We start from the raw sequence: 118488 nt of genomic DNA, 5'->3' as shown, positions 1-118488 counted from the left end.
AGAGTGCCTGGGCTGGTGCACATAATGTACATTTTGTTAGTGCACCTTACTGTATGTGGTTTATTGAGTAAATAAAGATTGAAAAAGTTGCGTTGAAATGTTGCCCTCAGCAGAAAGGTTTTTTTTTAATGATCACATGCATACCGGGAATGCTAGTTAAATATTTATGCTCATAAAAGTTTGACGAACAGTGCCACTTTATGGTTTAGTGTATTAATGGTGGCTGCATATTTTAGATACAAAGAATCTGTGTTGGTATCATTTGAAACTGTGTTTTTTGTGATTTCGTCAAAAGTTTATAATGTGATTTGTTTAATGTCAATTTTAGTTTACAGCAGTGTGAAATTTAGATTAACATGCAAGTACATATACACTACTATTTGATAGTTTGGAGTCAGTAAGATTTCTTTTAATGTTTTTGAAAGAAGTCGCACAATAGCTGAAAATATAGTAAAACAGAAATATTGTAAAATATGATTACAGTTTAAAATAGCTGATTTCTATTTTAATATATTTTTCAGGGTCACATGATCCTTCAGAAATCATTCTATTAGATTTATTGCTTTTAATTTTCTTCGACTTTCTATCAGTTTAAAGTAGGACTGTCAAAAGATTAATCACAATTAATCGCATCCAAAATAAAAGTTTCTGTTTACATAATGATTACTTAAGATATTAGGCAAATTGAGAGACTGTAATATACACCGATCAAAAGTTCGATGTTTCAGATTTTTTTTCGAAAGAAATGAATACTTGTATTCAGCAAGAATGCTTTAAACTAGGGCTGTCAAATGATTAATCGCGATTAATCGCATCCAAAATAAAAGTTTGTGTTTACATAATATATGTGCACTGTGTATAATTATAATATATATATATATTTAAGAAATATTTTCATGTATACACTGTAAATACATTTATATATAATTTATTTTATATATAAATATAAATATTTTATATATAAATATTTTTTTCTTAAATATATACAAGCCTGTGTCAGTATTTTTATATATATATATATATATAATTATACACAGTACACCCACATATATTATGTAAACACAAACTTTTATTTTGGATGCGATTAATCGCGATTAATCGTTTGACAGCCCTAGTTTAAAGCATTCTTGCTGAAGTATTAATTTTTTTTCGAAAAAAATCCGAAACACCGAACTTTTGATCGGTGTATATATATTACAGTCTCTCAATTTGCCTAATATCTGTTCATAAAATCAAACATACATCATGCTAACTACACATTTCCTCTTAAAATTTCAATATCCCAAGTTACATTAAATTGAGTTTTCAGTATTGAGAGACAAACACTAGATTTGTGTGACTGTTTTATTGTAGTGCCATACACATCAAATCTTGAGACAGACATATCACATTTAATCGTTTTTTAAAACATTAGAGCCATTCATCCAATTCATACGATTTTATTTCTTGTTTAACTGCAAGCCAAGCAAACAGAATATGTTATTATTGCTGAGAATGTTGTAGGTCACAGACAATTTCCCCATGGCTCCAACCAGAGAAATTACAGTCCATTCAAAACACATAGAGTGTCCCTGTGAAACTGAGTTTCAGTCGTAAATCTGACGTAAAGCGCGATGACGATGTGAAAACGCATATCTCGACAACACTGTTAAACTCAATTGAGGCATTACATGTTCCAGACTGATGATACTACAGTGCAAGTGTGACAAGATTCACCAGAATGAACTAAATGGCATAGTGACAAATGTATAAAGGTTGTTGTCTTTTAGCTTACAGTGTTATTGCCTTCTTTATCTGATTGCAATCTCAAAACAAGATGTCAGTGAGCACACGAACACTATGGACACACACATGCAAGACTAGAATGTCTTCAACAAAGTTAACGATACCTTTTCCTCATATCGAACGCTAAATGAACACAGACAGGTGGAACAGACACTCGACAGTTCATGCATATATATATTGCTTTTTACGTATTGGATAATAAATTGCCAAAGAGATGATGTTGATGATTTCAGGTTTCCGTGTAAAGATAAAATATGGCTTATATTCTGATAATTAACCCCTCTCGCTTGATTGATCGGTCACTAATATCTAAAGATCCTCACGAATCGAAATGTGTGAAAGGTAATGGTGTTTTGCTCTAGTGTGCTCTCTTCCCTCTGAAGTCAGTACACGTTAAAATAACATCTAAAGCTGCGTGTGCTCAAGATTTATCAGGGTGTTACTTCTTGAGCATGTCCTGCAGTCCTGCAGGTAGATACTTCATCATCGTGTCCATGATGTTTTCCTCCTCGTCGTCGTCTCCGCAGCCGGACGGTACTGCTTTCTTTGGACGGGTCAGACTGCCTTCGCTCGCCTGCTCCATGGCCGCCTGCGCCTCGGCTTCGGCCACTTCTCGCTTTTTAATGCCGTACTGATACACAACCATAGAGCATGACATTAAATGTTAAAAATATTTGTATAATAAAAAAAAACATTCCCTAGGCCATAGAAGTGCTTACAGATACAGAAACTCTCATTTCAAACATGCAAGTTAATGTGGCCAAACCTTTGAATCTTATGTGGAACTGAATGATTATCATACTCAAAATACCATGTTATTTACACGGTACTAATATCATGGTATAACATACAAATATAAGTTTAGCAAGATATTGCCAAACAAAACTTTGGCTCACCTTCATGTTGCTCCACTTACAAAACTTCATTAATTTCTGTCTTCTGTGGAACATAACAGATGTTTTGAAGAATGTTGATGACCAAACGGTTTTGGTTCCCATTGACTTCCATTGAATTTGTTGTCCATTTAGGCCCGGTTTACACCTGATATTAAGATGCGTTTTGGTCCATTGGAGAAAGGTCAAACTGTTTGTGTCCATCAGTCATATAATGGAGGTCTATGGTCACCACCTCAAAGAGCATGCACAGAGAAGTCCAAATTAAACATGATTTAATGACTCGTAAATGTAAGGTCACATTGATGGCCTAAGACACGAAGCGAACAGTTTGTGTGAGAAAACAAACCGTATTTATATAGTTTTTACCTCTTGTAACCACAGCCACGTCCAAGTGATCTGAAGGCACGGGCGCTTTGTGGTTATGGTAACGAGGTGAAAACTATATAAATACTGTTCGTTTTCTCACACAAACCGCTCGTTTCATGTCTTAGGCCATCAATGTGTACTTACATTTATGAGTCATTAAATCATGTTTAATTTGGACTTCTCTGTGCATGCTCTTTGAGGTGGTGACCATAGAGCTCCATTATATGACTGACAGACAAGAACGGTTTGACCTAAAAATATCAAAATTAAAACTACTGCGGAAACAAAGACACCAACATCTTGGATCCCCTTGTGGTAAACTAAAGAATACCAAAATTTAATTTTTAAAGTGAACTATCGCTTTAATACCATGTGTAAACAGTCTGCTAATGTCAATGGGAACTAAAACTGTTTGGTTACCAACATTCTTTAAAATTATATTTATGTTCCACAGAAGAAAGAAGGATGCACAGGTTTGGAACGACATGATGATTTTTGGGTGAACTGTCCATTTAATAAGATAAAAACTAATGACTTGAGTCGACTTCAGAAGGTTTGGCAGAGACATTACGGATGGCTGATGATTAACTTCCAAGAAGCAAATGAAACTAGATAGCATTTGATAATGATGGCTTTATGTAAGATGTTCTACTCGTTGCTCTAACCTTGTCTCTGATGCCCTGTCTTATGACTTCCCGCTCTGCTTCCATCTTGGCGTGTTTGGCCTTCCTCTCGTCCTCCTCCTGTCTGAGAGCTTCCTGTCGCTCCTCTTCCTTCTCTTTTTCTGCTTCAGGGTCTTTGTCCTCCTCTCCTCCCAGCATTTTACCAACATCAGGGGGGCCTCCTGCAAACAGATAAGAGTTGAGTTGTGTTACAAATTAAAATGTATATTGTTTTTTTTAATAGCCTATAATTTAGAACTAGCAGTAGATCTACCATTCAAAAGTTCTTGAGAAGTCACTCCAGTCTTTTGTCACATGATTTTTCAGAAATCATTCGAATGAAAAAAAAAAACATATCTTAGTATTATCGATTATTAAAACAGTTGTGCAGCTTGTATAGTTTTGTGGAAACCGTAATACTTTTTTTTCAGGATTGGTTTATGAATAGAAAGTTCAAAATAAAGTAATTAACTCATTTGAAATAATGAACATTATAAATGTATTTTACTGTCAGATTAATGCATCGTTGCTGAATACAATTCATTTCTTTCCAAGACAAACATAAAAAAAAAATCTTGCTGACTAGGGGTGTAACAATATATCGTGCCACAATATATCACAATACAACAATGCAACAATAAGTATCGTGGATAGTTCCCCAAAATAAAAATTACTGTGTGAGAATTTTTTTTATTTTTTCAGAGTTTTAGTGTCCGTACCATAGAGGTCAGTACTATATATAATGTTGATTATAATTAAGGCTGTCAAACGATTAATCGCATTCAAAATAAAAGTTTGTGTTTACATGAGATATGTGGGTGCACTGTGTATAATTATTTTGTATATATAAATACACACACATGCCTGTATATTTTTAAGAAAAATATATTATTTATATATAAAATATTTATATTTACATATAATATAAATTATATATAAATCTATATACTGTACAGTAAATACATGAAAATATTTCTTAAATATATGCATGTATATATATATATATATATATATATAATTATACACAGTGCACCCACATATATTATGTAAACACAAACTTTTATTTTGGATGCAATTAATCGTTTGACAGCCCTAATTATAATGTATAATAATGCAATGGGAGAATATTTGTGGGTTCTAATAATGCCTTATTTTACCAGTAAAAAGTGGCCAACATTATTTTAAATATATCTAGTCAATGAAAGAGTGCAAGCATATTCGTCTAAAGTAATTCTGTATTTTCAGCTTCATAAATCATGAACATTGTTGTTCTGGTGTCACCATTATCCTTGGCTTACAAGCACCAAGTCCAAACCTATTCATTTACAAATTTTCCAATTTAGCATTGTAATCAACAGTATATTTTTTGTTAACCTTTTATCATATGTCTTGGAGTATCGCAATAATATCGTATCGTGAGTTCAGTATCGTGATATGTATCGAATCGTGACATGAGGGTATCGTTACACCCCTATTGCTGACCCAAAAACCTTTGAATGGTGATTACAGTGACTAACAGTGCTTGCTCATTTAGCCCGGCTTCCAGAAATGAAACGGGGGCTTGTTTTGAGTTTGAGAAAGGTCTTCAACGTGTTAAACATATTGGGGTCATTGAAGCCAATATGGACCATTTCTTTTGGACATGCTGGCATCCAGCAACCCAAATCTGCAACCTGGAAGGTCACGACGTGCCTAACTTCAGGGTCCGAGTGTCAGCCATATAATTAATGGACATATGCTTCCGTCTATCTGTATATGTGTGGAAAATTACTATGTTAATCTATTTCTTAGCCAATCAGAAACTGCAACCTGAAGCAAGGACGTAGCTTAGACCTCGGTGTAGGGTTTAACTTTTAGGGTAACTTTAAGCAGGGCGGCCTACAAACTCCCGTGTGAGTCTTGAAGCTGACTTCTGCTGATGAAACTGCAAACTGTCTTCAGTAAAACTTTTCTTCAATTTATTATTCTGATTCTGGGTTTTTCAAACATCTGGTCCTTGGGTCCTAAACTGTTACCCCCTAAAACTGAAAAACACCATCCCACTTTATCTAGAGAAAACAAAAAATGATGACGAAGCCAAAAAATCCCAACAGACTCAGCAAAAAGGGACCATATAAATAATATATTCACCAGAGCAGGTCTAACCATATACACATTCCACAGCATCAGAGAAAAATATAGGATGAAGAATCTATCCAACCACAGAATGAAGTACTGTCTGTGAAATTAAAAGGTAACACTGTAGAGCATCCTAGCAGGAACAGGAATAATTTATGGACTGGTCACAGTACCACTGCCTCTGTCCCGGGGAGGCCTCGACACACTTCCAAAAATATACAGAGGGAATGTCACCTTGCCTCTACAGTAGTACTCGGAGAACATTCCTTTCAGATCTCCCAAGACTTCTTCAGCAAAGTCTGAAATGTGAAACGAGGATGTATGCGGCAATAATCTGGCTTTGTGTGATGTGAAGAAGAGTGGGAGTGCTATTTATCAACTCTCTCTCTCTCACACACGCAGATCAATTTCTGTGGTCTGGCTCTCACCACCCACTGAAACACAAACTGTTCATCATCAGAGCATTATAAGACAAGGCGAAGAATGTTCTAACTAGTGCAAAATCAAGGGAGAAGGAGTAAACGCATAATGAATGGGATGGAAGCCTGTGGCTACAAGAACAAGATGTCCAAACACACACAAAACAGGTAAGAAAATATTGTAACGCCATGGCTGGATTACCTGAAAACTTTCCAAGTATCTTTTATCCTATTAGTCAGGATTCACATATAGCGCCTAAAAACGTATAGAGAACGCTAGGCGCGTCCCATTCTCCTTTTTCCATTTGCGCTCTGGTTGGTTCTTGTCACGTAACTTACTGTGCGCTTATGGTGCGTTTGCGGCATTCTGAAAAGTTGAGATGTTTTTATCTCGATGCGGCGCGGACGCGCATGGAAAAAAACGAGCGCGTCGCTTCCATTATGAGTGCGCATACCGTGCTCCTACTTGAGTGCACAATATTTGAATAGGCCCTAATGTTAACCAAATACAGTATTTTTTTTATATATTTTTGTACTATTTTGAGATCAAATAACAATTGGTGGACCAACTTTCGAAGACATTGATTAGGTGTAGATTATAATGTATTGTGTTATTCCAGATTATTTCAATGTCAGCAAGCAATACGTGCCACTGATAATATTTAAACCGTTATTGTGAGACAATGAACGTTGTGAACAATGAACTTAATATTTGAAATTCCGCTGATTGACCTTCTGCCTATCCACAAGTTTCGCTCCTGTAAAAAATAAAGTGGGTGAAACTTCCGGTGAGGCGGCGGAAGTAGCATTCCAATGGTATTTTGTGTGTTAGTTAGCGAAGAGGCTGTTTTTCGGAGAATTATTTTACTATTTAAAGACGCAAATCTTTATGAGAGATGTCGTTACGGAGCTCATGGACAACATGTGCTGTTCGCGGTTGTACGTATAACCAGACTAAACTAATTCAGTGGCTTAAACGTGATTGTTTTAAACATAAGCCGAAAACGAAATCAGAGTGATCCTTGCCAACGACTGTAGTTTCCATCACCTCCCAAAAGACGACGAATCTTCCTGTGTACATTTGTTTAAAATCTTAATATTCTCTAAACTTTATCAGCACATGTGATTGGCTGTTCGCTACTGATGTTACACCTAAACTCAGGATCAAAGCCTGTGTTGACAGAATACCAAATGTGCCAGTTAATGTATTCAAGTAGCACATTCATTTATAATTTTGAATAAACTCCAAAGCACAATGACTAAGTGTGTTTTTTTTATTTTAATTGTTTGTCAGCTCGCACAACTGTCTTTCACCATGCCTTGATGATGAGTACTGATTATTAATAATATTATTATAATACTCCCAACTAACTACTGCAGAGGGTAAAGGTACTGTTATTTCACCCTTTTTAATTTCGTTGAGGTTGTGTTCCCACATCGTCAACTGTTGAATGAACGAGTGTCAAGCATGTCAATTCGCGCTTTGTTTACTTCAAACCAGAAGACGCGCCCACTTTTGACGCAAGGCCTCATGGGGCGTAGGAAACTTGTGGATAGGTGGCACTATTTTTTTGGTGGGGGAATTTTAGCTTTAAAAATAGAGCATATAAAAAAAATGAGCAACAGCAACCATCTAGACAAAAATTCACCAGTCTGATTCACTTTAAAGTGTTAACATATGGTGTTGCATTTGCTTTCTTCCGCATTTGTACCTCTCGACAGATGGCATCGAAATGGTTCTCCTTCTTAAACGTTGAAACAAAGCTGTGATTGAATACTCACTGTCCCTAACATACTGCTCTGAGACTGAAATATTTAGTCTTGTGAACAGTGAGGGCAGCTGGTGCTCTTCACACTGTCCTCTGCTGCTGTCAGCTGCTCTGTGGCCTTGCTCCAGCAGTGACATCAGCTCTTTTATACTATAAACACACTCCAGCTCGCGTCTGAAAGCGCTGAAGCAAATATTTCAACTGCATGGCCATTTGGGCATCCACATCACTCCGCACAAACAAGCTTTCACATTAAGCATGTTGAAGGTGAGAGATGGTCCATTATTATATGAACAGAGCCCTGCCTCTTTATTCACATTTGGGGTTTTTTATGGTATGAATCCTAAGGCACCTTCCAGAAATACACAGTAAGTTAGAGACCTAAAGTCATCATGAAGCAGAAGTTGCGATAGTCTTTTCTTCCATATTGTGGATTTCCGAATGAAACGGCTTCTCAAACAAGAACAAATGTTGGGTGGGACTTGATTGTGTCCATCGGGAATTGATTGGATGGTTGTGGTTGGCTATTGCTGTGATTTCATGTGAGTGACAGGTTGTCCCGCCCTCACGCCAGTAGCACGTCATCAGAGAAGAGATTTTATCAAAGAGAGGGGAAGTTATTTTTTTTATAAAAGTGGTAGGCTAGTTGCGTAACTATGACTGGAGGGGCAGAAAGCTCTCAGATTTCATCTTAAAGATCTTCATTTGTGTTCCGAAGACATAAGCCTGAGTAATTATTGACATTATCATTGAACTACCACTTTAACAATTCAACCATTACCAGAAAAAAATCGAATATTTTTATTAATTTATAAAAATCCCATATGTTTCAAAATTAGCTTGACTAAATTTGTAACTCTTAGACCAATCTTATTCAATTTAAATAAACAATGGCTAAGTAATTTTGATCTTTAATTAATATAGACAATAAATGAATAGAAAATGAAGGTTTTCTGAAGGTTAAGAACCTCCTTCCTCCTCCAATTTCTTCAAAAGGTAGAAAAAAAACATCGCAGGACTTTTTTTTACCCCATTCGTAGAAAGCGCCTAATAATGCTGATGCTGAATAATGCAAATGGCATGCTGTACGGGACAGTGTCCTCCAAGCAAATGTATACAGTGTGTCTCTGACACGGGAGAAGAGAAGAGAAGCCCAACGCCGACTAGTGTTGCTTCAGTAACACACAATAGCATAACCTTCTCTCTGGTGCGTAAAGCTGAATGGCGAACGACTTTCAGGGAGCGCGCACGTGACCGCTGCTGCAGCACTACAGCACTTCAAGTCTTTCATTGCAACTTTAATCTTCTAATGGGAATATGCACTCACCTCCCAAAGCTGCCTTCATCAGGAAATTCATGATGGCTTTTCAAGTGTTCTTGTCCGTGTCCTTTCAAATATGTGAGACCAGATTTCGTTTTACAGCCAGATCTGTAATTAAAATAAACATTGGTTTCAATAATAATAATGAAGACGATAAATGAAACGCTTAAAATCCTTTAACCATAAACACAATAACCCATTTTACGCGACTAAACAACACTAATTATAATAATAGCGAAATTGCAGCTCAAAGCATGCACTTGATCGGAACGTTTTGTCCTTCAGCTCACAAGGTGCAATGTTAAACCGGGTTCGCATGTAATTTCTTTCATCGCTGGTCTTTGACTAAAAATAATAGAGCAAATGTCACTCACATCTTCCACAGTGACAGATCATCAAATCCCTCCGTGCAACTGACGCTGATAGCGACAATTAGCCTGTCATACTAGCAAACCCATAGTGCTGAGCTAATTCAATTCATTTGCGTCACTGTCTATCACCACCGTGCGTATTTTAGATAAAAAAATATACCTATCAACTTCCGGGGGTCAGAGATCCAGAAGGTAACTTTGGACTTATCGACCAATGACTCCCTTAATCCAGTGCAGGACGGTAGTCACACGGCCCAAGCTCGCTAGGATCTCTACAAAGTGTTTTGCGTGAGCAGTCGTTTCGACCTCAGTAGTCTTGGTGCATTACCTTACTTGAACCTCCGCCGCAAAGGCTCGGCAGTATCTACACAAGCCGTTTTCAGCACCACCGTCGCTGGACAGCGCCCGCACGTGACCGCGCACCTCCAAAAGCCTTAAACAATGCGATGTAAATACCTGGAAAGGGTCCGCGGATGGAGCCGAGCAATCGTGCCGATTTGGAAGTTGACGTGGGCCAGTTGTGGAGGATGTGAATGATTAACCCACTATGAGCATCCCTGATTCTCCAGGCGTCTCTTCCTGCTCGCCCAGCGCCTGTCAGAGTGTTAGCCACGGGAACTGCAGCAAGACGGTGAAAGCCCTGTGCATCACAAGCAGCCTTTTCCCATCAAAACATCCCACGTCCCCAGCCGGAGAGAGGAGCGATTAACTGGAGGTGCCGGTGTGAAACGCGCCTCTGCCAGTGCTTAGCAGGTGATCCTCCCGCTAACGTTGCAAGCTTCGTGTGACAGATGCTGTCAGACCTGCATAATGAAAGATGGATTGATCTTCACCCCTCATGACTTAGGCGTCGAAGCCTCTTTTTAAGAGGAAGTGCTGATTCAGAATCTATGGTTCTGACTGGGCTTGCCCTTTACAGGTACAACACACCCACATTAACCTCGGATGGACAGTGGCCTCACAATGTGATTTTGGATACTTTCAGTCACATCTAAAGTAGTTAAATTAAAGGAGTAGTTCACTTTAAAAAAACTTCTGCTGATAATTTACTCACCCCCATGTCATCCAAGATGTCCATGTCTTTCTTTCTTCAGTCGAAAAGAAATTAAGGTTTTTGATGAAAACATTCCAGGATTTTTCTCCATATAATGGACTTCAATGGGAACCAAACGGTTCAAGGTCCAAAAGACAGTTTCAGTGCAAACTGCAAACTCTTGAAAGGGTTTTAAACGATTTCAGACGATGAATAAAGGTCTTATCAAGCGAAACGGTCACTCATTTAAAATAAATAAATAATGATTTTATTTAATTAAAAAAATAATTAAAATTTTTAATTTATTTAAAATTTTATTTAATTTTATTTAAAACTCAATCATCAAAATGAGTCAATTCATTCATTTTGTTCGTTGAATCAAATTACATGAAAAAAGATTTGTTCATTTTGAGTTTGAACAGGAGAGTCACGAACGTGCATCACAGAACAGAGCAAGGCGACCATTTGAGCTTATAAAACGTATTTTTTTTTTTTAAATGAGCGATCGTTTCGCTTGATAAGACCCTTATTCATCGTCTTGAATCGTTTAAAGCCCTTTGAACAGTTTTCAGTTTGCACTGAAACTATCTTTTGGACCTTGAACCGTTTGGTTCCCACTGAAGTCTGTTATAGAAAAATCCTGGAATGTTTTCATCAAAAACCTTAATTTCTTTTCGACTGAAGAAAGAATGACATGGACATCTTGGATGACATGGGGGTGAGTAAATAATCAGCAATTTTTTTTTTTTAAAGTGAACTAGTCCTTTAATGTGATTGCATTTGGTAAAAAAAAACATCAAAGAATGCTGTTAAAATTAACAATACACATAATCTTTGACACTTTTTTGTATTCAAATTAATACTTCTATTCAGCCTGCATTAAACTGAGTAAAAATAGGCCTAATGTTAAAATCCCACAAAAAGATTAAGCAGCAGAACTGTTTTCATCATTAAAAATTTTAAGAAATGTTAGTAAATCAGCATTAAAATAGATTTCTGAAGGGTCATGTGACAGAAGAATGCTGAAAATTCATTTTTGGCATCAGGAATAAATTACACTTTAAATTATATTCAAATAGAAAACAGTTCTTTTAAATTGTAATATTAATTCATTTACTGTATTTGAGATGCAGCCTCTTTCAAAAGCATCAAAAATCTTGCCGACCCCAAACTTTTGAAATCTCTTGAAAATTACACTTTATGGTTGTCAAAACACCTGTTCACCTGTTTCACAGTGAATGTGAATAATACAAATAATCACAATAACATAACCATTAACCATTTTTTCGTCATAATAAAAACTGTTTTAGATTATATATTGCCTTGTCAACTTTAGGCATTTGCCAATCACTTTAAGTGCTCTGCATTGACAAATTGAATGCATGAGGTCACCCTTCCCATGAAAGAAAAAGACAGGAATGCATTTTATATTCACCCATGAAGTGACATTTAGAAGGTTACTTGCAGTACAAGTTTATATGGACAAGAACATTGCATTTATGATGCTTTTCCACTTTTTCCCCATGGAAAACTGCACTGTATTTTTTTTTTCATGATTTGTAACCACAACATTTTTTTCTTTTGTCAAATCAACTTAGATAATTTATGTAGTTCAGATAACATAATATTTTGAGTTTCTGTTGATTAAATTAATCTCCTTCATCGTATTAACTCAATTTTTCCATTTCAATGAACTTAAAATTTTAAGGCAACCAGGTTACTTGTTTTTTAAGTTAAACCAACAATATTTTTTTTTACAGTGTGTTAATCACAACACACTGGGCCAGCTAACCAATCACAACACATTTCATATTTCATAAGAAGGGGGTTCATTGAAATCAGTGTTCAAGCAAGACTGTGGAGAGAGGTGCTGTAATAATGTAAAATCTGAAAAAAGTGTTTTTTGAACAATCAAGCACAAAAACATATTTTAGTACACCCCAAAAACAAAGTCTTCGTAAAAGGGCATACTACCCCTTTAAGGACATTTTTTTTCACTTAGAGTGATCAGATCGAAAAGCTGTCTGACACCAGATAGAATCAATATCCAGTAAGACCTTGGGGACATCTTAAAGCAGAAGACACACCACATGACTCTGCATGATTAAAACACACCCTCGCTCAACACTGCAGTGCGCAAAGGTTCTCCCTACAGTCATAACACCTCCCTGTTGCTGTAGTCTTTTAAAAACTGGGCTGATGCAACTGACCCATGAAAAGGTTTGGTATTTCGGTGTGCTGAGGGTTTACAGTATGTTTACCAAACTGAAAAGTATAATTCTTTTGTACACTTTTAACAATAAAGGTTTTAAAAAGGGCGGTTATGCCACATGTATAGCTCTCCTTTTTATTTTCGTTCATTGTAAAGCATTACATTGTGAAGGGTCAATTTCTGCACAGTCAACTAGAGAGCAACTAGCAACTCTAACAACTAGAGAGCCAAAAATGACATTTTGTGTAGGCTTCATGGATGTCAAATTTTCTTCATGGAGCCAAAAAATGGCAATAAAGAACCTTTATTTTAAAAAGTGGACAGGAGTATAAGCAGTTCAGGAGGACATGCTTCACAAAAATGTGAGTTCGTCCTTTTTTCTGTTTAAAAATGAACCACCATCCACTTTTCTTCATTTCTTTCATCACGCAGATATATGTCTGAGCTTGACAAAGGAGGTATAGCGGGTCATTTAATCAAGCATTGGACAGAAACGCCCACTGAGATCATCAGTCGCATTGATCATGAATGTAGATCAATATTTAAGGGACAGAGAGAGAGCGAGAGAGGATGTATTACGGCCCAACTGTTTCTGCTGAATTTTTATTCTGTGAGCATTTATCACTTCTGGACTGCAGCCAAATGGGAAACACTGATTTATGCACTCTCAGTGCAGAGAGCTGAGTGGACAAAAAGAGGAGGGAGCGGGGAGAGGAGAGCAGACTGATTATTGTAGAACTGGAAGAATAAGAGAAAGAGAATTATGTGTTTGAAATGTCTTATAAATATCATGCACAGGTCATATTCATCTCTGCCATCTCCTTTACACTGTGTAGAGTGTCCCTCAAGAGTTATTCGCCCTGGCATTCATTCCCCATTTATGCAGGTCAGAACAATTTTAACAGGTTATGACTGTCTGCAATATAGGGGACAGCATGGGAAAAGACATTTTGCAAGACTGGTTTAACTCAAGCTCCAAAATGAGATGAGGTGAAAAATAAACCTGTAGGCCTACTTATTCCAAATGTGTGAATGCTGGTATCCCTATACACTTATAACTACTACTTTCCATCACTATTACTTCTCTGCTAGTCATTTTCCCAACAGTGACAAATAATTATTTTTAGTTAGTGTCGAGGACGGTCTTACTTGTAAATGTAATCTTACTTTTTATCAGCAAAGTATTCCAATAGTATTTCAATAATTCTGGAACTGAATTAATATTTACTGGAGGTAACAGCAAAAAAGGAAATAATATACTTGTTAGAAATGAATAGCTGATATCTTACACTGAAAAATGTGAAATGACTGCGACATGTATTTAGTGTATACTTAGAAAAAAACAAAACAAACATTTTATAAAAAGTAATTTTTTTTCAACATTGGAGTGTTTTTGTTCAGAATATACTAACATTATTGTTGTTTTATTCATTTTTTTTCTGTTTGGTGAAAATAACAGAAAATATTTTGCATAGCCTATTTTAATAAATAAATAAAGGTCTTTCAAAGTTGTCAATAAGAAAACTAAATTAAATAAATTTTTTGTTTTATTTTAAGTTAAATTTTATTTTGTTTTCTCCAGCTTTTGTTTATGATGAAATTAAGCTGGAAAAAGAAAAAAAAAATGTATTGAGCTACATTAAATAGGCCTAAATTTTTTGTCTAAAGTAATATTTTAAGGGGCTATCTTTATAGGCTAAATCTTTTTTATGAATATTTTTGTCTTGAAGAGAATACATGAGTTTGATTATTATTAAAAGTTTAAGGTCTGAACCAAACCATAAGTAACTTGGAAAAAAAAATGCATGTATCTGTAACGAATTAAAATCGATTCCAAAAAAAGAAAGTTGGCTCTTTTTTCAGTGTAAATCCTCATAATTCAAAGATAAACGTGTGCAATTTGTTACCTGTGACAACAGAATAGTTATGTTCCATTTTAGATAATGACTAGTAGACAATTAATAGCCCACTATGAGATCATGTGAAGAAAAAATACTAGTCACAATTGAAGTAGCCTAAAAAAGCACTACGATAGTAGGCTAAGTTAAAGAAACACCTAAAAACGGCTTGCCATAGTTAGGTACCTGTCATTGCGTGGTTATCCAGTGACAGATAACCTCATTAAGTCTGTGGAGTGTGTTTGCTGCTTGTTTTTGCTGTGAAATTGCCCTTCCCCTCTCTCACGTTTCACTGCGACACGCTGGGTCAAGAATGCTCTGTTACACTCCCACCCCTCCCCCACCCTCTCCCATCCACGCCTCGGGTTTTTACAAAGCGCAGTTTCAAGAAAGAGTCGCTTTTGATTATGCAACATGGTCCACTTTTACGCACATTGTGTCAATACCACTGCAATGCAGCACCGAACGAACGCGCGTCGATCCGCACTGCCGCTGCTGTTCTGCAGTCGCGCGACTGGCACGCGATCATCTCGCGTTATTGAGAAGGTGTGTATTGAGTAGCCTATTGATGAGCGTGAGAGTGAGCCTATAATCAGTGCGCCTATTCCCCCCACCTTTTTTGTTTCTCTGTCGAGAAAAGGTGCAGAGCAGTTGTCTTGAGCTATACGGTTACTGGGATTTTGACAAGTAAGACATGTTGGATCAAAATAATTTGTTGATCTGGAACAACATTCCCGCCCACAAATTTTGTCCTGACCCTAACTATCCCCACCTCTTACCCTACCCATAAGTTATCCCTAAAATAAGAGGGAAATGATAGGTGAATAACACTGATGTAGAGGAACCTAACCCTGGTTTTAATTCTAAACATAAACTGTAAATTGATGTTAATCCGAAAACATGTTGTACTGGTGAAATCACCTTCACCATTAAGCTGCATGTCCAAGTAGTCTGTACTGACTATAAAATAGTTTCTAAAATTGTGGCATAATGTGTGTGATGCACTCACCTAAAGGATTAGAAACATCATACTAATAATGTGTGTGAGACCACCTTTCGACTTCAGAACTGCCTTAATTCTACGTGGCATTGATGATTCAACAAGGTGCTGAAAGCATTCTTTAGAAATGTTGGCCCATATTGATAGGACAGCATCTTGCAGTTGATGGAGATTTGTGGGATGCACATCCAGGGCACGAAGCTCCCGTGCCACCACATCCCAAAATTGCTCTATTGGGTTGAGATCTGTTGACTGTGGGGGCCATTTAAGTACAGTGACCTCATTGACATTTTCAAAAAAAGAAAAAGAAAAAAAAATGGTACATGGTGTCCATAAAGGGATGGATATGGTCAGATACAATGCCCAGGTAGGCCGTGGCATTTAAATGATGCCCAATTGGCACTAAGGGGCCTAAAGTGTGCCAAGAAAACATCCACACACCATTACACCACCACCACCAGCCTGCACAGTGGTAACAAGGCATGATGGATTCATGTTCTCATTCTGTTTACGCCAAATTCTGACTCTACCATCTGAATGTCTCAACAGAAATCGAGACTCATCAGCAGCCAACATTTTTCCAGTCTTCATCTGTCTAATTTTGGTGAGCTCTTGCAAATTGTAGCCTCTTTTTCCTATTTGTAGTGGAGATGAGTGGTACCCGGTGGGGTCTTCTGCTGTTGTAGTCCATCACAAATGCTTTGCTGCATACCTCGGTTGTAACGAGTGGTTATTTCAGTCAAAGTTGCTCTTCTATCAGCTTGAATCAGTCGGCCCATTCTCCTCTGACCTCTAGCATCAACAAGGCATTTTGACTGCCACATAGTGGATGTTTTTCCCTTTTCAAACTATTCTTTGCAAACCCTAGAAATGGTTGTGCGTGAAAATCCAAATAACTGAGCAGACCGGCCCTACAACCATTCAACGCTTAAAATAGTAGTGGGTGATTTCGGACACAGCATATATATTCAAACAGCACTACAAAATGGCAAACTCACTATACAATCCACTATATAGTGAGTAGTGGGTGATTTTGGACACAACATATGTTTGAGGAAGAGAGACATGTATAAGACATAGTTTCAGTGAAACCAATCTCTATAATAATAACCCATGTGTCGGAATAAACAGCCACCTAACTTCAGTAACCTGTTCTAATTGACCCAATACACATTTCTGTTTTTTTTTTTTTCAAATTAGAGACTATTAAAGGGGACCTGTTATGTAAAATGTACTTTTACATGGTACAATGTGTGTCGGCAGTGTGTACACAACCACCACACACTCCTCTTTCTTAATCCCCATAAGCAGTGTCTCAGAACAAGCCCTTTGAGATTGTAGCTTTAGTGATGTCCCACAACTACTGACAGACTCTGCCCTATACTGGCATAGACCCTTTTCTTTTCTGTAAACATTTTCTGTGCTTAAAGGAGTCCTATTATGCCCTTTTACGAGCTGTGCGCATGATTATCTTTGATTAGCACGAGTATTCGAGTATTTATTCTTATTAAAGCACTAAAGTTATTCAATAAAGAGCAGAGTGATTTTCTGTTTTTGTTTTATTGTTTGATTCATATTAACAGAATATATAGCAGTAAGTACTATATGTTATGCAGCTTTCACTTTGATACACAGATCTAATAAACACACGCGATTTCTTTGCTGTTTACGTTCACAGACATAACTGACGTTTATGTGTTTTTGAAATAACCTTGTGTGAATTTGGCAGTTTATAATATAACATAACATAACATAACATAATATAATATAATATAATATAATATAATATAATATAATATAATATAATATAATATAATATAATATAATATAATATAATATAATATAATATAATATAATATAATATAATATAATATAATATAATATGATAAAAAGTGTGGTGTTATAAATGTACATTAAAAAATTTTTTTTTTTTTGGAAGATTTACAATGCGCTGTTGACTGTTAGGCTAATTATATACAGTTAAAATTTAAATACATATAATTTAAATTAATTAATTTATACATATATCATTTAGTATTATAACAGTAAACCACAGAAAATAAAGGTAAATTAAAATTCCACATAGCCATGTATCATATTTTTTTTTTCCTGAGTGAGTTCAAAGCAAATCAAGCTTGGATAAGAGTAACTATATGCTCAGAAGTGCTGAGATAAAAATTGCCTAGCCCATTTGATCAACTCCATCCGCTATGAATGTGTTTTAGTAAGGAAAGTTTGTTTTTAATGTTATATCCATGTTAATGTCATAGAAAGAAAATCAGAGAATAGAATTGTTATTGATTGCACAAATCATTTTGAATAACTTTTATTTTAGAGTTTAGACCAAAAAAAATACAATCAAGGCAATATTAATATTCAAGTATTAAATAATATTTAATATCCAATATTCAATTATTTTAATGTACAGTATTTTTGTTTTGATGCAACGAACCGAGACACCAGTCAGTGGGGGGCAGCAGTGAGCTGACTGCTCTAAACTGCAATAGAAACAGAGAAAGAATACTCACCAGCGCTATGTTCGCATGTTCGGTTAGCTTTTTAATCTGCCTCTGTTGATGATTGATCAAGTATATCAGTGTTTGGGTTATCCGATTCTATAAACGTCTTGCGTTATCACGCAGGAGGATGTACAACAGATAATCGTGTCTAACGTAAGTAATAATGTGCAGTGCTATCTTGCTAGCATTTCTTGGCCAGTAGTTGAGAGACTAAACTTTTCGCCAAGTTACCTTCACTTTGGTCTGTCGTTGGATAGCAATACACATTCTTAAAAGTTATTATTAGAGATATAATATGGAGACTTGTTTAATTGAGTTTAACTTTAAAACTCAGTTTAAAATAAGTACCTAAATCAATCTTCCCTTGTGTTTTTCTTTACCCAGTGTTTTTGTATGCTGTTGTGTAATATCATGTGGGAAAACAGGTTGTTAAGGTCTGAGGAAAACCAAATGTATATATATAATTATATAATTATAATAATTATAATATAATTATAATTATATATAAGTATACTGCCTATCTAAATAGATATACTATAAATCCCCCCCCCCCATTGGGTTAGTGTTATAAAGGGGGCAATAGTATAAAATGTATAAGTTCATGTAGTGAAACATTCCCATAGGCCAAGTCTCTTTGAGCCATTCTGTCAACCTTGAATTAATTCAGGTGTGCCCTGAGCTTTTTCTGCAAGAATTGATCATAATCCATCCAACATCTGTTCTGTTCTGATGGGTACTTCATTTGGACACACTTACTTCCTGTTAGACTGTGCTATGCTAATTGGTTAAAAGCTTGTAGATACAGTAATCTGGCAGGGGATCCGGATTATCATAATGCACTTGATTATCACTTGTTCATCCAGTTCTATTGCAGAGGTGCCCAATCCTGTTTGTGGAGATCAACCCCACCTGCAGAGTTCGGATACAAACCTGATTCAACACACCTGTTTTTAAATATCTCCTAAAAACCTGAATTAGCTGGTTCAGTTGTGTTTGGGCAGGGTTGTTGGAGCTCAACTTAGCTGGAAGGTAGATCTTCAGGAACTGAAGATGCTTAAATTGTAGGTGTGAGTGAGTCTGTGCGTCCCAAACCATGTAATGGGAAGACTTAGGTAAGCTCAGAAAAATAATTGCTAAGAGAATTCATGGACAGTCTCTTAAGTATGGCAAGAGATGGCCATAGAATCCCTAAGAGTCGGATACGACTGAAATGGTTAATGAAAGAGAGCGAGAGATCTCCAGGCACAGTTTCTATCGTGATCAGGTGACTGGTCCTGTGCTCCTCTCTTATTCTTCCAGTTGATGGCACCATTTCGCTTTGTTTTGACAGGGCCGTAAGGGTCTCATCTGACAAAGATGTGCCTCAGTTTCAGATGCTTGTTTGTATTATTGTGAATGATCCCATTATTAGTGATACAGCTTCCAGAAGAGACGGCATGCGGTAGCTGTATCTGTATGTTTTGGCTCGTCTCTGTCTGGTTGAAACACTTGATCTGCGCTTTGCAAGTGTGTTTACTCTCTGTATCTCTTCTTCACGCCTTTTTAAAGACTGGGTGTATTTGAGACTCGCATTCATAGGAAACAAAGTAGCTCAACAAGGTCAATTTAAGATCAATATTCATTCAAAGTCAAACAAAAAAAAGAAAGAAAAGTACATACATTAAAGTAAATATATGTAGATGCGTCTTAAGAGCTTCCTTGTAGCCGATCGTTTCTGAGTGGGGGTTTGATCTTCAACTGACTGGCATATCATGTGACCCGTCAGTGGCTAGCTGCCAGTCGTGACTCGTGATCATGGTTTAATTGGGATAACCGTCCCCAAAATATCTATCATACAAAAGAATAGATGCATGAGATTATATTCATAAAAAAAATATTATGAGTGTCTGATCATGGCCATTTAACTGCTTTAATTGGGATCAAATTCTCTAAAATGCCAATCATACAAAAAAACATAATCATTTCAACAGATGCCTAATAAATGAGTTAAAGCGGGAGGAACACAAAACACAAAAACTGCCTGTCTGCTGAAGATCGAAGCCCTACTGTAATTTCTTCACACCTAAGGTGTTATCTCTGTTAACAGTGATGTAGTTCCTTCTTGATGTAGATCATAGAACACATCACTGTCAATGCAATGAATGATTCAATTCTGCTTTAGGATGTAGCAGTTGAAATGCAAACAAACAGATCCTTCACCACACCAAAGTTTAATGCTCTCAGCAGACAACACACCCTTACAAATAAAAAGAAACACGCTTGGCTAAAGAGATAACGCATACAATCTGTCAATCCCATACAGAGTTAAATGTACCTGCTTCGTCACTCTTACTGTGGAGGTCACGGGTTATGAGGACGTGGATCTTTTGTAAGAGTCACATCAAATACTGCTTGAGCTAAAGGATTTTTTTTTGTCTTGTTGATTTTGGATTGTTTCACTGCAAAGTAACTCAGAAATATTTAGAGAAAAGAGTCATCTATGATAAACGCATAAAATTTGTCCCATTTATTGTCATATGGTTTATGTTAAATTGCTTAATTGTAAAGTAATTCAATGAAAAGAATCATTTATTTATTTATTTTTTCCAATATTGAACCCTGAACCAATATTGAACCAATATTGAAAAAAAGGAAAAAAAGAAGAAAATAATCATTTATAATGAACAATTACATTTAAAATGGCTATCGTTTGAAAATATCTTGTTTGTTATCAATTATATTTTATGTCATTGCATTTCAGAATAGTTTTGCTATGTTGAATATTCATTTTACAAAGAAATTATTATAATTAATAGATAAATAAATATGAATATTTTCAGACCGGTCTTCAAAAATATGTGTGATGTCTGATACTGTATATTTTCATATAATAATTTATTCAGATTTTCTATTTTCAAATACTTGATTAAATAAAAATCTCCTTTTCTGGTTAGGTTAGAAAAAATAAAGCTGAAAAGGCCTCTGAAAACCTGTTTCAAGGTAAAAGATAATCGCCGTTTAGCTACAGAATCTGTAATTTTACCAGACCTGTGAAGGCAGTAATGTGATGGAATGTAAAAATATATACACACACTTCTGGTTATTATGTTAAAAGGAAATAATATGGCAGGGTGAGTTGTGTCTACAAACTGCTTTCGGGGCTGTAAGAGGATGCAGGGGCGGAGACACGTCTTTCCTCTCTCCCAGCCAGCCAGCCAGTTGGTGTGCGTGAGCTGTTCTGACTCCGCCCCCTGGGCTGTTCCATCCCGCGCTGCTTTGTGTGAAACATGCATTGGGCCGCTGTCCTCCTCCTTTTTGCTTTAATGGCTGTCAGAGACACTGAATAGAGGGAGAGCAGCTAGAAAGGGGTTCTGTTTAATTCAGAAGGGAGCGGGAAAGAAAACACTGCATACACTATGATGCCAGGATATGCTAGAAACCCACACGTGAGTCAGATGCCATTTTGTCATTTGCTTTTCCTCATTCCTTCTGCCTCCATCCCTCCCTCCCTCCCCCGTTTGTAATGATTAGGGTGCAGCTAGAGTCTTGTGATGCCTTTTAGCAGGGTTGATGAGTGTGTGAGATGCAAACATGGATGTATGGTCTTGATGTGGACACTTAGTCAGAATGACTTCTGGTTTTTATTTTTATGTAGAGAATACATCAGAAACACAGGGGTTGGTTGGACTAATGAGCAGTGACCTATGTAGGACAACTGTGATGAGGTGATGATTTCCCAAAAGGCCTTGCACTGCCTTAAAATATGCCATATTCTTTTATAACTTCCTTTTTGGTGGACGTGTGGGAGTTGGCCCTGAAGATGTTCGATTGACAGCTCTTAATAGAGCACAGTCAGACATTGTACTGTCTGAGACCTTGTTCATGTCATACCATGGTTGTAAAATCATGTGCGAGTGAAGTGTCTATAAATGCAGTTTTCTTCTGCCTGAAGAATGCACAAACACGTCTAGATAATGTCAGGTTAAGCTTATTTCACAATTAAACCACCCTTAAATATTTGTGGTCAGTAAGTATAAAGTTTAATACTTTAATTCAGCAGGGATGCATTACATGGATCATAAGTGACACTAAATAGATTTGCGTTTATTACAAAAGATTTCTATTACAAAAGGATCATGAAAGAACCATGGTTTCCACACAAATATTAAGCAGCACTGCTGTTGCCAACATTGATAATAATAAGAAACGTTTCTTGAGCACCAAATCAGCATCATGACATCATGACTTTTGCGTAAACATACACGCCACTTTCAAGTCAAGTAGCGTGTTATCTATACGCATTTTGAGCTATCTGCGTGTCCGAGTGATTACGCTTTAATACACGCCGTTAAATGTCCGAGCGAAATGAAGCAAAATGTAGATCTACATTTGGGGAGCGATATTTTTTTTTTCCTCGGATAGTAGGGGAAGACTCATAAATGGTATTAACCCCAGTGACGGGTAGGTTTAGGGACGGGGTTGAGGTAGGTCATATATTTATATATACAATTACGTAACGTTAAGTCAACAGCATTCATGAACACGCTGAAAAGTGATTATGCATGTTGATAGCACGCCAAAAATGGAAATACGAATTGGTGTGTCATATAATTTTCTGATAGGTCATGTGACACTGAAGACTGGAGTAATTATGCTGAAAATTCATCTTTGCCGTCACAGCAATAAATTATATTAAAACCGTGAAATGAAATCGTAGTAATATTTTATAATAGTTATAAAAGTTTTTTTGTTTATTAAAAAAAAAAGAATCCTTAGTGAGCATAATATCATTGTTTTAAAAACAAAAAATGGTAACACTTTAGTTTAGGGTCCAATGGGCTCCTTGCACGGGGGTATTTCCAGTGAAGGTCTAAGGATGCTCGATAACTTCTGCCGATCGTAGAGTCCAATGCAATACCGAGAATATATATTGAATTTTATACTCCATGTTATAGTAAAGAAACGTTAGTCACAAAAACAGGTAAAACAGACACCCCTCGTTGTGTTTATGCTTCTTTTTAAAATTATATTAAATGAACATAACTATATATAAAATTACATCTAAACGTATGAAAGTTTCGTTTCAAAGACGGGAGGACAGTAAATTTTGAAGACTCTGCCATAATCCCGTTTTCCTCCGCTTTAATCTCCCCAACTGGAAACTGACGAGCATCCTTCGTCAAATGCCGAACTTATGCGTGCATATAGCCCATTTTCACTATTAGTAGTTGCTTTTTTCCCATGTACATTACTAGGATATTGGCTGTTTATTAGTACTTATAAAGCACATATTAATGCCTTGTTCTGCTTGACCATATTCTACATCCCTCTACCCAATACTTAAACTTAACAAATACCTTACTAACTATTAATAAGCAGTAATTAGGAGTTTATTGAGGCAAAAGTCATAGTTAATAGTGAGAATTGGACCCTAATCTATAGTGTGACCCAACAAATCTTAACTTTTGACTTTTGAAATTTGGCATTGGAGAATTTTGGAACTTTTGAATTTTGGCATTTGGCATATTAGATATTTTTTCATTCATGTGTTGCTTTTGATCGAGTTTAACGAATTTGATTCTCTAACTTTCGATTCTGTGTGTCTGTGACATGCCAAGTACAGTTGAACAGTAAGTAGTACCCTACATTTCAGTGTCGCATGATATTGAAAAATGAATGTAGAGCACAATATGACTGCTTTGTCTTATAAAATTATCATTTTGAGAGTGGATAATTCTGCAAGCATATTTTAAATTAGATTTTTTAGATTACCTAGATAATTTTTTGCTAGTTGTCCCAATGGTTTCAAATATTTTATTATTATTTTTTTATTTTTTATTTTTTTTAACGAACTCAACCTTCACATCCACATACAATACATAGGGAAAAGGTATTCGATAGACCTCTTTAAATTGTAAGAACATGAAACATCTTGGACCCTTTTTATTTTTTCTGTCGAATCAGCACAAAAGATGTCTTGAAGAATGTCACCAATCAGGTTAATAATAACCTATTGGGAAAACACTTTAAGCATCAAGTTCTCTGTGGAACTGGTTTGGCATTTAGTTCTGACAATTTACATTTGACACTTGATTTTCCAGTCGTCTTTGGTTTTGTGACAGAAGACGATGACTCAAACCACAAAAACTGAACATATTTGCATTGACTCCAAGGAATGCCACACCCTTGTGGCATTCCTGTGTGTTTGGGATAGTTTTCTTTTGAGTATAGTTAAAAGCCTCTAAATAGCTCTCTTCTAACAATAATAATAATGTTGTATGAAATCATATTATTACAAATCAGATAAACTCAACAATTTTTTCTAAAATTAAAAAATTATATTCTCACTGTATGATGCCATTTTTGTTTGTCTTCACTAAAAATTAAATTCATATCCTTTTGCAATCTATTGCATGTTATATGCGTTAACCTCATAAAACCTACAGATTCATATTTGATAAATGAATTTCTAAGGCCTCTAAATTATCAGCGTGATCAAAACGTTGCTGAAAAACTTGTTGTACACAATCTACACCATGACTTCTGTAGAGGCCTAAATGAAGAATTGTAAAAATGTTCAGTTTGCATTGCATAATATGTTTTACCCCCACAATAAAATCATAAAACTAAGCGTTTAAATATCATCTTATCTTATGGGAGATAAAGAGCTGTCAAATCGATGATTTGCCTCTGACATAAAAGTTTGTGTTTACATAGTGTGTGTGTATAATAAAATAAGCAATAAAGTTTACGATATCAGATTTTCATCTTATTTGGGCTTCTGAATAAAACTGATGTGTTAGTTCCATGTTTCCATATATCATCCTAAATTGGCATGATGTATCTGACACACAACATTTTACCAAAACACATTGGCAAACTATTTATATTTTGCCTAAAGGTTCAATAAGCTGACTTTGACTGGTTTGGTAATTTTATCGTATGCAGTGGGACATTTAAACTCACAATGATAGCCCCTTTATTTCCATGTACTTCGCCCCTACTTTCCAGTTGTGTTTGCTTTTTCCTTATAAAACACATTTGAAAAGTTGAAATGGTCAATGTCCATATACAGAAACAAGTGTTTGAAGGTGTCTCTCCTCTTGCATAGAAAGGGCATTTGGAATAAAGAAAGTAAAGAATTGACGTCATTTAGTAAGTTTTATATTCATCTATGAAGTGACTAGCAAAATATACTTTTTCTTTTTCTTATTCTGTTTTCATGCCTCAGAGTGTTCAGGTCTGGAATACTCATGTAAGTATGATCCTTCTCGATTTGGCAACCCGACATGAAAGGCTTGCTCTGATTTACTACAGTTCATTGTGTTTTTTCTCTTTTATTTGAACACACTGTCATTCAAAAGTTTATCAGGATTTGTAATTGTTTTTTAAAAAGTCACTTGTACTCACCAAGGCTGCATTTATTTGGTAAAAATACTATAAAAACAGTAGTATTGTAAAATATTATAACAAAATAAGTTTTCTATTTTAATATATTTAAAAATTAAATCTATTCCTTTGGAATTTTTCTGTATCATTACTCCAGTCTTCAGTGTCATGATACTTCAGAAATAATTCCAAAATAACCATTTCTTATTATTGTCAATGATGAAAACCATTTTGCTGCTTAATATAATTTTGGAAAGAGTGATTTTTTTCAGGATTCTTTTATGAATAATATAGCTAAATAAGAAAGTACTTTAAAAGAATGGCATTTATTTGAAATCTGTCTGAAATCTTTTATAACATTATAAATGTCTTGACTGTTACTTTTGATTTATTGCAGCCTCGCTGAATAAGTGTATTAATTCCTTGATAAAATGTTACTGACCCCAAGCTTTTGAATGGTAGTGCATAAAACAGATCGATTTTAATCAATACAGGGTTCAAACTATGCTGAACCGGAAGAATGGCACTTAATTAGCTAAATAAATCATTATTTTTTTTTTATTAATGAGTTTCTTACGTTTTGGTAAAGCAATAAAGTGCATTTAGCCATGACAAAATTTGCATATTCATTCTTCTTTTTGTTTTCTCAGAATACCATAGTTATTTGTAATTATGTTCCTCATTTAGGAGCTGTATTATCTGAAGACCCAGCGAGCACAGGAGAAGATGGAGCATGTGGAGAAGGAGTTGAAGCAACGACTACGGGTGTGCGTGGCCACCTGTAACAGAGCGGACTACTCTAAACTCGCCCCCATCATGTTCGGCATCAAGGCTCACCCTGAAATCTTTGACCTGGAAGTGGTGGTGCTGGGTTCACATCTCATTGATGATTACGGGTAAGGCTGCTGAACATTATCATATCATCCGTTTAACTAACATACATTCAATTGTTGAAGGGAAAGTAGATATCAGAGGGGTCGTCAAACATAACTAAATTTGTATTTATAAAACTAACCTGATAAATTGGTTTTGTCATTTCAAACCTGAAATGCTTTCCATTTCTTCCTGTGGAACACAAAAGTAATTTTGTTCATGCATTAAAAAGGCATTGGGGTCCAATGTTGTTTTGGTCGCTATTGGTGTTCATTCATTGTATGGACAAAAAACAGTTGACCTGCCAGATGAACAAAGAACAAAAGTGATCTAATGGTGTTGGTTATATTATGACAATCATCATTTGAATTTTATGTTTGTGATTTGTGCTGTTGGTTACAGCATAACTGTAATTCTGCATAAATATCCAGCATTTTAGATATAATATAAAATATTTCTTAAAAGTAGTAAAACAAATCTTTTTTTTAGGCACACACAGACCTCAAGATTCAGTCAATGCATCTCAACAATGGTGATGAGCAGAATATTCAATTAGGAAAAGTAAATTACATTGACAATTCAGATCATAATTTATTCATACCACAATGCATGATGGGAGTCATTAATGAGTTGTGATTGGTGGTAGCCACTGCGACATGGATTATTATTGTCACCATTGTTGAGAATCAGGCTGATTATTGCTGTCCGTGTGTTTCTTAATAAATTCAATTGAAGGTGTTTTGATCAGAACAATTTTTATTAAATATTTTGTGTGATAAAAAAAATACTGATAATCACATGCTGTAGCATCACAAAGCAGTTGTTAACAAGTTAAACCAAATCATCTAAGTAAGTTTCATTATTCAGATCAAAGCATGATTATAACGCTATCAGATCACAATTTTCTTTGTTAATTTGACTGTTGTAAATCAACAACAGCAGACAAACAAAATTTAAAGTGAAAGTATAAGGGTCAAGAGCCCAACTAAAGCAAACACTGATCTCCATAACGGTGACTTACAATTTGTGATTTAATTTTCTCCTTCAGAGATTCTGCTTGTTAACATCAGGTGTCTTCAATAATGCTCAATCATCACTAAATTAATCACTTAATTATCTATTTATCATATATGCATCATATCTTCCATCTGAAAGCAGGTGAAGGTGATTTACTTCTAATCAAGGAACCAGTATATCGCCCAGCCCTAATTTCAATACAGCTTCTGTTTACGCATTTAAAGGCTGCTATTGGAATATTGGGGGTAAACGTCACATTATGCAACTACGCATTACTTTACGGAGAGCTTACGACCTACTAGCTAAATGGTGCAACCGAATAAAGTACAGACAGAGTTAGTTACAAACTAGGTAGTAGTTACTAAGCCTCATAAGTGCTTAAGTTCCAACTTAAGAAAGAACGTACAAGTGGCTGGTGCAACCCTACCCTAGCCTTGAGAGCTTTGAAACATGAATCAGCTCTATTTCTCACTGTTGCCATGGAAATGTTGGAATGTAGCTCTTGACGGTGGGAGTTTGGCTCTCACATTGGGCTGCAGATGGTGGCTAGAAACCCTTGTCTTTAAACAATGAACCCAAACCAGCCTTTACTCCGCCTTGGGTCAAAAAACCTTGACTTTACCTTTATTATTCTATTTCAAAGAAAATGGAAAACAAGCTGCCTCTTACCATGCACGCTTTTTCTACATAATTTCAGTGTTTGGTACTTACCGTACTTATTAAAAATGTACTTGCATCCTTAAAATGTTCAACATTCAAACTGTAACATACAGCGATGGTGTCTTGTGATATTTGTACACTGTCTGAAACCAAATTCATCTTCTTTCTTGCATTTATTTTCATACTGAATTGTGATTGATTTTTTTTATTTTTATTTCTAACAGCTTTTAAACGCTATCGCTCTTTGATGCAGATAAGGGCTGCAACAACGAATCTATTGAAAACATCAATATAATCGATCATGGAAAAAAATCGACAACAAATTTTATCTTCAATTAAATGCATCTGCCAATCTCAGCACACATTTTCAGATGCCTTATTAAAAGACTACAATTGAAAAAATCTATGTGTTATGAAATTCAACCTACCAAAGCGGCTAGTATTTGGCGGGTTTGGTGGATGTTGATGTCAAGCCCTGGCTGTGATTATTTAAAATTTGCATCTGTCAAAGCTTGTACTGACAGCAAGTGAGTCTTTGCTAAACTTCACAGCAATAATTTAGAAAATAATTGATTCAAATGTCTTTATTTGTTAACAATAATACATTATCCATCCAATTAATAGAAGAAATAATCAACAGATTAAAGGGGTCATGAACTGGCTTTTTAAATTTTATTATATTGTTGTCTGAGGTCAACTTATGATGTTCGCTTGGGTTTTACATTCAAAAACATCAAAATGAATAAGTAATAGGCTATTTTGTACCCTAGTTTTGAGCCTAGCTCAGAAACGCTCGGTTTTTTTGGGCGTCTCGCACTGAAGACTTGGAAGTAAACGCCCACTGCTGTGAGTGGAAAACAGTTTTGCATATTATAATGAGTTTCAACTCACTCGTCGATGCACTTGGGGGGATGTTGTTTTGAAACGTCCAATGTTGTAAAATGGCAACCGGAATGATTCCCCCATACATGATGTTCGGGCCTAAACCAGCCGTGTTGAAGTAGGCGTTGATCTTCTCCTGCGGGGGTGGTGATTTATCCTCTTTGTCGTCATAGTTCCCCACTTTAAAAAAAAGGGGTCGTTTGCTGAGCCTGGTGTCAATAAAAGCTTTTATTGGACTAACAATGACGTTTTCAGTTCTGAAACTTCTTATAATATGATGACATCTTAGATGTCAAAAGCTCATTTGATGAAAATTTGATTTCTCAGTTCATCACCCCTTTAATCAATAATTTAAATAATCGTTGCTTGCAGCACTACGTCATATTTAAAAGTTTCTTTTTGTCTTTCTCTTTCCCAGAAACACGATCCGTATGATTGAGCAGGATGAGTTTGATATCGGCTCTAAATTGCACACCATTGTTCGTGGTGAGGACGATGCTGCCATGGTGGAGTCCGTGGGTCTCGCGCTCGTGAAGCTTCCCGACGTGCTCCAGCGTCTCGCCCCTGACATTCTGCTCGTTCACGGCGACCGTTTTGACGCGCTGGCCTTGGCGACGGCAGCGTCTCTAATGAACATTCGCATATTGCACCTTGAAGGTGGAGAAGTAAGCGGAACCATTGATGATTCAATTCGTCATGCCATCTCCAAACTGGCACACTACCACGCCGTCTGCACCCGCTCAGCCGAGAGACACCTCATCTCCATGTGCGAAGACCACTCTCGTATCTTATTGGCTGGTTGCCCGTCATACGACAAGCTGCTCTCCGCCCACAAACGAGACGATTATGCTGATATCATCAAGTCTTGGATTGGTATGTAAATTAATGGGGAGAGATAACAGAATGAAGCCTATGCAATCCACAGAGTTAAATAGCGCAAAATGATAACTACTATGAAGTTTGGTTAAAATGATCCCATTATTTATGCATATGTGGTTCTTTGTTAAACAGGGGATGAGGTGAAGGAGCAGGACTATGTTGTGGCCCTGCAGCATCCTGTTACCACAGACATCAAGAACTCCATTAAGATCTACGAGTTAATGCTGGATGCTCTCATCTCCTTCAACAAGAAAACTCTCATTCTTTTCCCGAATATTGACGCAGGTGAGCTTTTTCGCTTGTTTTTTGTTTTTCTTTCTCACTGATCCTTCACACTTTTTGTGCCTCAGAAGATTATACACACATTTTCTGCCCATATATAGCTATGTTTCCTATCAGATTAAAAGGCTTAATGTGACCCTCAGCGGCAGCCGTCTAAGATAATTTGCAAGGGCTTTAGAGACAGACAAAACAGCCATGGATTGTTTTGAGTTTGGTGTTAATGATGGGTAGACGCAACTGGACGCAACAGTCAAAACAGAGGTGCTTTTTTTATAATGTCTGTTTATTGAAATAACAAGTCCAATAAGTTTATAGTCTTAACAATAAAATGGCCCTGCCACTGAGGAAAGGTGATATGACCAAAATTTTATGTAAGTGTTTAGTTGTTTTTGCTGTAACTTTAACAAAAAAAAACTTGGTTATAATATAATGTAATGCAATGTAATAATTTTAGTGTGAATTGAATTCAATTGTATAGTGACCATGTGCTATTAGTTATTTTTCCTGTAACTTCAAAGAAGAAGTTCTGTAAAAACTGCATACACAATATAAATATAATCTGTGTTAATTTAGTATGAATTATATTCTATTATTGTATTTATTTATTTTTTTTATTTTTAATTTTGATTTGAGTTTTAGCAATTCTAATTCTAAAAGGTTTGTCATTTTTTTAATATTTCTAATTAACTTTAATTCAGTTTGAATCATTTTATTTGAACTTAAACTTAATTTTATTTGCAATTTTTTTAATCTAATATTTATATTTTATTTCAGCTTTATTTAAATTAATTATTATTTCTATTTTAATAGTTTTATTTAACTATAACACTGAACAAAATACATCTTTCTATGAAATTGTGACTCTTATGAGGCATTACTAATGAATTGTTTAAAAAACAAAAAAATACATAAACCTCTTGACTTGATGTGAAACAGTCTTGCTATGAACTTCCCGGAATAAACTCCCTGAATAAAGAGGCTTAGGAGAATTCCCCCCATTAATGCCATACTGCTCTGCGTTTGTCTCATGTAGGCAGTAAGGAGATGGTTCGTGTGATGAGGCGGAAGGGAATCGAGCAGCATCCGAAATTCCGTGCGGTAAAGCATGTTCCGTTCGATCAGTTCATCCAGCTGATAGCACATGCCGGCTGCATGATTGGCAACAGCAGCTGTGGAGTTCGTGAGGCCGGAGCTTTCGGGACACCCGTCGTTAACCTGGGTACTCGTCAGACGGGTCGAGAAACAGGTAAGATTAGAGAGGAGTTGAGGCATTATGGCAGGATATGATCACCATTTTACTGTTCTGGTTATAGTTTTTCATTTAGATCCTTGAAACCAGGATGGCATATTTACTCTCTAAAACAAGTCTTGGCTGCTTTTTGTTTAATTGAGTGTCTTGAGTGTATTTGCCTTGATGGGCCCGTTTTACAAATTCATGATATTTTGAAAATAGGGGAAAATGTTCTACATGTGCGAGACGCTGACACGCATAATAAAATCTACCATGCTCTGGAGCTGCAGTTTGGAAAACGCTACCCCTGGTAATGAGATCTTTTTGTTACATTTTAGGCATCTTCTATTTGCATGCATCAAATATGCAAGCATCAGATATCATGATTGTAATGCAATTCTTAAAAATAATCAAAAATATTAGTATTATATACTTTTATAGTATTTATTAATATTTTGAATGTTTATTGTAATATTTTCCTTTTCTTTTTTAGTATTTTTATGCACTTATTAGTTTTTTTTTATTTCAGTTTTAGTAATTTTTTTAACTTTAACTTCACTTATTTTATGTCAGTTTGTTGCCAAGGCAAGTCAAGTTTTTCCATCTAATATTTATAAATTTTATTTCAGCTTATTTATTTATTTCCACAATATTTAATAGTTTAGTTAACAAGCGTGTGTCTTGATCTATTAAACACTAAACAAGCTGATTAAAAGCACATTTGAATGTAGTTATAAAAATCATTAAATCTCATTTCATATAGTCTGATAAATCCACTCATAGAAGCTTAATTGTGTGTGTTTGTGTATATATATATATATATATATATATATATATATATATATATATATATATATATATATATATATATATATATATATATATATATATATATATATCAGCCTTTGCATTAGTTTGTCATTTTGTAGTGTAGCTCAACTCACAGCTTTAATTAGAGAAGGGGGATTGAGTAATCAGACTTTTGACTGAAAAAAATAAAAGTATAAATTTCATACACTACACGGTTGCATACATTTTGCATAATTACATAGTGTATCGGTGAATAGTGTGTAATTGGAATACACCTTCATACTCTCACCATGTCCTGTGTGTTCTTGCTCTATCCACTAGCTCAAAGATCTATGGTGATGGAAATGCAGTCCAGCGTATCTTGAAGTTCCTTCAGGCCATTGACCTGTCTGAGCCACTTCAGAAGAAGTTCTGTTTCCCTCTGGTGAAGGAGTGTATTTCCCAAGATATTGACCACATTTTGGAGACACAGAGTGCCCTTGCTGTTGACCTGGGAGGGACTAACCTGCGGATCGGCATTGTCAGTATGAAGGTATGCTGAGCGAACCTCTGGTTTCAGATGTGTCAATCTCAATCTATGACCCAGAAAACTTGATCTACACCATTCACACACACAGAAAGAGCTGATTACACAATCCTTCTGATCAAACCTGCTGCAAACCAGTTCTGTGTGTCATGTGTATGAAATATTGACGTAAATGCTGCATATCCTGCTGCATAAAAAAATAGTTACACATCACAACTGGGCAAACACACACAACACGTCCCACTCCTTGTATTTCACCACCTCACACTTTCTGGCGTTAATGACGCACAATTTTGGACTGATTTCTTTTTATAATATTACTTAAAAGTTGACTAAAAATATTTTAAAACAGAAAATATCCACTAGCCATTTATAATTTTTCATTTGGATCCTTTTGACACCAAAAGCATGACTGACAGTGACTGCTAGTTACTAAAGTCGGCATGATATGGATGTTGCAATAGTCTTTTCTTCCCTATTTTGATCTGAGTGACACGGCTTCTCAAAAAATGTGTCCGTCAGAAATCGATTGGAATTTTAATTGATTGGTTGTGGAAAAAAACAGACAATATTCAATATTATTACAATTTAAAATAACCGTTTTCTATTTAAATAAATTTTAAAATGTAATTTATTCCTGTGATGCAAAGTTGAATTGTCAGCAGGTCAAGAAACATTTATTATTTTTTAGAAACATTTCTTCTAATTATCTTTATAATGGTCATCTGTGCTGCTTAATATTTTTGTGAAAACTGCAATAAAAAAAAATTCAGGATCCTTTGAAAAATTTCAAAAATATTTTCAGAAAGTAAATTTTATTTTATTTGAAATAGAAATATTTTGTTACAAATGTCTTTACTGTCACTTTTGATTAATGTCATGCATCCTTGCTGAATAAAACTATTAATTATTTTTTTAAAAAGTCTTTACTAATCCCAATTTTGAAAAGTGTATCTTGCGGAAATTTTTCTGTAATATTTAATTGTCATGGTTTAATAGCTGGTTGTTGCTTATTATATATATATATATATATATATATATATATATATATATATATATTTTTTTTTATTCATGTAAATGTATGCTTGTGTTTCAGGGTAAAGTGGTTAAGAAGTATGTTCAGTTGAATCCTAAGACGTTTGAGGAGAGGATAGAGCTGATTCTGAGCATGTGTAAACAGGCCATGGTTGACGCTGTTCACCTCAACTGCAGAATCCTGGGTGTCGGTATGTGCGTTTTTTTTCCTCTATACCGGTCATACGTTTACTCGATCATTAACTGTATCGTTTTTTGGCATTTCTTTCAGGTGTGAGTACAGGGGGGCGTGTGAACCCACAAGATGGGGTGGTCCTCCACTCCACCAAGCTAATAAACGAGTGGAGTTCGGTGGATATCCGTACACCTCTCTCTAGCGCCCTTCATCTGCCCGTGTGGGTCGATAATGATGGAAACTGCGCAGCCCTCGCTGAGAAGAAGTTTGGCCATGGGAAAGGCGTGGAGAACTTTGTCACCATTATCACAGGAACCGGTTAGTTCACTTTCTTATGTCCTTCACTGCTGCTTGCGGCTACGGTGGGGGATTTGCGAACAATGAAGACCAGACAGGTGGATTTAAAACCGTCAGACTGGTGACACTGGTTGATCAGGTTACCACAATACATTAAAATAAAATACCACAATCAAAATAAACATTTTCAAATATAATTAACTCTATTACTTTTTTTACTATTAGTTTTGATTAAATAAATGAAGCCTTGGTGACCACAAGAGACTTCTTTCAAAAACATTTACAAATATTATAGTTATTTTTTTCCTGATTGATCACTTAGATTTTTCTCATAACAGAGTTATGAAATTTTATAAAAGACATATGAACTTTTATTTTGCATTGCACACTAAACATGTATGCCAAATATGTCAAATATTGGGACTGTTATCCTGTTAATATTATCTATAGTAAGTCAGGGGAACAAACATGGCACATTAATTATACAGTTTTCTGAAAACATTGTGAAAATAATGTATTGTATGTAATGTATGTTGTATTGAAACTTGTTTCTGCCACAGAATAAAAAATAAAAAAGGTAATTGCTACTTTTTATCTCACAATTCTCAGATTTCCATGATGTAAAGTCTCAATTACGAGATATAAAGTAAGAATTGCGAGATATATTATTGTTACTATAACTCGCAATTCTGACTTTTTTTTTCCTCAGAATTGTGAGATATAAAGTCCCATTCTGAAGGGAAAAAGACTGACTTTATTTCTCGTAGTTGCGAGTTTAGATCTCTAATGTTATAGTTGTCTTTTAATATGTTTTATTGTGGCAGAAACAAGCTTCCATAGTGTTCAGTATATGAGGTTCCAGCTTCCTGGTTGATCACTATGCAGTGTATTTGCATAATTTCTGATATTCCTTATGTTTGACTGCTGTTATTCTGCCTGTATATTCCTTGGCTTTGTGTTTATATGTACAGGAATTGGAGGTGGTATAATCCAGCATAATGAACTGATCCACGGCAGCACATTTTGCGCGGCTGAGCTGGGACACATCGTGGTCTCGCTAGAAGGACCAGAGTGCACGTGTGGCAGCCACGGCTGCATAGAAGCATACTCATCTGGTCTCGCCCTGCAGAGAGAAGCCAAGAGACTCCATGACGGTAAGACGACCACTCACACACGCTAAAGTAGGCTTAACAGCCACACCCTCTCTGTCACGGTTTTTCCTTTTCAGTCAGTTTAACGTCACAGTTAACAGTGGTGTAATCCCTCACTATTTTTCAGCACATTTCTGTAGGATACTTTTGAACATACCAAAGCTTAACATCCAAACATAAATCCACTCAAAAATGTTGCTTTTGTATTCCTGTTTTAAAATTTCTCCAAAAGCCTTTATCTATCCATTCTTTAAAAACAAAAACTGACCTACCCTGATTTGAGAGAGGAATCGCACTGCTTTCTGGAGTAAAAGTCAAAACACTTTTTATAATAGCGTGACTGACAGTAGTCTCAACAAAATAATGAAAACGGTTGTTGGAAGTCTGGTTTATTTTATTGACACTATTTGAATTTATGAATTTATAACATTTTATAAAAAAAGGTCCAATGCATTAAATAACATTTGAGCAATAACATTTGTTACAGTATTTATTAGTCTTTGTTAATGCTAGTTAATAAAAAAATACAGCTTTTCATTTCTAGTTCGTGTTGGCTCAGTTCAAGTTAATTTTAACAGATACATTTTGATTATATATTATTCATATTATTTAATTGTATATAGTAAGTATAATGTCATTTGTAAATGTTGAAAAAAATACAAATAAACAAATAAAACCTTATTGTTAAGTGTTACTGAATATGCTTATTTATTAAAATATTTTATGAGATTTATATTTGAAGGAATTTGCTCAACAACAAAATCACTGATTAAAATGAATTTCCCACAAATCCCACAAATCACTGTTCTGCATTTTACATTATTTTGTTTTTAGACTTATGCTAACTTATGAGGACTGGAAAGTATATAGTAACTATGATATGATATATGATATTATATAATTGATATGATACATGTTGTCATTTAATTTTTAGTTAATAAGTTTCACAGTTGCTTCCTAAAACTAATAAACACTGAACGTTGATTTAATAGAAGAGTTGTATGCAACAAATGCATTTCCAAGTAAAATGTGACATGTTTCTTTTCCCATTTGATGACAGAGGACTTGCTGTTGGTGGAGGGAATGACTGTGAATAACAAAGAACAAGTGAATGGTAGTCATCTGATCAATGCTGCTCGCCTCGGCAACTCCAAAGCTGAGAGCGCACTTCACACCGGTAGGACGCACATCCGAGTACATACATTATTCTCGGGCCGGCTTGTTGTGAAGAACAGCACTGATAGTCTCTCTTCTCTTCCCTGACAGCGGGTACTGCTCTGGGTTTGGGCATTGTGAACATCCTGCACATGGTCAACCCATCTCTAGTGATTTTGTCTGGTGTCCTGGCAGAGCATTATGAGAATCCAGTTCGTCAGGTCGTCAGTCAGCGCGCTCTGCTCTCGGCACAGGGGACCAAGATCATGATGTCTGAGCTGGAGGATCCTGCCCTGCTGGGCGCCGCAAGCATGGTACTGGATTACACCACACGGCGTACCTACTGACGGAGCTGGAAAACCAGGAACCAGCAGGTTACAGACTTAACGACCGAGGGCCAATCATCTGTTACGTCATAGTGGCTTATAAGGATCATAGTGGCTTTTTAAGTATGACGAGATTTTTACTAGTTTGTATTATTTGGGATCAAGCGCTTGATGAAGGGTGTGTAATTTTGAAGAATAATTTAAGTATATGAAGTAAGGTTTTTATTTAATATTTGAACGGTGGTACTAAGGGGTATTTGTTACTGAGAAGCTGCTATGGTTATCTGCTCTGTCTCGCTTTCTGTTATTTGTGTTTTTTTCATGGAGACAGTCATGTTCTCCAGTGCACCTTTCTGTATGTTGATGATCTGTTGCCAATATTTTTTGGTCTCCAGCACCAAATGTTTCGTTTTCATTCATCCTACCTGTATGCATAAGTGAAAGAATTTTGTCTGTGTACTCTAATTTAATATTTTATTTTTGAATCACAGTAAAATAATTTACAATATGTACATTAAATCAGTAAACACAAAATTTTGTATTATGACCATTGAACTGATTTTTTATATTACAGTCCCATAATACATGCATGAACTGAAGGATATCTGCAGAATATTGAAATATTTATATTAGTTTATTTAAATATACAAATACTATTCTGTTTGGTTTGCTTTGCACGTGAAGAAAATAATGGTTTTAGAATTTTAGAAGTATTTTTTAGGTATGTTTTATTTATATAGCACGTTTAACATGTTTATTCCTCAAATGACTCTTCTTAAATAATCATTTAGATACAATTGGTCATCTGAAATGACTACATTACACATGTATTGAGACATATTTGTGTAGCTAGCCTTTAGGGTTTCCTATGCTAGGTAACGTTAGTAAATATCCTGAGCGGAGCAACCTGTTGTAACGTTACCTCTGCAAAAACGGAACAAAAATTTCTTTTTCGTTATTTGGCCAAGCAGACACTTCACAATACACAATATACAACTCTGAAATATCCAAAGAAACCATAAATAACGCAGATTACAAAATGTGGCTAAATGTTTATGCATCACTGGACTAAAATGTATGTCATTTTTAATAGATTTAACTTACTTTATATGTTGAAACATCACATAATAACAAAACAACACAAAAAGATAAATAATTAAAAGTTCAGAACTTTTATTGAAGCGAAAAGATAAAGTCTTTTATTTTGAAAAAAGTGGGCGTGTGCATAAATAAACCCGGAAGTTTTGCGTTCTCTTTCATCGAGGCATTTGACGCGTGTAACCAAAGCAGTGAGACGTCTCACCGGCTGTCATTTCTGTAGATTTTTTTGCCGTGTTTTGCACTTGGATTTAAAATGCCTCTTGAATTTGAGTTATGCCCTGGTCGCATGATCGGAGGAAACAACCCGTGTTTCATTATTGCAGAAATCGGACAGAATCATCAGGGAGACATTGAAACTGCCAAGGAAATGATCAAGATGGTTAAGGTAAGAGTGCATTTGTATTATCAACATCAATATTGTATATGCATTAACGGCTGTAAGCCTGGGAATTTAAATAAAATTGTTTTGGGAACTGTTTACTTAGTGTTTGCAATAGTTTTTAAAACGTAATTCGCAGCCGTCAGTGTTACTGATAATCATTCAGAATGCTTCATCTCAAATCATTCAGCAGACATCATCTCAAAACACTTCCTCACACTTCGGAAGTTTGTCGTAGAGTATTTTAAGCCATAACTACATATAAAGCAGTTTAATAATAAGCATTAACATATATTTTACACATTATATAGGTACAGGTGCTATAAACATTTAAATTAACAGATCTTTCTTTTCCGAAAGATACTAATCTACTCCATGAGTACATTCTGTTAATTTCATTCATAATGGAATTTTTGAATAAAAAAATGTAAATGTTTTAATAATGCACCATATTAACAGAAATAGTTATTTTTAGATTGACTTTTCTTATTTTTGTATAAAACCATTTCATTTTTTTTTATTAAGGTCACAATGTTTCACTTTTCTGATATTATTTCATTGTATGTAACTATTTCTCCTCTACCAGGACTGCGGGGCGGACTGCGCGAAGTTTCAAAAGAGTGAGCTGGAGTATAAATTCAACAAGAAAGCGCTGGAGCGGCCGTACACCTCCAAACATTCCTGGGGGAAAACATACGGAGAGCACAAGCGCCATCTTGAGTTCAGCCATGAGCAGTACAGAGAGCTGCAGCAGTACGCCAGAGAACTGGGCATCTTCTTCACCGCGTCAGGCATGGACGAGGTGAGCCCCAGAACGCATGCGCAAATTATTTTCATATGTTTGTTTTTTGGCTTTAGGCTTACTGTTAGCTAGGAAAGAAGACACGAGCCTGCCTAACTCATCAAATAGTGATGTAATGAAATTCCAAAATGTCTTGTGTATTATTATTTTATCTATTTTTACATCACGTTTGTCACGTTATGATCACAGCTTCCCAAGTACATAAGCGGTACCATGGTTCTTTGATATATGGCACTAAACTATATTTGTATACCACAGCATTTACTTAGTACTTAGCAAGAATGCAATGAAACATTTTAAAAGAAATGTTAATTGTAGTGTTTCTGTCTTTTAAGATGGCTGTAGAATTCCTGCATGAGCTCAATGTGCCTTTTTTCAAAGTTGGATCTGGAGACACCAACAACTTCCCCTACCTCAAGAAAACTGCGCAAAAAGGTCTCCATAATTTTTTCTTTATTTTATATTTTAACAGGGACAATGGAAAGTCAATGACTGCCCCAGAATTAGCTACAGAGCTACATTTCATCTGCAGTCCCTGGGCAGGAGAGACTAAAACACACAACATAACTAAAACATAACATTCATCAGCAATAATAAAAGAAAGTAAAAAAAGAAAACGTACTTTCTTTTTTTTTCCTCAAAAAAGAAAGTACATTACAAATAATATAGTACAAAAACATACTTTCAAAAACATAACGCTATAATGAATATTATATCTAAAAAAACATGAGAAAGAAAAATAGACAAGAAAAAAAACTGCCAAGATTAAATAACCAGATACTAAAGCACAAGATGTTCAATTATTACATGTTTGACTCATCTTTATCCATATTTTTTAAATGTAACTTAAATTGTGCTGAAGTAGGACATGTCTGATATTGGTTGGTATGTTATTTGTTATTAACTGCTTTTACAGAAAAAGCTGAAAGATCAAAATCACTAACTCTTAAATGTACTTCACAGTCACCTCTTGATGAAGCTCTTGTTTGTCGTGTGTTCTTAGCACACAAAAAGACAAATTCTTCATTATAAACTGATATTATCACAAACAATACGATTTTGTGAAATTATAAAATTGATTATAATTGCCGTGGATCTTTAAAAAGTCTTAAAATCGAAGGTCATAAAAGTCTTAATTTTATTTATGAGAGGTCTTAAATTTTAGATGACACTTCGACTTCTAAATACTTTTACCAAATTAAAACTAATTAGCAATTAAATGTATTGCACACTCCTGCACATGAAATGTAGGAACAGAAGTAGGAACAGAAAATGGGTGTCACTTCTGTTCTGATGCCACTTCTGTCTCACTTTTGCACTGCAAATATGGATTTTGTTAACAATGGTTTATAATTTGATTTTAAACTACCCAATAATGTGTTATTATTCTAATTTGTTAGAATTTTACACACATTTATTAGATTTTTATTTAAAAAATGCATGTATATAGGTAAAATGCCCTTGGAAATCAATTTAAGGAGGCTTAATAAAAAAGTAAATTTCTGTCACTTATGAACTGACCACCCCATAGAATATGAATAATATGAATGTCTTTGTGTGTCAGCTGTCCACAACATGCCTAAACTAGAAGTGGTACCAGCACAAAAGCACACTCAGCATTAGTGTTATCAGCAAAATCTGGATACAATTTATTTGTCAATATTGCACCCCTAATGTACAGTATTAATTAGAGCCCCTTAAATTTTACTTTAAACAGCAACCCTGCCACACATATTGAAAAACTGCATATATCATTTTTTTGATTGACAGTTTTATTCAGCTGATAAATTAAATTGATCAAAAGTTACAGTAAAGAGATTTATATGCTAATTCATGTATATTACATTTTCTTAATACATACTTCTGATGCTTGTGTGTGTTCAGGACGTCCTATGGTTGTATCCAGTGGGATGCAGTCCATGGAGACCATGCGGCGCGTTTACAAGACCGTGAAGGAACACAACCAAAACTTCTGTATCCTGCAGTGCACAAGCGCATATCCACTGGAACCTGAGGACGTCAACCTGCGGGTTATCAGGGTAGAGAAACCAGCTCTATGTACTCTCAGAAATCCAATTTATGTAATCCATTTGTATCAACATTAAAATCATTATGGTCTGCATTTCATGACCTGAAAATGTAAAACCTTACATTATATAATTATATCATTATCACTAAATTAAACATGATATAATTATGATTAGATAAATGAAAACCATAAAGTAAAATTATGTATTATTTTGTACTTTTTTCCCCAACCTACAGGAATATCAAAAAGAATTTCCTGATATTCCCATTGGTTACTCAGGCCATGAAAGTGGAATCAGCATCACAGTGGGGGCAGTTGCACTGGGAGCAAAGGTCGTGGAGCGGCATGTGACCTTGGACAAGACCTGGAAGGGCAGCGATCATGAGGCATCTCTGGTGCCGGAAGAGCTGGCGGAGCTGGTGCGATCCATCCGCACTGTGGAGAGAGCTTTGGGCACTGGGCTGAAACGCATGCTGCCCTGTGAGGTGCCATGCCATGATAAGGTACAATAAGAACCACATTCCCTTTTCATTTTATGTCTACATGTCAATTAGTGGCGTTAAGAGGCAAGCATAACTATTACTATTGCTCAGAATTGTATTATTTTATTATATTATTTTCGAATAGTATTGACCCTAAAAATGATGCTACTACAGTGTCAGTTTAGTATTCATTATTCAATATTATAGTATTTATTAATTATATAAATTTTTAGTTTTAATAATTTAGTTGTATTTTTTCATTTTTATTAAATATTCTATTTAGCTTTCATTTATTTTAACTTTTTGTACAAAATTAACAAAATTTTAATGAGTCAATACATCATCAATAATAATCTCCTGTTATAAGTGTTATTAAATGGCTCTGTGAAATACTTCATTCTGATTGGTCAATTGCGCCATCCAGCGATATGTTATTCCCAGAAAACAACCGCTAAAAAACAGATAACGCAGGCTCATCCTGGTCTAAACGCTAAATGCTAGGAACGTTTTTTTCGTCATGGAAGTTTTGCATTTGGTGAGCTAATAAAATATTAAAACTCAGTCAAATCAATATTCTGTGTACAATTATTTAATAATGCCATCCAGTATCATGGATTTTCTCTCGTTTCATACAAATGCAGCTGCTGCCATTTTGTGACTATTTTTTTGTACTCTGTTGAATTATATGATTCAAACAGGTATGATTTTAAAACAGTTTAATCTGAAATCAATATCTCCAACTCCATAATTATTTAGGTGGCGTAATGCTGTGTAATAAGTGGTATGACTGTACCATATCTCTTAAATGTCCGTCTAGTTTGAACTCTCCGGCGTCGCTGCCCTAGCAACTGCTCTCTCCGTGGAGGCTTTGCGTTTAAAGACGTAATAAAATATTTCAACTCAGATCAATATTTCGTGTCTAATTATTTACTTATGTGGCAAGTAGCCTTGTAATAAGCGGAATAATGTATATACAGCCGGTTGTCATCTCAGAATGATGACGGAAAATGTTACGAGAAGTTGCGAACATGCGTCAGTCGCCCGTGTGTCTCTCATCGTATCTGTAAATAGAGAAAAGTTGCTCTGGCTACTTTGACGGGTGTATGGTGTGGTTGTCTCAGAGGTTAGTTGAGAGAGAGAGAAAAGGTTGTCACTAAGCATGGTAAATCTCGAACCTTCGGAGAATCACCCGTTTTAAACAAATGCTGAACAGAGGAGAGTCTGCTGGCGAAAAGAGAACGCGTCAGAGCTCGTAATAAAACAAGAATCAACATTGGCTTGGCTTTTCAGAGATTGCTAGAACTAAGGGATTAGAAATGTTGTAAAAGGGAAGGGAAGATGACGTTTTTATTACTCAACAGTTGAGTAAGGTATTTTATTGAACAGATAAACTGCCATATATAGCTCTCTAACTGAGTTCATTGCAATGCTTTTCTACTGTGAAGGGTCATTTCAATATGGGTTGTTGTAGCTCTGGAGTTTATTTTCAAGGAAGTACCATGTCTATTAATGGGTGATGGGTAAAGCTACAGTAACGTCTTCAGCTAGTCAGCTTGAGATCCTTTCCATCTAAACTGGTTAGATCTCTTATAGCCTAGTAGAGAATGTTTTTGTAAATAAAGTAGGATAATCTCTCTCTCTTTTTTAGTTGTTATAAAGAAACATATTCATCCACACAGTCACTGTGTTTTTCTGCAAAGGGTATGCAGTTAAGCTTTTTTTTTTTTTTTTTTTGAAAGAGGGCCAAAAGTTACATAGTGTAATTTTAGTACTTATTTTATTTTAGTTTCAATTTTTGAACTTATTTCATTTTAATTTATAATTCCCATTTGTTTTTCATTAACATAGTTCATCTCAGTTTTTTTTTCAATTGACGAAAACTGTTTTAAGTTTCTTTTCTTAGTTTTATTTCTTGATAACTAACAGCACCTTGCTGCAGATGTGATGCCTAAAATCATGTGACTTGAGGAAAAGTGTGCTATAGCACTCTCTCTGTCTCTGTTGTTTTTCACATTCCTACTCCAACTCCATCAGTTTCCATCAGACAACTCCATTCTCTTTCCTTCTAAAGTTGCATTCCTGGTCTTGCCCCATTTCCTCCTGTCTTAACTTTTCTTCCGTTTTACCATCAAATGCATCTTTTTGCTACCCATATGCCTCTATTCATTCTTAACTTTGCTTCCTCTGAAATGTTTTTTCTTCCAACAGTGGGATGTTATGTAATGTTTTGAACAGCACAACCATATTGTCTTTCATATTACACTTACATATTGTAATCTGCTCTGTCAGAACATTTCTATAATTATTCTTCTCCATCTTTCACTCATTTCTAGCTCGGGAAGTCTGTGGTTGCAAAGACCGCCATCCCAAAAGGTACAGAACTAACCCTTGACATGCTGACTGTGAAAGTAGCTGAACCCAGGGGTGTAGCTCCAGAAGACATCTTCCAGCTGGTGGGGAAGAAAGTGACGATAGATTTCGAGGAGGATGAGAGCATCACTGAGGATGCAGTCGACAACTATAGCAAAAAAGCCAAAGCTTGAGGAAAATTGTGATTCTTGATCAGAATGGAAATAAATTTAAGTTTCAGCCGAAGTAAAATGCAGCGAGTAAAACCCTGGTTAAAATGGCTCTGTTTTGTTTGTCAGGCAGAAGACAGATGCAACAATACATCAAATGCAGTATATATCATCAGACCTGTTTTTCTGTTTATATGGGTTATTTGCCAAATGCTGTTGAATAAATAAAATAAAAAATACAATTGAAACATGGAAATCTGTCTCATTTTGAAAATGAATTAACATAATAATTTAAAATTATGGAATCAAAAATGTAAAGGGTTTTATTTATATGCACTAACAATTGTCTGACCAATTTAGTTGGACATTTGCCACACGGTTCTTTTTGGGATATATTCCATGGTAGTTGGCTACCACAGTTGCCTTGGTGTATTATTTAAATACCTTGGTACATGTGTATGTATTAATTTTGCAGGAAAATATCATATTTAAATATATTTTCGGCCAAAATGACGCACAAATCTTGTTATCATTGATCTTTTGAGATCAAAAGTTCTGTCTGTGAAGGACACCACACTACTGTCAGTTTTTCCACGATAAAGCCCTTTTATATTCATTACAGACTGAAACGTATGCAATCCCTTTTTGCTGCAACGCCCTATCAGGGCACGCTGTTGGTCACGGGATTCGCACAGCCACGGTTTAGTCATTTCATTGGTCGTCGACTGAACTCCTCGTCATTTGTTTGGGCAGTAGAACTGCCAATCAAAAATACACAACTCTAATTGGCTGAGCTTAATTTCTTGCGTGTCCGTTCACTCGTTATCACCTCCCCCGCTGACATTGGAATCGTCGACGAGGAAGACAGTCGAGTGATTTGTGTTTTTCAGTTGTTCTCACTCTTAACACATTTAGCGAGCCATGGACGATTTTGATATGCTCAGTGCCCCCCAAGGAAGCGCAGGAAACGGTGTGGGGGCAGACGAGGATCCGGCGGCAGCATTTCTGGCCCAGCAAGAGAGTGAGATCGCGGGGATCGAGAATGACGAAGGCTTCAGCATCCTGGACAGCGGAGATGTGCCTTCATCCCTGAGCCAAGACCAGGACGGTGTGTTTACACGACATGATAGAGAGAGAAAAAAGAAGAAAAATATAATTATAATCTTATAACCGACAAAACATCTTAGCAAATAACTGTTTTACTCTCTCGTTAGCCAGCTAGCCTTCGTTTAGATGTGAAGTAACGGAGTGTGTGTGTGTAAATAATATGTGCTACGCTGTTTCAATAGACAACACTGTCAAAGATGCATTCAAGTAACGTTACGTTAGCCGTTTAAATGCTCAATGTTTTTACATAATGGTAGCAACGTTAGTTGAAGGAAGCAGGAAAATGGCGTTATCTCTTGTTAACTCAGCTATTTATGAGACTCCCTGTAGTGGACCTCCCAACGTTTTAATCGTAATTTTATTTGGCTTTAAGATAAATAAAACATCCTTTATGAGACACATTTATCGCTTTTGTCTTGATTGGTTAACTTATTCTAGTTGTACTGAATGTATCCGCGAAATTTCAGTCCTTTTAACGCGGTTTATGTTAATGACCTTTAGACTGAAGGCTGTGTGTGTTAATTTCCTTTAGTCTTTATATTGGAGTGAGATATGGTTATATGACAGGATAGGCAGCATTTCAGTCCATCAAAGACGCATTCGGACGTTATTGAATGTTTAGAAGTTGTATAAAAAAAGCTTGAGTGTTCCAACGCATCGTGATCCACGAAAACGAGTGATTCCCACGCTCATATGTATGTGCAGATGTGTGCAAAAATGCACGATTGCGGCTATAAATGGCCAGAAATGCGCCCCCGCTAGTTTCATAAATGTCAAATACGGACAGAAATTGATTCGGACTCGCAAATGATGACCAAAAAGATTAGTTTTTTCGAATGCATTTGTAGTGTGATACCCCAAAAATGTTTCAAACGCACCTGTGATGCCCAAAAATTACATTTACGCGTTTTGTAGATACGCGTTTTAGAATTAAAGGTATATTCTCACGCACCTTAAAGCTGAATGAATCTTTAGAGGTACCTAAACTATGATTGTACCTTTATTAATTAAATTGAATCCATACAATGACTGAAATGTGTATATTTTGGAGGCCTTAGGTTGGTAAACACCATGTTCTATGGTTAAAAATAAGTAATAAGTATACATTGTGAAATTAAATGTGCCGTTTTTGTCTTAATGCATTTTCATTACATTACAAAGAATATTACCAGTCAGCTGAAGTGTCTGGTACTCCATTTTTACTGGCTGTTGGCTTGAATGTTTCTCTGGCCAAAAGGTTTGAATAAATGATGATGGGGATGTAGTTTCGTTGGCACACAGTCTGACTTGGGTCTAGGATGACTAAAGACAACAGTCTTGGAAGTACAGTCCATTGCAGTGTGCAGAAAGTCAGTCAGGCCTGCATACTTTCTGTTCTGTTCTGCACACTTTCTGTTCATAAAAACAGTCTTGGGTTAAAAATTGATTTGCATGTGGTAAACATTTTGTCTCTTATTACTGCTGGTGTGTTAAAGTATTGCGGAATGAAAACGATCAAGTGATCAAATCACATCTAGTGACGAGAGGTTGCATGTTTTTCACTGATTCAGGAAGAAAGGAAAAGAAGTCAGCAAAACCAGACTTAGGCAGGAAGAAAACTGTATATCCTGTCCATGAATTCCACACTAAAGTAAAGCTATTTTATGGACAACAAATTATTGCAAATTAACTACTGTTCCTTGAATACTCTTTTGGCAGGTGCTTTTATCCTTAGTAACTTGCATTCCATGCTTTCCATTAAACACGTGACATGCCCATGGCATTGTTAGTACCATGCTCTACTGCTTGAGCTACAGGAAGGCTAAACAGCCTTGCAATGCATTTCACTCAACAATCCATGAAATTTCGACTAGACTGTTTTTAACACTTGTTTTTCTTTCTTTTATCTCGGCAGGAGCAGTGAATGGAGATCTGCATGGGGTAAGACCTTGAATACTTCTTGCCTGTATTCCATCAAACTCTCAATCTGTTGACATTTGATTTTAGAGTTGTCTCTTGCATGTATTTATATAGCTGCATTTTCACTGCAATGACTGCATGTGTGGATGCACAATTGCAGCTGATAAGAAATAAGCAAGCAGTTTGCATTACAACAGAGCAAATGAATAAATCTAAATTTAGACTTGCTTTAAACTTTTGATTCCTTTCAAGCACTGGTTCTAAATAGCTGAAAGCTGATGTGTGTATTTTTGTATAACTACTATAAAGCCCAGTTTCATATTTGAGGCATGAATTTCTAAGGCTTCTAAATGATCTGAAATATCTAATCTGTATCTGCTGCCCTCTGATTGATAGTTCATACTTTTTTTACAAAGTGAAATGCCTTTTAGTATAATTGTTAAAATGTCCATCTTAAGTTTGTCTTTGCTGTGAAATCTTTAATGATTTTTATAAAGTAAATGTTCAGTTGCTTTTATATTGTAATTAATATTTCAAGATGAACATTTACTGGACTGAACCAACTTAGGTTTATAATCCATATGTAATTATTTTTATAAAAATCATGTTTAAAAGTAAATATGAAGTAATGCAGTCTCCATCATTTATGTTTGTTATCATTATATGTATATCATCAAATCTACAAAGCTTTAATCATAAAACTAACATTATGTAATTCATCTTCCATACTGTTATACAAATATGATTTGCATTAGTCTATCAAAATTTCATCTTATTTTTTGGCCATTTAAAAATCACCATACTTGCATAGTTTTTCTCCATTTTGCCCTCTTTTTTTAATGAATATTGTATATAAATACAACAAACTTGCAGTTTAATTCTGACTTGTTCAATATGTGGCTTTACTGAGTTAAATTAGCATGTGACCTGGACAGTTAAGGCCCGTTGTACCAGTCACTCATATTTTAGATGTTTGTATTTTTTCAATTCAAATATATTTAAAAAAAAATTAATTTAATTTACAAATCACTGAGCCAAACTAAATGAGCTGATGCACTAAAGACGTGTATCAACTAAATGGTGTACTGTGATTTGTATGGTTTGGACTCCTAATCTTTGCTGTGTGCGTTTTGTAGGAGAGCAATGGTCCTTCAGACGTGTATGCGGCCATCTCCAGTGTCGATCGGTTGCAGGCCGAGCCGGAGAGCTTGAGAAAATGGAGAGAGGAGCAGCGCGAGAGGCTGGAGGAGCTTGGTAACTTGAGCAAAGATGTAGATGTTATTCTTAAGATATTGAAACATTTCATCTATGGCTGACTGATATTCCTCTGCTGTTTTTCAGATGCTAACTCGCGTACGCAGGAGCTCGAGTGGAAGGAGAAAGCAAAGCTGGAGCTGGAGGAGTGGCACCTCAGGCAGAACGAGCAGCTGGAGAAGACCAAAGTGAACAACAGGTACACGACACTGTTCGAACAGCTTAAGTCTAGTAGTGAGCCCTGGTTACAAAAGCACTAGAAAGTGCACGGCTCCTCCATCGTACTCGACGGCAATGTGTATGCTGGGTCACAGTGTATTCATTAGGGCTGTATTCAACCAAAGAAATCCTTAGTCGACCAAAGTCGAGTCCTGCACAACGATTAGTCGACTAAAAAAAAAAACGTGATTTTTTGATTAAACATTTTTTAAACAATTGTCATTGACCATTTATAAAACAACAACGAAAAAACATCACAAATAAATAAAACTATAATAATAATACAATTCTTTGAAAATTAAGTGATTTTTTAACTGCAAAAAGTGAAGTGCTCTGTCCTAGGTCTAACAGTCACAATCGCGCACCTGACCACACCACACGCTGCAAAAAATATAACTGCTATCTGCCACATAATGAAAAATCCCAACAAAAGCTCTCGTTTATACAGGCTTTATATTCTTCTTTACTTTCAAAGCTATGGGTTAACTTTAGTCCTGACGATCAAGGCGTTTTAAACAACACACAAAAAACCCAAATAACTTAAAAACAATCCTAATAATAGGCTGTAGGACCGCGTATAGGTTTATTTTCGTTTTGTTGCATTATTTAGGCTATTTTCAAATGCGTCAAGTGTACAAATAAATACGAAAACATTAAGAAAACACTATTGAGTCAGCATGATATAGCCGTTAAAAGGCTGCTCGCGTCTTTTGCGCGCTCAAGTTCGATTTCAAATGTAGGCGCACGACTTGCGCGCTCATAATGGAGCAACGCGATCGCCTCCCTCCACAGTCTTGTCGTCTTTGTTTTAAAATGCAGCCAGACAAAAGATTTAGATTTCCTGGACATTTTGTCGACTAAAGCCAAAACAAGCAGCGTTCTAACTGAATGAATACAGCATCCCTTACCGAGCGCGAGCAGCAGCGCAGCCGGCCACAGGTACGGTTCCCGAGTGTATTATGTGTGTGCGCTAAACTGTGGCGCAGTTACAAAAATAGCCTAAATTAAAGCATTTTAAAGTTGGGGACAAAACATAGGCTAATTATATTTAGAATACAGTAATAAATAACTGCTTATAAATGAATATCAAGGAGTAAATCATTGAAAAATTCTTTCTATTGGTTAAAAAAAAAAAAAATGCAACTGGTCGACCAATAAGAATGTCAGTCGACCAAGACGGCATCGACCGATTAGTCGACTAAACGACTAAAGTTGACAGCCCTAGTATTCATATCTCATACAGATTTGGAATAAAGGATTCATGATCATTTTTGAGTGAACTATTCATATTAACCAGTGTAATGGTAACTAGAAATATAAGGCAGATTTGAGATTCTGACTTTGTTGAATGATCATGTGATTTGGCCATGGACACTTCTGCTGTGTTTTGGTCACATGATCATGTCTGGTCCAATCTGATAAAGATGCTATTTCTATGATTGGCACCAGATGTTGTATTCAGCTATTAGAATAAAAAAGCTATGTCTATGCAAAGCTCTGTGCCTCAGGGAAGCATCTGAATGAACTTTACAGTTAGACGTGCTGAATAGGATTCAGTCTAAATTTCTATTGAAAAGAACGCAAGTGAGTCAAAACAAGTACAGTTTTTTTTTTTTTTTAGTTTCAAGTGCTTGTTAATGTTTTGGGCTTCCCCATTCAGTCCTAGTGAAAGTATGTTTTGGTACAAATAAAAATGATGTCGTCTTAAACCTCTTTCTGTATATCTGTCCTCATTCCTTTGAATGTGAAATCGTTCTCTTAATTCCTTATTTATTTGTCCTGTTTGTCTCTGTGTTTCTCTCTCTTTTTGTACTTGGGCTGGTGTTAACACTGGTATGGTAACACTGCAGTGTGTTTTGACTCTGTATGAGTGTTTGTTTTCTCCTTTTTACCACTCTCTCTGTTCTCTCCTGCTTCGCTGCTCTCCTCTGGGACTCCCAGGGTGCTGGATGAGGATTTCTACAAACAACCCTTCGCTGATCTGATTGGTTATGTGTATGTTGCTAAACTAACATCCTTTCTTTTCACATGCATTTCTCATGATCTCATTTTCCTGCATCTCATCTTTTTTCATAACCTGTTACTCTTACTCATCTCTAACCAAATGCTTAGTTAACTACGTATTTAAAACCAGGGTGATTTTTAGTTTTCTTCAAAGAGTAATTAGACAAATAATTCTGCACATTATGCATGTTATCCATCCCCGCCCCATTATGGTTAAGTTACATAACAGATTTTTGTGTGTCTTGCCCATTAAGTCATTACTCATTTGTCTTTTTATTTATTTATTTATATTATTTCTCATATAGAGTTTATGAAAACCCATCTTTTTCTCATGTTTGTGTCTTGCATTTGTCATGTCTGCACTTTACATTCAAGATATGATGTCTAAACATTTGTATAAATTGTGAGATTATTTAATGTTATTGTTTGTCTAACATTATTATTAAGTGAGATTTGTTGATATATACTAGCATAATTTAGTGCAGTAGCAGTGTATCTGTAATACAGCAGTAGAGACTTTCTAAGCAACTACGTCTCTGGCTCGTATCAAAGCCAACCCATAGTAAACCAGCCAGTAGTATAATTACTAAAAATATAAATGTACTTCTTTTGTTTATAGATTAATTTTTTTTTTTTTGTGTTGCCAAATTTGGTAAAAGGTGCACTAGGTCATTTCTTTCAGTGCAATTTATAGAAATTTCTGCATTTTATATATATAAAGAAAATTTGCTGATTTGAAAACGGTTGGCAAGGCTTTCAATCGATTTACTTGCTAAGTTTAACCAATTCTGTTAAAGGAGTAGTTCACTTTTCAAAAAACATTTGCTGATATTTTACTCACCCCCATGTCATCCAAGCTATCCATGTCATTCTTTCTTCAGTCGAAAAGAAACAAAGGTTTTTGATGAAAACATTCCAGGATGTTTCTCCATATAATGCACTTCATTGGGAACCAAACGGTTCAAGGTCCAAAAGACAGTTTCAGTGCAAACTGTTCAAAGTGCTTTAAACGATTTCAGACGATGAATAAGGGTCTTATCAAGTGAAACGATCGCTACTTTAAAAAAAAAAAATAAAGTTTAAGTTTTATAAGCTCAAATGGTTGCCTTGCTCTGTACTGCGATGAACGAGTTCGAACAGGAGAGTCACGAACTTGCATCAAAAATGAACAAATCTTTTTCTGAGTCAATTTGTTTGTTTCGTTCGTTGAATGAACCAAAGGACTCGCAAAAAGATTTGTTCATTTTGATGAACGAGTTCGAATAGGAGAGTCACAAACGTGCGTCACAGAACAGATCAAGGTGACCATTTGAGCTTATAAACTTAAACTTTGCTATTTATTTATTAAATATGTGATCGTTTCACTTGATTCATCATCTGAAATTGTTTAAAGCCCTTTGAACAGTTTGCACTGAAACTGTCTTTTGGACCTTGAACCGTTTGGTTCCCATTGAAGTGCATTATATGGAGAAAAATTCTGGAATGTTTTCATCAAAAACCTTAGTTTCTTTTCGACCGAAGAAAGAATGACATGGATATCTTGGATGACATGGGGGTGAGTAAATTATCAGCAAGTTTTTTTTTTTTAAAAGTGAACTACACCTTTAATCTTCCTTTGTTTGGCCAGTGTCAGTCTCAAAATGGTAAATTATAGAGCGACAATTTTTTTTTTTTACACCAAGACTTGTTGCACCTTTATCCCATGGCTGGTGTTTTCGGCTGGACACCTAGTTGCTTCTGTTAGATGGGAGTATTGTAGAGAGTACGCTGTGTCTAGGTTGAGCAAAGCTGTCCCAGGCTAGAACTGTAACTGTCCTCTTAGTTCTGCAGCCCTCATATTCATCATGGACATCTTACTGCTTCTGCCTATTCTGCAGAGCTATTGTAAACATTTAGCTGCTTTTCTTTTGCTTGGTAAATGTCTCTCAACTGAAGTGCCAGTTGCGATCGCCGACCGCCGCAAGCGGCGCGTACGTCAATGACGGCTGCAAGCTAAGCGCACATAGAAGCACTCCTAAGATGACTTGGGTTTTGAACAGTGCATGCCTGCTTTGGTCATCTGCATAAATCTCATTTCTTTTGGTTTTCTATATATCTGACTTGTGATCTGTTTCTCCTTGTTTTTCTTTTCTCTATGCACCTTTAAGCACTCACATTAACCATCCTTGCTACCGCCTAGACCAGTTAAGTAAAAAAAAAAAAGCAAAAGAAAAATAAAGACAAGAAAACCCAGTATGCTCAGGGAACAAACACCCAAAGTTATATACACCAATGAATTGCTGTCTTTATTATCAACATGTTTCTGCTAAAGTTAAGATTCTGGATGTCCTTTTGTGGTGATGTGTTGGTGCACTAGTCCTGTACGTTGATGTAGTTGATTGTGACCGTGATTTACCTCATTGGCTTTTCATACCCATTTTGCTGTGTATACTGTGTGATAGTGGAGAGGCTAATGCAACTCTACTGGACTGAGTCCACGGCAGCGGAAAGGGTCGGTAAATGGGCCGGGAGGAAACGGGAATAGGCGAATATGGTCTCAAAAAGCTCTCTGAAGATTTCTGTTAAGAGCTCTTTAGCGTTTGGCTTGCCAGAAACTTTAGTTGCCCCATGCTCAGCAGAAGGCCCCGCTTTTGGTCACTGCCAACGCATGGCACGTTCAGCCTTTGCACAAAGATTTGGTGGTTAAAATAAGCTAATTGGCCTGCCAATCGCTGCGTTGAAGGTTTATATTAGCGTACACGATTCCTTGACATTCCTCTGACCACCAAGCGACGAGGAATGTCCCACAATACAAGGACTTTCAAAGTACAACAAATTGTTTTAACCAACTGAATCACTGCAAAATTTGATTGTGGCTGTTCTGGAACCTTTTCCTGCCTGTAAGATCGAGACTAGTTCTGGTAATGGTGGGTTGGGGGCATGAAGCTCAAACTACCATCTGTTTTGGATGTGGTCACCTGAAGAATGTCTCTTTATGAATGTATTGTTGGATGGAAATAACCATTGTTTTTCACCTTGACACAGAGCTGCTTTGGTACACTTACCTCTGACCTCCTACCAAAGCACCTTCAAAACATCTCAACCATTTTTTTTCGTTTGCGTAGTCAGCTATATAGTCAATTAACGACGGAAACATTTCGTAGCCAATCACAGTTCTCGAGGCATTACGGAGGTCAGCGGTTGTGCGCTCAAGCGGGACGTGTCCGAGAGCGTTTTCCGCTTTCTGTCCGAAGCTGATTGTGGTTTCTCGTCGGCAGGGCGGCTGAGGAAGCCATGGTGTCCGAGCTCGATGAGAACAGCCCTGGCACAGAATGGGAGCGTGTGGCGCGCCTTTGTGATTTCAATCCCAAGTCCAGCAAGCAGGCCAAGGACGTCTCCCGCATGCGCTCAGTCCTCATCTCCCTGAAACAGGCCCCTCTCGTCCGCTAAGCTCCGCCCCCGGAGACCTCAAAACCACACGTCCCAGCAGCCATTGGGTTTCACGACATTGATTCCTTTGTGGTCCCATCCTAATGGCTTGGAGCTCAATTTCCATATATAAATGATCTATATGATATTATTACATAATATGATATAGGTATATCTATATATTCCATCTATAAATATATACATTATATATAACAATGTTCAGATTGTTTTTATTTTTGGTGTCTATTTAAAGGACCAAACTTCATGTTCATTTTTTTCCATGTAGACAGAGTGTGTGGCATTGTGACACTATCTATGCATTTCCTTCCTAAGATGTTTCGGGAATACAGTACTAATCGTCTTGTGTATGTTGTATACTGATGGTGGTTATAGCCTGTGTGTGTAACTATGTACATAAAGAACGGTCCTCTACACTTCATTGTGAGATTATGGCAAAAGTTGTTGATGAAACAGAGCTGTACCCCAGTAAATGTCACCTCATGTTGTCCATTCTGTTTAAGTATGATTAAACACATTTCAAATGTTAAGTGTTATTGTGTTTTTTAGGGGAGGGAAAGGATTACCAATGTACTTAGCTAAGAGTTTAGCTCAATTTACATAATTTTAGAGGATTCATTTAACAATTCTACATTTTAATATTTTGTAGGGATGAAATAAATGGGAAAATCAGAGAAACTCAAAATTTCGACCAAAAAAAAAGAACGACAGTGGTACCTCTGTCGAGTTTTTTTTTTCGGTGTGAAAAAAAAGTTCTCCAATCTTCTCAAAACTCTGGATTCTGATAGAGGGCCATGAGACTCAGACCTGAGTGCAAAAATGGAGGCTCTAGACCCTTCCAGAGCTGAGTTATTGAGATCCAACGGGCATTTATGCCATTATAAATATCTCAATATCTCAGCTCTGGAAGGGTCTAGAGCCTCCATTTTTGCGCTCAGGTCTAAGTCTCTTGGTCCTCTTTCGGAATCCAGAGTTTCAAGAAGATCAAAGAAACTCAAAATTTCGACCCCCCCCAAAAAAAAAAACGACAGTGGTACCCCTTTTTTTTCGGTGTGAAAAAATAAGTTTCTCCAATCTTTTCAAAACTCTGGATTCTGATAGAGGGCCATGAGACTTAGACCTGAGTGCAAAAATGGAGGCTCTAGACCCTTCCAGAGCTGAGATATTGAGATATTTATGATGGCATAAATGTAACGTGGGATCTCAATGTCTCAGCTCTGGAAGGGTCTAGAGCCTCCATTTTTGCACTCAGGTCTAAGTCTCATAGCCCTTTATCATAATCCAGAGTTTTGAGAAGATTGGAGAAACTTAATTTTTCGCCCAAAAAAAAAAAACGAAAGGGGTACCACTGTCGTTTTTTTTTCGGGGCGAATTTTTGAGTTTCGATATCTCAGCTCTGGAAGGGGCTAGAGCCTCCATTTTTGCACTCAGGTCTAAGTCTCATAGCCCTTTATCATAATCCAGAGTTTTGAGAAGATTGGAGAAACTTAATTTTTCGCCCAAAAAAAAAAAAAAAACGTAAGGGGTACCACTGTCGTTTTTTTTTCGGGTTGAATTTTTGAGTTTCGATATCTCAGCTCTGGAAGGGTCTAGAGCCTCCATTTTTGCACTCAGGTCTAAGTATCATAGCCCTTTATCATAATCCAGAGTTTTGAGAAGATTGGAGAAACTTAATTTTTCGCCCCAAAAAAAAAAAACGTAAGGGGTACCACTGTCGTTTTTTTTTTCGGGTTGAATTTTTGAGTTTCGATATCTCAGCTCTGGAAGGGGCTAGAGCCTCCATTTTTGCACTCAGGTCTAAGTCTCATGGCCCTTTATCATAATCCAGAGTTTTGAGAAGATTGGAGAAACTTAATTTTTCGCCCAAAAAAAAAAAAACGTAAGGGGTACCACTGTCGTTTTTTTTTCGGGTTGAATTTTTGAGTTTCGATATCTCAGTTCTGGAAGGGTCTAGAGCCTCCATTTTTGCACTCAGGTCTAAGTCTCATAGCCCTTTATCATAATCCAGAGTTTTGAGAAGATTGGAGAAACTTAATTTTTCGCCCAAAAAAAAAAAAACGTAAGGGGTACCACTGTCGTTTTTTTTCGGGTCGAATTTTTGAGTTTCGATATCTCAGCTCTGGAAGGGTCTTGAGCCTCCATATTTGCACTCAGGTCTACTCAGGTCTAAGTCTCATGGCCCTCTATCAGAATCCAGAGTTTTGAGAAGATTGGAGAAACTTAATTTTTCGCCCAAAAAAAAAAACGAAAGGGGTACCACTGTCGTTTTTTTTTCGGGGCGAATTTTTGAGTTTCGATATCTCAGCTCTGGAAGGGGCTAGAGCCTCCATTTTTGCACTCAGGTCTAAGTCTCATAGCCCTTTATCATAATCCAGAGTTTTGAGAAGATTGGAGAAACTTAATTTTTCGCCCAAAAAAAAAAAGCGTAAGGGGTACCACTGTCGTTTTTTTTTTTTGGGCCGAATTTTTGAGTTTCGATATCTCAGCTCTGGAAGGGGCTAGAGCCTCCATTTTTGCACTCAGGTCTAAGTCTCATAGCCCTTTATCATAATTCAGAGTTTGAGAAGATTGGAGAAACTTTTTTTTTCGGGTCGAATTTTTGAGTTTCGATATCTCAGCTCTGGAAGGGCCTAGAGCCTCCATTTTTGCACTCAGGTCTAAGTCTCATAGCCCTTTATTATAATCCAGAGTTTTGAGAAGATTGGAGAAACTTAATTTTTCGCCCAAAAAAAAAAACGTAAGGGGTACCACTGTCAGTTTTTTTTCGGGTTGACTTTTTGAGTTTCGATATCTCAGCTCTGGAAGGGTCTAGAGCCTCCATTTTTGCACTCAGGTCTACTCAGGTCTAAGTCTCATGGCCCTCTATCAGAATCCAGAGTTTTGAGAAGATTGGAGAAACTTAATTTTTCGCCCAAAAAAAAAAACGTAAGGGGTACCACTGTCGTTTTTTTTTCGGGTCGAATTTTTGAGTTTCGATATCTCAGCTCTGGAAGGGCCTAGAGCCTCCATTTTTGCACTCAGGTCTAAGTCTCATAGCCCTTTATTATAATCCAGAGTTTTGAGAAGATTGGAGAAACTTAATTTTTCGCCCAAAAAAAAAACGTAAGGGGTACCACTGTCGTTTTTTTTTCGGGGCGAATTTTTGAGTTTCGATATCTCAGCTCTGGAAGGGGCTAGAGCCTCCATTTTTGCACTAAGGTCTAATCTCATAGCCCTTTATCATAATCCAGAGTTTTGAGAAGATTGGAGAAACTTAATTTTTCGCCCAAAAAAAAAAACGTAAGGGGTAACACTGTCGTTTTTTTTTTCGGGTCGAATTTTTGAGTTTCGATATCTCAGCTCTGGAAGGGTCTAGAGCCTCCATTTTTGCACTCAGGTCTAAGTCTCATAGCCCTTTATTATAATCCAGAGTTTTGAAAAGATTGGAGAAACTTAATTTTTCGCCCCCCCAAAAAAACGTAAGGGGTACCACTGTCGTTTTTTTTTCGGGTTGAATTTTTGAGTTTCGATATCTCAGCTCTGGAAGGGGCTAGAGCCTCCATTTTTGCACTCAGGTCTAAGTCTCATGGCCCTTTATCATAATCCAGAGTTTTGAGAAGATTGGAGAAACTTAATTTTTCGCCCAAAAAAAAAAAAGGAAGGGTTACCACTGTCGTTTTTTTTTCGGGTTGAATTTTTGAGTTTCGATATCTCAGCTCTGGAAGGGTCTAGAGCCTCCATTTTTGCACTCAGGTCTAAGTCTCATAGCCCTTTATTATAATCCAGAGTTTTGAGAAGATTGGAGAAACTTAAATTTTCGCCCAAAAAAAAAAAACGTGAGGGGTACCACTGTCGTTTTTTTTTCGGGTTAAATTTTCGAGTTTCGATATCTCAGCTCTGGAAGGGTCTAGAGCCTCCATTTTTGCACTCAGGTCTAAGTCTCATAGCCCTTTATTATAATCCAGAGTTTTGAGAAGATTGGAGAAACTTAATTTTTCGCCCAAAAAAAAAAAACGTAAGGGGTACCACTGTCGTTTTTTTTTTCGGGTTGATTTTTTGAGTTTCGATATCTCAGCTCTGGAAGGGTCTAGAGCCTCCATTTTTGCACTCAGGTCTAAGTCTCATAGCCCTTTATCATAATCCAGAGTTTTGAGAAGATTTGAGAAACTTAATTTTTCGCCCAAAAAAAAAAAACGTAAGGGGTACCACTGTCGTTTTTTTTCGGGTTGATTTTTTGAGTTTCGATATCTCAGCTCTGGAAGGGTCTAGAGCCTCCATTTTAGCACTCAGGTCTAAGTCTCATAGCCCTTTATCATAATCCAGAGTTTTGAGAAGATTTGAGAAACTTAATTTTTCGCCCAAAAAAAAAAAACGTAAGGGGTACCACTGTCGTTTTTTTATCGGGTTGATTTTTTGAGTTTCGATATCTAAGCTCTGGAAGGGTCTAGAGCCTCCATTTTTGCACTCAGGTCTAAGTCTCATAGCCCTTTATTATAATCCAGAGTTTTGAGAAGATTGGAGAAACTTAATTTTTCGCCCAAAAAAAAAAAACGTAAGGGGTACCACTGTCGTTTTTTTTTGGGGGCGAATTTTTGAGTTTCGATATCTCAGCACTGGAAGGGGCTAGAGCCTCCATTTTTGCACTCAGGTCTAAGTCTCATGGCCCTTTATCATAATCCAGAGTTTTGAGAAGATTGGAGAAACTTAATTTTTCGCCCAAAAAAAAAAAAACGTAAGGGGTACCACTGTCGTTTTTTTTTTCGGGTTGAATTTTTGAGTTTCGATATCTCAGCTCTGGAAGGGTCTAGAGCCTCCATTTTTGCACTCAGGTCTAAGTATCATAGCCCTTTATCATAATCCAGAGTTTTGAGAAGATTGGAGAAACTTAATTTTTCGCCCCAAAAAAAAAAAACGTAAGGGGTACCACTGTCGTTTTTTTTTTCGGGTTGAATTTTTGAGTTTCGATATCTCAGCTCTGGAAGGGTCTAGAGCCTCAATTTTTGCACTCAGGTCTAAGTCTCATGGCCCTTTATCATAATCCAGAGTTTTGAGAAGATTGGAGAAACTTAATTTTTCGCCCAAAAAAAAAAAAAAGGAAGGGGTACCACTGTCGTTTTTTTTTCGGGTTGAATTTTTGAGTTTCGATATCTCAGCTCTGGAAGGGTCTAGAGCCTCCATTTTTGCACTCAGGTCTAAGTCGCATAGCCCTTTATCATAATCCAGAGTTTTGAGAAGATTGGAGAAACTTAATATTTCGCCCAAAAAAAAAAAAAACGTAAGGGGTACCACTGTCGTTTTTTTTCGGGTCGAATTTTTGAGTTTCGATATCTCAGCTCTGGAAGGGTCTAGAGCCTCCATTTTTGCACTCAGGTCTAATTCTCATAGCCCTTTATCATAATCCAGAGTTTTGAGAAGATTGGAGAAACTTAATTTTTCGCCCCAAAAAAAAACCCGTAAGGGGTACCACTGTCGTTTTTTTTTCGGGTTGAATTTTTGAGTTTCGATATCTCAGCTCTGGAAGGGTCTAGAGCCTCCATTTTTGCTCTCAGGTCTAAGTCTCATGGCCCTTTATCATAATCCATAGTTTTGAGAAGATTGGAGAAACTTAATTTTTCGCCCAAAAAAAAAAAACGTAAGGGGTACCACTGTCGTTTTTTTTTTCGGGTTGATTTTTTTGAGTTTCGATATCTCAGCTCTGGAAGGGTCTAGAGCCTCCATTTTTGCACTCAGGTCTAAGTCTCATAGCCCTTTATTATAATCCAGAGTTTTGAGAAGATTGGAGAAACTTAATTTTTCGCCCAAAAAAAAAAAACGTAAGGGGTACCACTGTCGTTTTTTTTTCAGGTTGATTTTTTGAGTTTTGATATCTCAGCTCTGGAAGGGTCTAGAGCCTCCATTTTTGCACTCAGGTCTAAGTCTCATAGCCCTTTATCATAATCCAGAGTTTTGAGAAGATTTGAGAAACTCAATTTTTCTCCCAAAAAAAAAAACGTAAGGGGTACCACTGTCGTTTTTTTTTCGGGTTGATTTTTTGAGTTTCGATATCTCAGCTCTGGAAGGGTCTAGAGCTTCCATTTTTGCACTCACGTCTAAGTCTCATAGCTCTTTATTATAATCCAGAGTTTTGAGAAGATTGGAGAAACTTAATTTTTCGCCCAAAAAAAAAAAAACGTAAGGGGTACCACTGTCGTTTTTTTTTTCGGGTTGAATTTTTGAGTTTCGATATCTCAGCTCTGGAAGGGTCTAGAGCCTCCATTTTTGCACTCAGGTCTAAGTCTCATAGCCCTTTATCATAATCCAGAGTTTTGAGAAGATTGGAGAAACTTAATTTTTCGCCCAAAAAAAAAAAACGTAAGGGGTACCACTGTTGTTTTTTTTTCGGGTTGAATTTTTGAGTTTCGATATCTCAGCTCTGGAAGGGGCTAGAGCCTCCACTTTTGCACTCAGGTCTAAGTCTCATGGCCCTTTATCATAATCCAGAGTTTTGAGAAGATTGGAGAAACTTAATTTTTCGCCCAAAAAAAAAAACGTACGGGGTACCACTGTCGTTTTTTTTTCGGGTTGATTTTTTGAGTTTCGATATCTCAGCTCTGGAAGGGTCTAGAGCCTCCATTTTTGCACTCAGGTCTAAGTCTCATAGCCCTTTATTATAATCCAGAGTTTTGAGAAGATTGGAGAAACTTAATTTTTCGTCCAAAAAAAAAAAACGTAAGGGGTACCACTGTCGTTTTTTTTTCGGGTTGAATTTTTGAGTTTCGATATCTCAGCTCTGGAAGGGTCTAGAGCCTCCATTTTTGCACTCAGGTCTAAGTCTCATAGCCCTTTATCATAATCCAGAGTTTTGAGAAGATTGGAGAAACTTAATTTTTCGCCCCAAAAAAAAAAACGTAAGGGGTACCACTGTCGTTTTTTTTTTCGGGTTGAATTTTTTAGTTTCGATATCTCAGCTCTGGAAGGGGCTAGAGCCTCCATTTTTGCACTCAGGTCTAAGTCTCATGGCCCTTTATCATAATCAAGAGTTTTGAGAAGATTGGAGAAACTTAATTTTTCGCCCAAAAAAAAAAAAACGTAAGGGGTACCACTGTCGTTTTTTTTTCGGGTTGAATTTTTGAGTTTCGATATCTCAGCTCTGGAAGGGTCTAGAGCCTCCATTTTTGCTCTCAGGTCTAAGTCTCATAGCCCTTTATTATAATCCAGAGTTTTGAGAAGATTGGAGAAACTTAATTTTTCGCCCAAAAAAAAAAAACGTAAGGGGTACCACTGTCGTTTTTTTTTTTTCGGGTTGAATTTTTGAGTTTCGATATCTCAGCTCTGGAAGGGGCTAGAGCCTCCATTTTTGCACTCAGGTCTAAGTCTCATAGCCCTTTATCATAATCCAGAGTTTTGAGAAGATTGGAGAAACTTAATTTTTCGCCCAAAAAAAAAAACGTAAGGGGTACCACTGTCGTTTTTTTTTCGGGTTGAATTTTTGAGTTTCGATATCTCAGCTCTGGAAGGGGCTAGAGCCTCCATTTTTGCACTCAGGTCTAAGTCTCATGGCCCTTTATCATAATCCAGAGTTTTGAGAAGATTGGAGAAACTTAATTTTTCGCCCAAAAAAAAAAACGTAAGGGGTACCACTGTCGTTTTTTTTCGGGTTGAATTTTTGAGTTTCGATATCTCAGCTCTGGAAGGGGCTAGAGCCTCCATTTTTGCACTCAGGTCTAAGTCTCATAGCCCTTTATCATAATCCAGAGGTTTGAGAAGATTGGAGAAACTTAATTTTTCGCCCCAAAAAAAAACAAAACGTAAGGGGTACCACTGTCGTTTTTTTTTCGGGTTAAATTTTTGAGTTTCGATATCTCAGCTCTGGAAGGGTCTAGAGCCTCCATTTTTGCACTCAGGTCTAAGTCTCATAGCCCTTTATCATAAACCAGAGTTTTGAGAAGATTGGAGAAACTTAATTTTTCGCCCAAAAAAAAAAAAAAAACGTAAGGGGTACCACTGTCGTTTTTTTTTCGGGTTGAATTTTTGAGTTTCGATATCTCAGCTCTGGAAGGGTCTAGAGCCTCCATTTTTGCACTCAGGTCTAAGTCTCATAGCCCTTTATCATAATCCAGAGTTTTGAGAAGATTGGAGAAACGTAATTTTTCGCCCAAAAAAAAAACGTAAGGGGTACCACTGTCGTTTTTTTTTTTCGGGTTGAATTTTTGAGTTTCGATATCTCAGCTCTGGAAGGGGCTAGAGCCTCCATTTTTGCACTCAGGTCTAAGTCTCATGGCCCTTTATCATAATCCAGAGTTTTGAGAAGATTGGAGAAACTTAATTTTTCGCCCAAAAAAAAAAAGGAAGGGGTACCACTGTCGTTTTTTTTTTCGGGTTGAATTTTTGAGTTTCGATATCTCAGCTCTGGAAGGGTCTAGAGCCTCCATTTTTGCACTCAGGTCTAAGTCTCATAGCCCTTTATTATAATCCAGAGTTTTGAGAAGATTGGAGAAACTTAATTTTTCGCCCAAAAAAAAAAAACGTAAGGGGTACCACTGTCGTTTTTTTTTCGGGTTAAATTTTCGAGTTTCGATATCTCACCTCTGGAAGGGTCTAGAGCCTCCATTTTTGCACTCAGGTCTAAGTCTCATAGCCCTTTATTATAATCCAGAGTTTTGAGAAGATTGGAGAAACTTAATTTTTTGCCCAAAAAAAAAAAAACGTAAGGGGTACCACTGTCGTTTTTTTTTTTCGGGTTGATTTTTTGAGTTTCGATATCTCAGCTCTGGAAGGGTCTAGAGCCTCCATTTTAGCACTCAGGTCTAAGTCTCATAGCCCTTTATCATAATCCAGAGTTTTGAGAAGATTTGAGAAACTTAATTTTTCGCCCAAAAAAAAAAAACGTAAGGGGTACCACTGTCATTTTTTTATCGGGTTGATTTTTTGAGTTTCGATATCTAAGCTCTGGAAGGGTCTAGAGCCTCCATTTTTGCACTCAGGTCTAAGTCTCATAGCCCTTTATCATAATCCAGAGTTTTGAGAAGATTGGAGAAACTTAATTTTTCGCCCCAAAAAAAAAACGTAAGGGGTACCACTGTCGTTTTTTTTTCGGGTTGAATTTTTGAGTTTCGATATCTCAGCTCTGGAAGGGGCTAGAGCCTCCATTTTTGCACTCAGGTCTAAGTCTCATGGCCCTTTATCATAATCAAGAGTTTTGAGAAGATTGGAGAAACTTAATTTTTCGCCCAAAAAAAAAAACGTAAGGGGTACCACTGTCTTTTTTTTTTCGGGTTGAATTTTTGAGTTTCGATATCTCAGCTCTGAAAGGGGCTAGAGCCTCCATTTTTGCACTCAGGTCTAAGTCTCATAGCCCTTTATCATAATCCAGAGTTTTGAGAAGATTGGAGAAACTTAATTTTTCGCCCAAAAAAAAAAACGTAAGGGGTACCACTGTCGTTTTTTTTTCGGGTTGAATTTTTGAGTTTCGATATCTCAGCTCTGGAAGGGGCTAGAGCCTCCATTTTTGCACTCAGGTCTAAGTCTCATGGCCCTTTATCATAATCCAGAGTTTTGAGAAGATTGGAGAAACTTAATTTTTCGTCCGAAAAAAAAAACGTAAGGGGTACCACTGTCGTTTTTTTTTCGGGGGCGAATTTTTGAGTTTCGATATCTCAGCTCTGGAAGGGGCTAGAGCCTCCATTTTTGCACTCAGGTCTAAGTCTCATGGCCCTTTATCATAATCCAGAGTTTTGAGAAGATTGGAGAAACTTAATTTTTCGCCCAAAAAAAAAAAAACGTAAGGGGTACCACTGTCGTTTTTTTTTCGGGTTGATTTTTTGAGTTTCGATATCTCAGCTCTGGAAGGGTCTAGAGCCTCCATTTTTGCACTCAGGTCTAAGTCTCATGGCCCTTTATCATAATCCAGAGTTTTGAGAAGATTGGAGAAACTTAATTTTTCGCCCAAAAAAAAAAAAACGTAAGGGGTACCACTGTCGTTTTTTTTTCGGGTTGATTTTTTGAGTTTCGATATCTCAGCTCTGGAAGGGTCTAGAGCCTCCATTTTTGCACTCAGGTCTAAGTCTCATAGCCCTTTATTATAATCCAGAGTTTTGAGAAGATTGGAGAAACTTAATTTTTCGCCCAAAAAAAAAAACGTAAGGGGTACCACTGTCGTTTTTTTTTCGGGTTGAATTTTTGAGTTTCGATATCTCAGCTCTGGAAGGGTCTAGAGCCTCCATTTTTGCACTCAGGTCTAAGTCTCATAGCCCTTTATTATAATCCAGAGTTTTGAGAAGATTGGAGAAACTTAATTTTTCGCCCAAAAAAAAAAACGTAAGGGGTACCACTGTCGTTTTTTTTTCGGGTTGAATTTTTGAGTTTCGATATCTCAGCTCTGGAAGGGTCTAGAGCCTCCATTTTTGCACTCAGGTCTAAGTCTCATAGCCCTTTATCGTAATCCAGAGTTTTGAGAAGATTGGAGAAACTTAATTTTTCGCCCAAAAAAAAAAAACGTAAGGGGTACCACTGTCGTTTTTTTTGGGGGGCGAATTTTTGAGTTTCGATATCTCAGCTCTGGAAGGGGCTAGAGCCTCAATTTTTGCACTCAGGTCTAAGTCTCATAGCCCTTTATTATAATCCAGAGTTTTGAGAAGATTGGAGAAACTTAATTTTTCGCCCAAAAAAAAAAACGTAAGGGGTACCACTGTCGTTTTTTTTTCGGGTTGAATTTTTGAGTTTCGATATCTCAGCTCTGGAAGGGGCTAGAGCCTCCATTTTTGCACTCAGGTCTAAGTCTCATGACACTTTATCATAATCCAGAGTTTTGAGAAGATTGGAGAAACTTAATTTTTCGCCCAAAAAAAAAACGTAAGGGGTACCACTGTCGTTTTTTTTTTCGGGTTGATTTTTTGAGTTTCGATATCTCAGCTCTGGAAGGGTCTAGAGCCTCCATTTTTGCACTCAGGTCGAAGTCTCATAGCCCTATATCATAATCCAGAGTTTTGAGAAGATTGGAGAAACTTAATTTTTCGCCCAAAAAAAAAAACGTAAGGGGTACCACTGTCGTTTTTTTTGGGGGGCGAATTTTTGAGTTTCGATATCTCAGCTCTGGAAGGGTCTAGAGCCTCCATTTTTGCACTCAGGTCTAAGTCTCATAGCCCTTTATCATAATCCAGAGTTTTGAGAAGATTGGAGAAACTTAATTTTTCGCCCCAAAAAAAAAACACGTAAGGGGTACCACTGTCGTTTTTTTTGGGGGGCGAATTTTTGAGTTTCGATATCTCAGCTCTGGAAGGGTCTAGAGCCTCCATTTTTGCACTCAGGTCTAAGTCTCATAGCCCTTTATTATAATCCAGAGTTTTGAGAAGATTGGAGAAACTTAATTTTTCGCCCAAAAAAAAAAAAACGTAAGGGGTACCACTGTCGTTTTTTTTTCGGGTTGAATTTTTGAGTTTCGATATCTCAGCTCTGGAAGGGTCTAGAGCCTCCATTTTTGCTCTCAGGTCTAAGTCTCATAGCCCTTTATCATAATCCAGAGTTTTGAGAAGATTGGAGAAACTTAATTTTTCGCCCAAAAAAACAAAACGTAAGGGGTACCACTGTCGTTTTTTTTTGGGGGCGAATTTTTGAGTTTCGATATCTCAGCACTGGAAGGGGCTAGAGCCTCCATTTTTGCACTCAGGTCTAAGTCTCATGGCCCTTTATCATAATCCAGAGTTTTGAGAAGATTGGAGAAACGTAATTTTTCGCCCAAAAAAAAAAACGTAAGGGGTACCACTGTCGTTTTTTTTTCGGGTTGATTTTTTGAGTTTCGATATCTCGGCTCTGGAAGGGTCTAGAGCCTCCATTTTTGCACTCAGGTCTAAGTCTCATAGCCTTTTATCATAATCCAGAGTTTTGAGAAGATTGGAGAAACTTAATTTTTCGCCCCAAAAAAAAAAACGTAAGGGGTACCACTGTCGTTTTTTTTTCGGGTTGATTTTTTGAGTTTCGATATCTCAGCTCTGGAAGGGTCTAGAGCCTCAATTTTTGCACTCAGGTCTAAGTCTCATAGCCCTTTATTATAATCCAGAGTTTTGAGAAGATTGGAGAAACTTAATTTTTCGCCCAAAAAAAAAACGTAAGGGGTACCACTGTCGTTTTTTTTTCGGGTTGAATTTTTGAGTTTCGATATCTCAGCTCTGGAAGGGTCTAGAGCCTCCATTTTTGCACTCAGGTCTAAGTCTCATAGCCCTTTATCGTAATCCAGAGTTTTGAGAAGATTGGAGAAACTTAATTTTTCGCCCCAAAAAAAAAAACGTAAGGGGTACCACTGTCGTTTTTTTGGGGGGGCGAATTTTTGAGTTTCGATATCTCAGCTCTGGAAGGGGCTAGAGCCTCAATTTTTGCACTCAGGTCTAAGTCTCATAGCCCTTTATTATAATCCAGAGTTTTGAGAAGATTGGAGAAACTTAATTTTTCGCCCAAAAAAAAAAACGTGAGGGGTACCACTGTCGTTTTTTTTTCGGGTTGAATTTTTGAGTTTCGATATCTCAGCTCTGGAAGGGTCTAGAGCCTCCATTTTTGCTGTCAGGTCTAAGTCGCATAGCCCTTTATCATAATCCAGAGTTTTGAGAAGATTGGAGAAACTTAATTTTTCGCCCCAAAAAAAAAAACGTAAGGGGTACCACTGTCGTTTTTTTTTCGGGTTGAATTTTTGAGTTTCGATATCTCAGCTCTGGAAGGGGCTAGAGCCTCCATTTTTGCACTCAGGTCTAAGTCTCATGGCCCTTTATCATAATCCAGAGTTTTGAGAAGATTGGAGAAACTTAATTTTTCGTCCGAAAAAAAAAACGTAAGGGGTACCACTGTCGTTTTTTTTTTCGGGGGCGAATTTTTGAGTTTCGATATCTCAGCTCTGGAAGGGGCTAGAGCCTCCATTTTTGCACTCAGGTCTAAGTCTCATGGCCCTTTATCATAATCAAGAGTTTTGAGAAGATTGGAGAAACTTAATTTTTCGCCCAAAAAAAAAAAACGTAAGGGGTACCACTGTCGTTTTTTTTTCGGGTTGAATTTTTGAGTTTCGATATCTCAGCTCTGGAAGGGTCTAGAGCCTCCATTTTTGCTCTCAGGTCTAAGTCTCATAGCCCTTTATTATAATCCAGAGTTTTGAGAAGATTGGAGAAACTTAATTTTTCGCCCAAAAAAAAAAAACGTAAGGGGTACCACTGTCGTTTTTTTTTTTTCGGGTTGAATTTTTGAGTTTCGATATCTCAGCTCTGGAAGGGGCTAGAGCCTCCATTTTTGCACTCAGGTCTAAGTCTCATAGCCCTTTATCATAATCCAGAGTTTTGAGAAGATTGGAGAAACTTAATTTTTCGCCCAAAAAAAAAAACGTAAGGGGTACCACTGTCGTTTTTTTTTCGGGTTGAATTTTTGAGTTTCGATATCTCAGCTCTGGAAGGGGCTAGAGCCTCCATTTTTGCACTCAGGTCTAAGTCTCATGGCCCTTTATCATAATCCAGAGTTTTGAGAAGATTGGAGAAACTTAATTTTTCGCCCAAAAAAAAAAACGTAAGGGGTACCACTGTCGTTTTTTTTCGGGTTGAATTTTTGAGTTTCGATATCTCAGCTCTGGAAGGGGCTAGAGCCTCCATTTTTGCACTCAGGTCTAAGTCTCATAGCCCTTTATCATAATCCAGAGGTTTGAGAAGATTGGAGAAACTTAATTTTTCGCCCCAAAAAAAAACAAAACGTAAGGGGTACCACTGTCGTTTTTTTTTCGGGTTAAATTTTTGAGTTTCGATATCTCAGCTCTGGAAGGGTCTAGAGCCTCCATTTTTGCACTCAGGTCTAAGTCTCATAGCCCTTTATCATAAACCAGAGTTTTGAGAAGATTGGAGAAACTTAATTTTTCGCCCAAAAAAAAAAAAAAAACGTAAGGGGTACCACTGTCGTTTTTTTTTCGGGTTGAATTTTTGAGTTTCGATATCTCAGCTCTGGAAGGGTCTAGAGCCTCCATTTTTGCACTCAGGTCTAAGTCTCATAGCCCTTTATCATAATCCAGAGTTTTGAGAAGATTGGAGAAACGTAATTTTTCGCCCAAAAAAAAAACGTAAGGGGTACCACTGTCGTTTTTTTTTTTCGGGTTGAATTTTTGAGTTTCGATATCTCAGCTCTGGAAGGGGCTAGAGCCTCCATTTTTGCACTCAGGTCTAAGTCTCATGGCCCTTTATCATAATCCAGAGTTTTGAGAAGATTGGAGAAACTTAATTTTTCGCCCAAAAAAAAAAAAGGAAGGGGTACCACTGTCGTTTTTTTTTTCGGGTTGAATTTTTGAGTTTCGATATCTCAGCTCTGGAAGGGTCTAGAGCCTCCATTTTTGCACTCAGGTCTAAGTCTCATAGCCCTTTATTATAATCCAGAGTTTTGAGAAGATTGGAGAAACTTAATTTTTCGCCCAAAAAAAAAAAACGTAAGGGGTACCACTGTCGTTTTTTTTTCGGGTTAAATTTTCGAGTTTCGATATCTCACCTCTGGAAGGGTCTAGAGCCTCCATTTTTGCACTCAGGTCTAAGTCTCATAGCCCTTTATTATAATCCAGAGTTTTGAGAAGATTGGAGAAACTTAATTTTTTGCCCAAAAAAAAAAAAACGTAAGGGGTACCACTGTCGTTTTTTTTTTTCGGGTTGATTTTTTGAGTTTCGATATCTCAGCTCTGGAAGGGTCTAGAGCCTCCATTTTAGCACTCAGGTCTAAGTCTCATAGCCCTTTATCATAATCCAGAGTTTTGAGAAGATTTGAGAAACTTAATTTTTCGCCCAAAAAAAAAAAACGTAAGGGGTACCACTGTCATTTTTTTATCGGGTTGATTTTTTGAGTTTCGATATCTAAGCTCTGGAAGGGTCTAGAGCCTCCATTTTTGCACTCAGGTCTAAGTCTCATAGCCCTTTATCATAATCCAGAGTTTTGAGAAGATTGGAGAAACTTAATTTTTCGCCCCAAAAAAAAAACGTAAGGGGTACCACTGTCGTTTTTTTTTCGGGTTGAATTTTTGAGTTTCGATATCTCAGCTCTGGAAGGGGCTAGAGCCTCCATTTTTGCACTCAGGTCTAAGTCTCATGGCCCTTTATCATAATCAAGAGTTTTGAGAAGATTGGAGAAACTTAATTTTTCGCCCAAAAAAAAAAACGTAAGGGGTACCACTGTCTTTTTTTTTTCGGGTTGAATTTTTGAGTTTCGATATCTCAGCTCTGAAAGGGGCTAGAGCCTCCATTTTTGCACTCAGGTCTAAGTCTCATAGCCCTTTATCATAATCCAGAGTTTTGAGAAGATTGGAGAAACTTAATTTTTCGCCCAAAAAAAAAAACGTAAGGGGTACCACTGTCGTTTTTTTTTCGGGTTGAATTTTTGAGTTTCGATATCTCAGCTCTGGAAGGGGCTAGAGCCTCCATTTTTGCACTCAGGTCTAAGTCTCATGGCCCTTTATCATAATCCAGAGTTTTGAGAAGATTGGAGAAACTTAATTTTTCGTCCGAAAAAAAAAACGTAAGGGGTACCACTGTCGTTTTTTTTTCGGGGGCGAATTTTTGAGTTTCGATATCTCAGCTCTGGAAGGGGCTAGAGCCTCCATTTTTGCACTCAGGTCTAAGTCTCATGGCCCTTTATCATAATCCAGAGTTTTGAGAAGATTGGAGAAACTTAATTTTTCGCCCAAAAAAAAAAAACGTAAGGGGTACCACTGTCGTTTTTTTTTCGGGTTGATTTTTTGAGTTTCGATATCTCAGCTCTGGAAGGGTCTAGAGCCTCCATTTTTGCACTCAGGTCTAAGTCTCATGGCCCTTTATCATAATCCAGAGTTTTGAGAAGATTGGAGAAACTTAATTTTTCGCCCAAAAAAAAAAAAACGTAAGGGGTACCACTGTCGTTTTTTTTTCGGGTTGATTTTTTGAGTTTCGATATCTCAGCTCTGGAAGGGTCTAGAGCCTCCATTTTTGCACTCAGGTCTAAGTCTCATAGCCCTTTATTATAATCCAGAGTTTTGAGAAGATTGGAGAAACTTAATTTTTCGCCCAAAAAAAAAAACGTAAGGGGTACCACTGTCGTTTTTTTTTCGGGTTGAATTTTTGAGTTTCGATATCTCAGCTCTGGAAGGGTCTAGAGCCTCCATTTTTGCACTCAGGTCTAAGTCTCATAGCCCTTTATTATAATCCAGAGTTTTGAGAAGATTGGAGAAACTTAATTTTTCGCCCAAAAAAAAAAACGTAAGGGGTACCACTGTCGTTTTTTTTTCGGGTTGAATTTTTGAGTTTCGATATCTCAGCTCTGGAAGGGTCTAGAGCCTCCATTTTTGCACTCAGGTCTAAGTCTCATAGCCCTTTATCGTAATCCAGAGTTTTGAGAAGATTGGAGAAACTTAATTTTTCGCCCAAAAAAAAAAAACGTAAGGGGTACCACTGTCGTTTTTTTTGGGGGGCGAATTTTTGAGTTTCGATATCTCAGCTCTGGAAGGGGCTAGAGCCTCAATTTTTGCACTCAGGTCTAAGTCTCATAGCCCTTTATTATAATCCAGAGTTTTGAGAAGATTGGAGAAACTTAATTTTTCGCCCAAAAAAAAAAACGTAAGGGGTACCACTGTCGTTTTTTTTTCGGGTTGAATTTTTGAGTTTCGATATCTCAGCTCTGGAAGGGGCTAGAGCCTCCATTTTTGCACTCAGGTCTAAGTCTCATGACACTTTATCATAATCCAGAGTTTTGAGAAGATTGGAGAAACTTAATTTTTCGCCCAAAAAAAAAACGTAAGGGGTACCACTGTCGTTTTTTTTTTCGGGTTGATTTTTTGAGTTTCGATATCTCAGCTCTGGAAGGGTCTAGAGCCTCCATTTTTGCACTCAGGTCGAAGTCTCATAGCCCTATATCATAATCCAGAGTTTTGAGAAGATTGGAGAAACTTAATTTTTCGCCCAAAAAAAAAAACGTAAGGGGTACCACTGTCGTTTTTTTTGGGGGGCGAATTTTTGAGTTTCGATATCTCAGCTCTGGAAGGGTCTAGAGCCTCCATTTTTGCACTCAGGTCTAAGTCTCATAGCCCTTTATCATAATCCAGAGTTTTGAGAAGATTGGAGAAACTTAATTTTTCGCCCCAAAAAAAAAACACGTAAGGGGTACCACTGTCGTTTTTTTTGGGGGGCGAATTTTTGAGTTTCGATATCTCAGCTCTGGAAGGGTCTAGAGCCTCAATTTTTGCACTCAGGTCTAAGTCTCATAGCCCTTTATTATAATCCAGAGTTTTGAGAAGATTGGAGAAACTTAATTTTTCGCCCAAAAAAAAAAAAACGTAAGGGGTACCACTGTCGTTTTTTTTTCGGGTTGAATTTTTGAGTTTCGATATCTCAGCTCTGGAAGGGTCTAGAGCCTCCATTTTTGCTCTCAGGTCTAAGTCTCATAGCCCTTTATCATAATCCAGAGTTTTGAGAAGATTGGAGAAACTTAATTTTTCGCCCAAAAAAACAAAACGTAAGGGGTACCACTGTCGTTTTTTTTTGGGGGCGAATTTTTGAGTTTCGATATCTCAGCACTGGAAGGGGCTAGAGCCTCCATTTTTGCACTCAGGTCTAAGTCTCATGGCCCTTTATCATAATCCAGAGTTTTGAGAAGATTGGAGAAACGTAATTTTTCGCCCAAAAAAAAAAACGTAAGGGGTACCACTGTCGTTTTTTTTTCGGGTTGATTTTTTGAGTTTCGATATCTCGGCTCTGGAAGGGTCTAGAGCCTCCATTTTTGCACTCAGGTCTAAGTCTCATAGCCTTTTATCATAATCCAGAGTTTTGAGAAGATTGGAGAAACTTAATTTTTCGCCCCAAAAAAAAAAACGTAAGGGGTACCACTGTCGTTTTTTTTTCGGGTTGATTTTTTGAGTTTCGATATCTCAGCTCTGGAAGGGTCTAGAGCCTCAATTTTTGCACTCAGGTCTAAGTCTCATAGCCCTTTATTATAATCCAGAGTTTTGAGAAGATTGGAGAAACTTAATTTTTCGCCCAAAAAAAAAACGTAAGGGGTACCACTGTCGTTTTTTTTTCGGGTTGAATTTTTGAGTTTCGATATCTCAGCTCTGGAAGGGTCTAGAGCCTCCATTTTTGCACTCAGGTCTAAGTCTCATAGCCCTTTATCGTAATCCAGAGTTTTGAGAAGATTGGAGAAACTTAATTTTTCGCCCCAAAAAAAAAAACGTAAGGGGTACCACTGTCGTTTTTTTGGGGGGGCGAATTTTTGAGTTTCGATATCTCAGCTCTGGAAGGGGCTAGAGCCTCAATTTTTGCACTCAGGTCTAAGTCTCATAGCCCTTTATTATAATCCAGAGTTTTGAGAAGATTGGAGAAACTTAATTTTTCGCCCAAAAAAAAAAACGTGAGGGGTACCACTGTCGTTTTTTTTTCGGGTTGAATTTTTGAGTTTCGATATCTCAGCTCTGGAAGGGTCTAGAGCCTCCATTTTTGCTGTCAGGTCTAAGTCGCATAGCCCTTTATCATAATCCAGAGTTTTGAGAAGATTGGAGAAACTTAATTTTTCGCCCCAAAAAAAAAAACGTAAGGGGTACCACTGTCGTTTTTTTTTCGGGTTGAATTTTTGAGTTTCGATATCTCAGCTCTGGAAGGGGCTAGAGCCTCCATTTTTGCACTCAGGTCTAAGTCTCATGGCCCTTTATCATAATCCAGAGTTTTGAGAAGATTGGAGAAACTTAATTTTTCGTCCGAAAAAAAAAACGTAAGGGGTACCACTGTCGTTTTTTTTTCGGGGGCGAATTTTTGAGTTTCGATATCTCAGCTCTGGAAGGGGCTAGAGCCTCCATTTTTGCACTCAGGTCTAAGTCTCATGGCCCTTTATCATAATCCAGAGTTTTGAGAAGATTGGAGAAACTTAATTTTTCGCCCAAAAAAAAAAAAACGTAAGGGGTACCACTGTCGTTTTTTTTTCGGGTTGATTTTTTGAGTTTCGATATCTCAGCTCTGGAAGGGTCTAGAGCCTCCATTTTTGCACTCAGGTCTAAGTCTCATGGCCCTTTATCATAATCCAGAGTTTTGAGAAGATTGGAGAAACTTAATTTTTCGCCCAAAAAAAAAAAAACGTAAGGGGTACCACTGTCGTTTTTTTTTCGGGTTGATTTTTTGAGTTTCGATATCTCAGCTCTGGAAGGGTCTAGAGCCTCCATTTTTGCACTCAGGTCTAAGTCTCATAGCCCTTTATTATAATCCAGAGTTTTGAGAAGATTGGAGAAACTTAATTTTTCGCCCAAAAAAAAAAACGTAAGGGGTACCACTGTCGTTTTTTTTTCGGGTTGAATTTTTGAGTTTCGATATCTCAGCTCTGGAAGGGTCTAGAGCCTCCATTTTTGCACTCAGGTCTAAGTCTCATAGCCCTTTATTATAATCCAGAGTTTTGAGAAGATTGGAGAAACTTAATTTTTCGCCCAAAAAAAAAAACGTAAGGGGTACCACTGTCGTTTTTTTTTCGGGTTGAATTTTTGAGTTTCGATATCTCAGCTCTGGAAGGGTCTAGAGCCTCCATTTTTGCACTCAGGTCTAAGTCTCATAGCCCTTTATCGTAATCCAGAGTTTTGAGAAGATTGGAGAAACTTAATTTTTCGCCCAAAAAAAAAAAACGTAAGGGGTACCACTGTCGTTTTTTTTGGGGGGCGAATTTTTGAGTTTCGATATCTCAGCTCTGGAAGGGGCTAGAGCCTCAATTTTTGCACTCAGGTCTAAGTCTCATAGCCCTTTATTATAATCCAGAGTTTTGAGAAGATTGGAGAAACTTAATTTTTCGCCCAAAAAAAAAAACGTAAGGGGTACCACTGTCGTTTTTTTTTCGGGTTGAATTTTTGAGTTTCGATATCTCAGCTCTGGAAGGGGCTAGAGCCTCCATTTTTGCACTCAGGTCTAAGTCTCATGACACTTTATCATAATCCAGAGTTTTGAGAAGATTGGAGAAACTTAATTTTTCGCCCAAAAAAAAAACGTAAGGGGTACCACTGTCGTTTTTTTTTTCGGGTTGATTTTTTGAGTTTCGATATCTCAGCTCTGGAAGGGTCTAGAGCCTCCATTTTTGCACTCAGGTCTAAGTCTCATAGTCCTATATCATAATCCAGAGTTTTGAGAAGATTGGAGAAACTTAATTTTTCGCCCAAAAAAAAAAACGTAAGGGGTACCACTGTCGTTTTTTTTGGGGGGCGAATTTTTGAGTTTCGATATCTCAGCTCTGGAAGGGTCTAGAGCCTCCATTTTTGCACTCAGGTCTAAGTCTCATAGCCCTTTATCATAATCCAGAGTTTTGAGAAGATTGGAGAAACTTAATTTTTCGCCCCAAAAAAAAAACACGTAAGGGGTACCACTGTCGTTTTTTTTGGGGGGCGAATTTTTGAGTTTCGATATCTCAGCTCTGGAAGGGTCTAGAGCCTCCATTTTTGCACTCAGGTCTAAGTCTCATAGCCCTTTATTATAATCCAGAGTTTTGAGAAGATTGGAGAAACTTAATTTTTCGCCCAAAAAAAAAAAAACGTAAGGGGTACCACTGTCGTTTTTTTTTCGGGTTGAATTTTTGAGTTTCGATATCTCAGCTCTGGAAGGGTCTAGAGCCTCCATTTTTGCTCTCAGGTCTAAGTCTCATAGCCCTTTATCATAATCCAGAGTTTTGAGAAGATTGGAGAAACTTAATTTTTCGCCCAAAAAAAAAAACGTAAGGGGTACCACTGTCGTTTTTTTTTGGGGGGCAAATTTTTGAGTTTCGATATCTCAGCTCTGGAAGGGGCTAGAGCCTCCATTTTTGCACTCAGGTCTAAGTCTCATGGCCCTTTATCATAATCCAGAGTTTTAAGAAGATTGGAGAAACTTAATTTTTCGCCCCAAAAAAAAAAACGTAAGGGGTACCACTGTCGTTTTTTTTTCGGGTTGAATTTTTGAGTTTCGATATCTCAGCTCTGGAAGGGGCTAGAGCCTCCATTTTTGCACTCAGGTCTAAGTCTCATGGCCCTTTATCATAATCCAGAGTTTTGAGAAGATTGGAGAAACTTAATTTTTCGTCCGAAAAAAAAAAACGTAAGGGGTACCACTGTCGTTTTTTTTTCGGGGGCGAATTTTTGAGTTTCGATGTCTCAGCTCTGGAAGGGGCTAGAGCCTCCATTTTTGCACTCAGGTCTAAGTCTCATGGCCCTTTATCATAATCCAGAGTTTTGAGAAGATTGGAGAAACTTAATTTTTCGCCCAAAAAAAAAAAAACGTAAGGGGTACCACTGTCGTTTTTTTTTCGGGTTGATTTTTTGAGTTTCGATATCTCAGCTCTGGAAGGGTCTAGAGCCTCCATTTTTGCACTCAGGTCTAAGTCTCATAGCCCTTTATTATAATCCAGAGTTTTGAGAAGATTGGAGAAACTTAATTTTTCGCCCAAAAAAAAAAAACGTAAGGGGTACCACTGTCGTTTTTTTTTCGGGTTGAATTTTTGAGTTTCGATATCTCAGCTCTGGAAGGGTCTAGAGCCTCCATTTTTGCACTCAGGTCTAAGTCTCATAGCCCTTTATTATAATCCAGAGTTTTGAGAAGATTGGAGAAACTTAATTTTTCGCCCAAAAAAAAAAACGTAAGGGGTACCATTGTCGTTTTTTTTTTCGGGTTGAATTTTTGAGTTTCGATATCTCAGCTCTGGAAGGGGCTAGAGCCTCCATTTTTGCACTCAGGTCTAAGTCTCATAGCCCTTTATCATAATCCAGAGTTTTGAGAAGATTGGAGAAACTTAATTTTTCGCCCCAAAAAAAAAAACACGTAAGGGGTACCACTGTCGTTTTTTTGGGGGGGGCGAATTTTTGAGTTTCGATATCTCAGCTCTGGAAGGGTCTAGAGCCTCCATTTTTGCACTCAGGTCTAAGTCTCATAGCCCTTTATTATAATCCAGAGTTTTGAGAAGATTGGAGAAACTTAATTTTTCGCCCAAAAAAAAAAAACGTAAGGGGTACCACTGTCGTTTTTTTTTCGGGTTGAATTTTTGAGTTTCGATATCTCAGCTCTGGAAGGGTCTAGAGCCTCCATTTTTGCTCTCAGGTCTAAGTCTCATAGCCCTTTATCATAATCCAGAGTTTTGAGAAGATTGGAGAAACTTAATTTTTCGCCCAAAAAAAAAAAACGTAAGGGGTACCACTGTCGTTTTTTTGGGGGGGCAAATTTTTGAGTTTCGATATCTCAGCTCTGGAAGGGGCTAGAGCCTCCATTTTTGCACTCAGGTCTAAGTCTCATGGCCCTTTATCATAATCCAGAGTTTTAAGAAGATTGGAGAAACTTAATTTTTCGCCCAAAAAAAAAAAAAACGTAAGGGGTACCACTGTCGTTTTTTTTTCGGGTTGAATTTTTGAGTTTCGATATCTCAGCTCTGGAAGGGGCTAGAGCCTCCATTTTTGCACTCAGGTCTAAGTCTCATGGCCCTTTATTACAATCCAGAGTTTTGAGAAGATTGGAGAAACTTAATTTTTCGCCCAAAAAAAAAAACGTAAGGGGTACCACTGTCGTTTTTTTTTCGGGTTGAATTTTTGAGTTTCGATATCTCAGCTCTGGAAGGGGCTAGAGCCTCCATTTTTGCACTCAGGTCTAAGTCTCATAGCCCTTTATTATAATCCAGAGTTTTGAGAATATTGGAGAAACTTAATTTTTCGTCCGAAAAAAAAAACGTAAGGGGTACCACTGTCGTTTTTTTTTCGGGGGCGAATTTTTGAGTTTCGATATCTCAGCTCTGGAAGGGTCTAGAGCCTCCATTTTTGCTCTCAGGTCTAAGTCTCATAGCCCTTTATCATAATCCAGAGTTTTGAGAAGATTGGAGAAACTTAATTTTTCGCCCAAAAAAAAAAAAACGTAAGGGGTACCACTGTCGTTTTTTTTTGGGGGCAAATTTTTGAGTTTCGATATCTCAGCTCTGGAAGGGGCTAGAGCCTCCATTTTTGCACTCAGGTCTAAGTCTCATGGCCCTTTATCATAATCCAGAGTTTTAAGAAGATTGGAGAAACTTAATTTTTCGCCCAAAAAAAAAAAACGTAAGGGGTACCACTGTCGTTTTTTTTTCGGGTTGAATTTTTGAGTTTCGATATCTCAGCTCTGGAAGGGGCTAGAGCCTCCATTTTTGCACTCAGGTCTAAGTCTCATGGCCCTTTATCATAATCCAGAGTTTTGAGACGATTGGAGAAACTTAATTTTTCGCCCAAAAAAAAAAAAACGTAAGGGGTACCACTTCCGTTTTTTTTTCGGGTTGATTTTTTGAGTTTCGATATCTCAGCTCTGGAAGGGTCTAGAGCCTCCATTTTTGCACTCAGGTCTAAGTCTCATAGCCCTTTATTATAATCCAGAGTTTTGAGAAGATTGGAGAAACTTAATTTTTCGCCCAAAAAAAAAAAACGTAAGGGGTACCACTGTCGTTTTTTTTTCGGGTTGAATTTTTGAGTTTCGATATCTCAGCTCTGGAAGTGTCTAGAGCCTCCATTTTTGCACTCAGGTCTAAGTCTCATAGCCCTTTATTATAATCCAGAGTTTTGAGAAGATTGGAGAAACTTAATTTTTCGCCCAAAAAAAAAAACGTAAGGGGTACCACTGTCGTTTTTTTTTTCGGGTTGAATTTTTGAGTTTCGATATCTCAGCTCTGGAAGGGTCTAGAGCCTCCATTTTTGCACTCAGGTCTAAGTCTCATAGCCCTTTATCGTAATCCAGAGTTTTGAGAAGATTGGAGAAACTTAATTTTTCGCCCAAAAAAAAAAAAAACGTAAGGGGTACCACTGTCGTTTTTTTTGGGGGGCGAATTTTTGAGTTTCGATATCTCAGCTCTGGAAGGGGCTAGAGCCTCCATTTTTGCACTCAGGTCTAAGTCTCATAGCCCTTTATTATAATCCAGAGTTTTGAGAAGATTGGAGAAACTTAATTTTTCGCCCAAAAAAAAAAACGTAAGGGGTACCACTGTCGTTTTTTTTTCGGGATGAATTTTTGAGTTTCGATATCTCAGCTCTGGAAGGGGCTAGAGCCTCCATTTTTGCACTCAGGTCTAAGTCTCATGGCCCTGTATCATAATCCAGAGTTTTGAGAAGATTGGAGAAACTTAATTTTTTGTCCGAAAAAAAAAAAACGTAAGGGGTACCACTGTCGTTTTTTTTTCGGGTTGAATTTTTGAGTTTCGATATCTCAGCTCTGGAAGGGTCTAGAGCCTCCATTTTTGCTCTCAGGTCTAAGTCGCATAGCCCTTTATCATAATCCAGAGTTTTGAGAAGATTGGAGAAACTTAATTTTTCGCCCAAAAAAAAAAAACGTAAGGGGTACCACTGTCGTTTTTTTTTCGGGTTGAATTTTTGAGTTTCGATATCTCAGCTCTGGAAGGGGCTAGAGCCTCCATTTTTGCACTCAGGTCTAAGTCTCATGACACTTTATCATAATCCAGAGTTTTGAGAAGATTGGAGAAACTTAATTTTTCGCCCAAAAAAAAAACGTAAGGGGTACCACTGTCGTTTTTTTTTCGGGTTGATTTTTTGAGTTTCGATATCTCAGCTCTGGAAGGGTCTAGAGCCTCCATTTTTGCACTCAGGTCTAAGTCTCATAGCCCTTTATTATAATCCAGAGTTTTGAGAAGATTGGAGAAACTTAATTTTTCGCCCCAAAAAAAAAACGTAAGGGGTACCACTGTCGTTTTTTTTTCGAGTTGAATTTTTGAGTTTTGATATCTCAGCTCTGGAAGGGTCTAGAGCCTCCATTTTTGCACTCAGGTCTAAGTCTCATAGCCCTTTATTATAATCCAGAGTTTTGAGAAGATTGGAGAAACTTAATTTTTCGCTCAAAAAAAAAAAACGTAAGGGGTACCACTGTCGTTTTTTTTTCGGGTTGAATTTTTGAGTTTCGATATCTCAGCTCTGGAAGGGTCTAGAGCCTCCATTTTTGCACTCAGGTCTAAGTCTCATAGCCCTTTATCGTAATCCAGAGTTTTGAGAAGATTGGAGAAACTTAATTTTTCGCCCAAAAAAAAAAAAACGTAAGGGGTACCACTGTCGTTTTTTTTTTGGGGGCGAATTTTTGAGTTTCGACATCTCAGCTCTGGAAGGGGCTAGAGCCTCCATTTTTGCACTCAGGTCTAAGTCTCATGGCCCTTTATTATAATCCAGAGTTTTGAGAAGATTGGAGAAACTTAATTTTTCGCCCAAAAAAAAAAAAACGTAAGGGGTACCACTGTCGTTTTTTTTTCGGGATGAATTTTTGAGTTTCGATATCTCAGCTCTGGAAGGGGCTAGAGCCTCCATTTTTGCACTCAGGTCTAAGTCTCATGGCCCTTTATCATAATCCAGAGTTTTGAGAAGATTGGAGAAACTTAATTTTTCGTCCGAAAAAAAAAACGTAAGGGGTACCACTGTCGTTTTTTTTCGGGTTGAATTTTTGAGTTTCGATATCTCAGCTCTGGAAGGGTCTAGAGCCTCCATTTTTGCTCTCAGGTCTAAGTCTCATAGCCCTTTATCATAATCCAGAGTTTTGAGAAGATTGGAGAAACTTAATTTTTCGCCCCAAAAAAAAAAAACGTAAGGGGTACCACTGTCGTTTTTTTTGGGGGGCGAATTTTTGAGTTTCGATATTTCAGCTCTGGAAGGGGCTAGAGCCTCCGTTTTTGCACTCAGGTCTAAGTCTCATGGCCCTTTATCATAATCCAGAGTTTTAAGAAGATTTGAGAAACTTAATTTTTCGCCCAAAAAAAAAAAAACGTAAGGGGTACCACTGTCGTTTTTTTTTCGGGTTGAATTTTTGAGTTTCGATATCTCAGCTCTGGAAGGGGCTAGAGCCTCCATTTTTGCACTCAGGTCTAAGTCTCATGGCCCTTTATCATAATCCAGAGTTTTAAGAAGATTGGAGAAACTTAATTTTTCGCCCAAAAAAAAAAAACGTAAGGGGTACCACTGTCGTTTTTTTTTTGGGGTGAATTTTTGAGTTTCGATATCTCAGCTCTGGAAGGGGCTAGAGCCTCCATTTTGCACTCAGGTCTAAGTCTCATGGCCCTTTATCATAATCCAGAGTTTTAAGAAGATTGGAGAAACTTAATTTTTCGCCCAAAAAAAAAAAACGTAAGGGGTACCACTGTCGTTTTTTTTTTTCGGGTTGAATTTTTGAGTTTCGATATCTCAGCTCTGGAAGGGGCTAGAGCCTCCATTTTTGCACTCAGGTCTAAGTCTCATGGCCCTTTATCATAATCCAGAGTTTTAAGAAGATTGGAGAAACTTAATTTTTCGCCCAAAAAAAAAAAACGTAAGGGGTACCACTGTCGTTTTTTTTTGGGGGTGAATTTTTGAGTTTCGATATCTCAGCTCTGGACGGGGCTAGAGCCTCAATTTTTGCACTCAGGTCTAAGTCTCATAGCCCTTTATTATAATCCAGAGTTTTGAGAAGATTGGAGAAACTTAATTTTTCGCCCAAAAAAAAAAACGTAAGGGGTACCACTGTCGTTTTTTTTTCGGGTTGAATTTTTGAGTTTCGATATCTCAGCTCTGGAAGGGTCTAGAGCCTCCATTTTTGCTCTCAGGTCTAAGTCGCATAGCCCTTTATCATAATCCAGAGTTTTGAGAAGATTGGAGAAACTTAATTTTTCGCCCAAAAAAAAAAAAACGTAAGGGGTACCACTGTCGTTTTTTTTTCGGGTTGAATTTTTGAGTTTCGATATCTCAGCTCTGGAAGGGTCTAGAGCCTCCATTTTTGCTCTCAGGTCTAAGTCTCATGGCCCTTTATCATAATCCAGAGTTTTGAGAAGATTGGAGAAACTTAATTTTTCGTCCGAAAAAAAAAACGTAAGGGGTACCACTGTCGTTTTTTTTTCGGGTTGAATTTTTGAGTTTCGATATCTCAGCTCTGGAAGGGTCTAGAGCCTCCATTTTTGCACTCAGGTCTAAGTCTCATAGCCCTTTATTATAATCCAGAGTTTTGAGAAGATTGGAGAAACTTAATTTTTCGCCCAAAAAAAAAAACGTAAGGGGTACCACTGTCGTGTTTTTTTGGGGGCGAATTTTTGAGTTTCGATATCTCAGCTCTGGAAGGGTCTAGAGCCTCCATTTTTGCACTCAGGTCTAAGTCTCATAGCCCTTTATTATAATCCAGAGTTTTGAGAAGATTGGAGAAACTTAATTTTTCGCCCAAAAAAAAAAAACGTAAGGGGTACCACTGTCGTTTTTTTTGGGGGGCGAATTTTTGAGTTTCGATATCTCAGCACTGGAAGGGGCTAGAGCCTCCATTTTTGCACTCAGGTCTAAGTCTCATAGCCCTTTATCATAATCCAGAGTTTTGAGAAGATTGGAGAAACTTAATTTTTCGCCCAAAAAAAAAAAACGTAAGGGGTACCACTGTCGTTTTTTTTGGGGGGCAAATTTTTGAGTTTCGATATCTCAGCTCTGGAAGGGGCTAGAGCCTCCATTTTTGCACTCAGGTCTAAGTCTCATGGCCCTTTATCATAATCCAGAGTTTTAAGAAGATTGGAGAAACTTAATTTTTCGCCCAAAAAAAAAACGTAAGGGGTACCACTATCGTTTTTTTTTCGGGTTGAATTTTTGAGTTTCGATATCTCAGCTCTGGAAGGGGCTAGAGCCTCCATTTTTGCACTCAGGTCTAAGTCTCATGGCCCTTTATCATAATCCAGAGTTTTGAGAAGATTGGAGAAACTTAATTTTTCGTCCAAAAAAAAAAAACGTAAGGGGTACCACTGTCGTTTTTTTTTCGGGTTGAATTTTTGAGTTTCGATATCTCAGCTCTGGAAGGGGCTAGAGCCTCCATTTTTGCACTCAGGTCTAAGTCTCATGGCCCTTTATCATAATCCAGAGTTTTGAGAAGATTGGAGAAACTTAATTTTTCGCCCAAAAAAAAAACAAAAACGTAAGGGGTACCACTGTCGTTTTTTTTTTCGGGTTGATTTTTTGAGTTTCGATATCTCAGCTCTGGAAGGGTCTAGAGCCTCCATTTTTGCACTCAGGTCTAAGTCTCATAGCCCTTTATTATAATCCAGAGTTTTGAGAAGATTGGAGAAACTTAATTTTTCGCCCAAAAAAAAAAAACGTAAGGGGTACCACTGTCGTTTTTTTTTCGGGTTGAATTTTTGAGTTTCGATATCTCAGCTCTGGAAGGGTCTAGAGCCTCCATTTTTGCACTCAGGTCTAAGTCTCATAGCCCTTTATTATAATCCAGAGTTTTGAGAAGATTGGAGAAACTTAATTTTTCGCCCCAAAAAAAAACCGTAAGGGGTACCACTGTCGTTTTTTTTTCGGGTTGAATTTTTGAGTTTCGATATCTCAGCTCTGGAAGGGTCTAGAGCCTCCATTTTTGCACTCAGGTCTAAGTCTCATAGCCCTTTATCGTAATCCAGAGTTTTGAGAAGATTGGAGAAACTTAATTTTTCGCCCAAAAAAAAAACGTAAGGGGTACCACTGTCGTTTTTTTTTCGGGTTGAATTTTTGAGTTTCGATATCTCAGCTCTGGAAGGGGCTAGAGCCTCCATTTTTGCACTCAGGTCTAAGTCTCATGGCCCTTTATCATAATCCAGAGTTTTGAGAAGATTGGAGAAACTTAATTTTTCGTCCGAAAAAAAAAACGTAAGGGGTACCACTGTCGTTTTTTTTTCGGGTTGAATTTTTGAGTTTTGATATCTCAGCTCTGGAAGGGTCTAGAGCCTCCATTTTTGCTCTCAGGTCTAAGTCGCATAGCCCTTTATCATAATCCAGAGTTTTGAGAAGATTGGAGAAACTTAATTTTTCGCCCAAAAAAAAAAACCGTAAGGGGTACCACTGTCGTTTTTTTTGGGGGGCGAATTTTTGAGTTTCGATATCTCAGCTCTGGAAGGGTCTAGAGCCTCCATTTTTGCACTCAGGTCTAAGTCTCATAGCCCTTTATTATAATCCAGAGTTTTGAGAAGATTGGAGAAACTTAATTTTTCGCCCAAAAAAAAAAACGTAAGGGGTACCACTGTCGTGTTTTTTTGGGGGCGAATTTTTGAGTTTCGATATCTCAGCTCTGGAAGGGTCTAGAGCCTCCATTTTTGCACTCAGGTCTAAGTCTCATAGCCCTTTATTATAATCCAGAGTTTTGAGAAGATTGGAGAAACTTAATTTTTCGCCCAAAAAAAAAAAACGTAAGGGGTACCACTGTCGTTTTTTTTGGGGGGCGAATTTTTGAGTTTCGATATCTCAGCACTGGAAGGGGCTAGAGCCTCCATTTTTGCACTCAGGTCTAAGTCTCATAGCCCTTTATCATAATCCAGAGTTTTGAGAAGATTGGAGAAACTTAATTTTTCGTCCAAAAAAAAAAAAACGTAAGGGGTACCACTGTCGTTTTTTTTGGGGGGCAAATTTTTGAGTTTCGATATCTCAGCTCTGGAAGGGGCTAGAGCCTCCATTTTTGCACTCAGGTCTAAGTCTCATGGCCCTTTATCATAATCCAGAGTTTTAAGAAGATTGGAGAAACTTAATTTTTCGCCCAAAAAAAAAACGTAAGGGGTACCACTATCGTTTTTTTTTTCGGGTTGAATTTTTGAGTTTCGATATCTCAGCTCTGGAAGGGGCTAGAGCCTCCATTTTTGCACTCAGGTCTAAGTCTCATGGCCCTTTATCATAATCCAGAGTTTTGAGAAGATTGGAGAAACTTAATTTTTCGTCCAAAAAAAAAAAACGTAAGGGGTACCACTGTCGTTTTTTTTTCGGGTTGAATTTTTGAGTTTCGATATCTCAGCTCTGGAAGGGGCTAGAGCCTCCATTTTTGCACTCAGGTCTAAGTCTCATGGCCCTTTATCATAATCCAGAGTTTTGAGAAGATTGGAGAAACTTAATTTTTCGCCCAAAAAAAAAACAAAAACGTAAGGGGTACCACTGTCGGTTTTTTTTCGGGTTGATTTTTTGAGTTTCGATATCTCAGCTCTGGAAGGGTCTAGAGCCTCCATTTTTGCACTCAGGTCTAAGTCTCATAGCCCTTTATTATAATCCAGAGTTTTGAGAAGATTGGAGAAACTTAATTTTTCGCCCAAAAAAAAAAAACGTAAGGGGTACCACTGTCGTTTTTTTTTCGGGTTGAATTTTTGAGTTTCGATATCTCAGCTCTGGAAGGGTCTAGAGCCTCCATTTTTGCACTCAGGTCTAAGTCTCATAGCCCTTTATTATAATCCAGAGTTTTGAGAAGATTGGAGAAACTTAATTTTTCGCCCCAAAAAAAAACCGTAAGGGGTACCACTGTCGTTTTTTTTTCGGGTTGAATTTTTGAGTTTCGATATCTCAGCTCTGGAAGGGTCTAGAGCCTCCATTTTTGCACTCAGGTCTAAGTCTCATAGCCCTTTATCGTAATCCAGAGTTTTGAGAAGATTGGAGAAACTTAATTTTTCGCCCAAAAAAAAAACGTAAGGGGTACCACTGTCGTTTTTTTTTCGGGTTGAATTTTTGAGTTTCGATATCTCAGCTCTGGAAGGGGCTAGAGCCTCCATTTTTGCACTCAGGTCTAAGTCTCATGGCCCTTTATCATAATCCAGAGTTTTGAGAAGATTGGAGAAACTTAATTTTTCGTCCGAAAAAAAAAACGTAAGGGGTACCACTGTCGTTTTTTTTTCGGGTTGAATTTTTGAGTTTTGATATCTCAGCTCTGGAAGGGTCTAGAGCCTCCATTTTTGCTCTCAGGTCTAAGTCGCATAGCCCTTTATCATAATCCAGAGTTTTGAGAAGATTGGAGAAACTTAATTTTTCGCCCAAAAAAAAAAACCGTAAGGGGTACCACTGTCGTTTTTTTTGGGGGGCGAATTTTTGAGTTTCGATATCTCAGCTCTGGAAGGGGCTAGAGCCTCCATTTTTGCACTCAGGTCTAAGTCTCATGGCCCTTTATCATAATCCAGAGTTTTGAGAAGATTGGAGAAACTTAATTTTTCGTCCGAAAAAAAAAAAACGTAAGGGGTACCACTGTCGTTTTTTTTTCGGGTTGAATTTTTGAGTTTCGATATCTCAGCTCTGGAAGGGTCTAGAGCCTCCATTTTTGCTCTCAGGTCTAAGTCTCATAGCCCTTTATCATAATCCAGAGTTTTGAGAAGATTGGAGAAACTTAATTTTTCGCCCCAAAAAAAAAAACGTAAGGGGTACCACTGTCGTTTTTTTTGGGGGGCGAATTTTTGAGTTTCGATATCTCAGCTCTGGAAGGGGCTAGAGCCTCCATTTTTGCACTCAGGTCTAAGTCTCATGGCCCTTTATCATAATCCAGAGTTTTAAGAAGATTGGAGAAACTTAATTTTTCGCCCAAAAAAAAAAAACGTAAGGGGTACCACTGTCGTTTTTTTTTCGGGTTGAATTTTTGAGTTTCGATATCTCAGCTCTGGAAGGGGCTAGAGCCTCCATTTTTGCACTCAGGTCTAAGTCTCATGGCCCTTTATCATAATCCAGAGTTTTAAGAAGATTGGAGAAACTTAATTTTTCGCCCAAAAAAAAAAAACGTAAGGGGTACCACTGTCGTTTTTTTTTGGGGGCGAATTTTTGAGTTTCGATATCTCAGCTCTGGAAGGGGCTAGAGCCTCCATTTTTGCACTCAGGTCTAAGTCTCATGGCCCTTTATCATAATCCAGAGTTTTAAGAAGATTGGAGAAACTTAATTTTTTGCCCAAAAAAAAAAACGTAAGGGGTACCACTGTCGTTTTTTTTGGGGGGCGAATTTTTGAGTTTCGATATCTCAGCTCTGGAAGGGGCTAGAGCCTCCATTTTTGCACTCAGGTCCAAGTCTCATGGCCCTTTATCATAATCCAGAGTTTTGAGAAGATTGGAGAAACTTAATTTTTCGCCCCAAAAAAAAAACGTAAGGGGTACCACTGTCGTATTTTTTTGGGGGCGAATTTTTGAGTTTCGATATCTCAGCTCTGGAAGGGGCTAGAGCCTCCATTTTTGCACTCAGGTCTAAGTCTCATGGCCCTTTATCATAATCCAGAGTTTTAAGAAGATTGGAGAAACTTAATTTTTCGCCCAAAAAAAAAAAAACGTAAGGGGTACCACTGTCGTTTTTTTTTCGGGTTGAATTTTTGAGTTTCGATATCTCAGCTCTGGAAGGGGCTAGAGCCTCCATTTTTGCACTCAGGTCTAAGTCTCATGGCCCTTTATCATAATCCAGAGTTTTGAGAAGATTGGAGAAACTTAATTTTTCGTCCGAAAAAAAAAACGTAAGGGGTACCACTGTCGTTTTTTTTTCGGGTTGAATTTTTGAGTTTCGATATCTCAGCTCTGGAAGGGGTTAGAGCCTCCATTTTGGCACTCAGGTCTAAGTCTCATGGCCCTTGATCATAATCCAGAGTTTTGAGAAGATTGGAGAAACTTAATTTTTCGCCCAAAAAAAATAAAACGTAAGGGGTACCACTGTCGTTTTTTTTTTCGGGTTGATTTTTTGAGTTTCGATATCTCAGCTCTGGAAGGGTCTAGAGCCTCCATTTTTGCACTCAGGTCTAAGTCTCATAGCCCTTTATTATAATCCAGAGTTTTGAGAAGATTGGAGAAACTTAATTTTTCGCCCAAAAAAAAAAAAACGTAAGGGGTACCACTGTCGTTTTTTTTTCGGGTTGAATTTTTGAGTTTCGATATCTCAGCTCTGGAAGGGTCTAGAGCCTCCATTTTTGCACTCAGGTCTAAGTCTCATGGCCCTTTATCATAATCCAGAGTTTTGAGAAGATTGGAGAAACTTAATTTTTCGCCCCAAAAAAAAAAACGTAAGGGGTACCACTGTCGTTTTTTTTTCGGGTTGAATTTTTGAGTTTCGATATCTCAGCTCTGGAAGGGTCTAGAGCCTCCATTTTTGCACTCAGGTCTAAGTCTCATAGCCCTTTATCGTAATCCAGAGTTTTAAGAAGATTGGAGAAACTTAATTTTTCGCCCAAAAAAAAAAAACGTAAGGGGTACCACTGTCGTTTTTTTTTTCGGGTTGAATTTTTGAGTTTCGATATCTCAGCTCTGGAAGGGGCTAGAGCCTCCATTTTTGCACTCAGGTCTAAGTCTCATGGCCCTTTATCATAATCCAGAGTTTTGAGAAGATTGGAGAAACTTAGTTTTTCGTCCGAAAAAAAAAAACCGTAAGGGGTACCATTGTCGTTTTTTTTTCGGGTTGAATTTTTGAGTTTCGATATCTCAGCTCTGGAAGGGGCTAGAGCCTCCATTTTTGCACTCAGGTCTAAGTCTCATGGCCCTTTATCATAATCCAGAGTTTTGAGAAGATTGGAGAAACTTAATTTTTCGCCCAAAAAAAAAAAAAACGTAAGAGGTACCACTGTCGTTTTTTTTTTTCGGGTCGAATTTTTGAGTTGCTCTGATCTTCTTGAAACTCTAGATTCTGATAGAGGGCCATGGGACTTAGACCTGAGTGCAAAAACGGAGGCTCTAGACCCTTCCAGAGCTGAGATATCGAAACTCAAAAATTCAACCCGAAAAAAAAACGACAGTGGTACCCCTTACGTTTTTTTTTTCGGACGAAAAATTAAGTTTCTCCAATCTTCTCAAAACTCTGGATTATGATAAAGGGCCATGAGACTTAGACCTGAGTGCAAAAATTGAGGCTCTAGACCCTTCCAGAGCTGAGATATCGAAACTCAAAACTTCAACCCGAAAAAAAAAACGACAGTGGTACCCCTTACGTTTTTTTTTTTTTGGGCGAAAAATTAAGTTTCTCCAATCTTCTCAAAACTCTGGATTATAATAAAGGGCTATGAGACTTAGACCTGAGTGCAAAAATGGAGGCTCTAGACCCTTCCAGAGCTGAGATATCGAAACTCAAAAAATCAACCCGAAAAAAAAAACGACAGTGGTACCCCTTACGTTTTTTTTTTTTGGGCGAAAAATTAAGTTTCTCCAATCTTCTCAAAACTCTGGATTATGATAAAGGGCCATGAGACTTAGACCTGAGTGCAAAAATGGAGGCTCTAGCCCCTTCCAGAGCTGAGATATCGAAACTCAAAAATTCATCCCGAAAAAAAAACGACAGTGGTACCCCTTACGTTTTTTTTTTTTGGGCGAAAAATTAAGTTTCTCCAATCTTCTTAAAACTCTGGATTATGATAAAGGGCCATGAGACTTAGACCTGAGTGCAAAAATGGAGGCTCTAGACCCTTCCAGAACTGAGATATCGAAACTCAAAAATTCAACCCGAAAAAAAAAAAACGACAGTGGTACCTCTTACGTTTTTTTTTTTGGGGCGAAAAATTAAGTTTCTCCAATCTTCTCAAAACTCTGGATTATGATAAAGGGCTATGAGACTTAGACCTGAGTGCAAAAATGGAGGCTCTAGACCCTTCCAGAGCTGAGATATCGAAACTCAAAAATTCAACCCGAAAAAAAAACGACAGTGGTACCCCTTACGTTTTTTTTTTTTGGGCGAAAAATTAAGTTTCTCCAATCTTCTCAAAACTCTGGATTATAATAAAGGGCTATGAGACTTAGACCTGAGTGCAAAAATGGAGGCTCTAGACTCTTCCAGAGCTGAGATATCGAAACTCAAAAAATCAACCCGAAAAAACAACAACAGTTGTACCCCTTACGTTTTTTTTTTTTGGGCGAAAAATTAAGTTTCTCCAATCTTCTCAAAACTCTGGATTATGATAAAGGGCCATGAGACTTAGACCTGAGTGCAAAAATGGAGGCTCTAGCCCCTTCCAGAGCTGAGATATCGAAACTCAAAAATTCGCCCCCGAAAAAAAAACGACAGTGGTACCCCTTACGTTTTTTTTTTCGGACGAAAAATTAAGTTTCTCCAATCTTCTCAAAACTCTGGATTATGATAAAGGGCCATGAGACTTAGACCTGAGTGCAAAAATGGAGGCTCTAGCCCCTTCCAGAGCTGAGATATCGAAACTCAAAAATTCAACCCGAAAGAAAAAACGACAGTGGTACGTACCCCTTACGTTTTTTTTTTTTTGGGCGAAAAATTAAGTTTCTCCAATCTTCTCAAAACTCTGGATTATGATAAAGGGCTATGAGACTTAGACCTGAGATTAAAAATGGAGGCTCTAGACCCTTCCAGAGCTGAGATATCGAAACTCAAAAATTCAACCCGAAAAAAAAAACGACAGTGGTACCCCTTACGTTTTTTTTTTTGGGGCGAAAAATTAAGTTTCTCCAATCTTCTCAAAACTCTGGATTATGATAAAGGGCCATGAGACTTAGACCTGAGAGCAAAAATGGAGGCTCTAGACCCTTCCAGAGCTGAGATATCGAAACTCAAAAATTCAACCCGAAAAAAAAACGACAGTGGTACCCCTTACGTTTTTTTTTTCGGACGAAAAATTAAGTTTCTCCAATCTTCTCAAAACTCTGGATTATGATAAAGGGCCATGAGACTTAGACCTGAGTGCAAAAATGGAGGCTCTAGCCCCTTCCAGAGCTGAGATATCGAAACTCAAAAATTCAACCCGAAAAAAAAACGACAGTGGTACCCCTTACGTTTTTTTTTTTGGGGCGAAAAATTAAGTTTCTCCAATCTTCTTAAAACTCTGGATAACGATAAAGGGCCATGAGACTTAGACCTGAGTGCAAAAATGGAGCCTCTAGCCCCTTCCAGAGCTGAGATATCGAAACTCAAAAATTCAACCCGAAAAAAAAACGACGGTGGTACCCCTTACGGTTTTTTTTTTTGGGCGAAAAATTAAGTTTCTCCAATCTTCTCAAAACTCTGGATTATGATAAAGGGCTATGCGACTTAGACCTGAGTGCAAAAATGGAGGCTCTAGCCCCTTCCAGAGCTGAGATATCGAAACTCAAAAATTCAACCCGAAAAAAAAACGACAGTGGTACCCCTTACGTTTTTTTTTTCGGACGAAAAATTAAGTTTCTCCAATCTTCTCAAAACTCTGGATTATGATAAAGGGCCATGAGACTTAGACCTGAGTGCAAAAATGGAGGCTCTAGCCCCTTTCAGAGCTGAGATATCGAAACTCAAAAATTCATCCCGAAAAAAAAACGACAGTGGTATCCCTTACGTTTTTTTTTTTGGGCGAAAAATTACGTTTCTCCAATCTTCTTAAAACTCTGGATTATGATAAAGGGCCATGAGACTTAGACCTGAGTGCAAAAATGGAGGCTCTAGCCCCTTCCAGAGCTGAGATATCGAAACTCAAAAATTCGCCCCCCAAAAAAAACGACAGTGGTACCCCTTACGGTTTTTTTTTTTGGGCGAAAAATTAAGTTTCTCCAATCTTCTCAAAACTCTGGATTACGATAAAGGGCTATGAGACTTAGACCTGAGTGCAAAAATGGAGGCTCTAGACCCTTCCAGAGCTGAGATATCGAAACTCAAAAATTCAACCCGAAAAAAAAAAACGACAGTGGTACCCCTTACGTTTTTTTTTTTGGGCGAAAAATTAAGTTTCTCCAATCTTCTCAAAACTCTGGATTATGATAAAGGGCTATGAGACTTAGACCTGAGTGCGAAAATGGAGGCTCTAGACCCTTCCAGAGCTGAGATATCGAAACTCAAAAATTCAACCCGAAAAAAAAACGACAGTGGTACCCCTTACGTTTTTTTTTTTCGGGCGAAAAATTAAGTTTCTCCAATCTTCTCAAAACTCTGGATTATGATAAAGGGCCATGAGACTTAGACCTGAGTGCAAAAATGGAGGCTCTAGACCCTTCCAGAGCTGAGATATCGAAACTCAAAAATTCAACCCGAAAAAATAAAACGACAGTGGTACCCCTTACGGTTTTTTTTTTTGGGCGAAAAATTAAGTTTCTCCAATCTTCTCAAAACTCTGGATTATAATAAAGGGCTATGAGACTTAGACCTGAGTGCAAAAATGGAGGCTCTAGACCCTTCCAGAGCTGAGATATCGAAACTCAAAAAATCAACCCGAAAAAAAAAAACGACAGTGGTACCCCTTACGTTTTTTTTTTTGGGCGAAAAATTAAGTTTCTCCAATCTTCTCAAAACTCTGGATTATGATAAAGGGCCATGAGACTTAGACCTGAGTGCAAAAATGGAGGCTCTAGCCCCTTCCAGAGCTGAGATATCGAAACTCAAAAATTCAACCCGAAAAAAAAACGACAGTGGTACCCCTTACGTTTTGTTTTTTGGGGCGAAAAATTAAGTTTCTCCAATCTTCTTAAAACTCTGGATTATGATAAAGGGCCATGAGACTTAGACCTGAGTGCAAAAATGGAGGCTCTAGCCCCTTCCAGAGCTGAGATATCGAAACTCAAAAATTCGCCCCCCAAAAAAAACGACAGTGGTACCCCTTACGTTTTTTTTTTTTTGGGCGAAAAATTAAGTTTCTCCAATCTTCTCAAAACTCTGGATTATGATAAAGGGCCATGAGACTTAGACCTGAGTGCAAAAATGGAGGCTCTAGACCCTTCCAGAACTGAGATATCGAAACTCAAAAATTCAACCCGAAAAAAAAAAAACGACAGTGGTACCCCTTACGTTTTTTTTTTTTGGGCGAAAAATTAAGTTTCTCCAATCTTCTTAAAACTCTGGATTATGATAAAGGGCTATGAGACTTAGACCTGAGTGCAAAAATGGAGGCTCTAGACCCTTCCAGAGCTGAGATATCGAAACTCAAAAATTCAACCCGAAAAAAAAACGACAGTGGTACCCCTTACGTTTTTTTTTTTTCGGGCGAAAAATTAAGTTTCTCCAATCTTCTCAAAACTCTGGATTATGATAAAGGGCCATGAGACTTAGACCTGAGTGCAAAAATGGAGGCTCTAGACCCTTCCAGAGCTGAGATATCGAAACTCAAAAATTCAACCCGAAAAAATAAAACGACAGTGGTACCCCTTACGTTTTTTTTTTTTGGGCGAAAAATTAAGTTTCTCCAATCTTCTCAAAACTCTGGATTATGATAAAGGGCCATGAGACTTAGACCTGAGTGCAAAAATGGAGGCTCTAGCCCCTTCCAGAGCTGAGATATCGAAACTCAAAAATTCAACCCGAAAAAAAAACGAAAGTGGTACCCCTTACGTTTTGTTTTTTGGGGCGAAAAATTAAGTTTCTCCAATCTTCTTAAAACTCTGGATTATGATAAAGGGCTATGAGACTTAGACCTGAGTGCAAAAATGGAGGCTCTAGACCCTTCCAGAGCTGAGATATCGAAACTCAAAAATTCAACCCGAAAAAAAAAACGACAGTGGTACCCCTTACGTTTTTTTTTTTGGGCGAAAAATTAAGTGTCTCCAATCTTCTCAAAACTCTGGATTATAATAAAGGGCTATGAAACTTAGACCTGAGTGCAAAAATGGAGGCTCTAGACCCTTCCAGAGCTGAGATATCGAAACTCAAAAAATCAACCCGAAAAAACAACAACAGTGGTACCCCTTACGTTTTTTTTTTTTTTGGGCGAAAAATTAAGTTTCTCCAATCTTCTCAAAACTCTGGATTATGATAAAGGGCCATGAGACTTAGACCTGAGAGCAAAAATGGAGGCTCTAGACCCTTCCAGAGCTGAGATATCGAAACTCAAAAATTCAACCCGAAAAAAAAAAACGACAGTGGTACCCCTTACGTTTTTTTTTTTGGGGCGAAAAATTAAGTTTCTCCAATCTTCTCAAAACTCTGGATTATGATAAAGGGCCATGAGACTTAGACCTGAGTGCAAAAATGGAGGCTCTAGACCCTTCCAGAGCTGAGATATCGAAACTCAAAAAATCAACCCGAAAAAAAAACGACAGTGGTACCCCTTACGTTTTTTTTTTTTGGGCGAAAAATTAAGTTTCTCCAATCTTCTCAAAACTCTGGATTATGATAAAGGGCCATGAGACTTAGACCTGAGAGCAAAAATGGAGGCTCTAGACCCTTCCAGAGCTGAGATATCGAAACTCAAAAATTCAACCCGAAAAAAAAACGACAGTGGTACCCCTTACGTTTTTTTTTTTGGGCGAAAAATTAAGTTTCTCCAATCTTCTCAAAACTCTGGATTATGATAAAGGGCCATGAGACTTAGACCTGAGTGCAAAAATGGAGGCTCTAGCCCCTTCCAGAGCTGAGATATCGAAACTCAAAAATTCATCCCGAAAAAAAAACGACAGTGGTACCCCTTACGTTTTTTTTTTTGGGCGAAAAATTAAGTTTCTCCAATCTTCTTAAAACTCTGGATTATGATAAAGGGCCATGAGACTTAGACCTGAGTGCAAAAATGGAGGCTCTAGCCCCTTCCAGAGCTGAGATATCGAAACTCAAAAATTCGCCCCCCCCAAAAAAACGACAGTGGTACCCCTTACGTTTTTTTTTTGGGCGAAAAATTTAATTTCTCCAATCTTCTCAAAACTCTGGATTATGATAAAGGGCTATGAGACTTAGACCTGAGTGCAAAAATGGAGGCTCTAGACCCTTCCAGAACTGAGATATCGAAACTCAAAAATTCAACCCGAAAAAAAAAAACGACAGTGGTACCCCTTACGTTTTTTTTTTTGGGCGAAAAATTAAGTTTCTCCAATCTTCTCAAAACTCTGGATTATGATAAAGGGCTATGAGACTTAGACCTGAGTGCAAAAATGGAGGCTCTAGACCCTTCCAGAGCTGAGATATCGAAACTCAAAAATTCAACCCGAAAGAAAAAACGACAGTGGTACGTACCCCTTACGTTTTTTTTTTTGGGCGAAAAATTAAGTTTCTCCAATCTTCTCAAAACTCTGGATTATGATAAAGGGCTATGAGACTTAGACCTGAGAGCAAAAATGGAGGCTCTAGACCCTTCCAGAGCTGAGATATCGAAACTCAAAAATTCAACCCGAAAAAAAAACGACAGTGGTACCCCTTACGTTTTTTTTTTTGGGGCGAAAAATTAAGTTTCTCCAATCTTCTCAAAACTCTGGATTATGATAAAGGGCCATGAGACTTAGACCTGAGAGCAAAAATGGAGGCTCTAGACCCTTCCAGAGCTGAGATATCGAAACTCAAAAATTCAACCCGAAAAAAAAACGACAGTGGTACCCATTACGTTTTTTTTTTTCGGACGAAAAATTAAGTTTCTCCAATCTTCTCAAAACTCTGGATTATGATAAAGGGCCATGAGACTTAGACCTGAGTGCAAAAATGGAGGCTCTAGCCCCTTCCAGAGCTGAGATATCGAAACTCAAAAATTCAACCCGAAAAAAAAAACGACAGTGGTACCCCTTACGTTTTTTTTTTGGGGCGAAAAATTAAGTTTCTCCAATCTTCTTAAAACTCTGGATAACGATAAAGGGCCATGAGACTTAGACCTGAGTGCAAAAATGGAGCCTCTAGCCCCTTCCAGAGCTGAGATTTCGAAACTCAAAAATTCAACCCGAAAAAAAAACGACAGTGGTACCCCTTACGTTTTTTTTTTTTGGGCGAAAAATTAAGTTTCTCCAATCTTCTCAAAACTCTGGATTATGATAAAGGGCTATGCGACTTAGACCTGAGTGCAAAAATGGAGGCTCTAGCCCCTTCCAGAGCTGAGATATCGAAACTCAAAAATTCAACCCGAAAAAAAAACGACAGTGGTACCCCTTACGTTTTTTTTTTCGGACGAAAAATTAAATTTCTCCAATCTTCTCAAAACTCTGGATTATGATAAAGGGCCATGAGACTTAGACCTGAGTGCAAAAATGGAGGCTCTAGCCCCTTTCAGAGCTGAGATATCGAAACTCAAAAATTCATCCCGAAAAAAAAACGACAGTGGTATCCCTTACGTTTTTTTTTTGGGCGAAAAATTACGTTTCTCCAATCTTCTTAAAACTCTGGATTATGATAAAGGGCCATGAGACTTAGACCTGAGTGCAAAAATGGAGGCTCTAGCCCCTTCCAGAGCTGAGATATCGAAACTCAAAAATTCGCCCCCCAAAAAAAACGACAGTGGTACCCCTTACGGTTTTTTTTTTTGGGCGAAAAATTAAGTTTCTCCAATCTTCTCAAAACTCTGGATTACGATAAAGGGCTATGAGACTTAGACCTGAGTGCAAAAATGGAGGCTCTAGACCCTTCCAGAGCTGAGATATCGAAACTCAAAAATTCAACCCAAAAAAAAAAAACGACAGTGGTACCCCTTACGTTTTTTTTTTTGGGCGAAAAATTAAGTTTCTCCAATCTTCTCAAAACTCTGGATTATGATAAAGGGCTATCAGACTTAGACCTGAGTGCAAAAATGGAGGCTCTAGACCCTTCCAGAGCTGAGATATCGAAACTCAAAAATTCAACCCGAAAAAAAAACGACAGTGGTACCCCTTACGTTTTTTTTTTTCGGGCGAAAAATTAAGTTTCTCCAATCTTCTCAAAACTCTGGATTATGATAAAGGGCCATGAGACTTAGACCTGAGTGCAAAAATGGAGGCTCTAGACCCTTCCAGAGCTGAGATATCGAAACTCAAAAATTCAACCCGAAAAAATAAAACGACAGTGGTACCCCTTACGGTTTTTTTTTTTTGGGCGAAAAATTAAGTTTCTCCAATCTTCTCAAAACTCTCAATTATAATAAAGGGCTATGAGACTTAGACCTGAGTGCAAAAATGGAGGCTCTAGACCCTTCCAGAGCTGAGATATCGAAACTCAAAAAATCAACCCGAAAAAAAAAAAACGACAGTGGTACCCCTTACGTTTTTTTTTTTTGGGCGAAAAATTAAGTTTCTCCAATCTTCTCAAAACTCTGGATTATTATAAAGGGCCATGAGACTTAGACCTGAGTGCAAAATGGAGGCTCTAGCCCCTTCCAGAGCTGAGATATCGAAACTCAAAAATTCAACCCGAAAAAAAAACGACAGTGGTACCCCTTACGTTTTGTTTTTTGGGGCGAAAAATTAAGTTTCTCCAATCTTCTTAAAACTCTGGATTATGATAAAGGGCCATGAGACTTAGACCTGAGTGCAAAAATGGAGGCTCTAGCCCCTTCCAGAGCTGAGATATCAAAACTCAAAAATTCGCCCCCCAAAAAAAACGACAGTGGTACCCCTTACGTTTTTTTTTTTTGGGCGAAAAATTAAGTTTCTCCAATCTTCTCAAAACTCTGGATTATGATAAAGGGCCATGAGACTTAGACCTGAGTGCAAAAATGGAGGCTCTAGACCCTTCCAGAACTGAGATATCAAAACTCAAAAATTCAACCCGGAAAAAAAAAAAAACGACAGTGGTACCCCTTACGTTTTTTTTTTTTGGGCGAAAAATTAAGTTTCTCCAATCTTCTTAAAACTCTGGATTATGATAAAGGGCTATGAGACTTAGACCTGAGTGCAAAAATGGAGGCTCTAGACCCTTCCAGAGCTGAGATATCGAAACTCAAAAATTCAACCCGAAAAAAAAACGACAGTGGTACCCCTTACGTTTTTTTTTTTTCGGGCGAAAAATTAAGTTTCTCCAATCTTCTCAAAACTCTGGATTATGATAAAGGGCCATGAGACTTAGACCTGAGTGCAAAAATGGAGGCTCTAGACCCTTCCAGAGCTGAGATATCGAAACTCAAAAATTCAACCCGAAAAAATAAAACGACAGTGGTACCCCTTACGTTTTTTTTTTTTGGGCGAAAAATTAAGTTTCTCCAATCTTCTCAAAACTCTGGATTATAATAAAGGGCTATGAGACTTAGACCTGAGTGCAAAAATGGAGGCTCTAGACCCTTCCAGAGCTGAGATATCGAAACTCAAAAAATCAACCCGAAAAAAAAAAACGACAGTGGTACCCCTTACGTTTTTTTTTTTTGGGCGAAAAATTAAGTTTCTTCAATCTTCTCAAAACTCTGGATTATGATAAAGGGCCATGAGACTTAGACCTGAGTGCAAAAATGGAGGCTCTAGCCCCTTCCAGAGCTGAGATATCGAAACTCAAAAATTCAACCCGAAAAAAAAAACGACAGTGGTACCCCTTACGTTTTGTTTTTTGGGGCGAAAAATTAAGTTTCTCCAATCTTCTTAAAACTCTGGATTATGATAAAGGGCCATGAGACTTAGACCTGAGTGCAAAAATGGAGGCTCTAGCCCCTTCCAGAGCTGAGATATCGAAACTCAAAAATTCGCCCCCCAAAAAAAACGACAGTGGTACCCCTTACGTTTTTTTTTTTTGGGCGAAAAATTAAGTTTCTCCAATCTTCTCAAAACTCTGGATTATGATAAAGGGCCATGAGACTTAGACCTGAGTGCAAAAATGGAGGCTCTAGACCCTTCCAGAACTGAGATATCGAAACTCAAAAATTCAACCCGAAAAAAAAAAAACGACAGTGGTACCCCTTACGTTTTTTTTTTTGGGCGAAAAATTAAGTTTCTCCAATCTTCTTAAAACTCTGGATTATGATAAAGGGCTATGAGACTTAGACCTGAGTGCAAAAATGGAGGCTCTAGACCCTTCCAGAGCTGAGATATCGAAACTCAAAAATTCAACCCGAAAAAAAAAACGACAGTGGTACCCCTTACGTTTTTTTTTTTTGGGCGAAAAATTAAGTGTCTCCAATCTTCTCAAAACTCTGGATTATAATAAAGGGCTATGAAACTTAGACCTGAGTGCAAAAATGGAGGCTCTAGACCCTTCCAGAGCTGAGATATCGAAACTCAAAAAATCAACCCGAAAAAACAACAACAGTGGTACCCCTTACGTTTTTTTTTTTTTGGGCGAAAAATTAAGTTTCTCCAATCTTCTCAAAACTCTGGATTATGATAAAGGGCCATGAGACTTAGACCTGAGAGCAAAAATGGAGGCTCTAGACCCTTCCAGAGCTGAGATATCGAAACTCAAAAATTCAACCCGAAAAAAAAACGACAGTGGTACCCCTTACGTTTTTTTTTTTGGGCGAAAAATTAAGTTTCTCCAATCTTCTCAAAACTCTGGATTATGATAAAGGGCCATGAGACTTAGACCTGAGTGCAAAAATGGAGGCTCTAGCCCCTTCCAGAGCTGAGATATCGAAACTCAAAAATTCATCCCGAAAAAAAAACGACAGTGGTACCCCTTACGTTTTTTTTTTTGGGCGAAAAATTAAGTTTCTCCAATCTTCTCAAAACTCTGGATTATGATAAAGGGCCATGAGACTTAGACCTGAGAGCAAAAATGGAGGCTCTAGACCCTTCCAGAGCTGAGATATCGAAACTCAAAAATTCAACCCGAAAAAAAAACGACAGTGGTACCCCTTACGTTTTTTTTTTTTGGGCGAAAAATTAAGTTTCTCCAATCTTCTTAAAACTCTGGATTATGATAAAGGGCCATGAGACTTAGACCTGAGTGCAAAAATGGAGGCTCTAGCCCCTTCCAGAGCTGAGATATCGAAACTCAAAAATTCGCCCCCCCCAAAAAAACGACAGTGGTACCCCTTACGTTTTTTTTTTTGGGCGAAAAATTTAATTTCTCCAATCTTCTCAAAACTCTGGATTATGATAAAGGGCTATGAGACTTAGACCTGAGTGCAAAAATGGAGGCTCTAGACCCTTCCAGAGCTGAGATATCGAAACTCAAAAAATCAACCCGAAAAAAAAAAAACGACAGTGGTACCCCTTACGTTTTTTTTTTTGGGCGAAAAATTAAGTTTCTCCAATCTTCTCAAAACTCTGGATTATGATAAAGGGCTATGAGACTTAGACCTGAGTGCAAAAATGGAGGCTCTAGACCCTTCCAGAACTGAGATATCGAAACTCAAAAATTCAACCCGAAAAAAAAAAAACGACAGTGGTACCCCTTACGTTTTTTTTTTTGGGCGAAAAATTAAGTTTCTCCAATCTTCTCAAAACTCTGGATTATGATAAAGGGCTATGAGACTTAGACCTGAGTGCAAAAATGGAGGCTCTAGACCCTTCCAGAGCTGAGATATCGAAACTCAAAAAATCAACCCGAAAAAAAAAACGACAGTGGTACCCGTTACGTTTTTTTTTTTTGGGCGAAAAATTAAGTTTCTCCAATCTTCTCAAAACTCTGGATTATGATAAAGGGCCATGAGACTTAGACCTGAGAGCAAAAATGGAGGCTCTAGACCCTTCCAGAGCTGAGATATCGAAACTCAAAAATTCAACCCGAAAAAAAAACGACAGTGGTACCCCTTACGTTTTTTTTTTCGGACGAAAAATTAAGTTTCTCCAATCTTCTCAAAACTCTGGATTATGATAAAGGGCCATGAGACTTAGACCTGAGTGCAAAAATGGAGGCTCTAGCCCCTTCCAGAGCTGAGATATCGAAACTCAAAAATTCAACCGGAAAAAAAAACGACAGTGGTACCCCTTACGTTTTTTTTTTTGGGGCGAAAAATTAAGTTTCTCCAATCTTCTTAAAACTCTGGATTACGATAAAGGGCCATGAGACTTAGACCTGAGTGCAAAAATGGAGCCTCTAGCCCCTTCCAGAGCTGAGATATCGAAACTCAAAAATTCGCCCCCCAAAAAAAACGACAGTGGTACCCCTTACGTTTTTTTTTTTTGGGTGAAAAATTAAGTTTCTCCAATCTTCTCAAAACTCTGGATTAAGATAAAGGGCTGTGAGACTTAGACCTGAGAGCAAAAAGGAGGCTCTAGACCCTTCCAGAGCTGAGATATCGAAACTCAAAAATTCAACCCGAAAAAAAAACGACAGTGGTACCCCTTACGTTTTTTTTTTGGGCGAAAAATTAAGTTTCTCCAATCTTCTCAAAACTCTGGATTATGATAAAGGGCTATGCGACTTAGACCTGAGTGCAAAAATGGAGGCTCTAGCCCCTTCCAGAGCTGAGATATCGAAACTCAAAAATTCAACCCGAAAAAAAAAACGACAGTGGTACCCCTTACGTTTTTTTTTTGGGGCGAAAAATTAAGTTCCTCCAATCTTCTCAAAACTCTGGATTATGATAAAGGGCCATGAGACTTAGACCTGGGTGCAAAAATGGAGGCTCTAGCCCCTTCCAGAGCTGAGATATCGAAACTCAAAAATTCATCCCGAAAAAAAAACGACAGTGGTACCCCTTACGTTTTTTTTTTTGGGCGAAAAATTAAGTTTCTCCAATCTTCTTAAAACTCTGGATTATGATAAAGGGCCATGAGACTTAGACCTGAGTGCAAAAATGGAGGCTCTAGCCCCTTCTAGAGCTGAGATATCGAAACTCAAAAATTCGCCCCCCAAAAAAAACGACAGTGGTACCCCTTACGGTTTTTTTTTTTGGGCGAAAAATTAAGTTTCTCCAATCTTCTCAAAACTCTGGATTACGATAAAGGGCTATGAGACTTAGACCTGAGTGCAAAAATGGAGGCTCTAGACCCTTCCAGAGCTGAGATATCGAAACTCAAAAATTCAACCCAAAAAAAAAAAACGACAGTGGTACCCCTTACGTTTTTTTTTTTGGGCGAAAAATTAAGTTTCTCCAATCTTCTCAAAACTCTGGATTATGATAAAGGGCTATCAGACTTAGACCTGAGTGCAAAAATGGAGGCTCTAGACCCTTCCAGAGCTGAGATATCGAAACTCAAAAATTCAACCCGAAAAAAAAACGACAGTGGTACCCCTTACGTTTTTTTTTTTCGGGCGAAAAATTAAGTTTCTCCAATCTTCTCAAAACTCTGGATTATGATAAAGGGCCATGAGACTTAGACCTGAGTGCAAAAATGGAGGCTCTAGACCCTTCCAGAGCTGAGATATCGAAACTCAAAAATTCAACCCGAAAAAATAAAACGACAGTGGTACCCCTTACGGTTTTTTTTTTTTGGGCGAAAAATTAAGTTTCTCCAATCTTCTCAAAACTCTCAATTATAATAAAGGGCTATGAGACTTAGACCTGAGTGCAAAAATGGAGGCTCTAGACCCTTCCAGAGCTGAGATATCGAAACTCAAAAAATCAACCCGAAAAAAAAAAAACGACAGTGGTACCCCTTACGTTTTTTTTTTTTGGGCGAAAAATTAAGTTTCTCCAATCTTCTCAAAACTCTGGATTATTATAAAGGGCCATGAGACTTAGACCTGAGTGCAAAATGGAGGCTCTAGCCCCTTCCAGAGCTGAGATATCGAAACTCAAAAATTCAACCCGAAAAAAAAACGACAGTGGTACCCCTTACGTTTTGTTTTTTGGGGCGAAAAATTAAGTTTCTCCAATCTTCTTAAAACTCTGGATTATGATAAAGGGCCATGAGACTTAGACCTGAGTGCAAAAATGGAGGCTCTAGCCCCTTCCAGAGCTGAGATATCGAAACTCAAAAATTCGCCCCCCAAAAAAAACGACAGTGGTACCCCTTACGTTTTTTTTTTTTGGGCGAAAAATTAAGTTTCTCCAATCTTCTCAAAACTCTGGATTATGATAAAGGGCCATGAGACTTAGACCTGAGTGCAAAAATGGAGGCTCTAGACCCTTCCAGAACTGAGATATCGAAACTCAAAAATTCAACCCGGAAAAAAAAAAAACGACAGTGGTACCCCTTACGTTTTTTTTTTTTGGGCGAAAAATTAAGTTTCTCCAATCTTCTTAAAACTCTGGATTATGATAAAGGGCTATGAGACTTAGACCTGAGTGCAAAAATGGAGGCTCTAGACCCTTCCAGAGCTGAGATATCGAAACTCAAAAATTCAACCCGAAAAAAAAACGACAGTGGTACCCCTTACGTTTTTTTTTTTCGGGCGAAAAATTAAGTTTCTCCAATCTTCTCAAAACTCTGGATTATGATAAAGGGCCATGAGACTTAGACCTGAGTGCAAAAATGGAGGCTCTAGACCCTTCCAGAGCTGAGATATCGAAACTCAAAAATTCAACCCGAAAAAATAAAACGACAGTGGTACCCCTTACGTTTTTTTTTTTTGGGCGAAAAATTAAGTTTCTCCAATCTTCTCAAAACTCTGGATTATAATAAAGGGCTATGAGACTTAGACCTGAGTGCAAAAATGGAGGCTCTAGACCCTTCCAGAGCTGAGATATCGAAACTCAAAAAATCAACCCGAAAAAAAAAAACGACAGTGGTACCCCTTACGTTTTTTTTTTTTTGGGCGAAAAATTAAGTTTCTTCAATCTTCTCAAAACTCTGGATTATGATAAAGGGCCATGAGACTTAGACCTGAGTGCAAAAATGGAGGCTCTAGCCCCTTCCAGAGCTGAGATATCGAAACTCAAAAATTCAACCCGAAAAAAAAAACGACAGTGGTACCCCTTACGTTTTGTTTTTTGGGGCGAAAAATTAAGTTTCTCCAATCTTCTTAAAACTCTGGATTATGATAAAGGGCCATGAGACTTAGACCTGAGTGCAAAAATGGAGGCTCTAGCCCCTTCCAGAGCTGAGATATCGAAACTCAAAAATTCGCCCCCCAAAAAAAACGACAGTGGTACCCCTTACGTTTTTTTTTTTTGGGCGAAAAATTAAGTTTCTCCAATCTTCTCAAAACTCTGGATTATGATAAAGGGCCATGAGACTTAGACCTGAGTGCAAAAATGGAGGCTCTAGACCCTTCCAGAACTGAGATATCGAAACTCAAAAATTCAACCCGAAAAAAAAAAAACGACAGTGGTACCCCTTACGTTTTTTTTTTTGGGCGAAAAATTAAGTTTCTCCAATCTTCTTAAAACTCTGGATTATGATAAAGGGCTATGAGACTTAGACCTGAGTGCAAAAATGGAGGCTCTAGACCCTTCCAGAGCTGAGATATCGAAACTCAAAAATTCAACCCGAAAAAAAAAACGACAGTGGTACCCCTTACGTTTTTTTTTTTTGGGCGAAAAATTAAGTGTCTCCAATCTTCTCAAAACTCTGGATTATAATAAAGGGCTATGAAACTTAGACCTGAGTGCAAAAATGGAGGCTCTAGACCCTTCCAGAGCTGAGATATCGAAACTCAAAAAATCAACCCGAAAAAACAACAACAGTGGTACCCCTTACGTTTTTTTTTTTTGGGCGAAAAATTAAGTTTCTCCAATCTTCTCAAAACTCTGGATTATGATAAAGGGCCATGAGACTTAGACCTGAGAGCAAAAATGGAGGCTCTAGACCCTTCCAGAGCTGAGATATCGAAACTCAAAAATTCAACCCGAAAAAAAAACGACAGTGGTACCCCTTACGTTTTTTTTTTTGGGCGAAAAATTAAGTTTCTCCAATCTTCTCAAAACTCTGGATTATGATAAAGGGCCATGAGACTTAGACCTGAGTGCAAAAATGGAGGCTCTAGCCCCTTCCAGAGCTGAGATATCGAAACTCAAAAATTCATCCCGAAAAAAAAACGACAGTGGTACCCCTTACGTTTTTTTTTTTGGGCGAAAAATTAAGTTTCTCCAATCTTCTCAAAACTCTGGATTATGATAAAGGGCCATGAGACTTAGACCTGAGAGCAAAAATGGAGGCTCTAGACCCTTCCAGAGCTGAGATATCGAAACTCAAAAATTCAACCCGAAAAAAAAACGACAGTGGTACCCCTTACGTTTTTTTTTTTGGGCGAAAAATTAAGTTTCTCCAATCTTCTTAAAACTCTGGATTATGATAAAGGGCCATGAGACTTAGACCTGAGTGCAAAAATGGAGGCTCTAGCCCCTTCCAGAGCTGAGATATCGAAACTCAAAAATTCGCCCCCCCCAAAAAAACGACAGTGGTACCCCTTACGTTTTTTTTTTTGGGCGAAAAATTTAATTTCTCCAATCTTCTCAAAACTCTGGATTATGATAAAGGGCTATGAGACTTAGACCTGAGTGCAAAAATGGAGGCTCTAGACCCTTCCAGAGCTGAGATATCGAAACTCAAAAAATCAACCCGAAAAAAAAAAAACGACAGTGGTACCCCTTACGTTTTTTTTTTTGGGCGAAAAATTAAGTTTCTCCAATCTTCTCAAAACTCTGGATTATGATAAAGGGCTATGAGACTTAGACCTGAGTGCAAAAATGGAGGCTCTAGACCCTTCCAGAACTGAGATATCGAAACTCAAAAATTCAACCCGAAAAAAAAAAAACGACAGTGGTACCCCTTACGTTTTTTTTTTTGGGCGAAAAATTAAGTTTCTCCAATCTTCTCAAAACTCTGGATTATGATAAAGGGCTATGAGACTTAGACCTGAGTGCAAAAATGGAGGCTCTAGACCCTTCCAGAGCTGAGATATCGAAACTCAAAAAATCAACCCGAAAAAAAAAAACGACAGTGGTACCCGTTAGGTTTTTTTTTTTTGGGCGAAAAATTAAGTTTCTCCAATCTTCTCAAAACTCTGGATTATGATAAAGGGCCATGAGACTTAGACCTGAGAGCAAAAATGGAGGCTCTAGACCCTTCCAGAGCTGAGATATCGAAACTCAAAAATTCAACCCGAAAAAAAAACGACAGTGGTACCCCTTACGTTTTTTTTTTCGGACGAAAAATTAAGTTTCTCCAATCTTCTCAAAACTCTGGATTATGATAAAGGGCCATGAGACTTAGACCTGAGTGCAAAAATGGAGGCTCTAGCCCCTTCCAGAGCTGAGATATCGAAACTCAAAAATTCAACCGGAAAAAAAAACGACAGTGGTACCCCTTACGTTTTTTTTTTTGGGGCGAAAAATTAAGTTTCTCCAATCTTCTTAAAACTCTGGATTACGATAAAGGGCCATGAGACTTAGACCTGAGTGCAAAAATGGAGCCTCTAGCCCCTTCCAGAGCTGAGATATCGAAACTCAAAAATTCGCCCCCCAAAAAAAACGACAGTGGTACCCCTTACGTTTTTTTTTTTTGGGTGAAAAATTAAGTTTCTCCAATCTTCTCAAAACTCTGGATTAAGATAAAGGGCTGTGAGACTTAGACCTGAGAGCAAAAAGGAGGCTCTAGACCCTTCCAGAGCTGAGATATCGAAACTCAAAAATTCAACCCGAAAAAAAAACGACAGTGGTACCCCTTACGTTTTTTTTTTGGGCGAAAAATTAAGTTTCTCCAATCTTCTCAAAACTCTGGATTATGATAAAGGGCTATGCGACTTAGACCTGAGTGCAAAAATGGAGGCTCTAGCCCCTTCCAGAGCTGAGATATCGAAACTCAAAAATTCAACCCGAAAAAAAAAACGACAGTGGTACCCCTTACGTTTTTTTTTTGGGGCGAAAAATTAAGTTCCTCCAATCTTCTCAAAACTCTGGATTATGATAAAGGGCCATGAGACTTAGACCTGGGTGCAAAAATGGAGGCTCTAGCCCCTTCCAGAGCTGAGATATCGAAACTCAAAAATTCATCCCGAAAAAAAAACGACAGTGGTACCCCTTACGTTTTTTTTTTTGGGCGAAAAATTAAGTTTCTCCAATCTTCTTAAAACTCTGGATTATGATAAAGGGCCATGAGACTTAGACCTGAGTGCAAAAATGGAGGCTCTAGCCCCTTCTAGAGCTGAGATATCGAAACTCAAAAATTCGCCCCCCAAAAAAAACGACAGTGGTACCCCTTACGTTTTTTTTTTTTGGGCGAAAAATTAAGTTTCTCCAATCTTCTCAAAACTCTGGATTATGATAAAGGGCCATGAGACTTAGACCTGAGTGCAAAAATGGAGGCTCTAGACCCTTCCAGAGCTGAGATATCGAAACTCAAAAATTCAACTCGAAAAAAAAAACGACAGTGGTACCCCTTACGTTTTTTTTTTTGGGGCGAAAAATTAAGTTTCTCCAATCTTCTCAAAACTCTGGATTATGATAAAGGGCCATGAGACTTAGACCTGAGTGCAAAAATGGAGGCTCTAGCCCCTTCCAGAGCTGAGATATCGAAACTCAAAAATTCAACCCGAAAAAAAAACGACAGTGGTACCCCTTACGTTTTTTTTTTGGGCGAAAAATTAAGTTTCTCCAATCTTCTCAAAACTCTGGACTATGATAAAGGGCTATGAGACTTAGACCTGAGTGCAAAAATGGAGGCTCTAGCCCCTTCCAGAGCTGAGATATCGAAACTCAAAAATTCAACCCGAAAAAAAAAACGACAGTGGTACCCCTTATGTTTTTTTTTTGGGCGAAAAATTAAGTTTCTCCAATCTTCTCAAAACTCTGGATTATGATAAAGGGCCATGAGACTTAGACCTGAGTGCAAAAATGGAGGCTCTAGCCCCTTCCAGAGCTGAGATATCGAAACTCAAAAATTCAACCCGAAAAAAAAAACGACAGTGGTACCCCTTACGTTTTTTTTTTCGGACGAAAAATTAAGTTTCTCCAATCTTCTCAAAACTCTGGATTATGATAAAGGGCCATGAGACTTAGACCTGAGTGCAAAAATGGAGGCTCTAGCCCCTTCCAGAGCTGAGATATCGAAACTCAAAATTTCGACCCGAACGTTTTAGACTTAGACCTGAGTGCAAAAATGGAGGCTCTAGCCCCTTCCAGAGCTGAGATATCGAAACTCAAAAATTCAACCCGAAAAAAAAAACGACAGTGGTACCCCTTACGTTTTTTTTTTCGGACGAAAAATTAAGTTTCTCCAATCTTCTCAAAACTCTGGATTATGATAAAGGGCCATGAGACTTAGACCTGAGTGCAAAAATGGAGGCTCTAGCCCCTTCCAGAGCTGAGATATCGAAACTCAAAATTTCGACCCGAACGTTTTAGACTTAGACCTGAGTGCAAAAATGGAGGCTCTAGCCCCTTCCAGAGCTGAGATATCGAAACTCAAAAATTCAACTCGAAAAAAAAAACGACAGTGGTACCCCTTACGTTTTTTTTTTCGGACGAAAAATTAAGTTTCTCCAATCTTCTCAAAACTCTGGATTATGATAAAAGGCCATGGGACTTAGACCTGAGTGCAAAAATGGAGGCTCTAGACCCTTTCAGAGCCAAGATATTGAGATATTTATAATGGCATAAATGCTACGTGGGATCTCAATATCTCAGCTCTGGAAGGGTCTAGAGCCTCCATTTTTGCACTCAGGTCTAAGTCCCATGGCCCTCTATCAGAATCCAGAGTTTCAAGAAGATTGGAGAAACTTATTTTTTGCACAAAAAAAAAAAAAACGTAAGGGGTACCATTGTCGTTTTTTTTTTTCGGGTCGAAATTTTGAGTTGCTCTGATCTTCTTAAAACTCTGGATTCTGATAGAGGGCCATGAGACTTAGACTTGAGTGCAAAAATGGAGGCTCTAGACCCTTCCAGAGCCGAGATATTGAGATCCCACGTAGCATTTATGCCATTATAAATATCTCAACATCTCAGCTCTGGAAGGGTCTAGAGGCTCCATTTTTGCACTCAGGTCTAAGTCTCTTGGCCCTCTATCAGAATCCCAAGTTTCAAGAAGATCAGAGAAACTCAAAATTTCGACCAAAAAAAAAAAAAAAAAAAACGACAGTGGTACCCCTTTCGTTTTTTTTTCGGGGCGAGAAATTAAGTTTCTCCAATCTTCTCAAAACTCTGGATCCTGATAGAGGGCCATGAGACTTAGACCTTAGTGCAATAATGGAGGCTCTAGACCCTTCCAGAGCCGAGATATTGAGATCCCACGTAGCATTTATGCCATTATAAATATCTCAACATCTCAGCTCTGGAAGGGTCTAGAGCCTCCATTTTTGCACTCAGGTCTAAGTCTCATGGCCCTCTATCGGAATCCAGAGTTTCAAGAAGATCAGAGAAACTCAAAATTTCGACCAAAAAAAAAAAAACCGACAGTTTTTTTTTTCGGTGTGAAAAAATAAGTTTCTCCAATCTTCTCAAAACTCTGGATTCTGATAGAGGGCCATGAGACTTAGACCTGAGTGCAAAAATTGAGTCTCTAGACCCTTCCAGAGCTGAGATATTGAGATATTTGTAATGGCATTAATGCTACGTGGGATGTCAATATCTCAGCTCTGGAAGGGTCTAGAGACTCAGTTTTTGCACTCAGGTCTAAGTCTCATGGCCCTCTATCAGTATCCAGAGTTTTGAGAAGATTTGGAAAAACTCAAAATTTCGACCCCCCCAAAAAAATTCGACCCCCTGTCATTTTTTTTCTTTTTTTCTGTGCGAAAAAATGAGTTTCTCCAATCTTCTCAAAAATCTGGATTCTGATAGACGGCCATGAGACTTAGACCTGAGTGCAAAATAGGAGTCTCTAGACCTTTCCAGAGCTGAGATATTGAGATCCCACGTAACATTTATGCCATCATAAAAATCTCAAGATCTCAGCTCTGGAAGGGTCTCGAGCCTCCATTTTACATAACAACACATTACTCATACAATAACGAACTCCATAGAAGAAGTCATCTTAAAGGCATATCAACATGTCATGAAAACTACTGAACACTAGGTGGCCATTACAGAGTTCCATCTTTTGGACATTCATCATACCGCATTGGTTTTCATTTCTTGTCCTCAAAACAGGGCACTAATCTGTTTATTTTAAGTGTTTGTAGTATTATTTTACACGGAAATCAATTATTTACAAGTATTAGTTTAATTAACAAACTAATTATATGAAACTATTATCAGTACACTACAAATGAACTGGTTCTATGCCTTTATTAGTAAGTTTTTATTAATATACTTTATTATTTTTAAGACATTTATAAAAATGCCTTCTATATTTCTTTTCACTCCACTGTATTCCACCACAGGCGACTGCACGTACGGAATTGACACTTTGTTATTGTCATTTCACCATATTTTTGAACAGACAGTGTGTTTACTTGGAAAAATTACTGTATATTTTCAGTTTTAATTTATATTTCCATCGTAAGTTTGGTCTTAAATTTAATTTAGAAGTGGTATTAAGACGTCTTAAATTTAAATTGTTTATACCTGTAGCCACCCTGTTATCATATTATACATTCACCTATGTTGACATTGCTGATTGTGAAAGATACACGAATAGTCAGAGAAATGGCTTACGCTATATAACATCACATGTCGGCTAAATGCAGTTTATTGTAACATTATGATCATGGTACGAGCACAGAGCATTACTTCAACGTCAAGCTGATAAAAGTAGGCTATTATTGTACCTGCAGTGGGAGTTTACATTAGTTTCCAGCATGTGTGATAATTTCGCGTTGCGTTGAAAGTCTCCGTGTGGCTGGTAGTGAATGATTGCTCGCTCTTGAGATTGAGCACGAGCACGAGCGCTCTTGTTGCATTCTGAAACATCACCGCTAGAGGTCGCTAAACGTTGCATACAGCACCTTTAATCTTATTGACTAATCAATGATGGGTCATGGACTTATTGACAATGAAATCATGGTTGAATTGCTTATACCATGGTCACTACATGTTACATATTTTCATGAGATTTGTCAGGGTTTTGTCCTTAAAACGCTCTTGTGTGCTGACATACTTTTTACGGTTTCACCTCGGTGCTGAGAACTGGCCACAACATAACTCGTAATGATCAACCTTTGTAATGACTTTCAGTAGTTTCTCATGAGATGTCATAAGTGTTTATTATAAAGCATTTTTAGTGAGAAATTATATTTATGGCTATGATAATTTTTGTTTACCAAAGTGTATGAGATTATTTTTTTTCTCAATTTTATCATAGTAAAGTTTTTTTTTTTACTTAACTGTGGTGGAAACAGGCCTCGATGATTAAAGTAAAGATTTAAACATTTTTACTTTGAAATAAAATCTAGTTCTGGTTGTCAAGAAATTACCTTTCCAGGTCTAGAAATCAAACATTTAGAATTAGGATACCTCCTATATATAATGTTTTATATATATATATATATATATATATATATATATATATATATATATATATATATATATATATATATATATATATTGTTTTAAATCAATTTGAGACCCCCCCCTTGGAAGTTTGCACAGCGGTAGGTTACAAGGGTCTTTGAAATAACTTGTAAAGTGATATGGAATTAATGTGGTCAAGACCTGCCTACAACTAAAATGAAAACTAATAACACCTTAAAAAGGCGGCAATCCAATGAAATCAAACATTCAACAGCCACATAATATAAATTTCATTTATTGGTCAAATCTTAGCTAGCTAACTAAAACAAAATATGTTCTAGGAAGACCATAAAATCATCTTTATACACTCTTTAAAACATTTATTTTGCTGGTAATATAAATAACGAAAAAAAAAAAAATGGCTCGGTAGAAACAGTAACAGGCGTCTTTGAAACCCGAAACCTGCCAGTTAAAGCACTTGCCACTAAATGCTGGGCCCAGTAACAAACTGAGCAGGGTAATTGATGATGATGATGTGACAAAACAGTTGCTGTTGATCTATGATAAAGTCTCAAGATCCATCATGGATGCAGCTTTTCTCCGTTGTGAAATCACATTCAGCTGAAAGAGAAAAATCAGTTTAGAGAGGGTTCTGTGCACCCTTTGTCCAGCAGCTACAGAGGGCAACAGTTGTGGAAGTAAAAATGGCAGAAAATGTTTCTATATACATTCACCGGCCACTTTATTACATAAAGTGGCCGGTACCAAGTACATAAAAACATCTTTCAATCAATATTTTTAGTTGATTTAATGCTTCAAGGGATTGTTCTTTTCCTCACTAAAGCAGTACAGTCTTGTACATTTGTCTTTTTGTCCAATTTTTTTTATATTTTGCTTCAAATCAAAGTTTGTAATGTTGCAAACCTCGTAGGTGGTGGTTTGGTTCACGGCGTAACATTTTTTTTTTTTAATCCCTAAAGGAAAAATACTTCTGGAAACAAGCTATGCCTGCCCATGTTTTCCACTGTTGCATTCTATAGGCAGGAAGTGTGGTTCATGTACCTGTTGTGAAGCACTTGTTGCACGTTGCTCTGCCTGAGTGAGACGCCTCTGTAAACGCGTGTTTTTCTCCAGCTGCTCTGAAACCTGCCTCTCATACTAGAGACAGAAATGAAGACATTACTCATCATACAACATCTTTCTTTGTAGAAACAAATCTGCAAGTACTGTCCACACCTCCAGCATCTTCTGATGGTCAGTTTCCATCTGGATCTCCAGTTCCTGAACACGCTGTTTCTGTCTGTTCAGCTCTGACCTGAAATGACCACAATCATTTCATGAAACCATGACCAGCTTTATTCAATACACTTCACACTACATCTAATCAATAAGCTTGTTATATTATGGAAGCTAATTTCTTACTAGGATGGTAGAAAGATTCTGTGCTGAAATTCCCCTCACCAAAGGCAAGATTTTTTTACAAAACAATTTAAGAGTGTTGCATGAGCATTAACGATTCACATCCCTGTAGGATGAGTTTAATACTAAGTGCTCCATTCAAATCGCAAACCCTAAATATGAGTAAGAGTAAAAGAAGTGCTGTTTGCCAAGGCAAGAATCACTGTCTCAAGTGTGTTTGAGCGTTCACCTGAGGCTGCTGAGTTTCTGCTGGAAAGCCTGTGTGAGGTTCTTGGCCTCGTCTTTGTAGCGACTGATGGTTTTCTGTTGAGCGAGCACCAGTCTGGTCAAACCGGCGCTGGAGTTTTTACTGCTCTCCTCCATCTCTCTGAGCCTGGACTCCAAACTCTGCTCCTTCACACACAGCTCCTGCTGCATCGAAGACACCTACACACGCAAAACAATCCTGATAAAGACGCCATATTTATAATGCTACTCAAGGATTTGTACACTGAAACCACTTGTAATTTCGTTTTTTAAATAATTAACAGGCTGTTTGTGTTAGCCCAAAAATGAAAATTCTGTCACAATTTTCCTCATGTCATTCCAAACCACTAAAACTTTTGTTCTCTAAACACAAATGAAGATACTTCCTGAGAACCCACTGACAGTCCTTTCCAGCAAATATGTTAAATGGAAGCTCAAGCACACTTGTGACACACGATAAAACAAACCTTATTGGTTCTCGAACATCAAGAAAGAACATTTGAGATTTTGATTAGCATATTTAATCTATTTTATGCGCATCGATCAATGTTTATGTGAATAAAATCCTAAAGTAAGCCAATTTTAAATCACGAAAAGCGATTGTGTCTCTTCAGAAGACATTAATCTGTTAAAATCCTAAGTTCTTGTGGACATTTGGGCAAATCAACGGAGAGCGGTTGTGTTTTGAAGATGAAGTCTATTTAGTTTGGAGCAACATGAGGATGAGAGAAAGAGGACAATTTTCATTTTTCAATTTAACAGATTTTATTTAAAGTCCCCGTGAACCGTAAGTTGCAAACGATTTTTCTCCAGTGCTGTGACGTATTTCCAAGTGAAACGGAATATTGAACAGAGGGCAGGGTTTTACTCTAGCGCTCCTCCTCTCCATCTCTCGCTCATAGCAAACTAACGGTTTGAGGGGAGTGGTTAAGCGTTTCCCCACCCAAGTTGTGAAACCTACGTCATCAGAAAAAGAAACCGTTCCAGACCGGAAGTAACTTTTCAGATTTTGATTAAAGATTACCAAGGTAAAACATTTTTTAAATATATTTTTACTTGCACGGATTAATTGTTCACCACAAGACTAGTAATATGCGCTAACAAAGTAAATAGGTTCAATTTTGATTTCACGGGGACTTTAAATGATGTCTGGTTGCACCTCATCATATCAATGTAATTCACACTGATGTTCATCAGGTCATGTGGGTGGATATATGCTAATGTCCTCATGGTTGTGACATCAAATACATATATAAGTTTTCTATAACACAGCCCTTAAAAATGCTTAAAGGTATAGTTCCCCCAAAATGTACTTTTCTTCAGCGGAACAAACACATTTTAAAGAATGTTTCTGAACTGTTTTTGTTCATACAATCAAAAGTCGATGGGGTCCAAAAAGAACATAAAAGAACAGACACAAGCAAAGTACTACAGTAGTCAACATTTGAAGTGGATCAAAAACTTTCAAAGTTATACATGCATTTTGAACAATACTCGTTCTCGTCTTAGTACAACTCTGATCCACTTCAAAAATTGACTACTGTATTTCAGAATATCATCTGTTGTGCTTTTTGAGTGCTCATCTTTTTGAAATGACATGGAGGTGACTAAATGATTATAGTGCCTGTGATGTGTGTGACCTGTTGTTTGGCACGTCTCTGAGCCAGTGCACACTCTTTGCGGAGTGCCTCCATGTCTCTGTGCAGCTGCTGGTTGTCTTGCTGCAGTGTGAGTCTCTCTTCACTGATGGCTGTGCTCTCTTCTCTGGAGCTCGACAGCGCTGACTGCAGTCTCCGCACCTCCTCCTGACAGCGTGACAGCTCCTCTGAATACCTGTACAAGTCAAGCACACAGGAAACTATTATGGACCAGCCTTAGATATACTCTGTCTAGTTCATGAGCGTGTGTGTGTGTGCATGTTCTCACTCCATCTCCATCTTCTTCATCTTGTTCTTCATGCTGTTGAGTGTGAGTTGAGTTTCATCCTTCAGTCGTTCTGCGTTTAAACATCTCTGATGAAGAGCCTCCATCTTCCTCATCTCAGGCTCTCCAATTTGACCCTCTTTATAGACCTACACAATATTTTGATCAATGTTTTTGAAAGAAAAGCTGCATTTTTAAATAAAAATACAAGAAAAGTAGTAATAATGTGAAAAATAACTGTTCCATTTGAATATATTGAAAAAAAAAGTACTTTATTCTTCAGTGTCACATGATCATTCACAAATAAAAAAAGTTCATGGTTGTGTACACCAAGATTCCTTGCTAAATCAATGTCCATCCATCCAAATATACAAATAAAACATTTTTACAGATCATTTGTCTTACATTACATTTTATGTTAAATAGCCACTCACTCCAGGCAGTGCATGATAACCGGTTTTTACCACACGTGTCATTTCATGCCTTATAACACCCCTTAACTATGATAATATCACAGCAACATACAGCCTTACTGCAGTTACTTATGCAAAAGTAAAAATGTGCATTAATTTTCACCTTTTCCAGCTCCTCTTCCACAGCTTTTCTCTCCCGGTGGGCTCTTTCAATCTGTCTCTCTTTATCGGCACATTCCTACACACAACCATAGGAAATATGTTAATATTAGCAACAGTTGCTGCAGTGCACATCTGTACATATGCTGATGATGATGATGATGAATGTGTCACCAGTTGCAGGGCCGACAGCTCCTCAGCCATGCGATGAATCTGAGCGTTACACTGCTTACGAACACTCTCAACCTAATAAAAGAACAGAAAACTATAAGCTACACTCAAAGACAAAAATAATATATGCACTGTGATCACAGATTAGCTGGACGTCAAAACACTAGAATTAGAAACTAGGATGACACTGACAAACATGGTTATGGCATAGTGAAGTCAGTGCAAACTGTTAGGCTATGTTTGGCTGTAGAGATCTAAAGGGTTTGCAGCCGTACGGTTGCCTTTAGTTCAAACTGTAACGTTCTAAATATATAAACGAACGCCTTACTTAAAATTTTAAGTATATTTAGTAAAAGTATAATTGTTTGTTTACCTGCATGTCATGAAACCATTAACCAAATTCAAAGAAACCCAAACATGCAAATGTGTTGTTGAATTATTGAAATGTATGGTAGGATTGTTTGATCGACGCATTTTCTGTCCAGTGATTCTAGCTGGTCTTGAAAATGATTGGCTGGAGTTAAATTAAACAGATGATTAAATTGCTTAACTTTCATTTCAGTGCTTCTAACCCAGTGGCTGTAAGTGGGTTAGAAATAGGATTAAGTGATTTTGAAAAAAATGGTCAAAAAAGAAAGTCCCATACCCAACCTTTAAATCTCAGAAGGCATTGCAAGTAAATACTTTGATGTAAAGGGAGACAAAATGTTTAAGAATCCTGAACTAAGCATACATCGATCCCTCAAGGCTACTCTGACAAAAAACCATAGGGGCTTTCGCACTGGAGGAATGTTCTCAAAGTTACTATAACTCCTGGCAGAAGTACCTGCTTTTTTTGGCATGTTCACACCTCACTGGGACAATTTTAGTTATAGGAACACCTTTTGTGGGGCCTATATTTGTTCCTACGTTAGAGTAGGGTCTAACCCAGCACAATAGGAATTACTAGTGACGCAAATGTATGGTGATTGGCTGGACGCATGCCATGTGAAACACCAGCATTTAAACAAAGTTTATATACTTACTCTACAAACATGGATAGATAGCATTTACCTGTCACCCTTGTCTTGGGTTGAGTTCTTAGCATTGCAAATTGTCGTAGGAGATTTCATCTTATCCCATTTAATGGCATAACTTATACATCTACATTCCATCTCTGTCATCACGAAACTCACGGCACAACAAAAACACAGCTCTGATCACATTATCATCCATCCTCCAGTTTGTTGACGAAGTCGCTGTCGGTCGGCTTACATCACTTCAGAGTTCCTAATGGCCGTGTAAATGCAACCTGGAAAAAGGCCCTGGGGTAGTTCCTATAACTATGGCTATGCCTGAAACATTGTCTAATAGGCTCATTAGGCCTAATTGAACCTGTCTGAGATAAGACTTGAAGCCTCCAGCTTATTATTTTGTCTCCCTTTGCTGAGTTGAAGAACCCTGGCTGTGATCACCTCTTTCCTGGTGCGCAGGGCAGCATCTTGGATCAGCTGCTTCATGGCATCTTTCATCTTCTCCAGCTCTTCTGCTCTCTGTTTCTCCCTCAGCTGAGCCTACAGTAACACACACACAAAATGATGTGAGTATATGAAGTCAAGGAGATGCAGAAGTGAGTATGTATTGGGCCTGTGCTGTGTATGTGGAGCGTGACCTGTTCTCTCTGAAGCGAGGCTTCCTCAGCCAGCTGGATGGAGTTGCGGAGGCGACTGAGGGCTTCGAATTTCTCCTCTTCCAGTGAGGCGCAGCGACCCTGCAGTTCTCCGACTCTCCGCTCCCACTCCGTCTGATTCCTGCGCACTGACTCAGAATCCTGTGTCGCAGCTTTGAGTCTGGAAAACAAATACATACATAAAATAACATCCATATTTTCAACAAGATGTACAAGAAGATATTAAAAGGAAAAAATATATACAAAGTCCTCCTTAAATTTGTAAAAAATAAATCAGGTAATTTAAAAGATTCTTCTACCATCCATTCAGATTCTGAAATGCATTTTCTTTCCCTTTCTTTGGAGGCTGGGCCCATTTTTAAATGGTTATTTTAGATATGTATGTATGTATGTATGTAGGTAGGTAGGTAGGTAGGTAGGGGTAGGTAGGTAGGTAGGTAGGTAGGTAGATAGATAGATAGATAGATAGATAGATAGATAGATAGATAGATAGATAGATAGATAGATAGATAGATAGATAGATAGATAGATAGATAGATAGATAGATAGATAGATAGATTTACTCAGATATCCATTTTTTATAGAGAGACCCGGGAAAAACTTTCTTCATCAAACATTGTGTGAATAGTTTTGTGGCAAATTCTTAGGGTTAATATATTCATATTTAGATTCATTTTCATTTTGGATGCTGTAACCAGGCAGACATCACGTGTTTAAATGCAATAAAACACTAATATTGTGAAATATTATTACAATTCAAGAAAATGTTTCTATTTAAACATTTTAAAATGTCATTTATTCCTGTGATGGCAAAGTTATCTCAGCATCATTATCCAGTTTTCAGTGTCAGATGATCATTCAGAAATCATTCTAATATGCTGATTTGGTGCTGAAGAATCATCAATTATTATTTTCAATGTTGAAAATAGTTGTACTGCTTAATATTTAAACAGAATTTATGTGAAATTGAAAATTTGTAACATTCTAAAATGTCTTAAACCATCATTTTTGATTTATTTAATCTATACAAAATACATAAATATACAATAGTTTTGAACACCAGTGCGCAATACATATAACATCTAACTAGTACTATCACGGTTTCTTCATCAACACAGCTTTCAATCTAGCAGTCACAGTGAAATCACAACTGATAGACTTCACCTGGCCTCTAGCTGGTTCAGTGCTGCTTGTAGTTGCTGTAGTCTCCGGTCAGAAGCTTCCTCTCTACCGTGAGCTTCTGCTGCGTCCTCTTCCTACACCATCACACACACAACATAATTAGGAAACAGACAATAGGGTGATGAGAACACTTACATAAGGACAATTATAGCCACATCTCTCACCTTCCTCTGCATCTGATCCTGCACACTCTGCAGGAGTCTGGTCATCTCCTCCACTTTAGTCGCGGCAGATCTCTGCTCCAGTTTAGCTTGCCTGAAACAACATACAGAAACACAGGCATAAATGTCAATGAACAGAAACATCATACATAATTGTGATTTAATTGTGATAAATTTGACCTTTTTACTACTTTTTATTGATAGCATAGTAGTGAAAAGACAAGGGGAATGGGATCGAAAATGCACAACAATCTTTTAAAATCAGTAAGATTTAAAGTAGAACAGTAAAAAAATAAAAATTCAAATCTCCAAAACAGACCTTGAGTGAACTCAGTGAAGGTTAAGTCATAAAGAGTTGGCCATCTGGAAACGCTACCTGAGTTGGCTGCGTAACTCCTCCAGCGCACTGCTCTGTTCTGCCACCGTCTTAAGGAACTGCTGATTGGTCTGAGTGTGACAGGACAGACATGAACGCCGGCCGGGCATAACACCAAACACACACACACTTCAAGGAAATACACAAGGATGAAGAACAGAGGAGAGGATGGAGGCTGTTTAGAGGTTAAGATGGGATAGGTGTGAAAAAGTTGGGTGTGTGCAAGCTACGCTGCTCATTAAATATTCAAGAATAGAGTAGTGTTTCCCTTCACAACCACTACACACACAGGCTGAACAATGCACTCAAACACTCAAACAGGTGTCGTTCTGACTGGTTAGAGAAAATGTGTGCGTGTGATTAAGACAGAGCAAGGATTAAGCCTTTAAATCCATTGCATAACAACTGAGTGAAGATAGAACCCTCGAACAGCACTAATAAAACCCTTCCAAACAATGATATATCATATCCAAACATTTTCCGAGTAAAAATTAATTTTTAGGCAAAATTATAAAAAAGGGGCTTGATTTTATCCATCTGGATCTGATTGGTACTGATAATGTACAATCACTTGGCTATTAGCACAAAATAAAGAGGGTTTGAAGGGGTCTATTTACCAAATAAATAGATAAATGCACTTGAAATATTGCAATTTATTTGCTTATTGTATTTCTCACTTGTAAATTGCTTTGGATTCAACATCTGCTAAATGAACATGTAAAATGCTATGATTTTATTAAGTGAGAACAAAGAGGCTGCAAAGTGATATTTCAAAGGTGCAGAAACTTTTATATTACATTGTGAAAGATCATGAAAGATTATTTCATTAGGAGGAAATACGCACAATAAACCAAGACATTAACTTTGGAAAGAAAATACAGTAGGATTAGATTTTAACCAGTACCGAGGCAGTCTTACCGATTCCAGCTTCTGATTGGCCAGCTGGAGCTTCTGTGCATGTTGTTGCATCTGTGCAAGCTGATTCTAAAACAGCACAGTGATCGTCAGTAAGAGCATAGACAAAGTATTTCAATAATTAAGTAATGTGTATTATAATAAGCTACAAGCCATAATTAAGCCAATATTTTACAGCCAACAGCTAATATTGAATTCATATATTCATATAATCTGTCTCGGCATGCCCTCTGGTTTATAT

General features: G+C 37.6%; 5 protein-coding genes across 19 annotated transcripts in view; 3 read left to right on the top strand and 2 right to left on the bottom strand.

The window, feature by feature from the left end:
- Nucleotides 1-1330: 1330 nt before the first annotated feature.
- On the bottom strand, nt 1331-10576 carry cplx2a (complexin 2a). Of its 4 annotated transcripts, none has more exons than XM_039670142.2 (4): nt 9868-10576; nt 9343-9444; nt 3713-3891; nt 1331-2416 (listed from the first exon to the last, which is right to left on the bottom strand). In XM_039670142.2, exons 2-4 carry the CDS (start codon nt 9371-9373, stop codon nt 2225-2227), a joined length of 402 nt encoding a protein of 133 aa, XP_039526076.1. In that variant the 5' UTR covers nt 9374-9444; nt 9868-10576; the 3' UTR covers nt 1331-2224. The 4 variants fall into 4 exon arrangements, with proteins under 4 accessions (XP_039526076.1, XP_039526078.1, XP_039526075.1 ...); XM_039670144.2 differs by having other exon boundaries at nt 10036-10572; XM_039670141.2 differs by having other exon boundaries at nt 10164-10571.
- Nucleotides 6397-37583, top strand: gne (glucosamine (UDP-N-acetyl)-2-epimerase/N-acetylmannosamine kinase). 7 transcript variants are annotated; one of them, XM_039670138.2, is made up of 13 exons: nt 6397-6414; nt 25580-25603; nt 26425-26633; nt 29588-30042; nt 30181-30333; nt 31364-31576; nt 31784-31871; nt 32693-32903; nt 33994-34123; nt 34204-34425; nt 35376-35558; nt 36616-36732; nt 36822-37583. In XM_039670138.2, the coding sequence occupies exons 3-13, from the start codon at nt 26464-26466 to the stop codon at nt 37055-37057; spliced, it is 2178 nt and encodes a 725-aa protein (XP_039526072.2). In that variant the 5' UTR covers nt 6397-6414; nt 25580-25603; nt 26425-26463; the 3' UTR covers nt 37058-37583. The 7 variants fall into 7 exon arrangements, with proteins under 7 accessions (XP_039526072.2, XP_039526071.2, XP_039526070.2 ...); XM_039670137.2 differs by lacking the exon at nt 6397-6414 and adding an exon at nt 18351-18522; XM_039670134.2 differs by lacking the exon at nt 6397-6414 and adding an exon at nt 21619-21794.
- Nucleotides 37584-38315: 732 nt separating this feature from the next.
- Nucleotides 38316-44604, top strand: nansa (N-acetylneuraminic acid synthase a). The gene is made up of 6 exons (XM_039670150.2): nt 38316-38522; nt 39103-39318; nt 39654-39753; nt 41203-41357; nt 41584-41850; nt 44163-44604. The coding sequence occupies exons 1-6, from the start codon at nt 38391-38393 to the stop codon at nt 44370-44372; spliced, it is 1080 nt and encodes a 359-aa protein (XP_039526084.2). The 5' UTR covers nt 38316-38390; the 3' UTR covers nt 44373-44604.
- Nucleotides 44605-45163: 559 nt separating this feature from the next.
- Nucleotides 45164-54787, top strand: clta (clathrin, light chain A). Of its 3 annotated transcripts, XM_089132467.1 has the most exons (7): nt 45164-45456; nt 47350-47375; nt 48491-48608; nt 48696-48807; nt 50769-50822; nt 52979-53014; nt 54089-54787. In XM_089132467.1, exons 1-7 carry the CDS (start codon nt 45270-45272, stop codon nt 54258-54260), a joined length of 705 nt encoding a protein of 234 aa, XP_088988593.1. In that variant the 5' UTR covers nt 45164-45269; the 3' UTR covers nt 54261-54787. The 3 variants fall into 3 exon arrangements, with proteins under 3 accessions (XP_088988593.1, XP_088988594.1, XP_088988595.1); XM_089132468.1 differs by lacking the exon at nt 52979-53014; XM_089132469.1 differs by lacking the exons at nt 50769-50822; nt 52979-53014 and having other exon boundaries at nt 45165-45456.
- A 55105-nt stretch (nt 54788-109892) lies between these two features.
- sclt1 (sodium channel and clathrin linker 1) overlaps nt 109893-118488 on the bottom strand; it is a 15546-nt gene continuing 6950 nt past the window's right edge. For all 4 annotated transcript variants that reach the window (XM_039670155.2, XM_089132464.1, XM_039670158.2 and 1 more), the window contains exons 9-22: nt 118251-118316; nt 117333-117403; nt 116960-117050; nt 116778-116869; nt 115596-115773; nt 115399-115497; nt 113948-114019; nt 113778-113852; nt 113205-113350; nt 112919-113111; nt 111262-111458; nt 110850-110928; nt 110676-110771; nt 109893-110234 (exon numbers count right to left, since the gene is read on the bottom strand). In XM_039670155.2, the coding sequence (XP_039526089.2) occupies nt 110172-110234; nt 110676-110771; nt 110850-110928; nt 111262-111458; nt 112919-113111; nt 113205-113350; nt 113778-113852; nt 113948-114019; nt 115399-115497; nt 115596-115773; nt 116778-116869; nt 116960-117050; nt 117333-117403; nt 118251-118316 (1518 nt within the window). In that variant the 3' untranslated portion in view covers nt 109893-110171. The remainder of the gene's footprint in view (nt 110235-110675; nt 110772-110849; nt 110929-111261; nt 111459-112918; nt 113112-113204; nt 113351-113777; nt 113853-113947; nt 114020-115398; nt 115498-115595; nt 115774-116777; nt 116870-116959; nt 117051-117332; nt 117404-118250; nt 118317-118488) is intronic.

This window comes from Pimephales promelas, chromosome 6, assembly GCF_988280905.1.
Source record: "Pimephales promelas chromosome 6, fPimPro1.hap1.1, whole genome shotgun sequence".
Lineage (NCBI taxonomy): Eukaryota > Metazoa > Chordata > Actinopteri > Cypriniformes > Leuciscidae > Pimephales > Pimephales promelas.
Note: the sequence above shows the minus strand (reverse complement) of the source record. Positions and strands in the feature narration are given on the sequence as shown.

Excerpts from the sequence above, each read along its gene's own strand:
- cplx2a (XM_039670142.2), bottom strand. The coding sequence starts at position 9,373 with ATGAATTTCCTGATGAAGGCAGCTTTGGGAG. Across the intron at positions 3,892-9,342 it reads GATGAAGGCAGCTTTGGGAG|GAGGCCCCCCTGATGTTGGT; the intron begins GTGAGTGCATAT and ends ATCTGTTTGCAG. Across the intron at positions 2,417-3,712 it reads GACAGGGCATCAGAGACAAG|TACGGCATTAAAAAGCGAGA; the intron begins GTTAGAGCAACG and ends GTTGTGTATCAG.
- gne (XM_039670134.2), top strand. The coding sequence starts at position 21,765 with ATGATGCCAGGATATGCTAGAAACCCACAC. Across the intron at positions 30,334-31,363 it reads TTTCCCGAATATTGACGCAG|GCAGTAAGGAGATGGTTCGT; the intron begins GTGAGCTTTTTC and ends TGTCTCATGTAG. Across the intron at positions 31,577-31,783 it reads TCAGACGGGTCGAGAAACAG|GGGAAAATGTTCTACATGTG; the intron begins GTAAGATTAGAG and ends TTTTGAAAATAG.
- nansa (XM_039670150.2), top strand. The coding sequence starts at position 38,391 with ATGCCTCTTGAATTTGAGTTATGCCCTGGTCGCATGATCGGAGGAAAC. Across the intron at positions 38,523-39,102 it reads AAATGATCAAGATGGTTAAG|GACTGCGGGGCGGACTGCGC; the intron begins GTAAGAGTGCAT and ends CTCCTCTACCAG. Across the intron at positions 41,851-44,162 it reads AGGTGCCATGCCATGATAAG|CTCGGGAAGTCTGTGGTTGC; the intron begins GTACAATAAGAA and ends ACTCATTTCTAG.
- clta (XM_089132467.1), top strand. The coding sequence starts at position 45,270 with ATGGACGATTTTGATATGCTCAGTGCCCCCCAAGGAAGCGCAGGAAAC. Across the intron at positions 48,808-50,768 it reads AAGACCAAAGTGAACAACAG|GGTGCTGGATGAGGATTTCT; the intron begins GTACACGACACT and ends TGGGACTCCCAG. Across the intron at positions 53,015-54,088 it reads CCTTGCTACCGCCTAGACCA|GGCGGCTGAGGAAGCCATGG; the intron begins GTTAAGTAAAAA and ends TCTCGTCGGCAG.